General features: G+C 43.6%; 3 protein-coding genes across 3 annotated transcripts; 2 read left to right on the top strand and 1 right to left on the bottom strand.

The window, feature by feature from the left end:
- The first annotated feature begins 53968 nt into the window (after positions 1–53968).
- On the top strand, positions 53969–63059 carry PRDX4 (peroxiredoxin 4). The gene is made up of 7 exons (XM_086467895.1): positions 53969–54221; positions 56952–57069; positions 58079–58195; positions 58780–58902; positions 59562–59692; positions 61302–61336; positions 62935–63059. The coding sequence occupies exons 1-7, from the start codon at positions 53969–53971 to the stop codon at positions 62983–62985; spliced, it is 828 nt and encodes a 275-aa protein (XP_086324021.1). The 3' UTR covers positions 62986–63059.
- A 4608-nt stretch (positions 63060–67667) lies between these two features.
- ACOT9 (acyl-CoA thioesterase 9) lies at positions 67668–91715 on the bottom strand. The gene is made up of 16 exons (XM_086477295.1): positions 91693–91715; positions 90134–90225; positions 88536–88562; positions 85492–85537; positions 81691–81861; positions 81563–81600; positions 79316–79399; positions 78620–78723; positions 77428–77501; positions 75216–75283; positions 74109–74220; positions 72890–72980; positions 72318–72403; positions 71442–71529; positions 71090–71240; positions 67668–70836 (listed from the first exon to the last, which is right to left on the bottom strand). The coding sequence occupies exons 1-16, from the start codon at positions 91704–91706 to the stop codon at positions 70778–70780; spliced, it is 1305 nt and encodes a 434-aa protein (XP_086333421.1). The 5' UTR covers positions 91707–91715; the 3' UTR covers positions 67668–70777.
- Positions 91716–97802: 6087 nt separating this feature from the next.
- On the top strand, positions 97803–100789 carry SAT1 (spermidine/spermine N1-acetyltransferase 1). Its single transcript, XM_086467999.1, has 6 exons — positions 97803–98057; positions 98316–98367; positions 98457–98540; positions 99742–99843; positions 99932–99972; positions 100278–100789. The coding sequence occupies exons 1-6, from the start codon at positions 97992–97994 to the stop codon at positions 100446–100448; spliced, it is 516 nt and encodes a 171-aa protein (XP_086324125.1). The 5' UTR covers positions 97803–97991; the 3' UTR covers positions 100449–100789.
- Positions 100790–118551: the final 17762 nt, after the last annotated feature.

Raw genomic sequence — 118551 nt, forward strand, 5'->3', positions numbered from 1 at the left:
TCCCTGAGAGTGTTACAAAGCCACAGGATGTCCCCAGGTTTCAGCATTCGCATCCCTTCTCTGAGTTAGATGAAAGACTTGCAAAAGCATGTGTATCTAGATAGCTCCTTAATGACTCTGCCTCTCAGGGGAATTTTGTGCATTGCTTATTCAGGAGAAGGACGGCAATAGGTTGTACCATGCACACTTACCAATAATAATTGCTATTTAAACAGCTGTTTTCTTCTGCAAAAAAAGCTTAACAGGCACCTACTATCCATCCTTAGAATGAGGGAAAGCTACAGATATTCCAAAGATGCAGATAGGGAGCAGTGGGGTAGCAAGTGAAACCATTTCCGCAGCCTAAGGCTACATCTACATAGCAATTAGAAGATACATGTGGAGATAAATAGTTGATGCTGAGGACCTAATGCCACATTATTAAAAAAACAGGGAGGGCAGTGAGGGGGTGATTTACCTCAGACAAGCTCTAGTCTGATCTGATGGACTGAATGGCCATTAGCGGTGGGAGCGCTTGTCTGTTTCATCCAGAAGGAGGTGAGTTCATGAGCTCTGAGACTGCCCTGTAATGCAAACCAAATGGCATTAGTGCAGACAACTGGAAGAACTGTTTCAAAATGTGTTCCTGATCTGAACAAAACCACTAAAGTAGATGCACACTTCTTCATCCTGTTCCTCAATACCTTTGAAAACACTGGAATAAGTCATGCACAAAAGCACAGCTCAAAGAGAAGAAAGGTTGCACAGTCATTTCTCTTTTGCCCGAGCTCCTACACCTTTCACGTTGCCTTGATAGCAAAGAGAACGAAAGTCTGAGGCAGAACTATTCAACTAAACTACACTCCATTGCCTGGATCTGAAAAAAGAAATTTCAAGCTTTTCTACCTTACCTATTGAGTTATTCTAAGACAGAAAATTTTCTATAATTTTAAAGGTGTTTTTTTTAAAAATTTTCCTCTGCATTAATGAGACTTTTTCATTTTATTAGTCTCCGAGAATGTAGAAGTTTTCTCAAGTTAACCGTTCCACCTCTGGTTTCTTTAACACACCTATTTCTGCACAGCAGACAAGAATGAGCTGCTTTATGTTAGAAAGCATCTTTCCAGTAGATGCTGTGGCTGCAGCGCCGAGCACCTCTCACAGCAACACCGAAGTCTTCTTCATGGACCTTCAGTGCCAAAGTTGCACATTGATTTTGCTGTGCCAGAATTAATGTTCCTGAAGCATCCTCCCAGCAGCATTAACAGGGTGACCCTTGTTCTGGTGCAGAAATGGTAACAAGGATGGGCAGAATTGCAGCCTCTCTCTCCTTGTGAGAGCAGGTACTTCATTTTGCACCTTTCTTAAACTGGGAATTATTAAAAAAAAAAAAAAAAGACCAAACAAAACTGGGAAGCCGAACTGCAGGCAGACACCTCCAGCCTGGCCAGGCGCTGGCCCAGGGCCAGTGCATGGAGGGGAACAAGCACAGTGAAAGCTGGTTACAAACCATGCCCTCACTGCGGGCAGCCTGCAGGCACCCCCGCTGCCCCCGGGACTGCCCACTTGCACAGGCAGGAAGCAGCTCCCCAAGAGGTCTTCCCTTGGGAATTGCAGTTTGCTTACAAAGATGTTGTGGCCCCAACCTCAACCCCCCTTTGGGGTGGGCACCTCTTTCCTCCTGGGCTGGGAAAATAGCTCAATTCTGGTTTTACAATTAAACCACTTGTCTTACAGGTCTCCTGGAGTCTGGGCACCACCACAAAATGTCCTGGCTACATCATCAAAATTTTTGCACCTAGATAGACTAGAAAGCTAGGTGGAGAGCAGTGTGGCATTTTCATCCAGGAGTCAAAGTAAGGGACACATTTGGCCTGACCATGAAGCAAAGTATTCGCACTGCCCTGCGACCAGGTCATTCCGTAATGCCAACCTGAGCTTCACGAAGGAGTGGGAAACATCTCCAGTGGCTTCACACGATCCCATCTCAGGATCTTTACAACTCTAAAAAAGAAATCCATTGTATAGGATTGGTCTGTTTCTGCTCCTTTGTGATACACATGACAGCAACACAGCAGAAATATAGTACATGCCCTTCATTTAGTCTCTGTAAAGCTCTTGTGTTACTGTTTAATGTAATCAATTACTGAGTAATCTGAACTGTGCCCACAAAATGAACATAAATTGGCATCAAAGCTCGGACAATGCAAGCGGTGTTGTTAATTCCCAACCGTCTATTGTAGTCCTGTATTCATTGGCGAGATTTCTCTCCTGGTAAAATTTAAAAGCTCTTTACACAAATGACGGCTTTCCTTTGATGCAGAGCAACAGGAAATGTCTTTTTAGCACTAAAATTATACAAAACATACTATGTATGTATGTACACAAGCAGAACAGAACAAACAGTATTTACATAGATTCTGGACTTAGTTGCTTTAGTGGATAAATACTGGTTTTAGGTAGAGTCCATATACAAAAGTACATGAAATGTCCATATACACATTCCTTCAGAACAGCAAATCCCATTAAGAATTATTTAGAACTGCACTTTGCATTAACTACAAAATAAGCCACATCCACTTTTGCAGATGACAAACAGCAAAGGGGGATGAATTGCATTACTCCAGAGCAAGGTACAGCAACCAGCCTGGGAGCCCTGCCCTCGTGGTCACTCCATTTTCTCTGGCAAAAGGAGGGAGCTGGTGATGTTGGGAAGACTACACGGGCACACTCATGCGCTCCCTTGCTCCCTCTTCCTCTCACTCTCTCTGGTCTTTTCCTTCTCATGCTGCCGCAGAGCTTTCCAAATGAAGAAGCTGTTTCCATGACACCAAACCCTTAATTTGAAGCATACATATAAACAGCCTAGGATTGTGATCACAATGCACCATTTCATACTTATTTATTCTTTTTTGGTTCTGCTTTGGACAGAGACAGGCAATCGTTATGAAATCCAACATAAAAATTACTGGTTATAACCACCAAGCAGTTTCACCTTTAGTGTTTTACAAATACCTTGATTTTTTGTTCTCTATTAAATTTCTTGTCATGTTTAATAAAACTAAGAAGCAGACTAGTTGATTAATCAGACTGCTTTGTGTTTGTGCTTCGTGTTTGTAGCCAGATCCATCTCCCTGGTGCTTTTTTCTCTTGCTGAAGTCTTAGCTCAGTGCATCCTTTCTCCTCGCCATTTACTTTTCCTCAAAAGCTATTTTTTGGTCACTCTCTTCTTTTCTCCAGAAAGCTGTTTATAGTCTTCTATCATGGCAAACATACAGTAAGAAACTACAAGTGTAAATATTCTCTTATTTTATTTATCTAAATATTTATCTTTTTATCTAAAAGATAAATAGAAGAACATTCTTTTTGCCTATAAAAGCTGTAAGAAAATATGTGCCACATTAAGAAAGACATAATCTTGAACTGAGTAATGAACAGCACTACCATCAATGGAACATACCCCAAAAAGCCATTTTATTTTTTAATTCCTTAATTGTGTCTACTTAATCACACAGATTTATTTGTTTCTTGAAGAAAGACTTTAGTCAAAATATTCTCCGATTGAAACACTGTAGTTGTTTGACTCCCAGTGGAGCTGAAGTAGAAAGTAAAGATGGCAGGTGGATGAAGGTTTTGTGCATCTGTAGCATGCCCTCTCTCACGCAGCTACTGCCAGAAACGAACTGCAGTGGCAGAAGCATCATGCAATAGCAGTTAAATATTATTCATATCCTTAGCTTTATTAACAAGCCCGAGACACCTACAGCGTATACACCCACACACCCCCTAAGCGAACAGCGAGGGGAAGCACGCATTTGCTGAATGCATTATTTCCCATTGCTTGACGCCTGTGAGGAAGCCACCCGCGGGATGCCATGCCCTCAGCTTGCTTCTCAAACACAGCCGTTCACGTCCCACTGCTACGGGGTATGAATTACGCTGTAGCTGCCGTTCACGTGGCATTCCTAAGTATGCAGGGGGGGGACGCAGGGAAAACAACAAGGTGGCACATTTTCATCCAGCCATCATTGGTATGCTCGCTGTGGAGTAGCAGCTTGTACCTTTGGGCCAGATGTTTCACTGTCCTGAAAGGCATGAAGCAACAAAGAACAAAAACATTGGGAGCAGCATTTTAATATGGGGGCCTGGAGACTGCTCCTGAAATCAGCACAAAAAAGACAGCGCTAAATAAATGAAGCGATTCAATTTAAGAGCAAAATTGGCATTGCCCCTTTTCCTGTCCCCCCAATTATCCAGAAACTCCTGTGCACAAAAGAAAGGAGCAAACTCCATGGCTTTATGGAACTAGACAACCACTGATGTACTTGCAAGCAGAGCGATATTTTAGGGTACAGGATGCAGGGGGATTTCAGAATTGGAGCAATACATTATTTTATTGATATCTTTTCCCTGTCCATGGGAGCTTCCTTATGATAGAGACCTTTCCCCCAAAATCAACCTGTTCCAAAGGCCAAGAAAGGCAGCAAGACTCCCTGCACTAACAACACGAGGCATCCCACCAGCTAAAAAATGCTGCGTGTGAGGGGGACAGGTGGCTGTACCACCACCGAGGGCACATCCACAGACCCTTGCAGGAAGCAACAAGATGAATAAAGCCTGAAATCCCCTAAATAGCAGAAAAGAGTCAGGATATAGAAATGCAAAAACCAAGAACAACCACCAAAGCCTAGGGGATGGCATCCAGAGCTGAAGGGGATAAGACCACCAAGTGACCACCACAGTACCTTCACGCCTCTGCTAGTCTTCCACATGGTTACTTCAGCCAGTCACAATCTCCCCTCCAGTCCAGTCACCAAGAGGTGACAACAGTTGGTAATATCATCCAGTCCTGGCACTGCCACGGTGAGCCTGGCACTCGCCACGAAGGGGCATCCCTAATTTGATAACTTCTTTCCTAACACAACACCTGCTTACCTCTCCAAGTGAGGTCCCTTCAGCCCCAGGATAAAAAAACTTGCCAGGGTAGAGATGGTCACGGGATGGCAGCAGCGGACTGTCAGCCCCATCTCACACAAGGGGCTATATGGTCCCCAGAGGCTGTTGTGGAAGAGGGTCAATTATGTACAGTCTTCATCAGCAGTGTCATCCTCGCCAAGCAATTCATGCCAAGCTAAAGGCTGGTGGAACCACTGACTCAGTAAACATCCCTTTCTAAGCCTGGCCAGCTCTGAGACACAATCACAAGTATTTCTGGGCATTGCTATTGACAACTGCTGGATTATTTAACCACTGCTTTGTGGGACGTCTAAAAGGAGACAAACTAGGCTGCAGTATTTAGGGTGTCCACGTGAGACCACAGAAGAGCCAGGCTCAAGCTGCTCCACTGCAGGTTTCCTCTGTAAACCTCAAGCAAGCTTTTCATTCATCTGTCAGAGACAGACAACAGCAGGGCCACACATCACACGGACAGGCTGAAAACAAATACATGGAGGCACACGTGAACCAGCAGCAGCAAATACTAAGTGATAGGAAAGCCTTGAGAGAAGCAGTGGGTTTGGAGTTCACAGCATCCCCATCCCTGCCTTACAAAAGGGCTACCTCACTATTGGCAAAACCTCAAGCAACAAGAGCGTCAAGCCTAGAAGGCAAAGTGTGATGCAAGTACTGCTGAGGGGTCTGGGCGCTGGGGTGTGTGCTCAGGGCTTCTTCATTGCTTGCAGAGAGCAGGGCAGACTCTAAAGATAGTTTGGGATGTGGCAAGGAAACGAGATAATGATGCATTTGAAAGTCAGCTATAGGAAAGAGACAGGGAGACTAAGAAAGGACAGGGTTACTTGCTGGATCACACCGACAGAACAACACCAGAGATAAGTGATTTGAACTGCAGAAAAGGCCTTTTCAATTGTCAGGTAGGGTTTATACCATGAGGATGCTGCCATTCTGCGGGTTATTCTGAGGGCTATTCATGCATCTCTATCTTTTAGTTGAATTATATTTTTTCCCTTTAATAAACTTGCTTATTGAGTGTCACTATCACACCAAAGGAGTAATTTGGCTTTAATTTATCTCTCTCTGTGTGCTTTCCATAGCCATTGCTCCTTCTACTTTTTCTGCCCTATCTGCCAGTCTTTTTAATTCTCTGTCTTTTGTGTGAGCCTTGTAGGGTAAGGATCATACCTACTTCTATTTTTAGAAGCCATCTACAGGGAATAAATTATGGTAATTAAGTCCAGCAGAATTAGATTGTAGTGACTGCCAGACATGGAATCGTCACTGTCAGATATCCCCAGAACAAAATAATCTGGTTTTTGCCCTCAAGGAAGAAAGACACAAGGAAGATGCACCAAGCTGGTATTACAAAAGTGCCTCTATCTCTAATCTCTGGAAAAGTACATGGTGAGTGCTGCCTACAGCCAGGGAATCACGGAGAAAGCACCAGGCATTTAAGCTTTACCATAGAAAGGGTATAATAATGTTAGTGACTGCTGAATTTAAAATTGAATTCTACTAAAGTTCCCATTTGAAGCTACACTTATTCCTCTGCTCAAGGCTTTGAGGGGGGTAAAAGGGTGGAAAAAAGCTTTGAATACAATTTCCATTTTACACATTTCTGATCTTTGAAATGTTTCAAAATTATTAATGCTCCACATTTGGCCTCAGTCCAAGCCGTGGCTTATCTAATACTATGTTTATGAAAAAATTGAAAAGATGAAAATGCTATTTCCCATATATTCCACCTAAAATCAGTCCATTTATGTTACAGAAAAAATGGTCGACTATCCTAACACCAAAGTAACTGTGTGGCATAGGCCTCCCAGAGGAAGAAAAATAGATTCTCATGTGAAGGTGCTCAGTTCAGTAATTTTAAGGTGAAGGATGCTGAAGCTGAAGTAGCTGCACATTTGACTCAGACACTTCAGGTTATATTGGCATGATATTCTAGACGTAAAGCAGTTTAAGAAGACAAGGTGTAGACTGAATTACCCTAGCTTGCTCTTGACTGCTTTAAGCACTTTTCCTCTACTGGTGCCTCTAAATGTTCGAAGATGGCCTGTGAGGAGGAAAAAAAGGGGTGCTTGTGCCCTTTTCTTGCTGCTTCTTGGTGTGTTAAAGACAGATTCAAGAGCTAGCAGTCTGGTTTGTTTTCTGCTGGCTTTTTGTATCAAAAATTCAGGTTTTGTTTCTTCTGTGAGTGGCAGTCATTTGTAACCAGGGTCATAAAAGACCCACCAACTTTCCTGGAGCCTGGCTTCCACAGCTGCAGAGCACACTGTCACCCAGCACCTAGAGCAGGTCTGGGTGTCTGCATATATGAAAATTAGATTTTTCTGAATATGTTTTGCCCTTCTGTCTAACTGATGCAACCACAATAATGTGGATTAACATATCCATATTTATCTTCCTGTAAAAAGCATCAATATAAATTGCAGAGCTTCACAGACTTTTACCATAGTGGGTCTGTTTCTGTGACCACTCCTCTCAGGTGGATGCTCCCGATTTAAGGAACTAGTATACCTGGAAGGGTTTTTCTTTCCAGTAACCACTGGAACCACTCTGCCAGTGTAAGAGGAAACTGGAATACTCCAAATGTTTCTCTCCATGCTGAGAATCACAATACACAGGTGACATGATTGATGAAGCATGAGGAGAGCAGAGGCGAACAGATATTTTGGGTATGTCTCAGATTTTCCTTTAGGCTGTTGCATTGCAAGCCTGTCTAGGGTGTTTTTTCTTCTTCCCCAGCAGCATACCACCCCAGAGCAGCAGAGGTCCTCCATGGTGTGATGCTCTGCATGAACCCAGGGTGGAGCAGTAACCACCTAGATTTCTCCCAGCTGAAAGAAGTTGCCAATATCTGCCTAAAACCTCAATGTTTCTAAATTAGTATTGGAACAGATGGGGAGGTGCATCCCTTTTTAGTCAGGATCTACATTCTCTTGCACACATATTGCAAATATTTTGCTGCAATCAACACCTTTGAGATTTCTGTGATGGCTGAAATAAAAATACAGAATTTCAGGCAACACTTGATTGTTGAAATTAGGGGCCTAAGCCCCATAGTCTTCAAATGGTCAGCACCTTCCCCTGTGAATCTGTGACTGATAGCAGATACTAACATCTCCTCAACCAGACATAAGAGCTGTGAGTAAGGAAGCATTTCAGGACATTATCCTCAGTAATTAGTCTCCTGTATCACCTCCTTTAAAGGACATACACTGAGAAGAAGGCAATAAAGAAGTTCAAAGAAATTAGCACTTTTTCCTATACCTTTTCTTGTTTCCTCAGGCTGGTCCTAAGGAAGAGAGAAATTTCTCATTAATGGCTGACAACCCTCTGATGGTTGAGCTTTTGGTCATCTACTCTTTCCCATCTCTTAAGGAGTAGTTAGTTTTTTGGCACTTGTGTAAGATGTTGTAGATGTGTCTTTCAAGATCTTTTGACTGAAATAGCTCGCTGATCCCTGATGTTTTGTTTCCTTATTCCAATATGCTCTCAGAATAGCTTTGTGTACACCTAGTAAAGCAACATGTACAGCCAAGCAGTTCTGATAGCTCTGCCCAGCAGCCCTCTCTTCATCACTACGTAGCCTGGGGAAGTCTCTATGGTATCTACAAGACATCTATCACAAAGATTTTACCTTATTTGTTACTGTCAGGATTGGTGAGTATTTTGGAGGAAAGCAGCCAAGGATGCAGAGTCCAACAAAAACTCCCCTATTTAATGACAACTCTTTACCGATCACAGATTTCTGAATCACTCAGTTCGTTCTGTCTCAATCCATCTTCTGGCTCCATGCCACCCAAGCTAAAAAAAGACCTGTATTGGATATGAACAACGTATATAAGCAACCAACATATCTTACTATAACACCATAGTTTGCACGTGTTTGGGGATAAGGAGCTGCAAGAAACATGATAAGAAAGCAGCACTATCCCTGCACTGTGCACACGAACAGACTCTCTTCAGAAACAGGAATCCCTGAGATGCCATCGTGTGAGGAACCTACAGCTCAGGCTCTGTAAGAAAACAGTGAAAAACCCTGCTTTTTCCAAGAAGCTGATACAGTGTCACACCCATATGGAGCTATTGAGTGGCAGCTACCTATCTGGTGAGCAGCACTAACTGCATTTTTACACTACGAAAGCATATGTCTTTTTAAATTAAAAAAAAAAAGTTGCCTGCTGGAGGCTATTTATATCCATATTTCCTATGTAAATTTCAATAGCCAAAGAGTAAACCACTAAATAGTATCATAGAACCATAGAATGTATTGGGTTAGAAGGGATCTCTAAAGGTCATCTAGTCCAACCCCCCTACAATAAGCAGGAACATCTCTAACTACGTCAGGTTGCTCAGAGCCCCATCAAGCCTGACCTTGAATGTGTCCAGGGATCAGGCTTCCACTACCTCTCTGGGCAACCTGTTCCAGTGATCCACCACCCTCATATCAGAGAATTTTTTCCTAATGTCCAACCTAAATCTACCCTTTTCTAGCTTAAAACCATTATCCCCATCCTATCGCTACAAACCCTTCTGAACAGTTCTTCCCCTGCCTTCTTATAGGGCCCTTTCAGGTACTGGAAGGCCGCTATAAGGTCTCCCTGGAGCCTTCTCTTCTCCAGGCTGAACGACCCCAACTCTCTCAGCCTGTCCTCACAGGGGAGGTGCTCCAGACCCCTGATCATTTTCGTGGCCCTCCTCTGGACCCACTCCAACAGGTCCATGCCCTTCTTGTGTTGGGGGCTCCAGGGCTGGACGCAGCACTCCAGGTGGGGTCTTACCAGAACAGAGTAGAGGGGCAGAATCACCTCCCTCAACCTGCTGGACACACTTCTCTTGACAGAGCCCAGGATGCAATTGGCTTTCTGGGCTGCAATTGTGCAGTGGTGTCCAGCTTCTCATCCACTAGTACCCCCAAGTGTTTTTCCACAGGGCTGCCCTCTAGCATGTCTTCTAGAGCCTGTATCGACACCGGCAGTTGCCCCAGTCCAGGTGCAGGACCCTGCTCTTGGCCTTGTTGAACCTCATGAGGTTCACCATCACATCCATATAAATAAAGACATTTATAATAGAAATGCTGACAGACGTCTTACTATAGTATCCTAAACTGTGGCATTAAAGCAACCTGCGTAGAAGTTTGTATGCCCACAGAATTTCAGTCCTAGCCCAGTTCTTGGGACTGATGTATTCCACTTTTCAAAGCAAATGTAACAATTATCTGGATACGGAAGGATAAACCTGGACAAGTTATATGAGCATTTTAATTAAAGCACATCTTGACAAAAGATCAAGAAGAGACGAGTGAGGTAACATCCATAAAAAAGTATGGAGACAGCTCTGATATATTTTCCAGTCGTAGAAAAGGTAATTGGATGAAGTGAAGGGGAAACAAATTCAATGTGATAAATGTAATAGATATTTATCGCTACAAAGGATTAGTTGAAATTACCTTCAAGCACAAGCTTGATGCTAGATATGATAATTTGATAAGTAGAAACTGCCTTTCCCTTTCATATTATATCAATTTCTTTTATTATAATGTACCATAAAGGAAAAAAAAAATCACATTATGGATTTGCTGGCCTGTGGGATAACCTTGAAATTGTGCCACTGAATTTCTACATCTTTTTTTAGATCTCCAGGATGGGACCAAAATAGTGTGGAAAGTTCATGGAAGATTAAAATGAGGAAGAATGCGGGTAAATACAGAGTGTGACCTTTTCTTTGCACAGAGAAAGTCCCTGCGACCTCTGCTCATTGGGAGTCAACGCACAAACGAAAGTGCCTAAAGGGAGGAGAAAAAAACTACCAGTAAGATAGCAAAACTTTCTCAGGCATGGGCATTCCTTATTGAACAGGAAAGTGTTGCTTTAAACTGTCTCTGTATACATATTATGTATATGTAAATATGGGTGACATGTTCATTTCACATCTATACTAGTTCCTTGCCACAGTTTGTAATGAAGCACATTGCATTTGCCATTGTAAATAATGACTCATGTGCTGTCTAACTAAGCAGAGAGGGGTGTCCCCATAACTTCAAATACAGAACAAGTGTGTGTTTTTTATAATTTCTGTCTTGTAGCTATCCTTTTCTGCACTCCTTCAAGCAAAAAATCCTAAGTAGCAGTTTTGCCTGAACAAGGGGTGTTATAAACAAATGTTGTAAACAAGAAGTGTTATAAAGAGTTGAGAACCTATATTTTATCTGCAAAACAGACTTGCTGACATCTATAGCATTGTAAAGTAATTGGATTCTTTCTTGACTGCAAGTTGTGCAGAGGTGGGACCTGTGTCTGTAAGACTGTTCCTAGCACAGTGGGGTTGCTACTGCAATATGAATAACAAATTATATACATAACCCAAAGGGTGGGACCTTTTGCTTAAACCGAAAAAAACCCACTGAACAAGTGTATGACACCATCAGACACACTCGCTCCAATTTGTTCTAACTCAGTATTGACATTTTTCTCCATTATCCATCACATCCATGAGATTTTAATATAATTATTTCAGAACACTGTTGAGCTCTTTTCCGCTCTTGGAAATATACCAAAATAGCTACAATTATTCTGAGATGGTTTATTTCAATATAAATCCCAAAGCGGGCACTCTTATTCCAAAATAAGAGTTGCTATTTCCAATTTAATTTAATCTAGTTCTAAAATATCCTCCTGGGAGCTTATTCCGGAATAGCTATTTTGGTACATTTCCAAATGTAGGCAAGTCCAAAGTCAGGGATTGGAGACTGGAGTCTGCTGAAGAGAAAACTCTGTTTCCACTTAAAAAAAAATCCAAACCAAATAAGCTTAAGAAATCCATCCATTTCAGAAAAGGCCCTTATACAAAAAGGATAGAGATCCTACTTCAGTCATAGTGGTTGCTTAACTCTGTGCATGTTGATATCAATTAATGTTTCACTCCTCATCAAAGGAGCCACTCACAAACCTCCACCACCTGTTTTTTTCATCTAAACATCTATTGTCAAAGCAAAAGCAGAAGAGCAAAAAATAAGAGTCGGAAACTAAACCAAGAAAATAATCTAGCTTGGGCAGCCTTCTGATCCCGAGAAAAGAGAAATGCCAAAATCTCCACTAGCTCAGCTAAAGGCTTCACATATCAGCTGTTAATTTTACACAAAAGGGATCCAAATACTGAACTGCTAGGTAGTACGCAAAACCTACAACAGATAAACTTTAAGAGAAGTAGAACGAAGCTAGTACACCTATATGGAAAAAAAAAAAAAAAAGGATGTTTGTTGCTTTTCAAAAGCAACTATACCTTTTACTACACCAAAGCAAAAAGAAGCTTGGAGAAGATCTCCATTTTCTATATTAGCAGAAAATTTTTACACACTCATGCACCCCTCCTAAAGTCTGTGGAAAGTCATAAGGTATTAAGTTAAATATTTTGTACCATTCCTGTAGGATTTCCACTCTATTGCATACTACAGGCATTTGAACAAGCAAGCAAAAAAAAAATCAACAGAGCTTCCTAATTCACTGAATGTAGGCAGTTGATCCAGCTGAGTTATTTCTATTACATCTGTCCCACAGATGTCACTAAGAGCCATGGTCTATCCTTTATGGATTTTAAAGACTGGCCACACCTTTTTTGCTCATTTTCTACTCATCAGTGTACCAAGAGAATTCAAGGCTTTCTTATTTTCTTTAGAGCCCTTTTTGCAGCCTGACCGTGCACAAAACATGCATGGCAGCGTTAACCAATACTGCCACCTGCATCCCACAGAGCCAGAGCATGCCAGATCTATCTTGCATCCCATGATCACCTTTGAAATCTGTTCTGGGTACCACTGAGATGTGGATCCCCTGTGCTTGTGCTCTTCTCTGGGACTTCCCAAAGCCTACCCTAATCCAGCAGCTCTGTAAGGGCCTGCAAAGACAGTGCTGTCCTTGTGAGCCAGCCTTCTCGGCAGCCTGGCTTCACCTTGGGTCATGCGTCAGGGGCAGCCAAGACCTCAGAGTCAGGGAAGGAGTGTCCTGCTTTGAGTGATATCCCCTTGGCAAGGCAACCATGTGGAAAGGAAAGAAGTATGCAGAGTAGCTACCAGTCTCTTCCCCACTCCCAAAAATACATCAATGACACCTGCAGCAGCAATGCTTCAGGTCCACAAATGGAACATGCCACAGTCTTGGCTCTGTCTCTTCCACAGGCAAGATTTGTCACTTTTCCATCCAGCTGCAGAGGAAGAGCAATGGTCTTCCCTTCCCCCATGACAATGAGCTATATTTTGCAGCCAGAAGAGAGACTTCATCATGTCCTGAGCTGTACAGACCAGCTCTGTTTGAGATGGATACCAAACAGTGATAAATGGCAACAAAAGGTGTAGGTTGCCCCACGAGTCCCATGCAACCCCTCTGATCAGTCCCTTCCTTGGGATGTCACTGTCCATCCCTGGGATAACTTTAAGGCCTTTGACATGGTCCCCCACAACATCCTTCTCTCCAAATCGGAGAGGTATGGATTTGTTGGTGTGTTGGGTTTGCGTGGCAAGGTTTTGGTGGCAGGGGGGATCTACAGGCGTGGCTTCTGTGAGAAGATGGTAGAAGCTTCCCCTGTGTCCAATAGAGCCAATGCGAGCCAGCTCCATGATGGACCTGCCACTGGCCAAGACTGAGCCCATCAGCAACAGTGGTAGTACCTCTGTGATAACGTATTTAGGAAGGGGGAAAATGTTACTGCATGACAGCGATTGCAGCCAGAGAGAGGAGTGAGAATATGTGAGAGAAGAGAAGGCGCTGGAGAGACCTTACAGTGGCCTTCCAGCACTTAAAGCGAGCCTACAGGAAAGGTGGACAAGATTGAGATCTTTTCAGCAGGACCTGTTGCAATAGGACAAAGAGTAACAGTTCTAAACTAAAAGAGGGGAGATTTAGGCTAGATATAAGGAAGACATTTTTTACAATGAGGGTGGTGAAACAGTGGCACAGGCTGCCCGGAGAGGTGGTAGAAGCCCCATCCCTGGAAACATTCAAGGTCAGGCTGGACGGGGCTCTGAGCGACCTGATCCAGCTAAAGGTGTCCCTGGCTCACTGCAGGGAGCTTGGACTAGATGGCCTCTAATGGCCCTTCCAGCCCGAACTATTCCATGATTCTGTGATTCTAACCCGGGATTACCACCACCTCACGATATGCTCCTCGCCTAAATGGCTCAGTAACATCACCACCACGCTGAAGTTGTGTGGGGTACAAAGAGTTGCAAAGTGAGCAAATATCCCCATCTAGCGTCCCTGAGTACTAAAGAGTATATTCTGCTTTTTTCCCTCCCTTATCCCTTTCCAGCCATCCTGATTCTTAGTGAGAAGGAAGTTGGTGGATTTTTCTTCTCATCAAATGAGAGATTGAAAATTACCACTGCCAACGAGATGGACATTGTGCAAGCTCTGGGCATGCAAACAGCTCAGCCACTGCACTGCTAATTACATTTCTGCCAGTCTGGTCCAAGCTTTCTCTTGAGCAACAGCTGCTTATTATTCTATCATCTCACACGGTCGATCTCTGTAACGTTTCTTTCTTGGCTCCATTCTGCTAATCTGACCACAAGGAATTGGCAAATTAGTTCTAGTGGATAAATCAAAGGGGTTTTCATGTGGCCCTTGCCCCCTGTTTTGCATACAGTGCTTCCAGCTCACGACTGTCTCCTCAGTTCTTCTAGAAAAGCTCTCTGGCTACAGTAGGATGTTATTTGAGGGTGAAATGCATTAGCGTCTGTTTGCTCCAAATTTAATTCATCTATTTAAATAATTTAATACAGCATCCATCAGTATGAAAGCTGCGCAAATTGAATCCAAAGGATTTGAAGACACATAGATTAAATAAACTACCTTCAAATCCTGGCTCTCAAATTATCACTGTCCCTGGATTAATTCTACCTTAATTAAACCAAATAATCTTCTAAAACTGATTAAATTAGTGAAACAAAGTTGAAATAAACACAAAGCAAAAGCAAATGGAATATAAACAGCCAGAAAGCATAAGCCATAATACAGAGCCTTAAATCATACACTGAAACTCATTCAGTTTAGGTCCTTGTTAGAGTTCTATAAAATCATGAGTGGCATGAAGGAGATGAATAAGGAATTTTGTTTCTCAAAATACAAGAACTAGGGGGGCATGACACGAAATTTTCAGTCAGGGCTTTAAAACAAACAAAAGTGAGGACTTTCTGACAGAGCAAATTATTAAATTGCCAAATTCATTGCCACAAAATGCTGCAGATTCTGAAAGCATAAGTAGGATATGACAAATTAACAGTCGAAAAGTCCACAAAGAGTTATTAAACACAAAGATTAGAAAATCTTTAAGCCATAAACTACGGAGGGGTGGGAGAACATATTGGGGAAATATCACTCAATACTTTCCCTGCCGTTACACCCTTTCCTTAACTATCAGCTACTGTCAGAAACAGGATACTGAGCTCGATGGGCATTTGGTCTAGTATAATGGGGCTATTCTTATAATCTGACAAGCCATGAACTGGATATACTTTAAAATGTTGACACTGGCTTCAGAGTCTTATACAAGAAGGTGACTAAAGAGCATCCAAGCTAAACTGAGCTAATGTTGTTTAGGAAAACAATTAGTCTCTCAGGCTTATCTAACTTGCAAGAGTTGTTCATGTTGCAACTCCAGTTAATTGTCAGATCCATTAAGCATCACAATTGTAAATGCTAAGGCAGACATTTTTCTAAGGCAATGGCTCATGATGACAGCTAGTCAGCAAGTTACAACAGAAAAGACAACACTGCTCTAGAAAAGGTCCCAGGCAAGCAGCTTCATCAGCAACAAGGAGGTTTAGGACCAAAAAAAGAGTAATATTTTCAAAAAAAAACCCATAATTTGAGGACAGAATCCAAATGTTTTACAACATCTGTCCTACCCAAGTAGGTAGAAACCACAGTCAATGCTTCCTTGAAGTTTCTGGATAGTCTTTTGGAAGAAAGCATAGAAGAGCATGTTGCCCTTTCCCCATCTGGACTGTAGTGAACAGCAACACTTAGAGACCAGGGTTGGAAAGATGTTTGCCCAACCCAGCCCTCAGAAATGAGAAACAGAGCAGGTCACCACTCCAGAAGACAGCGTAGCTCCAGTGCTAAATTCAAAAAGAGGTAAGGAAACAATCTGGTTTTATTCCTTTGCAGTAAGTGATGCAGACCCATGCCCTATCACTGAATAGGCACCACCACCTGGCAGACTGATCTTCCCCTCTTTGACCACAATGCCAAAATTTCAGAGCAGTAAAACATCAAGGCAGCTCAGTTTTAAGCCAGCTAGCCTAGATAACACTAGCAGGAGAGTTGCCGGGACTCTGAGAACTTGCATAAATACCTGCCCTGCTTTTGCAGTCTGGGCTGAGTCCCTTCTTACCCCGTACCTTGCTAGCTGTAACTTAGCTTGCTGAAGCACAGATTTACAACCGGCCACAGTGTGGACACATCCCATGACTGAGTTGCAACTGGTTAACCTATTTCAGTCAAGGAGAAAAAGATGTTCAATTCTAAGATGTCCCTGAGAAGAAGTAATCCATGCAATGCTCCCTCAAATCACAAAACAGCCTGACAACAATGCAGCCGTTGATAATCAATATTGCCATACCCCAGGACTCCTGCCAGAGCTGAATCATCATATCAACTGCATTTTTTCAGAAAAGCCAATGCTTTAATTTTAGCTGCTAGAAAAATCTGCATATAATAGGAAAAAAAAAAAAAAACAACTAGATCAATGCAGCCTGCAGGCTCGATTCAGCTCTCATTGTCCCCAACAGAAAGACCGCCGATGCCCTCCCAGGACTGGAGTGCAGCCTTCAGAGCCATCTGGAAACACAAAACCCAACAGGACCATTCAGATATCAAAGCTGCTCCCAGAGGCCAGGTGAGGACAGCCTCAGACCACCACAAAGCACGTGGAGAAAGAGCGATTACCAAGAGCACTAGAGCGAGCTCACTGCCTTTTTTACCCACATCAAGAGCCCTCAAAAGCCAAGCAGATGGGTGCTTCTGAGGATGGCATCAGGGCATGCAGGCTGATGGCTAGTATGGGGTAAGCACCTCACCACTGTGACGCATTTCACAGCAGCAGCAAAACAAGCCCTTTTTCCTAGATTTCCCCTGTTCTTTCTCCTTCGATTCCCTGTGCAAGGTCTGTCCCCATCTTCTACCATTATCTTGCCATAGCAAGAATGGCCAAACACCTTAGTGCAGAGTCAGCAAATATAATGCGTACCCTGCTGACTGTCCTGAGCCAGCTCTTTCTTTGCATCTTCCTTTGGGTAACAATTCTCAGCTATACTCACATATTTCCTCCATCAGACCAAGAACCACTCCTAGTGGTACTGACCTCTACTCTAGAAACAGCCTTCAAAACCCTTATCAAGGCTTCCCTCTGCCAGTCACTGTCCTGGCCCATATTCACACAGCCTTAAAACGACAAAGCCTGGATCTCTGCCAGCTCAAACAATGCAGAACCAAATTACTTTAAATGTCTCTTTTCTCTCCCTGCATTTTCTGTCCACAGTGTTAAGACCCAGAGAAGAAAACTCTGTCTCCCTGCATTTTTCTCTAATTTGCAATGCCACCCACCAAATGGTACAGTAGAAATAATTAATCATATAGGCTTGGGACATACATAAGCCGTGCTGTAAGGGTGCTAATAGATATATTTGAATTCAAAAGAGATCTGAGGTGGAAAATAATACCTTATTAGTATGCTACATGTGTGTGCAAAGCAGCAGCCTATTCTCTAAAATACATGAACAAATAGTAGAATTAAAGCCTTCAGCCTCTCCTGTAAGAACACATTAAAATCATCAATCTTTATCATTTTTCTCATTAGAATTATTAAATACATTAATTTCCGTATCACATCGTTTGGGACCATTGCAAAAATACTACACAGAGTAAGTCTGCATTTCTATTTGTTCACAACCACTCACATCTCTTTCTGGGTCCAGCCTGAGGTATCAGCATCCCACTGTTTCCACACAACTTGCTGTTTGCCCAGCATTTAGAGAAATCTGTTGACTCTGGATCAGCATAGGAATTGGGCCCTCAAAATGAGCTGTTAGTTCATCTGAATATGAACTGAAAGAAAGAATGCAGCACAAGTTAGTCTTCAACTTGGTTACCTTTATTTCTGAGAACAGACATTTTACTTAAATAAGTAAATTTATATGAACTCCTGTTTCTGTCTTCAACATGCTTCTGGTTTACAGGTTGCTTTCTCCTGTTCTCTTTGTTCATTGTATGAGCAACAGCCTTCACAGGACATATCCAATTGCATGTATGACTGAGTGCCCATTTTAAGGGGCCAGGGACAGAAATTCTTTGCAGAGGTATGGGAGAATAAGAACAGCAGAGCACACAAATTATGGTAAGGCAGGATCATAAGTAAAAAAATTAGACCAAACAAGTATACCCAAGCAACTAATCCAAGTTTCATTATGGTTACTTAATGTGCTCTTGTTGGTCAGCTCAGTACATCCATCATATCCATCACATTTACATCTCAGCTACAGGATATAGAAATGATTCTGCAAGATACAATTTGGAAAAAAGTGATCATTTCTTTTTAAATTGTGGTGCCTGAGGGGAAGAATAAATACTAGGCTATTTGAACTTAATGAGACTGTTTTCAACGACATAGGGAGGCACAGGATCTCAACCTGTTTTCTTTTTAAACTGAATTTCACCATGAAAAATGGATAAATGGCTTGTGCCACCCACTGTCACAGCACGCTGTGGGGACCAGGGACATGACTGAATTTAAAAAAGCATCAGGCAGGCGCTGCCTTTGGATATTCTCCACCCCCCATACAGTTCTCTAATGTACAAACTGGCACAGTGAAGCGTGCCAATAGAGATCATGTTTCCACAAGCGAGCAGTTACACTTGCAGTAAGTCTTCGTGATTAATCAGGTCTCAAACAGCAAACCCAGGCGAGATGTAGGTTGCACACATGGGTTCCTATGACATTTGTTGTACTTTCATTTGTACCTAAATAAGTAAAACAAAACAAAGCAAATCCCTTTGGGCATATTCCACTCTCTTGGTCAAATCCAGCTCCATTTAGGCTGTTCATCATCTGATCTCCCAGGATCTTTAATAACATGAGTCAGGCTAAGCAACCTCTGCCGACCAGGATGACTGGAAGACACCTTCCTGAGCGCAGTATGCACACCAGGAGGCCAGCACACAGCTCCAGGGCCTGCAGGAGGGCACAACCGACTGAGTGCCACTTCAGCCACATAGAGCACAGAAGGCAACCACATCACTAACACCACAGTCTGACACTGGCTTTGCAAGCCCAATCTTTCAACCTAACATTGTCTTGAACAGCAAGGAGTTTGTATCCATGTTGCATCCAGCACACTGGCTGCCTCAGCGATCCCAAAGCAAAAAGATAACAAAAACAGAAAGGAAAAATATCTGTAGCAAACACTTTCACTTCTGCAATCACAAAAGCCGTAGAGAATTTGAAGTGCTAGAAAGTGAAGCTTCTAGGTCATCCTTATTTCCTAGGAACAAGGTGGTGCTCCAGCAAAGCATATAGCACGCTTCACATGAAAGGCAGAGTCACGCATTACATGGATAGTATGAAGCACATGCATCTACTCAGTTCTCCAGGGATCAACACATCCATTCCCTTCTTCATATCCCTTTTGTAAGGATGAATCATGCCTATAGCAATTGTGTTTTCACTAGTTAACAATGAATCTGTCTTTTCTGACAAAAAAAAAAACCCTGCAAATTCATTTTTAAAATTACATGAGAAAAGAGACAGCTATTCTGCAGGACATTTAAACCTTGCCTAATCACATGAAATCTCTAAAATTAACATTTATATCATGCTTGGCTCTCACTTTTTGAATCATTCACGTAATAAAAAATTCTGTTCTTTCTATACTGTGTCCTCTGCATCACCTTTGGAGAGTATTCCACAAAGTACAAATGTATGTATATTCAATATATACTTGCATAAAACCTGTAGTGCAAAACATAAAACTCTCAAAACTTGTTCATGTGCATATGGGTTTTCAAAGTTGAATGGCATAAAACCCCAGTAGAAATGCAAAACACTGAGGGCTTGTTTACCATTTTTGCAGTAGTACATCTTCCCAGAAAATGCAATATTTTCTTAGTATTTTTCAATTGAATCTTTATTAAGAACATTATTATTTTGCTGTCATTGTGTTTTGGTTATCACCTATCCACAAAAGTCTCAGTTTTGGTTTAGTGATTTTTAATGTTAAGCTAGAAATTGTAGGGTTCTGCCTGCCACAGATACCGTGGAAATTATTTATGCTCTGGGGTTCTTCTTCTGTCCCTGGGTTTACAGCATGGCCAGCTTCACTGTAGAGTTTAGGATCTCCTGAAAAAAAAAAAAAAAAAACAACAACCTCTCAAGTGACTGAAAACAATTGCTGCTGGGGGAGCTCAGTGGGGAACAGGCACACTAGGTGCTGCTGAACACTCAGTTCAGAGCATGCATTGGGCATAAATGGAATTGGAAATAATTAGATGAATATTTCAGTTCTGAACTGTGCCTGTTCCTCTAATCCTCTCTGTTGCAACTGTATTTGCTGCTTAGTGATATCAGTTTTAATACCTAGTTCCTAATTAGCGTTATCAAGCACCTCTCTCTCAATTCCATTATACAGAACTGGATGAAACGTTAGGTCAAGTGTAATCCCCAGGTGAGCTTATATTACAGTTTGCCTACTGGTTTCTATATGCGTTCTTGATGTTCCACCTCAAGCAATGGCAGATTCCTTGTAAGCACTGAAATTATTCAGCTGGGTCCCCAGGGCACCCCAAAACACAGCAGACATCACACAACTGTCACCACTGTGACTTGAGGAGGTATTTAGCTGTGACAGCGCAGCTGACAATAGTGAGTAGTCAGCCTATTAGCCGATAAATGCCACCTGGGTTAGCTGGGAAGGAAAGTTAGGTTAAAAAGAAAAAAGGAAAAAGCACAAATCATCCTTCACTTAGTGTTCTTCCCATTCTTTCCATCCTCTTTCCTGACAAACACTTTGAAATAAAAAAAAATTAAAAAAAAAAAATTAAAAAAGAACATTCTCATTTATGCTTCAACTTACATAAGCAAAAATCGGTAGTTCATGTCCACGGCAAATTATGCGCATGAAATATGTGAAAACTTTACATATTTACGAGGCTTGGAGGAGGCATTTGGATCATCAGGAGTCTTAACCACATGGTTTTTAATATGCGTTTCTAACTCTCACAGATATGATGAAAAGAGTTTTACTGCTGGCTGAGCGCTAATGGATTTGTAGCTGTTAGCTACAGTACGCAGGCAGCCTGAAATGGTGAGCTAATGTGCATTTAATTTTGCTCATTTTGTTTTAGCAAAACCAGGTTTAGTTATAACACTGCAGTGTCAGCACCAGTGATCTGGGGGTTGAACACTGTGGGAGAAAGGAGTGTGAGTGGTCAGTGAAACCCTCTGAGAGGGGGAAATTTAAAGAGAAGAAGATGGAAAACAGAAGAGAATCAGGCAGGGAAAAGAAATAGAAAAAAAAGTTAGAGAAACGGCAGCAATAAAAGGCAGTGGCAGAATAAGCCCCAAAAGGGAGTGTCTTGAATAAACATCCACACGTCTTGTTGCTGGGTAGAGACTGGGTGCTGCCAGGGAGCTCTCTCAAAACATCTCATTAATATCAGTGAACTGAGAGATGCCAGCGTTCCTAATTTAGATCTCAGACCTCAAATAAGGATTTGGGTACTGGATCCGCTCCTGGAATAAAAGCAATCCTGAAACCTCTCAGTTAGTCCTGGAAACACTTAGGAGCTGCATGGACATCATATTTCAAAACAAAAGAAGAGGAAATGCTTTTCAGGAAGGAAACTTAACACTAGCCACTTTGATATTTTACTGTGGACTTTCACCTCTAAGTTTTGCAAGTAATAACGGGCTGGCAGGATGTCAGCACAGGAGCTAAAGGGTTACAGCCCTGAGTGTGTATGGAAAAACAGGACCATCTAAGGCTGGCAGGAGCGATGCTACCAGCAGGAAGAGAGTCCAAGGAAGTAAAAGGCTAAAAAGGTAAAAGGAGTGAAGACTAGAAGATCTGAGCAGTGACATCTCTTCTGCACACCAGGAACACAACCCTCCTCCTCAGCTCACTTGTGCACCTCAGGTACACCCCAGCTCATAAGGACCTGAAACCCAGACCCCATTCCCAGGGAGAGGAAGGATCCAGTGGAACACAAGCAGAAAAAGGTGCCTCCCCATCTACCGCAGGGTGAAGGAAAAGGAAGAGTGTACACTGTGCCCTAAACTGAACACACAAACCAGCAACGGGGCTAACACCAGTTCAGCTGACTGGCACCAGCACAGGGCAGCATCCTGGCAGGTAGACCATGAATCAGCCACAGCCCGAACAGCTCTTGGCATTAACAAAGGACAAACCGCAAAAAAAAATCACAATAGTTCATTTTCATCCTTATAAATTTTGTTACTGATGATTGCACATCAGTTTGAAAAGGCCTTCCATAGCTCTTAGCCTGGCAGAGCCTGAAGCAGGGCCAGCTCTGAACAGACAGTAGATATATTCCCCTAATTTTTAAGACTAACTATGTAATATCATTTTGTCATCACCAGCCACAAGGAGTCTCCCAACAGGCAGCCTTGGAGAGCCTGGGGGGACTTCTAGAATCACATAAAAACATCCTCTGTCTTTACCACTGGCCAGAAATTCGTTTTTCCTCTGGGAAAGTAAACTGAAGAAAGAGGAAAATCCACCATCTCTGAGTGACTTGCAACAAGCACCAGTTTAAACCGTAATGTCAAACGTACAAGTTTTTACCTGGAGTGTAGATTCAGAACGTGCTGGTAAATTAACATCTAACAGGAATCTCAGGACACTAGAACTATGCTCCACACTATAGGCTTTTTTATATTAAACAAGAGTCTAACACCAGCTAAGGTTTAATTATGTGTTCATACACCAGCTTGTAATGGGATATCTTTGCAATGCACCTGCATACCAAAGTACTGTAGCAGTTTATGCCAGGTATGAGCAGGGTCCACAACATAGGTGTGCTCCCCTCCGCCACGCTAGAGCTGCTTCTCAGCTGGGTGAACAAATCTACCTGAAGCTGCACACCACTAGGGCAAAGATGTCTCCTGTGCCCAGTCAGCTCGTTTGGCTTGGGAACTGTGATGGTGTTTTGCAGTCGAAATTGCAGACAAATCCAGAAGGATTAGTGGCTGGAGAGCAGGAGTTGAACTGAGAAACTTGCTCCTCCTGCCAAATAAATGTAGCAAATGAGTCCTGGGGAATGGAAGTCAAGTATGCTGTGCAAAAGAAATACGTATTGCTGTCTCCTATGATGAGGGCCCCAAAGGACTGGCTGTACCAATTAAATTAAATCAACTTCCTAGCCAATATCATGTTATTGCACAATCATCTATAGACAGTGTTATTTAAATTGAGAGCATTTTCTCTCATTTTAGATTAAGCCAGTCCATAGTAAATTTTTAAAAAATTAATATAAACCATTGAAGTGAAATCAGAGCCTCGACAGCACACCATTAGCTCATTTCATGCAAGCCTAGAAAAGGCAACTTCTCAGCAAGAGACACAAAATTATGAACAAGGTTTTTGTTTCTTGTGAGAAGATTGTTATTACCACTATTATTTCTAAAATTCATTTCTAAAGCATTGTTAGACTTCACTTTAGCGTGGCTGGTTTTTCACTTGAGTGCTGCAAAGCAGTTTGTCTGAATATTGAAAATGTTTTTCCTGATAAAAGATACTGAGAACTTACACCCTCTTAAGCTTGGACTATTGAACTTTCATTGAAGATCTACCAGCTCCCAAGCACAGTTTTTTTAAATTAACTTAAGAATTCATATGACCAAAAACTTCTAGGATAATTTTTTTGTTATTATGGGAGAAAAAAGCTCTTGAACAGCGGAGCTGGAGAATGGTGTTGGTAAGTGAGACCATCCATCAGAAGCAATCACATTCAGAATTAAAGCGTTCAGTCAGACTGACATAGATTTACTGCAAAAAGTGAAAGCATACAGGCATTTGAGTTAAATTGCCTAGTAGAAACACCTATTGGAGTTTTCTTTCCCTGTAGTGGGCTTTTATTGTCATCTCATCTAAGGCAAGGTCCACTCTTAGAATATTTGCCAGTATAATCATCTCCTATGTATATATGGAGACGAAGGGAGCAAGGAGGGGAGAAAGGGAGGAAACAAGGGAGAGGAGAAATAAGATCATATGACATTTTTAGACTTGACAGCATAGATGTATTTCTGTCAGAAAATACCTTCAGCTAACCTCATTTGTTTTATTCATATACCTGGTATAAATAACAATGTCAACTCTTTGCTGCTAGAAGCTTATAAAGACTCCAGCTATATTACACAACTGTAAGCAATTAAATTACTGCTGCTCAACCAGAGGTTATCTGAGATGTAGCAAACAGTTTTGCAGATATCCTCAGTCCAGTTTAGTACAAAGTGCACTGGCTTGGATTATTAAAACACAGACAGTCTGAGACAGCACTGATATTGAAGTAGAAATCACACCCCCACACCCTGAACAGCTCCAACAAACAACTTTCAGTCTGAGAGCAAGCTAAGCAGTCACAGCTTCTGCGCTGAAAACTTTTTGAACCACTTTAACTCAGGATTTTGCATTTGTTTGATGAAACTGTAAGAGGGCTGGGCAGTAAAGCTATTCCACTACACTATGTGTCTTCTACAGTAGCCTGTGGCCATGACCCAAGAAGATACATCCTAGTGCTCCACTTGCATCATTTTCTCAGGATTTATGGTCACTTATCCATCCTTCTTATGGACAGGCAGAAATATCAGCCCCTAATCCACAGACTAGCAAAGATTTGGTCCTGCCCCTCTGACCCTGCCAGACCTCAGCTCCCTGGCCATAGGGCTTCTTTGAAGCCACACTGGTAGGATTAAGAGGAGCAGATCCAGCCTCTTAAACTATCCCTTGGGGAGTTTTCCTCACCTAGAAAAGTTGATAATGTCCTTATTTCAGTTGAGCATTTGTTAGGTTTCTATAAGCAAGCCACTGAGTGGGCAGGGAAGAGCAGAAGAAACGATGTGTATTGAGAAGACACAATGTTCTTCTCTGGCAATGTGGAAAGACTGGCACAACATAACATTCAGGAATAATAAATGCACCTCTAGCACTTTCACTAGCTACTTGATCAATAGGTTTAACATACTGATGTATTTGAAAAGTAAAGACCAATCCAGATACACAGCTTGTGTAGGTCAGGATAAAGGCCATGGAGGAGAACTCTTTAAAACTACTTGATAAGAAATTTGATTGAAAACAGAAAGAGTTGAAAAGCTGGTTACTATTTCTGACTTTTCCTATAGGAAAGCAAAATCTCAAATAAAAAATAATATATTTCATCAAAAACACAGGCAAAGCAGAAGTAGTAACCGTCATTTGAGTGACTCGCATTGTCCCTGCTGTAGGCCAAGCTCTGTGGTCCAACTGTATGTCCCGTCGTGCCTGAAGACATCATTCTCCCTCACTTGTGAAAATCACTGCTTCTGGGAAACCTGGCTTATAGGGTAGAATGGCAGCATGAGGAAAATAAATGACAGCTTTCCTAAGGAACTGGCACATCACTTCCAAAACCAAAGGCAGAGCTTTTGGCTGGACTACCTCTGTTTTCAGTGAAAAGAAGTACCTATTTCTGCCAAAATGCCGTTGAAGTCTGAGTGATTATTTTACTACATCTTAATGATTGAAAATGTTACCTCAAATTTTGCGAATTACGCTCCTTGAACCATCAGAAACAATGATGGACTAATCTTTCTTCTTACATTAAAAAGGAGAAAATGTGGTGCTATACAATTTGACTAATTTTGCTAGACTTTCAAATCTAATAATAGCATTCTTCATAATTGATTTAGTCTTTCTCAATTCCACTTAAATTAGTTTTCTACTTTAATTAAATCACAACATACTTAATGCCAGGAGAAAATTGGTCATTTTGAACTGCTGGTATAATTATGAAATACCACCACAACGCACAAGAGAATCCTGAGATCTATAGCTATAAATAAGCTTAAGAGTTAATTTTATGCTTCTGTTTTCCCTACAATATTTACAGCATATTTGCATTGCTGATACGTTTTACACTGCTATGTTTTACAGTGTTTTGCAGACAGTGCTGCAATTCTCAGCATGCAATAATAGGAATTAAATATTTATGGTTGTGTATAACTTCAATTCTCTCTGCAGTCTTCAGAGTTCCTCTTAGAAGTCAGCATTTGTCAGTTCGGAGCCTGCACTGGCACCAGCAATGATTCTACTGGCACCGCCTCATGCTACAGCAAGGACTCTCTCTAGCCCCAGCTCATCCATAATTTCAGTGCATTTCATCCCATCTTCCTCACAGAAGAAAGTTATCAAAGTCAAAAATGTTGCCCTACTTTTCAAGCCTGAAGAAGACAGAGTCTGTCAGCTAAAATTTTGCTTTGATTTCCATACATCTCATGCACACCTTGGAGTGGGAGGTTTGGCTCCATGTGGGACATCTCATGCCTCTAATCACGCCAAGACTTCAGTCTTTTCTTCACCTGACACAAGGAAGAGACATATAAGCACTCTCCATAGCATTCAAGTCTCTCTAGAGACTGCAGTGAGTGGTTGAAGGAGCAGGTTTTCAGGGACAACTGCTCTTCTTCCACCCAGAGCCACAACAGGACAGGACCAGAAGAGTATCCAACCTCTTAGCAGAGCTGAAGCTGCAGCTGACACACACAACAGTTGAGACAAGCCCTTGCCTACCATTGTCTTGCTCCTTCCTGGCTCTGGGTCTCATCCTTAAAACCAACCCTGGTGACGTTCCCAAACTTTAAGATCCTTCTCTAGCTGGTAGACAGAAAAGCCACTGAGGAATTTAGATGACATGGGACAAGAAAATAGAGATGGTAACTTCAAGGAGAGACATAATCTAGCTATGGATCCCTTCAAGTCCAGTCCCCAGCAATCACAGGTACCATGGAGGACTACTGCTTCCTTCCAGTCACCACAAGCCATGAAGCACTCCAGCAAGTTACAGTGAATCCAGGTGCATAGTAAAGAAAACCAAAACCCAAAAAGGATCAAGTGCCTCAAGAAGCAGTCAGAAAGATCAGGATCATCACCAGTGTGAATGGCACTTGCATTTGGGCTCACTGGCCTTGCCCTTTTAGTGTCAGGCCATTTCACATGTTTATTCTAAAAATTTAAAAATTAAATAAGAATCAGAACTGAAGTAAGTGCTGTTAATATCTGTTAAAATTGTCTAGACTTCTTATTTCTTTCTCTGCTCCTTTATCTGAACATCTGTGCTGCTTTAAAAACAGGAACTCAAGTTGCTATTATCTCCACCATACACGATTGAATGGACCTCAGTAAATCTACAGGCCCCTCCCCACAACTTTTGCCCTCTGCTATGTAAGTGACGTTATTTTATGAAGTTATTTTAATGATAATACAATACTCTTACATTAGGCTTAATTTCCTTTCAACAGGGCCTCAAAAGAGGCAGCTCATTTACAGTGTCCAAAAGCACTTGTATTTCCATATTGCCTGAACTTTTCTAATACGAATTCTTGAAAGACAAAGTGCAACATGAATATCTGTATCGTTATTCACTCATGAGCCTATAAACATTTGCATCGATTCCCTTCTTGCTTTTTCTCCTTGTTGGATTTGTTATTTTCTTCTCAATATAATTGTTAGGGAACTGGTAAATCATTTACATCAGTACATCTTGCCATTTTCAACCTTGAAGTAGCCATCAAAAAAAAAAGAGGTCAAGAAAGTCAAATATTCCTGCACTGTATGTACTCTTGTATAGTATTCCTAAATATAATTTCCATTTTTATCTGGCAGAAGCTAGGAAGGGACAGCAATGATTTCTCTTAAAAATGACAAAAGCTTAACGGGTTATGGAACAAGATTTATGCCTCCAAAGGCCTATATACTTCAAATGCCCTGTGTGTCTCAGTATGAGTAAAGTTACATGCCTTCTCATTTGGACATCAGACTGTTCCCTGAATGCCCTTCCTGAAAGAATAGCCAGTTTGTAACTCAGACACTCATTAAATAGAAGTGAGGAAATCCTGTTTATAACTGTGTGCATAGACATAGAAAATTATCCCTTGTGCATAATTGCATATGACAAATTCAATTTTTTATACACGTGTGTTTGTATATAGGTATGTGTGTGTTTATAAATAACTATAATCATATAAAGATACTATTAATGACTCACAGCTAGAATATTGCTGCCTATTCTGTGGTAAATGATTTAAGAAACCTCCCAAGGGATGGTGTCATTGCAGTGGAGTTGGACAAGTGGAGTGGACAATTGCTATGGACAACTCGCTCTTCACATGGAGATTTATTGACAACATAGCCCTTGGTAGGTTTCCATGAGAGATCTCTACCTACAGCTGCACCAGCTCTTTACATGAAAGCATAGGTAAAGCCTTCAAATCATGTGAAGACTCACAGCACTAAAGCATATGAACATATTTTATGAAAATGTTATATATTTTAATGAGTTATAACTGTGTGGTACCTGAACTTGTTCAGAAGGTGCTTGATGTAGTCATGTACGCTTGGCAGTGTTCGACTACGTCTATCTGTAGATCTCTGTCAGTCCAAAATTAACTTGAGTTATAATAAACATTGCAAAATGAAAACAACTAATTAAAGAGAAATTTAAAAAGTAGTAACTTCTTAGCTTTTAGGTTCTACCACTATGACCACGAATAATTAGCAGAATTCAGTCACTGATCTTACATTTGAAATCACTTAGATGTCACACAGGACATGCTGATATAATAGATGAAGACAAAAGACGTAAAGTGAAGAAAATAATTAAAGAAGTCAAAATACATTACTGCTATATATATATAAACACAACATATAATAAATCACATTAGCAAGAACATATGGAGGAGACCTAGTGCTTTGCCTGAAAGGTTGTCTAAATTTCTCCCTGTAAATCTTATTTGGGAGCACGGTGGGTTTTAAGGCCAATGTTTCTCACATATTGATAATGTGGAGGCATTGATTTTCTTCATTAAGTCAGAGCTATAATCCATAAGACTGACAACAAAAGAATTCATGGAACTTTGTCCAATTTTCAACTGATTATCATCCAGTCCAAGCAAAGCTGCAGCAAGCAAAAAATTAACTGACTCATTCAAAAACAGACCAGACTGCTTTTCCATCAAAAACTAAAATGTCCTTCTTTGGGAACATGTTGGCGAATTTAACTGGGAAACTTACTTGTTCTTGATCTACTCAGCATATGATTTATTTTGTATATTATGATTTACTTGAAGTAAATCAATTTAAGCATTGCAAATAATCAAGTTTTTACTTACTGAGCTCTATTTGGCTTGTACCAAAAAATCCTAATTTAGTTTGAGAGTCACAACTCTTTTTAAAAACTTGTGCAAGTTTGTCCTGTAATTCTTATAGAAAGGACAACTTTGCTACATTTAGCGTTATTAACATGAAGGAATTACTCAGGTTTAAAAACTGGCACTGATTTGTTTACACAGGTGATTCTACAACAATTGTTGTACTTTCAGTAATAAAAAACTGCGCATGAAACAAAGAAAGAAGGCCCACTGCACGCTGGAATAGACACTGTAAGGACTTCCACCTGCAGTGACACTGTTGAGCTGGGTCAGGTCAGTGCCAGGGCAGACCACACACTTCACTGTGGGGATGGTGACCAGACCAATTGCTCATGGCAGTGTGGTTTATACTATTAAACATCTGTCCTTCTCTACCTCACAGCTCCAATTGCTCCTCCAACCAGGCCAAGATCAGCACATAGCTGGAGGCAATCTTCCCTCCTGTGGGCAGGAGAGGTCTCCAGGATGGCCTGAGACACACAAGAGGCTCAAGTGCTCCTCTCATCTTAGGGCTCTTTCTGCAGCAGGTCCGGAGAGACTTTTGGTTTGAGGGTAGCAAACCTGCCCACAGACTTCAGTGGGCTTGCAGTGAGGAAGACCCTGAGCTACAAATCCCTAGCACTTGGGAGAGTGTTCAGGGAAGTACTTCTCTGATCCTCCTCTCTCACTCAAGTATTTGCTCCCAGACAAAAGGCAGGAGACCTGTTTTGGTGGTCTCTGGTCTGACACAGTATGTCTTTCCTTACATTAGGGAGCACTGGCTATAACTTGATATCCAGAATTCAGAAAAAGAGTGAGGTGACATCAGTTTCCCTAGATCCCTTTTTTCCTTCTTTTTTTTTTGATATTCCAAGGAATGCAAATAACTCACTATTTTTAAGTCAATAAAGACAGTCATGTCCCTGCAAGCAAATGAATGACATTTAGACTTTCCACTATACAAGTTTGAAAATCTGATTGATTTTATGCTGGAGAATTTAGTTTAGGCAAGCAGTACCACTAAAGTCTCATGCATCAAAACAAGACAGACTTTCATTGGAGATCTCCCGAAAAACAGGGTGAAACTGTATGTCTAAACTCCTCAAGTATACTTGGATTGCCCAACCTCACAGAAAGCACTCTGAGAGCTACTTGTATCACCCAGGGAAGCACAGCAAAGACTGAGGCTACGCTTCCACCTCTGTGGCCTCCTCTTTGCTATACACTTCCATATTAATGAGAAAAATTATTTCAGGAACGGAAGTACAGATTAAAAACTGGGGCCAAGATGTTCTCAGAACAAGAGGGTTAATAGCACAGCAGCAGCTAACAGTCTACAGACTGTGCCATCAGAAAAAAAGCAGCACAGAGACTCTTCAGCTAGCAAAATTCCTGGGGAAATACAGTGGGCAGCGGCTGAAGAATTTGTTCGGACCACAGGCACATCTGAACAAAACTGGCCCCAGTTGCGTCAGTGACTCTAGAAGGCCATAGAGAACTACAGCTTCCATCCCAGTACCCAACTGTATGCCTCACTCGTCCTGGAGAAAGAATGCTTGAAATTTCTGCCCACTGAACACTAAATCTAAATCCCACAGTTGCAAACTGCATAGAGGAAACTGGACTGGACCCCAGCTTGTAGCAAACACATACTTAAATCCCTGTGAAGGCAACCACAGGTAATCCATTGGGAAGGGACAAGCCTACACAGGGAACCCCTTCATTGCTTGTTGGAGAGTAGCTTTGAAACTCGGATTTGAACTATCATTCTGGTAGATGTCAGTGTGATTTTGAAAAAAATCAAAAAGCAAATCAACTTATTATTACAAATTCTAATTACACTGGAAATTGATACACAACTTGTTAACTTGTAGACCCCAAATTCTATTCTTTAGCATTCTCACAATGACAGTCCAGCTACTTTCCTTAGCTGACTAGTCTACCATTAATTCTCACCATCTGATTTAATTCTGAATTTTCAGATTAATTTTACCTTTTCTTAACAATATTCTGTCATTTGACTGGACTTTCTCACCATGTTTGGCTTGAGCTTTAAATTATGACGGCATTCTTCCCTGGGACTCTGTGCCGATAAGCAATGCTATGCAACTTCTGTAATCATTTTTTTAGATACTAAAGCAGTAACAATTTTGTCTGAAGAGCACAAATACATTTGAGGTGACCAACAAAGACAAAACATTTTATTAACTTAAATATTCTACAAAGTCAACACAATAAGAGCGGGTTGACTGAAAAACACATCAGTCAATAAAGCAACAATCATCATTTCAAATCACTCAGGGAAAAATATGTTTATCTGTGGTTGCTTTTAAGAGTGGAAATTAATTTAGCCAAATTTCAGAGGAGAATAAATGACCTTTTGTCAGAGCCACCGTATCAAAATCATAATTACTTTCTGACTCCTAGCATGATGGCAGAACCCAGAATCTCACACGGCATGTGAGTGCAGAGGCCTATCAAACAGAGATCAAGGAGAGGATTTTGTATACAACCAATGCTTGCCCCTTTCGGAGCTATATATATTTATAACTACTCTGATTTGGGCAAAAAAAAAGAAAACAGAGCAGGATGAATGGGCTAGCTCAAATCCATGATAAGGTGTGCTGCTGCATTTTGAATGAATTGCAAGTGGCAGGTCAGTTTTACCAAACAAGAAGGGAGTCACAAGCGTTACATCTCAGGAAAGGATGGGTTATTATTGCCAGATCAATACATGATAAATAACAGTGTATCCCACACAGACCGTGTATCTTAAATCAGCCCTGCCAAACTCTGCCTGTTGAAGCAGAGCTAAAAATGACATTGAAATTTTTCATGTGGCTTGTACTTCAGAGTGAATCTATTCAACCTGAAGAGACAAAAAGCAGGAGCGGATCCTCTCAGAGAAACTGCTCTTATCTAGCAGCAGCATTCCTGCTTTGCCAGGGCTGAGGACATTTTTAATGCCTCTAACCAGCAGTGTCACTCAGGCGTCCCTTCCCACAGAACTGAGTCCTAATTTGACGAATAAGTGGAACATAACATACAGAAGCGAATCACGACAGCTTTATACCCTGTGCCCTTCTCATCTCCCCAGACACCTCCACTTTTGCTTTCAGTGACTAGTTTCCAAACTTTTCTGACAAATGAATCACTACCTATCTACCATGTTTCCTTCAGCAGGAAAAAAGCCTTGTGCAATTTCCATCACATCGAGGGATTGCAACGCAGCTCTGAAAACGGCTATTGTCAGCAGGTCACTGCTCACAGAGAGCATGGGACCAGCATACAGATCCACACATCAGGCTCTCCCAGGTCACAGCATCTGCAGACCACCACCCAGAAAAAACCCCACCTCAAACAGAGGGATAGATCTGGCTCCTCAGGACCTACCGTGTCAGGTTTTTCAGAGCTGGGAAAGGCTCACCCATCACAAATGGGTGGACACACAGAGCCAGAGCTGCAGAAGGACCTGGCCTCAGTGCCATGGCTCCCATTGCTGAGAGCAAAATACTCTCAGGAAATGGCTGAGGGCTCCAGTTAACATAATACCACTACTAACAATTATCTCATACATCAGAAAAGGCAACTTTTAAGTGTTATTCCTGAATATTTGAAGGAACCATCTCCTACATACCACCTTTCCTTTGAACCTCTGAGTTTAACCAGGTAGCATCTCACTCCATGCCTAACTCACCCTGCCTGATTCTCGTTTTGCCACCTGCATTCCCCCACGATTTGTTTTCTCTACCATCAATGTTCTTCTGCTTAATCTTATTTAAAGATTAAGTTTTCATATCAGATCATTAAAGTATCTTGATCTAAACTTGTTCTGTTGAAAAAGAAGTAAATGGCATTGAGCATATTTGCAATTTCTTGTGCAAGGTATAATCTGAACTGAAATACACCTCTAAGGATTTCAAAGCTGCTGCAGCTCCTTGTCATATTATACTGATAGTAGCCCTATCAGCTAAAAAAAGATTTTACCCTCTTTGAAAATGTGCACCTTTTTTTTTTGCTCTGTTTTCTCAGACACAAAGTTCTGGGTTTTTTTAGTAGCACCTGATTTTTTATGGAAGACATCTCCTCCAGATAGACATTCTGGAAACAGCAGCAGTAATTTCTGACCTATTATGGCCAAATCAGCAGTATTAAATGATCTTCAAAGCACTTCTGTGGATGGTGCAAAATGTATATAAGCTGCTACAGCCAGTTATTGACAAAATTATCTACCTTCTGGTGCCATTACACAGAACAGCCTAATATGCATAATTACAGTAATTATGTGGAGTACAGCACAAACAAAAACAAAATTATATGCTGCTTCACACTGGCACTCTTTCTGCCAAATTCATTTTCACGTTTACTGTATTGCAAATATGGACAACACTATTAAAGCAGAATTTGAACATAGTTATGAGTACTGACTCCACATTAAATTGGTGTTTTCCATCTGCAGTAAGTTGTAGGTAGCTGCTGTGATGTCATGTTGAAGGTACACTAAACCACCTGAAGTCTAACAAACTGTAAGACTATCTCTGCTTGTCTTTCAACAGTATCGCTGAAAGTTAAATATTACAGCATCTGTAATCACCTGCTGCCTTCAAGCTAACAGTCCCTGCTTTACATAGCACAAGGAGCTGGTAGGAATTATCAGACAAGGAATCTTGACTTTGGGATCAAATGGGTCCAAAATCACATCTTCAGGTAATTCTGAAAAGAAATATCCTTTCCATTTTAGAATTTAAAATATACTTTTTAATTTCCCTCACAAAAAGGAAACATTCCAAATAAAATACTTTAAGCACTGTTATTTCCTTTCATTTCAATTGTTTTTAAGCAAAATGAAACCTTGGAGCCCAAGCTGTGAGATTTCCCACACCACAGTAACAACCTGCGTGAGCACAGATGTTTCCAGAATGTACATCCCTCTATACCCTCTGATAAAATTCCAAGCCCCTGCTATTTTAAGCGTGCAGTCATACAAAAGGAGAACCCCTGTTGGGACACAAGCCTGCTCCAATTTTGGGGCTGCCACTTTGGCCAGTGATTTGCTGAGAGCCATACTGGACATTTTCTTCCTGCCAGCCCCAGCAGATGGGCAAGGCTCCAGTGTGAGGACAAGAGGGAGCCAAGGATTTCTGGCAAGTATTTCAGGGGACAATGTTGAAGGTACCTGCAAAAGACCCATCAGGCACCAGTGATGAGACTGCTGTGGCTGAAAGAGTACCCAGAACTCGTCTAGACAAGTGGTAAGTGATTATAACTCTGGTGTGCAACTGTAAGTGGTGAGTTATTCCCATCACAGAATACCTGCACTTGGAAACTCAGTAGCTGGAAGATGAAGAATAAAGGATGGCCCAGCTTAAAGCCTCCAAGGGAAGAAGCCTGATAGCAGCAGCAATTAGGTAAGTCTTCTTCACCTAACTATTTGCACACCAGCTCTTTCACAAGTGGTTTCATCTGTTCAGGCTTTTGATACTCGGGAGCAGGAAGGGGGAGAAAGGAGGATCATTGCAAGCCAGCTGCTGAGGAAAGTAAAACTCTGAATATTTTGTTAAAGGACAAAATTAGAACATCGACACATGTTAATGATGTCCTTCTTCAGCTCAGAGTGGATACCCTGGCAGACATTAAAACCAAGACCACTAGGAAACGTAGAGCAAGCGAGAGTCAGCAAAGATTGCAAATGTGAGAGGAAACCCATGAAGCCCTGCAATTGGTCAGCAAGGACAGGGTGATGTTCAGACGTGCCCGGATGGATCGTGGGAGAGGAGACCTTGACACCAGCAGACAGACTTCTTCAGCCAGAAAGAAGGTCTGAAGAACTGCTTGAGAAGAAAAGCACTCTTTCTTTCCAGACATTCCTTCAGTCAGCTTTAGTCTTTACTTTAAGAGTGAAATCTAATATTTCTTAAGGAAAGGATCTCAGCGTCTGCATCCATGCCTGTTTGTCTTTTACTTAGGTGTTTCTTCCCTAACCTTTTGTGAGCCCATTGGTCAATTTTGATCTAAAAATACAGGCAAGAAAAGTCTCAAAGACATTAAGTTCCTACACATTTCCAGCAAATAGGGTGTGGGTGGAAGAGAAAGACCTCATTAATGCAGCCTGTGAGGGAAAGGCTGTCGAACAAACTCCCACCTCTTTAGAAATCAGATTGTACACGAGAGAGAGAAAGCAAGCAGTTATGAATAACTCAAGTGTGGGAAAGGCTTCACTTGGCACTCACACCTCAGTAGGCTGCAGAGGACCCAGACACAAAGCCCAAAGCCACAGGATTCCAAGCTTCTTCTTTCATCTAATATTCAGTCTTACCTTTTGGGATAATTCCATCTTTTTTAGTTTCAAGACCTGAAGTGAGAAGAGAACCTGATGTGTTTGAGCTTGGGGTCTACGTGTGCACATCTGTGAACTCACATAAGCTTCATGCGGGAAGGAAACATGCTTCAAATAACACACGAAATTATTCACGTATTTTTAATTGTCCTGAGACTGGGAAATTGACATCTGTAATTGCTGATAATTGATGACCATTTATAAAACTGATGGAGCCCTGGTTGTTGAGTGGACTGTATTATATGGGCAGAGTAACAGCTTACAGAAAGGCAAGGAAGCATTTGGTTACCACAAAACAAATTGTAACTAAGATGAAACCTTTATAATCAAGAGTTGTGCCCATGGTCCATGTATTAGATATTCTGCCTATATGTGGAGATGTTACCCAGCTGAATAGATCAGTTTTGACTCTTTGATAAAACTATCTGTTTAATCAAATAGCAGTCAATTTCTTACGAAACCTCTTCACAGTGAATATGTTTTGGGTTCTTTTTTTCATATGTTATTATGTTGCATTCTGTGTGGTCTCTGACTGGATCTCCACCAAGTGCATGGACATAGGCCTTCACTTTTCTTGGTAGAAAATCTCCTACAATTCCCCTAAAGTTCAAGCCTCAATTCTCACACTCCTACAGCACTCTGACTATACAAAGGTCTCCAAGTTGTCACTTAGGAGCTATGGCAACCGCTTGAAGACAATGACCCAAAGCAGCTTTTCAAACATCTACTTTTATCTTACATTTCTTTTAGTCCTAATTTCTACAGAAACAAAATACAAAAAGATAAAAAGATTTTAAGTAGGGCAGAGGATATTTTAATTTAATTTCTTTAATCACAAGATTTTCAAAAATGTGTCCATTTCAAAAGCAAAATTTCCACTGCAAATACTTGAAAAATAAAATGCATTACATAGAAAGATTTCAGCTTCTGGTTTAGAGTCATGATATTTAATTTCTGTATCTGATAGATTTTATGGGACTGTTCTATACATTTTAGTGTATCCCCAGATGTTGTTAGAATGAATTAATTTTATGCTTAGATCAAACCACCTCCCTAATGGGTTTGTTTATGCTTCTGGCCATGCTGCTGGTGCTTCAGAGCATTGACAAAACTGCCAAGTCAGCACATCCAACCCAGCGCAAAACTTATCTGCTCCCAAAAAACAATGCAACTACAACAGGACAGCACTGCACCTGAGCCAGGTGAGGTGAAACGTGGTGCTCAGCCTACTGTAACAGCTCCCTATCTCTGGCAAATGCGACAATCACTGGCTCAGGCATTCCTGCACTTGCAGAACAGAACAAGCAGGTATTTCCCTTGGGAAAAAATAATAATTAAAAAAAAAAACAAAAAACCAACTATGTGTGTTGGGATTAGATAGAAATTAGCTATCAACTGACCCCTGTAGGCAGTTCAGCCCAATACTGAGAGCCTCAAAAGTTAAAGAGTGAGGGTCTCACACACTCATTGTCTAGTGCTACATGCCTGTACATAGGCATCTGCATTTTCAGCCTTAAAGCTCCTCTGGTGCTTAAAGTTCAGTCCCCAAGCATGCCCACACAGTGCTGAGCAGATGGGCACTACCTCAAACCTGGGCTCCCACCAGGATTTACAAACCCCAGCTTTTGTTCGTTCCTGTGTGCCTCACTGCTTCTGCCATTTGCAGGTGGTGCTACCAGGGCCACTGGAGGATAAATCCGCACACAGGGGTTGGCAACATGACAGAAGCTGAGTACATCCAGGGCAGAGGATGACCACACAAGCACTCCGGTGGGAAGCCACCATCCTGCTTTAGGTCCATGACAGGACAGATTAGCCTAAGCTTCTTCCCGCCTGCACCAAGTGGACAGTGTCAGTGCGTCTCACCAGTGCTGAGTAGATGGGAAGGATCACCCCCCTCGACCTGCTGGCACTACTTTGCCTAATGACACCCAGGGCGCCATTCACCTTCTTAGCCACAAGGGCACATTGCTGGCTCATGTCCAACTTTGTGTCCACCCAGACCCCTACGTCCTTTACTGCAAACCTGCTTCCCAGCCAGTGTGTACTAGTGCCTGAGGTTATTCCTCCCCAGGGGCAGGATTTGGCCTTTCCCTTTGCTAAATTTCATGACGTTCCTGTCAGCTCGTTTCTCCAACCTGTTGAGGTCCCTCTGAACAGCAACGCAACCGCTGCTGGTGGTGTACCAACCACTGCTCCCAGTTTTGTGGTGTCTGCAAGCTGGCTACGCTTGGATACAGATGACCCCTTCTTAAAGCCATTCCAATTTTATCAGTCGAGCACCTGAAAGCACTGAAAAATCTCTCACTGAGTAGAACATCAGTATTTCCCTGTCTTTTAGCAGAAAGGCACGAGTTTTGCCTAGGGGCACTTTTTCCTACAAAGTTCAACATTAAAAGAAGCAGTGCTACTATAAAACCTGTATCAACAGATTTAATAAAAGATACCATCTCTCCCTAAAACATCACATCTCTTATTAGGCTAAAATGGTCGCTAGTAGTGCTACTGCTATTGCTACTATAAATTTTCAATCCTCTTATTTGGGCTTTAAGAGTAGGTTTTATGGATTCTTTACCAGTAGTTAAAAAACCCTGCCTGTTACCTCTGCGTACCTGAATAGACTGCCTCATATATTCTGTTAAACTATTATTAATCACATTTATTACCTGAAGATTTAAGCCTTCATTTGAGAGAGCCATACAGAGAGTAAGGAGGTATACACCGCTGGAAGTGCACGTTGCTGAGTTGTCTACTTCGTCCATTAATCAAGGCACCGAAGGAAGGATCTCCATCAATACAGCTACACCAGTTCTCACCAGGCAACGGTCTCACTTTAACATCTGAAAAGCATTTTGTATTTAACAACGCCAGACAATTAAATAATCAGAGAAGCACATGTCTATGGAGAATCAGAGAAGTATATGCCCATGAAGGTTGTTCAGTCCCAGGCACAAGTGTGAGAAAGGGGTTTTTTCCTGTAATTAGTATTGAAGCTAATTTCCTCCTTAACTCTTTATCTTACTGCTCATTTGAATGTCTCAGAAGCATTTGTTTTGACTCTAAGAAAAGCTGCGTTTCAAATACTTGCACCTTTGCTGATGTTCGGATTAGATCTCCTTGTGCAGCAAAGCGTTCCCCAGGACGGCTCTGCTTAGCAGGACGCAGGGCTCAATACTTGTGTGAATCAATCCAGACCATTTCAGGGTCACTTTTAGCAAAGGAAAGCCTGCCTGTTAAGACCAGATAAGAGTGAGGTCATTGATTTATTTTTTCCTCATTATCTGGCAAGGTTTCTGTTGAAGCCTAAACTCATTATCTCTGTGGAAATACAAACATAAGTTGGTCCCTTGAAGCAAGTTAATTTAGTTTGAAAACAGTTAGGGAGTTACCTTCTGAATTCAATTAGCTAATAACTCCTGATGGGTAAAGGTCACAGAAAATCAAGGCACTGTGCTGGTTTAAGTTAAATGCAATTCCAGGTAATATCAGAGCAGCACTTTTCCCCTTCCTACTGAATTGTGGCTGCAGCTTCTGGCCACCATCTCCAAATTCTCCATCAATAAGAGAGACAAATTTATGCCAGAAGGGAACACCTTCAGGGATGAGAAGAGCAGCAGTACCTTTGAGCCACAGCTTCTTCAAAGTCTTCCCTTTGTACAGTAAGGAAATGGGCAGGGGAAGACCTTGCCTCTTCCAGCCACACTGAATAAAGCCCCTCTGCTCACCTACGTTAATTAAAATAATGTGTACGTTAAAATACAAATCCCTCTCTGCAGCATGGTTGCAGCCAAATGCAGGACCTATTTTCTATTCCTGGATGTAGAGATATTAATTACATCGTGCCATAGGAAAGGCTGAGTTTCTACAGAAGATACGACACTTCTGGATCACTCACGGGCCACCAGCCACAGAGACTGTTTCAGGCTGGGCTGGGAAAACATTTCCAGCTTAACGGCCAAGTTAGAAAATAACACTATGATAGAAACACTGACAGGCTTGATCACAGAATAATAACTGTTGCTATCACTATAATGGAGGGGAAGTAAACGGTGCAAGGGCGGCACATTGTAATTGTTCTCTCAAGGAAACGCTGAGCTCTGAACTACCCTGGGCAATCACGAGCTACAAGCAGCTCCCTCTTAGAGAAATGATTTTTCATGTTACTATGTGAAAGCAAATTTCTTGCCAGCATTACCTCAGGTCATTAGCTGGATTGTAATTCTTGTTTTTCCAAAATGATTTCCACCTTAATTTGATTTTGAGCACCTGATTAAATTTACTCTCCCTGAAGAAACAGACATTCAATTTAACTCCAGCTCAACATTATCCTCGTACCAAAACATGGGTCTCATGGTTGCACTTTTAGCTATAATTTTGTCACTGTTTTAAAGTGGCATTCTCTAACCAATGACAACATATTGGCTTGCTCCTGCACATCCATACTATACACAAGCTCAGAAAGCAGGACAATAAACTGTACAATGCAAAAGGTGGAGCATTAACTCTTCAGAGAACTAGACAACTTTGAATTACAGATGAGGAAAGCCATGTATCATGCATTACTCAACACACTTTACCTTTCCCCAGTGACCCTCTTCATCCCACCAAGATGCACCACAGGATAACACGCAAGGTGCAGCACTGGTATTCATTTTCCTCCCTCATTCCACAAGGAACAGAATTCAAAACCCAAAAGCAGGGGAGTCTCTGGTTCGTTACAGTAGTCCTCAGGGCTCTCCCCTCCTCAGGTGACAGGATGCAACCTTCTGGATACTTTCTCTTCCAAGACTGCGACTGCATATCCAGGCTACATCTAAATTCTTCAAGCAGAGATCAAGCGTCAGGACCCTGGGGGTCTCTGGAGTGTTTTATGTGTCTTTCTCCCACACTCATTCCTCATAAAAACACTATGCAGAAGAACTAATAGGATCATATCAAAGGTCCATTTAGTTCAGTATCCCACCGCTGATAGGAGCCAGCAGCAGATACCGAGGGAAACAATTTTAAAAAGGGGTCACCATCCAGGCATCTTCTCCACTCTCTCCTCCCTGCATCCAGCAGCCTGCCACGCAGGCAGTTCCTCAGGCAGGAATGTCATCTTGCTGCCTAATAGCCCCTGATGGATTTTTTTTCCCATTAATTTGTCTGATCGGTTTTGAGCCCATCTAACCTCTTGACACCCAGCAGATGCTGTGAGACTGGTTCCAGTTTAATCACACACTGCAAGAACCAAGTTGTTTGCTGCTGTTTGCTTAAGCCACTACCCAGTAATTCCACCTGATATCCCTTGTTCTTGTTCTGGGAGAAACGCAAATAATCATTTTCTACTTATTTTCTCCATGCCACTCATGATTTTAAACACCACTATCGCATGCCTTTCTACCTTCTCTTTTCCCGTCTAAAGAGTCTATTTAATCAATCTCAATTCAGAAGGTGTTCTCTATTTCTGAAAACACTTGTCAGGTTTCTCTGTCCCTTTCGGGCTCTGCTATACTTTTTCTTAGACAGGGAGACCAGAATGGCACACAGTAATCAAGAGGTGAATGCACAGCAAAATGATTATTTTGTTTTCTGTGTCTTCCCTAGCAATTTCTGACAATTTATTTGCTTTTTTGAGCATTGCTCAGCCCTCAGCCAACATTTCTGAGAATTACTGACAGCCACTCTGAGCTCTCTTCCCTGAGCAGTAAGAGGCAGTTCAAAGCCCATCTTCAGCATTGTACAATCAGGTTTATTTTTTCCCATGTCATTATTTTGTGCTCATTGGCAGCAAACATGGGCTGCCATTTTACTGCAGTGCCACTCGGTATCATGAGATTCTTCCATGTTTTTAAAAGTAGATTTTTATTTTTCCTATCCTGAATAACTCAGTTAAAGAAACATGCAGCACATGACTATTTAACACATTTTCCAGACCACTTATGAATATGCCAGACATCACAGATCTTAGTGCAGATCCCTGTGAGATTCCACTTGTTATCTCCCACTGAAATACCTGACAGTCTATTTCTACACCTCATGTCAGTTCCAGACGGGATCTTTCTTTTCATCCTGCTACAGTTTTGCTTCTTTAGGATCTTCCAACTAAGGAGCTTATCCAAAGCTTTTGGAAAATCTGAGCATACCGTACCAACCAAATCACCCTAATCCACACGCATGTCAGTGCTTCAGCCGAACAGCAGCAGATTTCTCTCAGACATGATTTCTCTCAACAAAAGCCACGTTGACATCTTTCCAAAGTCTTTTTTTAAAGATTGGTGTCAAATTGCCATTTTCCCTTCCTGTGGTCCCTTAGTGCAGTGGATTTGGGGGGAAGAGGTGTGGGAGTGTGGGTGCTCCTGCTCTGCTACTGAAAGCTGGCTGAATCAGAGTACGCTGCGGTTGCAACGACCAAAAATGCCTCCAGCCCTAACCGCGCACACGAGGCTCCGCTTGCTTTTCTGAATGGTGCCAAGCACTGTTTCTTCTCCTGGGGATTCCCTGCTTAGTGGCTTCAAGAAGCAGTCACTTACGCTGCTTACAACACAGTCTCCCTCCCCATCATGATGTTTTCCCCACTAACACTCCTTTCCTTTTTTCTTCAACTGCTTGGTTCTGCAGATTGCTTCCACTGCTTTAATGTCCTAAACACCCCCTGCAAAATAACCTTCCCCTCAGCAGCCAGACCTCTCCTGCAGCCAGGCTGTGCTTCGTCCTGCAAACTCAGGCCCAGCTGGGGATCTGCTTTTGTAGGGATGAGGCCCCTGACCTTCTCCCCCATGTTCAGCTACCTCTGATGAAGATCACACCATAGAGCTGTCTTTTAAAAAGTGTTAACAAAAGCCCAATTTACAATTCATATGGGTTGCCCAGGGACGAAAATTTTGAAGCCACACAAGCATATTGGCCCTTCCCTTTATGATTCTAGGTTAACCACCTTGGTGGTACGGCTACTCATCTTAAGTAAAGATATTACTTAAATTATTGCCAGTGACAGCGTTCCCCAAATAACATCCAGCTATGTGTCAACATATCTGGTAGTTATTCCAAACTGTTGTAGTTATTCCAAATTAAATTTAACTATGCAAACATACTTGGTTCTTTCTAATTTTACTTATTTTTATGTTAATGGGCTTATTCTTAACCCTTTTCAGATTTTTCATTCAATGCCTTGAAAAATATAAATGTGCAAGTATCAGTGGCAACTTAGCTTTTCAGAATGTGTCACAAGTTCTTAAAGCTTTATACATATAATCAGTAAAAAATCCACCAGGATCTTAGGCACTCTTTTACATGTATGAGGTGCTACCTATAAAAGAATTCAATCAGAAAATTCATTACAAAATGTGAGAAATGGCCCAGAACCTCCAGTCTAGTGTATGCAGAAGTTTATGAAGCGATGTGAAGGAAAAATTGTTTCCAGAACACATTAGATGATAGGTAAGATAGCAAAGATAAAGACTTCCAGACAAGAAATCAGAAAACAGACCACACAGTGATGCCCAAAAATATGCCATTATAATTCGGGATACCAATGCTCTAGTTAAGAGATAGATCTGTATCCACTCATGTGAAGCAAGACCAGGGATTAAAAATGTTCCTGTCTCTGAAAACAGATATTATGAAGTATGTTAATACTAATGGAGTACTCTCCACTGGAGAGGTAAAGCTTTCCAGTGGAAGAAAAATAATTGATTTGAGTTTTCTCACCAACACACGTATGTGTCTATGTGTGCATGTACGAAAAGACAGCCACATAAGCTCATGGAGCACTGTGAAACACATGCTTTGAACTTCACAGCATTTTTAAAATTGAAAGGTGAAAAAGATAAGGTGGCACTATTTTCCTGTTGTGAAATACCATCAAACATTTCATTTCAGATGAAACATATTTTGGATAGGACCATTTATGTCACTGGCGCTACAGTAAGCACCACTAGGCAATAACTGGTACCATTTACTGAAAAATTCAGTGTACAAAAAAAATCTCCCTCCACAGCAATCCAGAAGCCAGGAGGACACATGTATAATGAATATTTCAGTACTTAGCACTCATTAAGAAAGGAAAATCCAGCAGCACTAGATCCCAAACCCAACCACATTAGGACAATCACTACACAGAAGCAGAGTTTGAGTGAACGGTTTCCAACTAATTGAAACCTAACAACCATAGCAATGTTTCCAGCCCTGCATACTTCACTAATGTTTCATTTTTTCCATTAACATTCATTTCATATAATATTTTAGCAATATTTGTATTTTAAGTATTTATTCCCTGCTAATTCCCTCAGGTATCTGAGTCAATCTTTCAGAGGTGACATTCTTACCCCAGGCCTGGCCCAGCTGTTCTGAGGTATTCAACCAGGGCAGTGGGGTCCATCAGGCAGAGTAGAAGCAGAGTAACACCAGACTCCTCCTGGTGATGCCTATAATCCTCTTTTCTCCAACGGGCCTCTGAAAACATTCCCTACCCTGCCCCATCTCCCACCAACAGTTTCCTGCTGGGGAAGGAAGGGGGGAAGGAGCTGTTGGCCTCTCCCTCAGACGGCCCATGGAAGGACAAGCCCGCAGGCACAGCAGAGGCTAAGCAGCTGCACAGAGCCTCATGCACTCTGCCCTTACAGCTTTCATAAAAGCCAAGACCAAATCTGGTCCATGGCAAAAGGAGGAGGCATCTCCAGGATCCTCTGCTTTCAGCTGCCCAAAGGCTGGACACAGTTCATAGAATCACCGAATCACAGTCACAGAATCACAGAATCATCTAGTCCAACCCCCCTGCTATAGCAGGTTCACCTACAGCACGTAGCACAGGACTGTGTCCAGTGGGTTTTGAATGCCTCCAGGGAACGAGACTCCACAGCCTCCCTGGGCAGCCTGTTCCAGTGCTTTGTCACCCTCAGAGTAAAGAAGGTCCTCCTCATGTTGAGGTGGAACTTCCTGTGCTCCAGTTTGTGTCCGTTGCCCCCTGTCCTGTCACGGGGCACCACTGAAAAGAGCCTGGCCCCATCCTCTTGACATCCACCCTTTAGATATTTATAAGCGTTGATAAGGTCCCCTCTCAGTCTTCTCTTCTCCAGGTTAAAAAGCCCCAGGTCTCTCATCCTTTCCTTGTAGGAGAAATGTTCCAGTCTCCTCATCATCTTTGTAGCCCTCTGCTGGACTCTCTCCAGTAGCTCCCTGTCCCTCTTGAACTGGGGGGCCCAGAACTGGACACAGTACTGCAGTTGAGGCCTCACTAGGGCAGAGTAGCAGGGGAGGACAACTTCCCTCGACCTGCTGGCCACACTCTTCCTGATGCACCCCAGGATGCCATTGGTTCTGCAGGAGCATCACAATGTTTCCTTTTTTCCCCAAAGTCCCTTCTTTGAAAGTCTCACAGTTACATGAAAACTCACCTTTCACTTAAACCAAACATGAAAGCCCAGACTTGTGAACCCTACATGCACACGAGGAACCAGACAGGTCCAAAGATCTCCAAGTCTATTACAGTTACTGTTTTCCATCTCCTGACCTTTTGGCATCTGAATTTGGCAACACTGCACAAAAGCTCAAGGCACAGGGCTCATTGTTTCCCTTCTTCCAGGCTTGGGGCTGTTATGTGCCACTGGGGGTGAAGAAAGAGGAGACTTTCAGTCCAGTGATTTCCCTCACTGGTCTGCCAAGAAGCAGATCACTGCTGCCCAGCAAAGCTCACGCTCTTCAGTTGTGGGAGCAGCGCCGTCACTAACAGCAAGCTTCACACCACAGACATTCAGCAAAATCTTTACAGCTTCCAAAAAGCAGCCAGCCCCTGGAGCTACAGACAGAGCAGACTCACGTTTTCTTTGAGTGGGTGCAGAAGGATTTAGCACATTTACCGAACAGGCTATATGTTCTGTCATCCGGAGCCTTCTGCTTGCTCTTTATTTCTAACTTTTCAAAACAAACCCTTGGTGAGGAAGGACATACCCTGGGCTGCTGGTGACAGTCTAATCCCTCCTTCCCACAGTAACAACCCCGCAGCGGTTCCCCTGCCATTATCAGAAGCACCCAGGAGCACCGAGAGGGGAATGTGGATGTGCTGAAGCCTGAAGCGGCGTGGGATCATAATGACCCACCGACCCTTGACAAATAATTTGGTAAATCTAAACAGCGGTTACTACGGTGACCTATTCGAACGTGCCCAGGCACCAGGCGCAGCGAGCGGGTGACTTGCAAAGCGTACTGCCACTGCCTGGGGAGGAATCGAGCACAAAGCCCGTGGCACAGCCAAGCCTCTTCAGTATCGATGCCAACTTGCCACAGCTGTTTCTGGCTGTATCCATGGCTTTCCAGCAAGTAAATTGACCTTATGGGTAATAAAAATGAAATCACCAAAGAGATGATGTCAGGCTTTTTTGACAAGTCATTTTTAAAATTAATTATTCCTTGCTAAACAGTAAAAGGCTCCAGTCTGTTGGTAACGTGTCTGCAGACTCACCAGGATGAAAAGCATCACGTCAGCCCTCTGCGAAATGGCAGCAAATGTTGCAAATGACCTTGAAGTCTGATTTCCTGCAGGATTATCAGGAGATATGGAATCTGACTTCTTTTTTTTTAAAGTGCTGCTTGTTTCTTTTCCATTAAAAATACCATCTGGCAGAAATCTTATCTCAGAAATCAACACCCAGGTCTAAGGGAGGAACTCTGCCCCACAGACTATGCTGTGTTATCAGCTTTCTTAACTGGGAACTTCAGCTCACTCAGCCAACTTTTCATAACAACTATTTCAAAGCGTAGGCCTGAGGAATAATTCCATATAACAGCTAGCTGTGCAGCAGGTCAACACACTATTTTGTTTATCTCGGCAATATTTACCATCTTCAAAATCTTTGGAAGTTTTTAAATCTTTTTAAAAATAGGGGGAACAACTTAGCAGCGCTTCCCACCCAGTGAATGGCAGAGATGCCACAAATTTTGACAAGACTGCTGCAGCTCCAGAGAGGTTCAGACATACCTGTCCCCAGGTTCAGGGAGAGGCTTTGCTGCCCCAAACTGCACAGAGAGCAGCCCTCAGCGTTAATAGGAACTGCGCACATGCAGAACTGCTATTTTATTTTCAGAGTACCCATTGGCGTGAACCAACCTAGTCCCTTTTTTTATCACTTTAGACTGCATACTGAAGAAAACAGTCACAGTATTTCTGTTTTCATTCTTGTATTGTGATTTAAGTGCATAAGTCGCATATCATGCTTTACGATAGGCTTCGAGAGCAACAGATAGAAGAAAATCAGCTGCACTCAACAGTAGCAAGTATTAGCAATATTTATAAGATTTAGAAATATTTAGAAGACATGCTAAATGTCTTCTAAACATTTTCCTCCATATTTTGATTCTGTAATGGTGAATGAGATTGTAGGGTATAAACATACAAATGCTTTGCACATAGGTAGCATACTTTGAGTGTACTATCTTGAACACAGATAGTATCTTGAAATCTCTATGCTTTCACTTAAGAGTTCGTAAACTTGTGAACTTTTCTAAACTTCTAAGAATGATGCCTTTCTCAAGAAAAAGTAAGCACGCAACAATAAATAAAACTCCTAGCTATAAAAAATGGGGGCTTTTTACTTTCATTATGGGAAAACCACAGCATTCAATTTCTAATTTAGATGTGGTAGACCAAATATGGGCTCTTGCACAGACGCATGACTTCCCAAAGCCACTTAGAAAGTTGACGATCCAAAGCAGAGAAGGACCTTTGACTCAAACAGGAGTCATGTTAGTATTGACCTAAATTAATGCACAGTTCACTAACAACAGAACTTATATGCTAAATTAGACTATAGGAGCTAACTAAAGGAGATTCAAGACATATACCTATGGTCTGAGGAACACACGTATTAGACCTATTTCATCTCCAATGACTAAGAAATTTTGCTTTGCAAGAAAACCTCTATGTCCTTGTATTAGACCAAGCGGACAAGCTGAAATAGTTGAATCTCTGAAATGTATGCAAAATTGAATTGGAATGGATGAGGATGTTAACATAAAAGATGGTAAAGTCCTCATTTATTTACAGGAACTCTAAATGGAGCACAGAGATTTCTGTGGAAGCAGCAGAGAAGAACGAGGGCCTGTGCACTCCAATCAGCTTAGTTAAAGCAGAGATGATAGCTTTCTGGACTGCTATTTAAACTCCCAGGAAACTGTGTGTAGCTAGGAAAAATGGGAGCAGAAACCAAAATTCAATGTTGATTTCAGTGCTCCACAATGACCAGTTTAAAACTTATCTTCTGTTACAAATTTCCACCTCTTTCATCACAAGTTTTATGGTTTTTTTTTTTCTTATTTTGTTCTCCTTTTTTAGAGACTACTTTATTATCCCCAGCATCTTCACTCTCAGACACACAATAGAGAAAACTTCTCACTGAAAAATTATACAAGGTTGATTACCTTTATTGTTGTAACAAGTTCACAGGAACTGGCGATGTTCATGAGTATTGAATATAGATTTCATCTTGCATTTCCTACACTTGTGGATCTCATATTTTAAAAAAGCGTTTCTGATACCGGATCCTCAAACTTTAGGAAATTTCAGGCACTTGGACTTCAATATTTTAAATCGGTGTAACAGCATCTTACTGCCACCTAGTGAGCAATGTAAAAGCGTCTAAAACATCAGGTGTATAAATATTTCTGTTCAAAAGCCATTTTTCTCTTTCACAAGTCCAAGTAGAAGAGAATGGCAAATTCACATATAGAACAGTGCTAGAAAATAGATAACACAAACAGCTTTTCAAGAGAAGACTGAAGGGGGGCAGGAGAGGAGCTGGGAATTTTTTAAGACCACGTTATCCCGGTATCATGGGAATGCAGCCTCTCCTCTCCTCTACAGATCTTGAGGAGATCACCCATGCTTCAGGCAGTAAGGTCTACTTTTTCAACAACAGCTAAACATTTCATTTTTCCTCCACTTAGCCCAAATGCAAGGCAGTTAGCACACCCAGAAGCTTGAGCAAGGCTTTAGTGACTACCCACAGAAGAGGCATACCCAGGTGTCATCAACAACCATCAGCAACATCTGTCTCTGTTCTGTTTTGTGAGAACATGAAACTGGGTCGCTACAGGGTTTCTTTCTATCCATGAGGCTGTGGTGCAGGCATGTGAAAGGGCAGGACACGGGTTCACTTTTTGTCTGAGCCGAGGTGATGAGTCTTCCACCTTTTCCCAAAGGCTGACTGAGCTTGAAACTTAGAGTGTGCTAGTCTCCATTCAGACCCGAGAAGGCAGAACCAAGGGTGGGACCCCGAGGGCAGGAGCCTGTGAATCCCTGCAAATGGCACGGATGGAGACCACTACACTTGGTGCAGCGGGGTTACTGCTCTGTGGGTGAAGGTCTCTCCTGGTCAGCAGCACCAGACAAAGCTAGCTAGGTAATTGCGGCTACCAGCCTCCTAGTTGTGATGGTCTCAGGGCACGTCTGCAGCACACTGCCAAGGGCAGGTCCAGACATCTGCCACTGGTTTTCTGGTGTAATTCCTCAACTATCCTTCATAGTCCACTGACTTGTAGAGGAGAGCTTAGGTCTAACAGGTGTTGTTCAGCACTGACTTTCTCTGTCGTTGCTTGTCAGTGCAACTGTCCAAAAATTGAGCTAATGTTCTGAGACATTTTGGGCACTTTCTTCGAACGCATGCTTGTTAAAGGAAGAAAAAATGGGATAGAGCATAAACCCACCATGTAACCCACCCCCCAGGTGACAGCCAAAGGAAAAGTGACAGGGCCCTGCAAGAACTGCATATTTATCAGGTCAAGAAGGTGGTTTCACAGCATTTGTTTATATTCACAGACTCATAGATTCTGTCAGCTCTTACAGAAGCAGAAGAAAGCTTGGAACAGGTGGTGCTTTAGGAACCATACTCCCCCATCGCCCAGTGACTAGCAGTATTGATCACCCTTGCTATGCTTGGTCAAATACATTAATAACAAGCTTGGTCCTGCTCCTATCACACAGGGCCCACAGGGTTGCTGATACTGATGCCGCAAGAAGCAGAGCCAGCTGAAGGAGAAAAGGGAAGAAATGAAGCAGAACTTTCCTATGGCAGGTATATCTGCAGAGGAAAAACATAAATTCATCTCCAAACAGTAGCTATTTATTTCCCAAAGGTAAGTTATGGGAATAAATGTATCTATGATACCGCCACACTACTGCGTGGCAGATTTAATAATTTTATGTTTATATTTACTCAGCCATACTGCTTCAGCTAGCTGGCAACATCAGCAGCAGTCAGAAGTCAGGATGAAGGTCCTGTCAAAGCAAATGGCACCACCCAGCACTTCTCAGCCTGATACACTTTTTCTTCAAGGACCCTTTGCAGTCAGCACACACATGGTTGATCCCACCAGTCTGGCCTCATCAAGAGCCAAAAAGAAGAGTTCTCTAACTGGTAATTTTAATTATGGTCATTCTGATCCAATACCATTTGCAAAACAGATGTTTTTTACCCTCTTTTCTCCAGCAAAGTTTTCTACACTACAGAGTTTCTGTCATGCATGACAAGCAATGCAATGTATTTGTTAAAATGTCCCTGTAAACCATGAGGAGGATAAAACCAACTGCTAGTTCCACCAGTGCAATATTGAACATCTGCTCCATCTGTTCCAGGAAATGGCGACAGGCATTTTGCTACAATACACTATGCTAATTTTTCCAAGATATTTTTATATTAGGTCATTTAAATGATAGTGAGGTATTTTATTACTACAAGCAAAAATAGACAGAACCTCCATAACCATTTCTAAACTGCTTTAGGAGCCTGAATCACTCCCTGGGCCCGTAACTGTGGTTCCACCGTGGCAATGACACCCGACCACAGCCAAGCTGTTTGCCAAAACTGAACCATCCTTGCAGGCCTGAATGTGGTACGACGTGCAGGAACACTGCCTGTAATTCAGTGGAGGAAAGGAAGGATTGAAGAGCATTCCGTTTGCATGCGGTAAACCCTACCAACTTCAGAAAGAGCTGTACAACTGGATGAATGTAGCACAGTGTTTCTCTTATTACATATTAACAACATCACTCAATTTCATCAATTTAAACCCAAAAATCAGGATTCGGTTCAAGTATTTCATCACCAGGCAAAAAACGAAGGCTGTGTTCTCCATTTGAACACCAAAGAGTGATACATATTTGGATTACTTCTTGGATTTCATTTATGAAATTTTTCATTTTTTAATCACTTCCAGAAGTCTTGATAGTACAGCAGCAGCCAGAAAGCCTTTCTTGTTGCTCTTTTGAACTCTGTTCCATGTCTATATATACTTAATCACATTTGAACGGCAAATTAGTGCTATTTAGCTAACATTATATTCTGCAGATAAAACCCATTTTTGTCCTTCAGCATTTTCTCCACTCACAGGAGGCCTGATTATTTTCTGGTTTTGCTGCATTGATGTTACTGGGTTTCTCTCTCATTTATAGGTATTTGGGAATACCTTTCGATGGAGGAATGTTGACATTATGCAAAGCACATACCTCTCTGCCCATTTTTTTTCAACTTCACTAGGTGACTGCTTTTCAAATCACTCCCATTTCCTACGGCTCAGAACACCAGCAAAAAAAAAGTGGGAACAACCAAAATAACTTCCTCTGTGAACTCACAGAGGCCATGACTGTCATTTTCCTTACAATCAGCAAGATTGAGGAAAGCTTGATATTAAATTCAGTACTACTGGAGTTGGATCATGTAAGACAGTAATCTACCAACACTCTTTAGCAAGCTTAAATGTAAGGCACACCTGAATCTGAAACCAGTGGGAGTACAAAGATTGTTGAAGTGCTTTTTTCCATCAAAGCCAGAGTGCTTAACATAAGCAAATGCATTTTGTTCATCTCCTTTTAACGACATGCTCTTGATAGGGAAGTCAAACTTAAACAGCAGCACTGAAAAGATCAGATTTTATCCTGCTTCCAACATATTAAGAGGTATAGTCAGAGATTGGCCACCATCAACTCACTGTAAAAAAAACAGGACAAGGGGATTTCATGTGCCATCAAGTTCCTTCCCCCCAAAGGCAGACTTTTAATACATTTTATCATTTCACACATGCTTATCAAGCCCAATAGCTATGTAGGTATTTTGTTCCATAGCCATCAGAGGGCTGTTCCAGAGCCTTGCCCTTCTGATCCTCAGTAATCTTCTACTCCTTCACGCGGGCAAATACGCACAAGTAAGATTATTACTGTGACAGCAACAGTATGAATGGCATTTTACAAGCATGATTCCTAACTTGTAGAACCTAGACTGGGACTTAAAGGCAAACGTGACAAGAGATCGGAATGGAAAGGAGCTCCTTCTGAAGAGGAGTCAGAGCTTCAGCAGAAAGGAACATTAAAACCACAGGTTAAGAAGTGCAAACATGCCTGCAAGGTCTTGTTTCTCCCACTTCCATGAATTTAAGTTTGTGAAATATCTTCTTAAAGGGTGGATTCTGTTTTAGGAAACCAGAAAAATAGTAAGATTTGTTCACCTATAATGGTGGGTGCCCTGCTAATCCCTTTCTTCTTTTACAGAGCCTGTATTCTTTGAAAACAGCCCTCAGCACTTTCTTTTGGCTCTGCTCTTCACATGCCTGTTCTGTATCATTTTTAAAAGAGTGAAATTGTACTGTCCATTCCAGCATGGGTACCATACCATCCTGAAGGTGCATTTATCACCAGTCATCTGCAGAGACAGGATGCGATGCAAGTGTTCCTCTGTTAAGAGCCTGACATCATCAGACTGGAGTAACCTTTTTACTGAACCACCAGTTTTCCCAAAGGATGGTATCCACAGTGCTCCAAGCACAAAAGGTCAATGGAGTCCCCACTTTTGACAAGGGATCGCTCCAGCTCTTTCACATCTTAATTCTTAAGGATCCAGTTACAATTCAACTGATACACTTGACGGATGACCTGAACTGTCCCAGTCAATATGCCTAGAGTAACTTAGTTCAACCAGACATTGTGCTGCAAAGCCTTACCTACTGCTTGTCACAGCCTACTTACTGTCTTCAAAACCTTGCTTGTTACTAAATGCGCTGCTGAATTACTATTTTATGATATCAACCTCAATCCACCCAGCACCGAGCAAAATGACCTCTCACAAGGCAAACTTGAACCAAGGCATCTGGACCATGAAGATGATCAGAGGTCTGAAGCACCTCCCCTGTGAAGACAAGTTGAGAGAGTTGGGGTGGTTCAGCCTCGAGAAGAGAAGGCTCCAAAAAGACCTTATAGTGGCCTGCCAGTACTTAAACGGGGCCTGCAGAAGAGATGGGGACGGACTTTTTAATAGGGCCTGTTGCGATAGGACAACGGGTAATGATTTAAAGCTAAAAGAGGGCAGGTTCAGACTAGATGTAAGGAAGAAATTTTTTACACTGAGGGTGGTGAAACACTGGCACAGGCTGCCCAGAGAGGTGGTAGAAGCCCCATCCCTGGAAACACTCAAGGTCAGGCTGCACGGGGCTCTGAGCAACCTGACCCAGCTAAAGGTGTCCCTGCTCACTGCAGGGGGCTTGGACTAGACGGCCTCTAAAGGTCCCTGTCAACCCAAATCATTCTATGAACTAAAAGGCACGTACCAGTCTCATTCCTGTTGAACCACACTCCCAGTGCAGCCACCACGTGCACTACATGGTGTTCATTCACAAGTTGCTGCCCAGCTGGCAGCAGTTTGAGATTTCAGACCTAAGGCAGCACGCTTTTTCACATTTTGTGTGTTCATTAAGCAAGAAAGTACAAGCTGCACTTGGCATAGATTGGTATGATTGTGTGTGATGAAATGCCCACAGAACCCACACTGCCACAGATAGGAGACATACCAGACGGGAAATCTCACATACTGGGACGGAGCTTCCTTCTGCAATCGCACGCACTAGACGACATGCACGCTCTCTCTCCACATACACGGGTATTCTCCTTTTCTCTCTTTCTCTAAACACGGACATAATCTACCACCCCCTCCGGGGCTTAAGCATGAGGCCACGGCCCCGCCGGCACTGCCCAGCCCCGGGCCCCAGCCGGCAGGCCGCGCCCGGCCCCTCCGAAGGCCGGCTCCGGGGGTGGCGGTGCCGGGCAGACTGGCAGCGCGGCGGGCCCCGCGCCTCCGCCTCTCCCCACGCAGCCGCCGCGGGGAGGGGGGCGGCCCCGGGGCGCCGGGCCGTGCGGCTGGCAGCGTGTGCGAGAGGACCGGCCAGGCTCCTCCCCACCGCCGCCCCTCCACCGCCGCGCCGGGAGGACGTGCACTCGCTCGGCGGGCCATGGAGGCGGCGCGGCGGCGCCTGCGGGCGGGCGGCGGGGCGAGGGCCCGGCGCTCCGCGCTGCTGCTGCTGCTGCTGCAGCTGGCGACGGCGGCGGCGCTGGGAGGAGAAGCGGCTGAGGCGGAGGAGCCGCGCCAGGCGCGGCAGCGGGGGGACGAGCAGTGCCATTACTACGCGGGAGGACAGGTCTACCCCGGGGAAGCGGCTCGCGTGCCTGTCTCCGACCACTCGCTGCACCTCAGCCAGGCCAAGAGTAAGTGCCGGGCGGGGCGGAGGCCGCCGTACGGGCGCCCATTGTCGCGCTGCCGCTGAGGGGCGGCCCGGGGCCGACGCCGGGGCGGCGGCGCGGGGAGGTGCCCGCAGTGCGCCTCCGCTCGGGCGGCGCCGCGGGGGGCGGGGGCGTCACGCGGGGCCGTTAACGGCCGCGGGGCGGGCGGGGGGCGGTGGCCTCCCCGGGCGCAGCGCGGGAGCGCGGCGGATAGCGCCACGTCAGGCGGGGCGCGCGGGCCCTCCGCGACGGGCGGGGGCCGCGGGTCGCCCTGTGCCCGCCGCGGGTCGCCCTGTGCCCGCCGCGGGTCGCCCTGTGCCCGCCGCGGGTCGCCCTGTGCCCGCCGCGGGTCGCCCTGTGCCCGCCGCGGGTCGCCCTGTGCCCGCCGCGGCGGGGTGGCGGCCGGCCCGCCCGCCCGTCCTGCCGGCGTCCCCCGGGGTTCCGACGGCGCCGAGGCCCTTCTCCGGCGGGGGGTCGTTCCCCTGACGGCGCTGCGCGCCGTCTGCGCCGAGAGCAGCGCCTGGCCCTGCGAGGCCCGCCGCGGCTTGGTCGCGGGTGTCCCTGCGGAAGAGGCAGCACCCGCCTCCGCCGCCCACCCCGCGGCTCCCGAACGCCTTCCCTTCCCCGCATCGGCTTCTAGCCGTAGCAGCGTGCCTAGTGCCCCCGGGGCGGGCTGGGGACGGGCGAGGGGGCCCACCGCCCCTCCCAGCCCTACGTTTTGATCTTTTTTTTTTTGGTCATATTTTACCTACGTGTGGTAAACTGGCAGCGAGTTTAACATTTCGCAGACATTTAGCAAGGTCAGTGGTTCCACAAACAGTGAATGGGCTCAGGGAAACGCTTTAAACGTTACACAGGGGTGTTTTGTGCTCGCGCTGCGATCAGAAATACTGAAGGGTCACCTCTCGTAACGCTTAACGCTTTGTCACTTGCTTTTGTGCCTACGCTCTCTTGTGGTTTAAATCCTTTATGGCAGACCGAGGTGCAAACATCTGCTGCAGTTGACCCGCAGTGAGATGGTCAAGGGGTCAGACGCTCTCCAGAAGTCCTGTTCTGCAGAACAGAGAATGGTGAGGAGTCACGTAGAAACGATCTTCCCTGTGAGAATTTTCAGCGTGAAATCCTGTTCCTCTACCGAGGCAAGGCATAACTTCGGTTTTAAACGTTTGCAAACAGATGCTAATTAAAAAATGGAAAACCAGTCAACATATTTGTAACCAGTACTGTTTGGGTTTTCCTCCCTTTGTAATGGAAGTTATTACAGCATTTCAGAGAAGTGTTTTTAAACAAAAAACAAACAAGCAAACAAATAAAAATTAATTTAGAATTGGGTTGAGATACAACATATTTTATTTCATTTCTTTCTCCCTCCTAATCTGAAGGTCTGTGGAAGAGAATGTTTTGCTACAAAGAGATTAGATTTGGGGTGTCAGTATTTTGTAAAGAGCAACATACTTGAAACATTTTTGTAGAGCTCAAAATAACTTGGGAGATTAAGCCTCTCTTTTACTTGAAAATAGCCCCATACCTGTGAAGACTTAATAAAAAACACACTAAAAGTCCAGGGCTTGAAATCTTTATCAGAAAGAATTCTGCAGAAGACTTGAGAGGAAGAAGAGCGTTTCTTCAAAAAATGTGAACTGAAATTATCAGTCCCACCTGCTGACTGCATGCACTGGTACTGCTGCGTTCCTTGTGGGTTATAGCAAGGGAAACCAAACACAACTGCCTTCCTGCTCGGGGGCGTGACCCACCTGATGATTTGGGGTATTTTTGCAGTCCTTGCTGTACATCCTCACTAGCTATATTCTACAGCTGTGGCCTTTCCTCAGAAAAGGAAAGCCCAACACCACAGTCATCATCCAGATTGTAATTGAGATTCCGTATATTTTTCTCAACAGCATTTTCCTGATTTTGTGGAACTGTATGTCAACGTCCTTGCCATCACAAGTGTTTTCAGATCACCTTGTATCTCCAGCATACCTTATCCTTTGTCTCAGAATTCACATTACTATGAAAATAGTACCTGGCAGAATCATTTTCAATATTTTAAATTCAAGTGATCCATTTTGATAGGAATAGTAAATACGTTTTGTGCGCTTTAATTGGATTTTTTTTTTTAAAACACAACTATCTTCAAGTTACAATTTCCTTAGGAGTTGCAGTTTAAAAAGTGTACGCTGCAATTTTAGGCACTTGTCTCTAAACATGTGGTAGCACATATTTTTTGTGGACTTGAATTCCAAGTAGGTTTTCATGACTAAAAAGTAACCATATGAATTCAAACCACCTTATGCTTTTGGTTCACAACAGCTGTTCATAACAAAATAGTGAGGGTTCCTGAACTTGTAAAACAGCCTCCCCTTCAGCCTAACAGACGTTCTGCCATGAGCTGGAGGTGCACACGTGGTTGTTCCGTATGCCCAGATAAGGTTTGTGCGGCCTTGATTATCAGTGATTCACAGGGCTCGTGTATAAGCACAGGTTGGTCAAATTATTTACTTTCCATGTGTACCGAAACCGACATTTCTTCATCGTTCTGTAACCTCTGTTTCAAGTGGCGAGGAATTTTTGGTTTTGTAACTGTGTGCAGCAGGTTGTTTTTCAAGCAAAAGGAGAAGCAGTTGTCCTTGCACACCAGCTAGCTAATGAACAGCTTTGTTTGAGCACGTGCTTCGTATTCTGACTTTTAATTGAACGTCCCTTGTATTTCAGTCTCCAAGCCAGCACCTTACTGGGAAGGAACAGCAGTCATTAATGGAGAGTTTAAGGAGTTGAAATTAACAGATTATGAAGGAAAATATCTCGTCTTCTTCTTCTATCCTCTTGACTTGTAAGTAAGACCACTGTAGACATACCAAGCCTGAGCGCAGCTACACCAGACTCCTAATTCATTAATTTTTCTCCTTTTTTTGAGGTCTTGTTTATTTGTTTGGTAAGGGTTTGGGGGAGAAGAAAGGAGTGACAGAAGAAAATAGGTTCTTTGCATTTGCGTTTTCATCATGCATTGGTAAAATTGTAACAGAGACTTTGACCTAATTAAGTGTGTCCACTAATTTGTGTCTCCACACAAAAAAAATCAACGTTCAGTCTGTAGTACCCGGCCAGGCAACCTTTACGTTCTGTGGATGCTGTAAATCGCTACTGCAAACAGAAGACGGCGTCCCCTCTATATTTTCTAGAGCGCATGGACGGCCTTTTCCCTTTAAGCACATCCTGTAACATCCTAAGAACACGTAACATTACCCTCCTTTATTTGGAATGCAGCAACTTCACTGGCTGAGTGAAAAGTCTCTGCTTTCTGCCAGACAATCCCATTCTTTTCCGCAAAATGAGGACAGAGATGCACAACTACCTTAATATCATAAAGGGGGTGACATGGCTCTTGGCCCTTAGCTTCAAGGCCCTGAAATCGTGATCTTTACCACTTTATTTCTTCTGTAGTGGAAAAAAGTTCAAGCCAGAATAGTTAAAATGTACAGACATGCATGGTAACAACAAGTTATAGTATGTTACTCTGAAAAAAATAGCTTATTGTGCTTAAATTCAGATAGCTAATAGTCATAAAGTCTAAAAGAAAGTAACTGTAAAAACACTGTATCCAGACTGTAATCTAACTGTAGGTTTGTAATTTTCTTCAGTGATAAACCATTTGTGACTAAGCTAGAGTCTGAGGCTGGAAGATTTGTCAGGCAGTATTTTGGTTAAATACTTGAAGCAGCAGTAAAAAAAAATAAGTAAAAGCTGAAATCATTTGTGACAAATCCATAATTTTAAGTTAAACAGAGAACTTACTGGATGTTTCATGAAATTTTGACTTCATCTTGTCTTAAATTATCTAGCACATTTGTATGTCCAACTGAGATAATCGCCTTCAGTGACAGAATTGAAGAATTCAGAGCAATCAATACCGAAGTAGTAGCATGTTCTGTGGACTCAAAGTTCACTCACTTAGCATGGTATGTATCGTATCCTTGTCTTTCACTAAATATTGTTCATGGGTCCATCTTAGCTGAAGAACCGTATCCGCAGATTTTTTAGCCTATGTAGGTATACTATGGTGTGCAAAAGTGTGATGCCTTTGATGCAAGTGTTTAAAATATTTTTCGGTGGTAAAAATTTTTAACCCTAGTGCATGAAAGTACCTGTATCTTTGAAGTTTGTATTGCTGTCTGTTGCTTTGAAGCTATGTATTGCTTGAAATACCTCATGTCTCAGTCTAAAAAATACTTCAAATACCAAAAAAAAAAAAAAAGAGATAAGGATGCAAGTATCTGTAAATGCGTCACACTGTCCCAGTTCGTGAGCATGTTGGTATAAAGCAAATAAAACCTATAAGACAGAGGTCATTATTAATAAATGTAGCCAAAAGTGGCAAAAGATCTGCTGAACGTTTTGCTCAGACCATAAACAGCATTCATCTCCGTTGTGTGCAGAATGAAAAAAATGTCACTTGCACTAAATCCTTCTGTCTGTACTGGCACTTTGTGTAGGGAATATAAATCTTTGTGAGAAATACATCTGTATCTCACTTCTTTCAAAGGATTAATACTCCTCGAAAACAAGGAGGACTTGGACCTATGAAGATTCCACTTCTTTCAGATTTGACGCACCAAATTTCAAAGGATTATGGAGTATATCTGGAAGATCAAGGGCATACACTTAGGTATTTCACTTGGTTACAGGGCGGGGGGGTTGCTAGCGAAGTGCTTACTACTCTGTGTCTAAAGAAGCATTTGAAATTTTTCTTTGAGAGCAGTTTTTACTTGGGGATTTTTACTGAGAGACAAAATAAATATTGAAGAACACAAAAAAATAGTCATAATGAGTCAGAACAGGGGTCAAGGTCAATATAGGGGTCGGAACAGGGGTCGAGGTCTGTTTAACAGCAATCAGCAGCAGATATCTAGAGCAGGGCAAACACGCAGAATCCTCCAGAATTGCAGTTACTCAGGGACCTCCCAAGTCCAAGCCGAGTCAATACTAAGGGTAACTAATGGCCTCAAGATATATCTATCTTTCATAAACCTGCCGACTTGCTTTTGGGATCCCTGTAACATCATAGCGTCTGCAGCATCCCCTGGCAGGGCCTGTCGAAGCTTAGTTTTATGTTGTGCGGAGTTTTTGGGTTTGTTTTTACCTTACCCTCAGCTCATGTCACCCGATACCCCAGATAAAGAACAGCAGGTTACTAGTACTGTAAGGTGGTGGGTATTGTTTGCGGAGATCAAATTCCTCCCATCCAGCAGACATAAAATAGTGCGTAAACCCAACACGGTAATTAGCTCTTTTTCCTAACACACCCCCAACAAAATGTTTTCACAGAGGCCTTTTCATTGTTGACGATAAGAGAATCCTTCGACAGATCACGATGAATGACCTTCCTGTGGGGAGATCAGTGGATGAAACGCTTCGTTTAGTACAAGCATTCCAATACACAGACAAACACGGAGAAGGTGCTCTTTTAAATACTTTCATGGCAAAGATGGTTTGACTTAGACTGGAAGCTGCGTTTGTAGCTTTTTGGAAGAAAGGTACTCGGTAGGATTAGAGACCAGCCTCGTGCAGTGAATGAAGTGGTTTGGCTGCCCTACTACAAGATTCTGTGGTCCGGTACCTCCATAGGTTTTTTTCTACAATAGTACTGCATATTTTGCATCGCATCCATGAGAATGCAGAGCATAAAGCATTCCTTAGTCTGAATTAAGGCGTTGCTTACCATCTGTCGCAATCATAAATCTGTACAAAATGTGAGGCTGTGAAGAATCGGGCGCAATATTTCAGTACATTTTGGCGTACTAAAATAATTGAGATGCAGGCCATCCTTGTCCTGTGTCCTTCATTGAGGATCTGTGACGAGTAACTGAGAGAGCTTCGTGGCGAGATACATGGCGATGCTGTGCAAGTCAGACCGCCAGTACTTGTGGTTTCTTTACAAGTGCTATGTCATCGTCTTCCCCTGACAACGAAGCTTTCACCGGCTTCTGATCATTGCTTTGTCTCAAGAATTCATACTCTCCCAGTTGAAGCACATTTCTTTAAATGATGTGTTTATTTAAACACATTCACTTATTTAAAGGTTTGTTTAAATATTAGTACACATGTTCAGCAGCTTAACTTCCACTTCAACTCAGTTTCACCCGGTATTTGAAAGTACCTTTATCTGAAGGTACAAATCACTACTATGCTTTGCTGTACAGATTTAAAAAGATAAATGCTGATACTTGGGCTACACGCATTTGACTACGGAAATCTAGCCTCATTTAGTTACAAAGCTGTCCTCCAGAATATTGATCTGCAGTGCGTTGCCAGAGTACCACGTTTATTTCCAGCTTTTGCATGAATGCTGAGGAGAGCCCCCCTAGACGCCTTAGTGGATTCTTTGCACAGAATAGGGAAAAAAGTTCTCCACAATTCCTAATTGTGTTTGTGGCATTTTGTCTGACAGCACACCCTAAAGCAGTGCAATATGGCATAACTGATTGGGCTAAAGGCTCAGGGGGATTGCTCCGAATGGGTGAGAGCGGCACCCCAGAATGTGCCACTGTAGAGATGGTCACAGGGCTCCCAGCCACGCGGCATGTTAACCACATGCTATAATCCCTTTACTCCTGAGCAAGGCTTCAAACAAAATTGCTCAGTCTCCTGTGGAATCTTTAAACTGATCTCTCTGCTAAAAGATTTCCCCTAGCATTGGCTTTAAAGAAAGAAAGATAGGTCTCTGTGTAGTCACCTGAATTTTATCATTAAACTCTCGTTTCTACTAGAATAGGTGTTCATTCTCAGTTACTGCTTTGCCAGCACTTTGTCTAGAAGGGTGCGATAATTAAACCAAGGCATAGACACACACAGTTTCCAGTTAACAGAAGAGCTACGTTGTATCAGGTACAAAATGTTATGACACCATCCCACGTATAAAGAATACTGCATGTTTAATAGTTGCAGATATTTACACGTGACACTTGTGTGCTGGTTTACTTCAAGTTGAGAAAGAGAATATTGAGTGCACAAAAGTGTCTGTAAAAATACTTTTACTAACTTTGTCCCTTTTTTTTTTTTTTCCAGTTTGCCCTGCTGGTTGGAAACCTGGCAGTGAAACAGTAAGTCACTATTTCTGTTTAAGTGCATGTACTACTAAAAACACTCAGTTATCATTTCCACTAAATCCAAATCCAAAATCTTTGCAACTTTCAATTAGATCATATGAGTAAACTCACATTATTACAGTTACAGCTTTTGGATTACCACTGATTTCATTAGGAGCTCGTTTCCCTCACACTAGACATATTCCAGTTGTTTCAAACCCCCTGGGTATGAACAAAACTCTCTTGAGCAGCAATGACTTTGTGATCAAGAACTTTTTTTCCTGCTAACACCTGATGAGAGGAAGTTGGAAACTCTTGAATCTGTCCTATCTTCTCAGTTATTTGTCCATATAAATTCTTGTTTCTGTCGAGCCTTACTGTGGACCCTAGGCACCACCCAAAAAAGAAAGCTACAGGTTCCCAGGGTGCTGTAGTATCTGACAGAGCCAGTGTGCCACTATCGGAACTCCAGCAGAGAGCACTGCTTTACCGCACAATAGTTCTTCCTCCTTTGTTACTGCTCGCCTACGTGTGACCACAAGCAGAAGAGCCGGGGTTCAGATAAACACCCATTGAACTTGTTTGTGTTCCCTGGCTTGGATCAAGCCTCAGCAGAATAATGAAACTTTCACTAGAGGTCTGAGCTGCCTAGTTCAGATGAGATCACTGTCATTTATTTGAGCATGTGGCTTTCTTCTGAACCGTCTGGTGATGACAGAGCGTTGTTGTTTAAGAGCTGTCTCAACAAAAAGCAGGTCCCAGCAGCCTCTAAGCAGAGCAGTGAGCATTGTAACAGACAGTAAAAACAACGGAACGTTAAACCATGTTTCTTTGCTGGATGTGACAGCTTTCCGGGATGCCCGGGGGCTAGGAGTCACCTCTTTCAAGCTAGCAGAGGAGTGTCTTAGTCCGGGAAGCTGGATATTAAGACTGTAAAATGAAAGAGGGCTGGCTGGCCTAACAGACGTATTTTGGCACTGAAAAGTTCTGTCCTCCATAACCATGGATCACCTAAATAATATGACTAACATATTTTCTAAAAAACAGTATTACAATGCTGAGATTAACAGCTCGGATGCTACCCATTTAAAAATGAAAAACAATACGTAAGCATTCTCTTTCTCCTCTGTGCAAAAGATGCAGATAATTTAAATAGCAGAGTAGCTCAAAAAGCCTTTCTCACAGATGTAGCCATGCCTTCTAAATGTGTTTGATTTAATTAGATCAAACCAGAGGAAGCCATGAGAGTGTGGTGGCCAAGGGAAGAACTGTAAGTAAATTCTAAGACTCTTGATTACAGATGTTAATTTATTAAACTATCTTGCTTTTGGGGCAAGCAATGTAGATGCGTTCCCAGCTGTCAAAATTCTTCCTTTGGTAGGCTGCACTCTCTCTTCCCCCAGTCAGTTAAATCTTTCTGCTACTGCTGTTAGGTACCTTGTGAGACAAACAGAAATCTAGTATCAAGTTAACTGGTAAATTACTCTTCAGTGTTGCCTGTGGGTTGGCCTTAGCATCATACTATGAAATACTATGCTGTTCTGGTTTTATAGTTCGTTGTGTTTGCATGGTTTTGGTTTTTGACTAACATTTTCATTTTCTTTCTTGCACAGATAATTCCAGATCCAGCTGGAAAACTGAAGTATTTTGATAAACTAAACTGAGGCTCGCTTCTGTTGAATTACATAGGTCACATTCAACTTGGATTTTTGCCAATAAAATTTCATCAATTTTGTTACTTTCATGAGTTTGACTAACACATAACTGCAGTAGACCATTAAAGAAAGGTCTTGTTGCTTAAACAGGAGTCTAACCTGCAAAGCATAGTTATCAGAGAATATTCTTATGAAATACACGTTTTCGCTGTAAGTCTTGTTTAGATGCTTGATTTTCCCAAAATTTATTTCTCTTAGCATCTCAGGCTTAGATTCATGACTTTTGCTATTGATAGATTACTTAATCTGCAAATTAGCTTTCTGCAAAAATCTTGTCTGCTTGGTCACATTCTAGGAGCTACAGCTAGAAAAGAGCCACTTCGTTATGGTGCATTAGTCTGTAGTCCAGAGGCAATGGCAGCTAACACAAAAGCCAGAAGTTACAGTTGCTGAACTAAATTTCTAGTCTGTTCAAAGCTGGAAAACATTTTTAAATTATTAAGAACATAAACTACAGTATTTAAATCAGTACAGCTGCACTGAAAATCACTGCACAGCTATGCCAGTTCACATGATTCAAGAGCTGAACCAGTAATTTTTTCCATGCTTGTATTTGTAGTGTATATGCTGATAAGATCAATTCTGTTTCACACGGCCTGATTTTTTTCCCCTGGCCCTGCACTGTTAACAGTGGTTAGTGTCCTGTGCTGATCCACTCGTTAACCGTGGCTCCTAGTTTTAAGGGAGTAGTTGTAGTCTTTCTTTAGATTGTAGTCAAGATTAACATTGACATGTCCAGTGAGCATCAGAAACTCTTGTGGCTCATGAACATGAATTTCTTCTTTCAAGGGAAAAGAACATCTCCGTGTAAGACACACTTCATATTTGTGTGCACTGGAGAACCCTTCTGAAAGAATGACTTTGCTTGCTTTTTCCCACCTCTCCCTCTTTTTAACGTGGTGTTCTACAGTCTGTGCAACTGGAAGAACAGCACCTGCAGTCAGTGGCAGCTCTTCACCAGGGTCATCCTTGCAAAGGCCACAGACAAGGCTTCCTCCCTGCTCCAATCCAGCACCCTTATGTTATTACTCTTGGTTGAATCCCACGCTCACGAGTACTCTCTTCCCCTCCCCCCCACCAGACTATACATTTCCCTTCCCTATACACGGACACTTCAGTTCTGCAGAACTGGCCCAGCAGTTGCATTTTCACTGTAAAGTTACCAGCTCTCTGGATTAGTCACTGCAGACTCGGAGCAGAAGCAGCTGCTTGACTTTCGCTTCAGCTCCGATACAAGTAACACCAAAGCGCGCCCCTAGGGGGCAGGGAACCTCGGCCAGAGCGAGCAAGCAGAACTCCACCGAGCCCCAGCCTCGCCGTCCCCGCGAGGCCTGGGGAACAGAGGAGTTCCCGATCCCATCCAGAGGGTAACGGAGGCACAGCGGAACCAACGCCAAATGCCAAAGGCTGGTAATGTGCTGCTCCAGCCCACATGACCCCAAAGACCAGAGGGCAGCATGTAGAGAGGCGGTTTCTCACGTTACCGGGCTGTAAATGAGCTGCTGGAATTTTACTCAGGATTTTGTTTACAGCCTTTATTGACCCTGAAACACCAAAAACATCAGCACAGTGAATGTTTCAAATGACTCCAAACAACTGCAGCGTGACCAATGCAGGCCCAGCTGTGACGTGGATACTCATAAGCATCCCGAGGCACAAAAACCTAACGCGCGTGCCTGCCTTAGAAATGGCGCTTGTGCCCTCTTCTTCAGAGGCTCTGCTTGCCTCTCCAGCCAGGTCGCCCTCATTCACACCCAAGGCTCTCCCAGCAGCAAACACCTCTAAGGTGTCTAACACACACTTTGTGGCACTAGGCCAGCAAACGAGACATTTTTATAAAGACAGAGACGAGTTATCACCCACGCACTGAACGTGCTCCATCCAGCCACCAGCTCCTTGGGGAGCGAGGCGAGCAGCGAGTTACAGCAACAAAACCAGAGGTTGTATCGCTGTAGCACGTACAGCAGCAAGAGCGGCAAACAAAAACAGATGTGGGAAGCTGTACGAACCCTGAGCGAAGAAAATAAAATAGGACTGGGAATACTTACTGACTGAAGAAAACTGAGGCCACCCGTGTGCTTTGAACATTGCACATTTAGGTCCACAGCAGTGTAGCTGTGCCAAATCTGAAGGCCCTCCGAACCAGCCCTCTGGTAAGGGATGGGCTAAGGAATTTATTTTTTTAAAAGCAGTTCAATAGGAATAAAAAGTCTTGTGGAAATAGTCCTTAAGCAAAGACCTGAGTCGCTATGTCATATTACGTATTTGAACTGAAAGATTATTTCTATGAAAAGAGAGAAAGAGAGTTTTACAGAGATTTGGATGTGCTGGTAGGGAAGTTAGGAAGGAAAATACTGGGAAAAAAAATGCAAAAGTGCTGGTGTTTGAGGGGGAGAAGGGGGGGGGGGGGGGGCGGGCGGGAAACAAAGGCAGATTCTCAGTTACACACTGCCTCCAGGAAAAAGGGAAACCAAAGGACAGAAGATGAGATGCCTGAATAGGAGAATAATATTGTGAACTCCGGAGGGGGCAGGGAGGGAGAAACACTTAAGTCTCTGAGTTTGGGATCATAAAGACTTGCAGATGTGCAAGACAAATGGCAAGCTGAGGATCTGGCTCATGACTAGCTACTAAAGCTACTGCCTTCCTCTTGCTCTGCTACTGAGAACTCGGTTTCAGCTTACCTTGGGTTAACATGTACCATTTAATGACATCATCTGACTTTTGTACTGCCCTCCATCGCGTAACAGCCTGATGAACAGCCCTGAGCAGTACAGAGCCTCCTTGGGTGGTTGTTCCTCTGGCTGCAGGGAAGACGTTGACAAAGATAAAATACAGGTAGCTTCAATTAAACAGCTGGAGTTGATTCTGATTCCTTAGTGATAATGAAATGCTGAGGCAGTACAAAAACCCCCTCCTCTTCCACATGCACATCACTAATTCTTGCCTAGTGCTTGGATTAGGGGTTGCCATGGACTTGTTGGCATACCTGGAAATGTCTTATGTGCAGGCATAGGAGCAAAGTCTTCAGCTAAGCACACGTAGGACAAAAATTATAATCCTAATTATTTTCTAGGCAAAAAACACAAGCGATGCTATCTTCTGAAAGAAAGAGCATCCACCAGCAAACTTCACCAAAGTCCACATTGCGCTGGACATCCTCAGCGCCGCTTGAAACAGGACCCTTTCAAATGTCGGTGCAGAGAGTCGAGTCTAAGAACCTGATTTCCAACTTCTGGTTTCAAAAAAGGTGATTCGCATCATGGCAACCTCAAAGACTGGGCAGTGCCACCTGCAATGGTTACTCAAAACAGGAACTGAACAGATGACAAAGCGGTCTGTTCTTCCAGTACTCTGCACCCGAGGTTTGAAATAGTGGAAGAGTTAAATCTCAGACAACACTGCTTCCCAAACCCTGGGATGTATTCACGGGCCTCTCTTGGCAGTGCATGAAATGCAGGCACCATCGTGAACTCATCTTTTTAACAGAAAAAGCAAAGAGCTCCTGCAAAGCAAGTAGTAACTAGTAATGAGACACTGCCTTCAACTTCCACGGCCGTTTCAGGCACGCCTCTCACATGCCTTGGCTGCTCTCTCGGCTGTTAAACTTCTCACGATGGTGAGGTCCGCAGGTGAAAGCCACGTCTCCAAGCAGGACGGATCTAGCTGGGGTAGGAACTTTTGTGACCTCCCCCGCTTTGGCACAGGCTCTCCATCAAGCCTACCTCACTGAAGAGCACCCGCAGATGCTGCCCCACCGCCCCCGGATGCTCCGAGAACGCTCTGCCTCCCCAGGCAGCCAGCCCTGCCTCTCCTGCCGTGCAGAGCCCCAGCACTAGTCTCCTTGCGATGCCTGTAAGAAGAAACACACTTTTAGCAGCACGTAATTCTGGGGGTGACCCCCTCATAGGCTCCCCACCAGCCTAGTGGACACAGGGCTTGGGGGACTGGTCCCTGCTGCAGAACTGCACCTCAATTTTCCATTCAAGTTACCAGTTAAGTAAAGAAGCGACGCTGTGAGCAGGGACCAGAACCCATACCAGTCCTTTCTGAGTGCCCCAAGCACCAGTCCCCAGAGCCACGCTCCCCTCCTCCAGAAATGTCCCATTGCTGCTACCTAACAGAAGATAAAAGAGTAAGGAGAGTAAGGAGCAGCCAATGCCCAGAAGTGCCTCCAGCCTTGTGGATAGCAGCCCTGCAGGGATGAGGATCCCCTGCTGTCAGCGCAAGTGCTCCAGTGTATTTTCTACGCAGGTAACCCCATCCAACTACGCCTTCCACAAAAGGAGTCCCCAGTTTCTCTTTCATGAAAGCTGAATATTTACCCTTTAACTTTCCTGTTAGTTAGCGCCTAGCCCATGAAGAAATAATCCCTCCCACACCTAGTTAAAAATGGATTCAGAGGAGGACCAGCAACCAAACAACTCTGGCACCAAGCAAAGGCTGGACTGAACGTGCAGTAAAACCAATCAAGCACGCAGTAAGTTTAGAGCGGGTTTCTGAACTAAAACCCTGGCTCAGTGGCCCATGCTGCACCAGCTCCAGCGAGCTTCTTCCCAGAATGCTGTACACCACGATGGCTGCAAAGGAATCATGCATATTTGAAGAAGGGCTACCGGAAACTGTTACAGTAAGTTTGAGTAAGTAATTTTAATTTATTTTTTTTTTAAACACAGAAAAATAAAAACATTTTAAACAAAGTGCTTTTTCAGACACTGAGCACAGCCAGTCCCACAGAAATCTCCTTTTCTATCACCATGAAGTGAGAGGGTTCAGGGAGGCAATCCAGCTACCACAGATTCCTCTCCCTCACTGCATTCCAAGAACGATGGGCACAGAAACAGTTACTTCCCGCTACAGAGCCACAGTCAATTACGTAGATGGGCTCACTACAAATGGAAAGATTTTTCTACCCATACCTTCAGGCTTGCGTGGTAACGGTTAGTCACTTACAGCACTGACGGGCTGGTCATTAAGTTGCAACATAAACTCAACATTAATTACTATGTTAAAGTATTTTAATTCTGAACGTGAGATCTGAGAACAATTTTCTCTCACACACAGTGGTATACAGCGACACACATAAATAATGCCCCTGAACAGAGACACATTTAGCCTATTATCAGAGAGGGTGACAACTTGGGAGTTAACTTCTCGGAGTAAAAAAATATGTGAGCACATATTCCATGTCTTTCTGTTTATTACTATGTATATTTTAAATTTTACATATGTATATATGCACACGCACATTCGGTATGACTGTATATACATTTCTATAACTACCATGATTGTGGTACGTGATTAAGTCATTATGAACTTTGAAAACACACCAATTCTTCTAAGCATCTTCATTTGTGGGATTCATTTTCTCCACTGTGTCCGGGGGTTCTGCTGTCATGCCTTGCTCCCTACTCTATTACCTCTTTTTCTCCTCTCCAATCCCTTCCCCAAAGGCTGAATTTAGAAATTATGATAAATTCATCTTTAAATACAGCTGAAAAGGCAGAAGAGAAGGAAACTGGTATCCCCTTAACTTACAAATGATATACAAAAGTGACCCAGGTAGGACCACTGGGTCAATGACAGAAACCTGCAGATAGCCAGGAGTAATACACAGCCTTGAAACAGATCCCTCCACTTCCTGCCTTCCTACTTCTTTTTTAACAGCCATCAGTGGTCCATGCAGCACGGGGGAAACAACCTGGGAGAGAATTTCCATTCTTTATTTGTGTGGTCAGTCAAGTATACCCAGATTCCAAAGAGTTTTAAAAAGGAGAAAACCAGAAAATACAATGCACAACGTCATAACCATTAAAGACTGTAACATCATAAAGCTGAACGAGCCCTGGAGCGTGGCTGGAGAGAGAAACTCTGTGTAAGGACCCAAGAGCTTACTATCACTGCAATGCGTTCATCTGATCTGCATCAGGCGACACCCCTGTGCCTCCATTGGAAAGCCATCTATCTAACTTACACATAAAGGCAGCCAAATCTCAGAAAGGCAAGGCTGACGTACAACATGCGGGTACTGCAGTGCTCGCTCTCCTCACAGGAACAGGTACCAGCTGTTAGGAACCATGACCTTCATGCTATCCTAGCACCAAAGGAAGCCAGTCCTAATGGTGAATTTCTCAAACTTTCTCACTCAGAAATAAAATTTCAACATGTTGCTTTATTTTACCAACCTGTTTCATGCATCTGTGCTGATTCACATAATTTCTACTTGCTGCTTCCTGATTTCAAAAGATTTTAAACCTAGCAGGGAAGCCAGAGTCTATTCTCATGTCATATTTCATCCATCTAACCTACTATTGAGCCCAACTACTCCTCTTTGGGTGTCTTGATCAGACAGGAGATCTATCAGTCTTGATTTGAAAGTATCAGAGGTCCAATTTTGTGCTTGTGATTAATCACCCTCACTGGTAAAGCTGATGCCTCCCATCCACTCACTTTCCTAATTGTTGGGCTCTACCTACCAGATATTGGAGATTATTAAAACTTTCTCCACTACATCAGAAGCATTTCAGTATCAAGTACTTTCTTCCTGCTACCTACATGCCACAGCTATGTCCATCATGGCGTCCCCTCTATGGTGGGGAATTACTCTGTCCTTCACAAGTAAACCTGACAACCTTTAAAGCTATGCAATACTCATGTTTCATTACAGTCTACCAAGGAACCAGACAAACAGCCCAGCTGAGGAGGCTGTCCTCTAGCTGTACCACGCCTCAGTAGGACAAAAATCCTCCCACCACTCAGCAGCTGACTTGGGAGCTACTCCACAGAGGTTCTCAGGACCCCTAACTCCAGCATCAAACATAACCGTTACTATTTTAGCAGCATTTTACCTTTCCTGCTCCCAATCCCTAACAAACCAAAATGTTCTGTTCTACAATGCCATTTCCCAGTCCCACCCAATCTCACCAATCAGAGCTCTACTCTACAGGCCATGAGAAATAATTCATTAAGGAACTCATAGTTATATTAACAAAACAAAACAAAAAAAAAGCCAAAAAAAAAAAAAAAAAAGAGATTGGCAAGGACTGGCTGTATACAAACAGAGTGCCAGAAGAGACCATCTGGCCACCTCATTTCCTTGCAAAAATCAGTTTCCTCCCAAGGGAACATGAAACCATCCAAAACAGAAGCTGCAACAACCAGGTAAAATCCCAGCTGAGGGGAAACACCTGCTTTACATTGTGCACACACCAGTAACTTCTGAGCTTACGCTGCTGCCCAGATGCACGTGTCCTTGATAAGAAGGAAAAAAAAAAGACGACCCTAAACCTGACTTACCCAAGAATGTAGGTCAAACGGCATTGTCTGTGTGAACCTACTTATCGCACACATTTTTCTGATAGAACTTCTATCCCTTATCAGGGAAACACAAAGGAGAGCTACTAAGGGAAAGAAGGCAGATGGTGACAAGACAACAAAGCTCATAATGAGATCTCTCAAAGCTATCTAAAGCTTAAGATTGTATTTTTTCAGCCTTTTTTTGCAGCATCGGCGTATGAAAGTAGATTTCAATAAAACCTAGTAGCAGAGATTAAAAATCCAAATATATGCAAATACATAAATAGCACTAAAAAGGTATTTTTTTCTTGTGGGGTTTGGGGTTTTGTTTTGGGGTGGGTTTTTTTTTTTCAGTATTGCAAGCACCTGTCTGTTAGCCATCTCTGGTGACAGCTCTTTCCAAGACAGCATGCTGCTACACTGCTGATGCAGCATTCAGTGTGTGTCAAATTTCTTTCATGGTTGCAGCAAAGTGTCGCTTCCCATCTAAATACAACATGGACTCTGAAATAAGATAGAGAAAAGAGAACCGCATTAGTAACTCAGTATCAGTCCTACAGCAGCTACACAGAATGGTAAGATTAAGCAGCAATCCACACTGTCATCAAAACATAATATACACGTGTGGCTTGCCATGAAAACCTGTTAAATTATTCAAATGCCAATAGGTCACCTACTAAAATGACCAATGTTCCAACAGAAAGCAAGACGTCTTGTCTACAGAGTTATGATGACAACGCATTAACTGGATACTTGCCTCCGTAAGTTTTGGGGACCACCTGTGGGACCTCATTTTCCGATATAAATGTAAAATGGAAGATGTTGGTTGTCTGGTGTTCCCTGGTATCTGCATCGTAAACCTCACTGTGTACTCGAACCTGGATGTAGTTTTTTTCTGTGTAACAGACCTACACAGTTAAGATAAGAGTTATAGTTTGTAATTTATCACTGGTGCTGAAAAACTATAACAGACTTCATCACACTGTTTAACAAGAAAAGCCATGCACTCTCATAATGCACTGCTCATTATCAGTGATTAACAGTGACTACAGCAAAGATAAGTTTTTCTCCTTTTCAAAAACAAACAAACAAACAAAAAAACCTCCTACCTGTCCAGAAAGCAGTAATAAGGATCCAACTTCAACCGGTCTCTGAAACATGATATCGTCAACAGATACGATAAAAGGTCTGGAACTCCTGAGCAAGAAAAAAAGAAATTTCTTCTCAAGAATAATGAGGGTGTTTGGAGAAATTTAAAATATTTGTCAGCATTTTAATGAAGGGTTACTAAAGAGTAGATCTCCCAAACACAAGCCACAGGAAACGCTGAAGAATCACGTCATCACCCAAGACAAAAATAACTGGAGGAAACCTCTTGCCTGCATAAAAATAAGGATACGTTATTGCATCATTATTGTATCTTATGACTTACACTTGCTAGGCAATCTTCATGCCACCAGTGCTTAGGCCCCAGTTGTCCAAGCACTGACAAGACACACTTCACTTTCTATCAGGCTATGCATGCTCCATTACAGTTAGGCATAGATCTCTGCTGGGTGATGACCTCAGTCACACTTTCTAAGCACAAGCAGTTACTAGAAGTTTGGAAACCTCTTGTGTACGGAATGAGAAGATGTAATATTTATTTGACACAACGTCCATTTCACATGGGTAGAAAGAAAATATATCTCCAAAAGTCAATCTCAATAGCTTGGCAAGATAAAAGAAAACAAAAAAAGGATGGATTTTCTATCTTGGTATGTAATGCTTAAAAACCAAGCTCCAAGAAGCAAGACACAAATCTCTTCGTAAATACAACACATGTTCTAAGTAAAACAGTGCTGTGCGCTAATAACGCAAGATTCTACCAGACACTTAGGTCTTTCCTACCCAGATTGTCATCAGGTTGGTTAGCTTGGCTTCCTGATGGATGTACATGTGCATGGGGCTCTGGATTATATAAATAGTGCAGGTCTACAACTCACCCATAGCTGCAAGCAGTTGCCCATCCCAGTTCAAATGCCTTTCTCATGAGAAAACCCCCAAAGATCCTATTGAAGATGTTCCGTTCCTGTACATAGAAACAAAAGTCAAACTGCTATATTACAGATATTATTTTCAAAGAATTATGCTGAAGTCTGCACTTCAGTTCACAGTATTTAACACAACTCCCAGCATCCCAATGTATAAAAAGCACTGCTGAAATAGATATGCAAAAGTCCAAACAGCTGAGGCAACTTTACTTAACAGGAGCTCATCCAACTCATTTGACAACATAAGATAAAAATTCAAAATTGTGTCAGCAACCAGAAGCCCAACTTGAATATTTTGCAAAGAAATTCCTTTACACAAAACAAATTGTCTGGTAAGAAAACAAATTTAAAATCTCCTACTTTACAGTGGCAATCCACACAGATAATAGAAAAATGGCAAAAGAAACTAAGATCTAAATACATTGCAAGGAGTGCAGAATTGAAACAAAACAATGGATTGACTAGTCTTACAAAACAATTCATAAGTAACTGTTTCTGTAATCCATTAATATTTTTCAAAATACCTGAGGATGGCAAATCTGTAGGCCTTTCAGCTTCGCATCTTCCATCCACACTGAATTGGGTGGTAATTTACGACTCCGGAAACTTACTGTCCTTTGGAAGAGACAATAAACCTTACAGCCCACATTAGCAGAATTCAGCAAGTCAAAAATGCACAAATAGCAAATGCAGGGAAAAAAAAAAAAAACACCACCACCAAAAAAAACCCCAAACCAGAAACGCTATCACTAAGAACTCTTCCAACTGGCCATGAAAGCCTTATATGAAGTGATACTTCAATTTGTTACTGCAATAAGCCTACAGTCCTGATATTTCAAAAAACTCTGCTCATGTTCAAGCTTATGTGAATGAACAAGGTTGAGAAAGATACATGAAAGAAAAGATGAATCACAACCACAAAGTACACACTCTGTCAGAAAAGCCCTACGCTGTTTTTCAAGTCATAATATGAATTAAAAGCACACAATGAGCCAACAGAGAGTAATTCAACATCAAACATGCAGATGGTTTGCCGTTTTCAAGTCCAGACAGAATGCGTACAAAAAACATCTGCTAATTTTAAGGGAGAGTATGTGCCACTTTGATAAACAGCTTTGAAAATAACAATTGTATAATGTTAGGAAGTTAAAAGAAATTATAAATTCTCCACAAATACAACATTGCACTAATGTCATGAGGCATTGCTCTATCACCATTGGCACTGGACAGTTTCACACAAATCTCAAGTATATGAGACAACACTCAAATAGTGTTGTCAGGTATGATATTGAAAACACATTGCAAGGTTACCTCGTCAAAATATGGCCAATTCCTGCCCTCATTTTTCTAGATAACATGGCAGAAAACTCTTAAGACTGTGCAAGTCACACAGCTGCAAACCCATTCCATTCCCTTATTTGGTTAAACATCATTAACCTTTTTCCTCAAGGTTATTCCTAACAGCTTGCTCAGAAGCACTTTGTGCTTACACTGTCGCTTTCGCCATCCTGGCACACAGCCAACACTCTTTAACAACAGAAGACTTTTTTAAGAGATGCAGATGTCACATTAAAGTTTGTACCTGTGTTTCAAATAAAATGCCACAGAATTTAAATGGTGAAATGGAAAACCAAAATGCCTGTGTTTATTCCAGACTACCCTCTTAGGAGCACCCACTCGAACGGCACACCACTTTTCTCTTTCACAAGACCTGAGTTCTCCACCCCTCCCGCCCCTTCTTGCCTTGTGTCCAGTGTATTAAGGAATATGTCATGAACAATGTTTCTTTCTTCAGCAGTAGGAGCCATTTTCAGTAAGGAAGCAGTGCTGAAATCAATCCTCCTCAGCTTATTCACTAAATATAAAAAAAAAAAAAAAAAAAAAAAAAAAAGAAAGAAAGTCATATTAGAGTTCAAAGAAAAATACCCAAACATTTGGCTTGGCTCTGAAGATTTTAACCTAGAGTCAGCTGTGTCTTTCCTTTTTTCCTTCTCCCACCCCCGTAAGTTAAAAGCTGCAACTTCACAGTCCCATAGATTCAAACAGAAATTTGCCTTTTAGAATTGACTGCGCCAAAGAAAAAATAAGGCAGAAGTTCACGGTTATAACACCAATGTGATGAAGATCTTTTATACACATACTATGATACCCACCCCCTGCTCTTACAGAAAACTTAAGTACTCCCCTCAAGGTACAGAAAATCATATCCAACAAGAAACCCCACAGAACAAACAATCTTCTTTGGGTTTTGCCAATGGTACAAGAATGCAAATTTATGACAGAACTCACCACCATAAGCCACAATGACTGAAATTTTAACTGAAATTATCTTCTGTTCAGTTTATTTAGTCTTTAATTTAGTTCCTCTAACTCTCTGTTTTAAAATTCCAGCTTGAAACAAAAGAAGACAGAGCTACAGACTCTTTCCCCTGCTCTCCCTCTTTCTTTTCCCAAGTTTCTTTCTAAAAAGAACATGGGCACCCAGACAGGTAAGGAGCTGTCACGCACCCAGCAGACCCATCATGGGGGCAATCAATCAGCCAGAGCATTAGGAAAGCCTGTGCTGCACTCAGATCTGAAGTGGAGCGAGCATCCTGGAAATGGAGAAGTCTAGGCGGAGTGCAGAGACCACCAGGAGTGCCCTTGTCTGTCAGTTTAGCCAGAGTTTCCAAGAATGCGATGGCAGGCTTTTAAACTCTTACGCTACCAACACGCATGAGACACAGCGAAAATCTGATTTTAAACAAATTAGGACCATTTCTAAGTAGCAGAACTCCTGAAGTTTACTTCCTTCCAGCTACTAAGTTGAACCTGAGGCAGGTGTGCATACTACCAGGAAATATGACATACATTCCCCTTGCTTGAAGATTTCTTCTTCCTCAGGACTCTCAGGAATTAGTGGATTAACGAATGCTGGCCTATGGACAGGAATTTTAAGTTGCAAACTTTGCAAGAATTGGTCCTGTAAATACATTATAACAGTCTTCCATTTTTGCTTACATGCACAGTGTAACATGAAAAGACACACTTCAGGTTATATCATAGAAACAAACACGTCGTTTCATAATATGCAGCTGCCAACAGGACATCACATTAGCTCTAACTCTGAAGAGGCAGTTAAGTGATCCAACCACCACCTAGTATAATTAAGAAAAGGTGACGCATCTATGCTTCTTAAAGAGCTAAAACTGTACCCATAGATTATAATGAAGATTATTCAAGCAGAAAGCTGTTTAGAAAGTCTAGTCCAACAAACTAGCATAGTGTAAAACAGACACACAAAACTTGAATGGTATCATTCCTCCCGGAACAGAAAGAGCACGGTGCCATAACTAGCAAGTGTTCTTATAATCTACACGTTCCCACGACAGCCTTATCAACAGCCAAAAGCTGTTTACCACATGTACCACTTATCAAAGAAGATGATATGAGGCTGCCTTGAGCACTAATTTGTATGTTTATTTTACTGCACAAATAAGTTTACTCTAACCTAATTATATAACATTTAATTATTCCTTTTCACAAGGAAAGGCAAATGTTTATTTTCAAGAGCCATTCTACTCCATGATTTCTAATTATTATGTTTCTATTTTCAATATTTATACAAATGCTCAGAACAATATATATATATACACACACACATACACACACAAATATCTGCTAAACAATTCACCTCTACCCCAAAGCTTTACTTGGGCAGGTGACAAGAGGCATGCAGAGAGGATCTTTTTGCTTGGAACAAACTGCTTTTTCTTGGTTTGCTAAAACTCTGCATTTTGGAGACACACTGGTCCTTCTCCACCACAGAGCGCATTCTCCCTCTCCTCAGCTCAGGACACATCTGCATCAGCTCTCCTGTCCAAGCCCCAAGCCGCTGAGATGCAAGTTTGCTATGGTCCAAAAGCCACTCACCCATGTTTCTGTGGCACTGTAACCAACCTAACATACACTGTACCTCTCTGAAAGGTTTTTACCTCACACAGAACAAACACCCCCCTTATATGGACAGAATGCTTCTAAAACACAGCTGCTTGTGGCCAGCTGGCTTGAAGAACAGCCCCTGAAGTTTGTATCTATCTGCACAAATCCATGTAGGCTTGTCCTCAGTCAATCTGCTAGTGCATACTTACATCAGATGGGATGTAATTCTTTTGCAAAACAAGTCCTTAAAATGGGAACCATAAATACAAGTTGCTGGGTTTATTAAATGTATAGTACGTTAATGGGTTTAAAAATATCTCATAAATCTGAAGGAAACCAACCTAGTAACTACTTCTAATGTTATCAGGACTAAGTAATTATGTCAAGCGAAACCTCTTCATTAAACATATCCTTCTTCATTAAATACAGGCAATTATTTAAACTAGTTAGAAACAGAAAATTGTTCATTACTTTTGCAGGCTATACAAGAAAGAGGTAAGACATACAACCGATTTTGCTGGTGTTGGAGTAATAAACCAAAACTGAAACTGAGCAGCCTGCTAGTTTAATGACTAAGGAACTACAGAGAGAGTAAAACCAGAAAAATAAGGAAGGTTATCTGGTTTGGGTTTTTTTTTTTTTTAAAGTTCTGCCGGAATACTTACCAGTTCTACGTTACTTACATAAGCAAGTTTTAGACTGAATTATTCTGATGGCACCTATCATGTGTTTATTAGGGAATTAATGGCATTATTCCCTCAAAGCCTATCTAACCATTGAAACTCAATCTTTGCCTTTTTTATGGCAAGAAGGCAATTAATTCTAACAACCACTAGAATGCAGGTGGGTTTCTAGCAGACTCAGTCACTTCTGTGTTCATCAGGCCAGTCATTCAAACACAGGGAAAATCTGTTAAAGAAAAGGGTCAGATCCCAAGACCAACAGCAATTCCTGCTGTCATCTCAGTGCTGAAATCAATGCGCTGAAGCTTGCCGCAGGAAAGTAACACTTTCCAGCATCGACTACATGATTTATTTATCACCTACACTATACAGCTGCTACACATACATAGCAAGCTGCCCCGTTTGCTATTTTCACCACAGCAGGAGTCTGAAAACCATTTTCCTATCCTACTAGTTACCGTTTATTCTCTGGATCCCGGGCCACCATGACAAAGGTTGCATCTAACACAGGGCTGTAATCACCGTCATGTAGCTAAGAGAGACAGGAAACAATTTCATTTTTAAACTCTAAAATCGTAAAATGCTTAGCAAGCTATTCACTTGGCATCAAATATGCCATCACACCATTAATGTTGTTTATTTTCACGTTCTGTCATCCCTTCCAAGTTCTCTCATAATAGTTTAAAGTGAAGGAAATAACATAAATTAAAACTCTAGTTTCAGGAATTCTTCAATGTAAACATTAAGCAGGGAATGCTTATTAACTATTACTTTCAGCTGGGAGGGGAGGAAATCGACACAGGCATGGCAAAAGGACCAATTTAGTCTTTATTCTGAGAAATGCCAAAACATTTTTTTTTGTCAGTACCAAATTGCCACTAATGCCAGTCCTGAGACGAGTTCAGACAATAAAGGCGCAACATCATCTCCTGCATCAGAGACTTTACTTAATGAGACCAACTAAATAAACATATTTACCTGGTTATCAGAATTGTAGCCACTAACACCACTGAAGTGTTTATAGCATATCTTTGTTACTCTAAATAATAACTGAATTAATGTTTCAGTTAACGAACAAATTGACAGTAAATATTAAATAGAAATGTTAATGATTCTTTACTTTAATTATCAATATCCCTTTTGCTTCCTGCACAGTGTAACCTAGTTACACCCTTCAATTATTTTCTACTATTTAGTACTTAATAACTTATCATAAAATTATGCTACACAGTAGATAAGATGAACACAAAAGATACAACCTAATACTGAATCTGAACACCAACATTAAAATTTACAAATCTATAAAATATAAAGGTATAAGGAAAATGAAGTTTTTCAAAAGCAGGGAGAAACTTACTTAACAACATGCAGAGCACAGCACCTACTTTTTCTGTAGGAGTACTGTGTTGCAGTTCAATTACAAAATGCTGGTTAAGAAAAATGCATGTCCTGAAAGAAAGGTTAACAAGAGAGTATCTTGCTGCACCTAGACTACTGAAAGTCATCTTGGTCTTGAAACACCAGGGTTTTCTCGAGCCCTTCAAAAACAGTTCTAGAAAATACAATGTAGATTGCTAATGTCATGATCCAGAATTCCCCCTGAAGCACCTCATGCCTGTGATAAGATGGAGAGAAGTCAGAGGAACTAACCTGCAGCATGTGCATCTTCACTTCCATCGAGGTCTTTCCAACCCAAGAAACATTGCCTGTAAATTTGATGTCACAGTCTGGATATATTATCTTCTTGCACAAATCTACAAGACAAACATTAGAGGTTACTGGAGACAGATCACTCACATCTAATATTAGAGAGACTGTGTTCTCCAAGACCTTTTTGTGTTCTGCAATAGGTGACACATGCAAAGACAACCCAGAAAAGACAGCTGTTGCGACGGGACACACTGCTAGCCTGCAGTTTCTGCCTTATCAGACTTCTAAAGCCAGAACAGGAGGAGAGGGTAGGTACATAGGTGGCAGACACACAAAGGTGTTCAGCAGAACATGTGACCCAAGCAAGGTCCAACTCCACCAGGACAAACACTGTTCAGTAATGAAGCTAAGAAACTCACGTGCCAAAATAAAACCAAACACAGGAGTGCAGGAAGCATGAAAGTTATACTGGAAGGGAAGGGAAACACAAAATGCTGAAAAGCACCTACAAAACCCTCTTCCCTCCTCCCTTTGACAAAAGCCACAGTACTCAGAGTTCAAAGCCAAAACAAGATGAAGTGAACTAAAGAGGAGAGTCAAGAAGGCATCCTCAGTAACAACCATAGCAAGGCAGTAGCTGCTGAAAGACTAAGACAAACAGATGAAACCATTTCTCCTGACCAAATTGCCACTTACTGATTTTATCCACCAGAGCTGTAACTATTGATAAGGGAGACCTTGGCTGCATTTCCTGCTTGGTGTGAGTGTAGCAAATAAGAACTGTGGAGAGACCAAAAATGGAGTCAGCTCTTTTACAAAAACTTCAGTGGAGCATATCAAAGCCACCTCTGTGAAGCATGAGAAGTACCTGCAAAACACAAACTGAAGTACCATACTGTAGGAGTCCACATGACTTCTACATTTTCATGCATGTAACTCACAGGATTGCTATAAAGAAAACAGCGACTCGGCAGCTGTCTCAGTTCTATGCATATTCACTTACTACAAAGAGAAATTTAGCTGAGCACTTTAAATCACCCCATCGCTCCACTTCCAGTCCCACATAATCTCTTCCCTCTACCCCTGCAGCCCACTGTCTCAGTTCCTTCCTACCTTCTATTTTGATTTCATGCAGGTTGTCCAAGGATACATGCTATCTGAGGACTTATTTTCAAACACTGATTCCTTTAAAGAGGTGCAGATTAGATAAACTGTGCCTTACAGGCCTGAAAGCACAGTCAGAGGTATTTATCACACAGTAATTACTGCTAACCAAACCACTATTTAAATTATTTAGCTCTGCTCATAAGAGCACATCCAAGTAAACAGACTCCTTAGAGTAATATGAGGTTGCAAAGATTTTTTTTTCCCAGCATTCATGTGATTTTTCACTCAACACAGATTTTCATAATCAAAAGTAGCTTTTTGTGCTTAATGAGACAAGAGAGAAGGAAGATCTCTGTCCTTCTAGGTAATCTAAGATTTTTTTTCCCTAAAATTACTGAAAGTCACAATTCTAAAAACTGTTATGCCTATCAACTCATGCCATCAATACGATTAGTAAGAGTCTGAATGGGATTTATCAGAATCCTATTGCCAAAGACAAAAAAATAGAAGTCAGTCAGACAGACCTTTATGGAGTACCTCTGCCAAGATCACAGAATACACTGGGGCGGGCAAGGCAGGGGGATGAAACAGCACATTTTCCTGTTGGAACTGCTGACCACCACCCTGAATGTTGCATAATTGTGACAGAATCTTGATTAACCCAAAACGATACATCCCCAGTCGAGCTGACTGAAGCCCAGTATGACTACAAACAAGGCAAAGACATTCTGTGCTGCAACAGGAAAAACCTAAGATCTTCACAGACTTCCAGGGAAAATAAGCAAGGCACAGAACAAAAAACAGGTTCATCTCATCCACCAATGGAGGGTAGCCAATAGTTTCAAGTGTCCTTTTCTAATTCAGGACAGGTACTGAAGCCAGTATCTTCCACATCCCAGGAAGAAATATAAACCATCTAGCTATTTTGTCTGTCCCTGATAGATAGGTGACGTGCATTCACTTGATCTCTGCCTTGCTCAATTTTGCCCATCTGGACCCACAAAAAGTCTTTCTTTCCTGCCAAAAAAACCTGTTCCATTCAGAGCTTTCCCTTAGCAAGCACTTATTCTGTATCAAAAACCTCCATCAAAATGCTCCCAACCAGCTACAGAACTTTGGTGAAGAAGGAAGTCACCTGGTGACTTTTTAAGAGAAAAGTATCTCCAAGATGTATTAACAACCCAGCCCTTCTTTTAGCTGCAAAACAAAAATCAAAGATATTGAACTTCTAAAGTCCATGAATAAATGAAAAGAAGAAAAAAAAGTAAGAAAGCTAACTCCTGAAACAACTGAGCTGTTATCCTTAACATCAATTTGGAGACAGAACCCAAGAACCTGTACCGAGTGCTTTTCATTTGTTCTCAGCGGATATATTCTGTTCTTTCCAGATTATGCTCTCTTCTCTCCAAAGGGAGAATTAAAATATTTGCACCTCACTATCTGTTGGGTTTAGTGTTGGGTTTTGGGGTTTCTTTTAAAAGAAAAATCTTACGTTTTAATTTGAAATAATTCTGCACATTTTCTCTGATTTAACACTCAATGCAGATTCATAATCTAGGATCACTTCTCAGTCAATTATTCTTGTAGCTGGTCCTTTACAAAATTGGCAGAGGCGGAAGCTAGAGCTGAGCAATTTTGCTTCTGTCTGTTCTTTATCATCCTTTCTTCCCTTTCAGCATCAGTATCTTTCCTTTTTTCCCTCCTCTTCTGAGATAGAGCAGTGATGTGATTCCCTCCCTGAGGTCATACTATATCGTAACAAACAGTGCTCAGCAGTACTCAAACTCACTTTGCCTGCATTACTTGTGCATTCTTTATAAGGGCATAGATACGTACCTCCTAAACTGTCAAGATCTTCAAGTAGCCTTCCAAACCTGTAAAATACGGGTTTTGACAATTAGATACCTACACACTTAGTAAATGAAATACACTTCCCTGTGTGCGTAACATGGTTGCTTTGTTACCTTACACTGTTGTGTACATTCAGGTACTTTTCTCTTATTTCAGGTTGACTTCCTAGAGGGAGAATAACTTCCAAGTAGCTATCCTTCATTCTCCTAGGAGGAAGATCTTCCTGCCGTTTTGCCAGTAAAGTGTGAAGAGCTTTTCGTTCTTGCATTGCTTGCACGTGATCCCTGGTAAGAAAAAAAAATCCACTCAGTCTGGAGCATGACGACAGAACTGCAACCCTAGCTAAAAGACGGCACATTGAAGATTATCAAAGTGAAAACAAAAAAGCAGTAAAAATAGCAAGACACAGTAAGCGTGCCTTGAAAAGAAAGTGAAATGCACATAACGAGATACGCCTAAGCAAGACTACTGCAGAAAACTTTTAAATAGTTTTGTGTACAAGTGGCAAGCACATACTTGGCACTGAAGAGGTGAACAAAATTTATCTAATTCTGAATGCTACCAAAACAGTTCCCCTTGGAAATAACAATCAGACATAATTTAACCTACGAGGTTTTGTGCACATTCATGTCTTCCATAGCTACTGTATCACAACTCTTCCCTGCCAATTTTAAAGGACTGACTGTCAACTCACAATCTCTCCCAGGAAGTAAAGCAAAGAATAGTGATGGTTAGTAAACAAAAGAACAAAAGAACTAATCTGCTAAGTCTTGCTTATCATCCACAGGTGAGTTTTCCCTGTACAGCATCAGTTCATACAGCAGACACTTCATCAGCAAGCTAAAAGAAAGGAAAAACTAATCTATTTCTCTCTCTCTTCCTAGCCAGTCATCTTACGACTATACAGTAAAGTTATAGGAAGAAACAATACAGAAAATGGAGCCCTACTTCTTCAGAGCTGCTTTTCCAGCACCACCAAGTCAGAGGGGTTGCAACTCTCCCAAGGGAGTAAGGGCCAACTCACTGTCACTTCTTTCCAGTCTACCAAGTTAGCTCCTTGCACACGTTTCTATGAGATATAACAACCTTGCCTCTCTCTTACCTATTCCTCCAAATCTCCCTCCCCTTAAAAGTGCAACCTGACTGAATAAAGCAAGTATTTTGTAACATACCTAGAATAAACAACAAAGCATTAAAAACCTAAGGGTTAAACACACAACAGTTCCGAGCCAAGGCGTATGCAAAACTACAAATCCATTTCGTAGAGCAAGAGAAGGCATAAAACACTACGTAACCAAACCCAGTTTTAAACCTGCAGATATGTGCCATTCATTCAGTTGGGCATGCTGCATTGCTGAGACCCGAGTGCCGCTGTGTTTAAAAAAAAAAAAAAATTTAAAAAAAAAAAAAAAGAAAGAAAACAACAGAAAGAACCTTTTCACCAAAAAGAAAATTTGTCTTAACTTTGGATGAATTCTGGGTGTTAGCCATTTAAAATGAAGACTTTTTTTGGCTTGAGTATTATTTTTGGAAGAGGAAAGGTACAAAGCAGTCACACTTTGTACATATCTATATTCCCTCTTTTCTGTTTAATAATTTTTGAGGTATTATGAGTAAACCATGATCAAAGAGAGTAAGAGTCTCTGCTTGTTTGTTTGTTTGAAATACGGCGTACCTCATCTGGGCAACGTGACTACTGCAGAGCTCAGAGAAAACAGAAAGATAAACAACCTCCTCCAGAGAGTTAATGTTTAAAGTTATACCATCACACAGAAATAGAAGATACTAGATGACTAAGGAAAGATGCAATGTCCAAGATGATGGACCTTTATGCTTTTTAAAAGATTTGTTTCCAAGGTCTTTCAGTGAAAAGTTTAAGATAAATGAATCAGAGAATAAATCAGAAATTTGTCTATAAACACAGAGAAACCAAAAAATAAAAATTTAACTATATTCTGTTTTCACCAGTCCCATCCTGGCTCCTCTGAGGTCAGCAGCAGAACTCTTCTTGACTTCAGCTTCAGAATACACTCTTCAATATATGGAAGTATTGGGGTCATGGCAATAACATTTTTCAACAGATAAATACTGTTACACAAAGCAGCACCAGTCATACAATAATAATACTTCATCTAAGTAGTAACTAATACCTGCCCTAACCATTCTGAGAAATTACATTATTTACTTCTGAAACGGCGACAACTCTATCTAGACTATAATAAGCAACAAACAGATTAATAGTTTTAATTACAATTTAAGTACAAAACCAGAATAAATATATAAGCAACATATTTCTTTCTACTATAAAATGCCACTGGCCCTTACAACAGAAATCATGAACCAAAGTTTCCTTCTAGCAAAACTAAGGGCTGACGGTGTTCCTCCAACACGCATCTCTACTCTCTCCCAGCAATCCAGACGTATGTGCATCACCTTCCCTAGTTCCCATTTCGGGAGCCCCATCAAGCTATTCTCTTAGATTTGTCCTCTTTAGTCATTCTGTGGCCTAACTCAACTAAAGCACCAGCTGTTCAGTCTCCACATGTATCAGCTCTCTGTCACTCCATTTTAAAAGTGGGACTTCAAAGGCTACATGATCCATGTCCTCCAAACATCCCCAGATTAAACCCGCCATTCTCAAGCACTCCCAGCTATGGGCTCCCCCCGGCTTTATTTCTTCACTGTAGTTGAAGCATAGAGTACTCTGCAATTCATTTCTGCTGTATTTTATACAGGACAAGAGACGTACCTATCTAAGAAAAACACTGCCGTGGTGATCCTGGCTTCAGTCTGCTCTCCTTCCAGGATGTGAGCAGTGGGGGAAAAGAAATGGATGGAAGATCAGATTTGACTAGAGCCCTCTAAAATCTCAATTCTCAGATGGTCTTTCCATATGGCATGGTTCCTCTCCAGCCATTCTGTGCTGCAGGAAAGGCTTTTTTAAAAATCAACTTCTAGAGCCCTTTTCAGCTGACCTACAGAAAATTTCAAGCCCCCTCACACTTAGATACTAGTCTTAACTAAGCAAAAGTCAGCTTCCCACATTCAGGCATTGTCTTTAACATGCCTATAATTCTGTTTAGATAAACCTAGTCAGAAGGTCTGGACACATCAGACACTCCACCCAGGCAAGCCTCTCTTCATTTCCCTAGCAGTGCACAAAGTGTGAAAGAAGAGCTCAGCAAACACAGCCATAAGAAAATTAACAATCCATACAATAAACATGGGAGCAACCAAACTGCAATACGTAATATACCCAGACTGCTATGCTGACTTTTTCAGACCTGTTAACACCAGAGGATTACGGTCAACTCTGGCTTATTCAATGTAATGAAGGGGGAGGAAGGTAACCTGAATAAAGCCAAAACATCAGTGATTTAAATCATATGTAAATTAATCTAAAATTAATTTACAGCAGAGAAAAGAAATGCCCAAGATGCTCCTGCCTAAGGAGACCCCGATCCCAAGCTGACAATCTTCCAAAGTGACATGGGTGCTGCCAGGCCATTTATAATGCAGACAGCTTCACAATGAACCAGCTCAGCTGCCTCTGAATCTAGTGCAGGATAAACCCACCATGTGGATAATCCACCAACAGATAAGAGGTAACAGCAACATAACATTTCCAGCCAGACTGTATGGTTCTTAAACCTCCATCGGAATCAGAGCTAATGGGAGAATCCTGTAAGCATCAAGATCACGTATTTTGCTCCTTTGGTGATAAAGATCTTCGGCCAGAGAAATCTCAGAAGTTTGTGATCCACAAAGTAACAATTCATAAACCTTGTTTGCATTACTTTTTAGCTGGATTTTTTTTCTTTCCCAAAGATCACATTGTTAACTTCTACTACCACAACCCTGAGCTCTACTTGGGTTTCAGAAATAAAGTAAAATACATTTAATGTACACTGTACCTCCAGTTGGTAGATGCTCCCACTATATCCCTCAATCTGCTCCGCACTGGAAAAAAAAAAAAAAAAAAATCAAAGCAAATCAAGCTCAGTTCTGCAAGCCACGAACGTTATGTTGCCTGGTGCTAAAAGGCACAATCCTTATCCCAGAACAAGAAAATTAATTAAATTCATGCAAATAGCAGCCCAGAAACAAAAGTTTGGCCAAATTCACTGATGCTGTTAGTAGGCATATCACAACAATGAGGTGAGTAACATGACACCCCAGCTTACTGCGTATAGCCAGCAGTGTTTGTTAATGCAAACACCTACAGTGCTAATTAACAGCCGAAAGACACAGCGGATCAAGATCAGACTGAGGAATTTTGATGTGAAAATATTTCAGCCTAAACACAAACAAACTGTGGAGATAACGCAAATCAGAAAGTCATAAAAGAACATAAAAAGGAACAGTGCAGCTGGGAGACAGAGAATGAGGACAGTATCGTTTAAGTAATCCCACCCATGAAGGCAGGTAACGCCAGGAGACCGGCTGTTGCCAGCAGGGTTTCATAGCCTAAATTTTTAGCAGTCTCAAAGAACACAGTGTTAAGACACTGAAGACAGGCCTATAAAATTGATTCTGGGACAGTTTGCACTGTCAGAGTTAATACCAGTTCTGCACAAGTTTTTCCTAAATTTAAATAATCTGCATAAGTGATTTTTCTATTCTTTCCTCAGATGAGGCTATTAAGTGTCCTAAGGTGTCATCAAACCTATCAAACTACTCCATCACTGTTAGGCAAGTGAATGTATGCTATTTGGAAACACGTGAAAACAAGCAGCAACAATTCCAAGGCTCAGAACAGAAGCTGAGAATTGTATAGTAGGAATTCCTTGCTTATTTACAAAGATTTTTATACAAGAGGGTTCAAATATTAGGACAAAGTAGTTAGGGATATAGCAAGGAAGGGCTACCAAAAAAAAAATCCAAAATTTCATGGTGAAACGGAAGGAGGGCTGCTGGTGACTCACAAGCTGATGCTTTATACTTTTATGTTACCAGACATCATCAGGCTCGGCACTTTTCAAGCTAAATGCCCGGTCAGAACATTCACAGTGATCAGCAAGCTGTCCTGCGAACCCTGGAGTAAGCAGAGCCTTATTTCCTAGGTATTTAAATCACATACCGCTCTCTCAGCCTGATGCACTCAGCTCTGTCCCCCTCCTCCCCATACTGTCACTTCAGTTTCTGCTGCTTTCCTGCCCAAGTCCTCCACTGCAATACCCCCTAACCTCCCCTTTCTTGTTCCTTCCCCTGCAACACCCTCAGCTCCCATCCCACTTTGTTTTGCCTGCCCTCTAGACAAGCATCAGCATGAGCTGTGGTTAGCCCAGAGGTAGGCAAGGGGCTGACTGCCAGCCAGCCAGCACACAGATCCATCCCAGTAACTCACCAACTGCCAGCAAACACCATGGTCTGCGGCTAACCCCAACACTAGCTCTGGCACCCTAACGAACCTCTGATTTGGAAGCCAATTTTCACAAAGCTTGTGGAAACACGTTTATCTTCAAGATTTGTGTTCATCTATTCTGGCTGACATCAGGCAACAAAAGGTTCTAGAAGAAGAGGAGGACAAGAAGATAAGCAGACAAAGACAAAATCGATTGCTCAGGCCACATTTCTTTAGGAAATTAGGCTAAAATATGTTTTGAAATTAGAAGAGTTCCACTACTAATTCTAACAACTAAAAGAATTTCAATGAAAGAAATTGATTGGAAAATCTTAGAGTTGATTTTTTTTTTGACGGGGGGAAGGTCTGATTCTTCTTTTTCTTAAGCAGCAGCAGGTTTCTTTACAGACTAGGCACTACTTTCCTGTTCCTTATACTCCACCTGCAAAGCTGCCATAGCATGCATTAGATCTACCCAGTGTTAGCAGAAACACTGTTACAGCTTCTAGAACACAAAACCTCAATTTTCAATAGCGTGCAGACTGCGCTGAGATGGAGGGGGAATAAACAGCACTTGCTCTTTGTTTAAACAAAGTTCGTATCTTCCTTTTCAACTCTAAAGAGGTAAAAAGATCTGAAAAAAAAAAAGTCAGGGGTCCAAACCTGTGAACATGTATATATGCTGTTAGTCCCCTTTAATACTTGTGATTTCAATCTCAGGCATACAAGTAAACATTGGCCAAGCTGAGACCACATAATCTTTATTTTAACAATAAAAGAGACAAAGCATAAAAGTGTTTCTAAAATGTTGCCAAGCTAAATCTAGTCCATTTTACAGGCTCATAAGTACAGAGTTTTTCTCTTTTTTTCACCCCCAAGAAGACTATATTGCTCTTTTAGATACTAGCTATCTTACAACAGAAATTTAAGTAAGTAATTAAGCACAAAAATCCACACACTCTTTCTCTTTTCTTATTTGGCAAGTGTTTTAAATGTGCAAAACAACCACAGCAAATGGGGTTTATCCATCATTATAATGCTGGGTATTTCACAGCATCTCCTAAACTGTGATCAGTGGACCATTAACGCCAGAGCAGCAGGGTCTGAGTTTATTTGCACTGTGCTGTGACGAAGGACACGAGGGCAGCTGGACAAGATCACGCATTCATGTCTGCCAGAGATCCACACCCCCTTGTGCTGGTGCCTCCCCAGGCTGTATCCAGGTTCAGGTAAACCACTATGACGTATCTGACCACCAGTTTTGGTATAGAGCTTCGTCTGGACTTCAGCGAAAGATGCAGATTCAAATGTCTAAAACAAAGCTAAGTACTGCAGGAGTTGCTGCATAAGAGACTTTGTATCCCACAAGCCTCTTAGAAACGTGTTATCCAGCACACCACCAGAAACGCAGTGTGCTGACAGAGATCCAGCACAACAAGATTGCCACAAATAAGATCAGAGCCATTCACTGAAGGCAAAGAGGCTTTAAGCAAGTCGACAGAGAAGAATAATAGCATTTCATTTTTCATTAATGCTAAAGTAAGGAAAAACAGTAGCTGAGTACGTTTAGTGTTATAGCAAATATTAAAATATGTACAGATTACCACAACACACCATTATTCACATGAATGGGTAAGTGCCCTGTGGAGTGGAAAACACAGGTTATATTAACAATTAAAAGAAACACTGCAAATTGTATCTAGTAAGGAGCTTCCTGATTATTCTGCCTGCTTGAGTTCCATTTATGCACATGTTCCTTAGTTTTTGTAAGCAACTGTAGGCAACCTGTCCCTGTCTGATGTACAGTCAGTATCTCTGTGTTTTCAACTCAGTTCATCCTTTCCTTCAAAGCCAGCTTTCCAGTTCCTTTGCCTACTGGCTCTGTGCAGCATCTGCTTGCAGTGTAATTCCAACCAGTTTTTCAAACTTGGTGCTACCATTTACTGTTGGCAAACACTATTAACTTTGGAAAATGTATCTGGAGCATTTTTCGGGAAGCAGGATGAGAGTTATCTCAGGGGAAACATCCAAAGTCCTGCTTCATGTGGCCTTTGGGACAACCATGGAAGAAGTGAGGGCATTCACAACTGGGACCCAACGTTGGGAGGAAGCATGTGAAAAGCTAGTAAGAAAAAGTATTTGGCGCTTTGTGAAAGCATGGATACCAAGTTAAAGGAAAGGAGTTTACATATCAGCAAAAGTTTGTATAACATTATTTAAATGTTACAATTTTGGAACAGAACCTCAAATGTTTAATTATAGTCCAAAAGATATTAGTATCCTTTGGAAACAAGTCAGAGGCAAAGCCAGGATGGCCTCACTGCTTCACCATTTTTACTGCCCTTCTGGCTCGTCTCATTATCAAATACCCAAGTAAAAGAGCAGGCTCTTACCTGCAACTATACAATATTCTGTATCCTTGCTTCTCTCCTTTAACCTCCCAAATTACTATTCATCAACAATAATGAAAAAAACTTCTCTAACAATGAATAACCCTCATTTTCTCTTTAACTGGATAACCTGTGGTTCCTATTTAGAGAAAAAAGGGTGATCTCAGAAAAAAGCAGAACTCCATGAAGGAATTATTTGTACCTGGCTCCAGCCCTTTTCCTTCTCCCCTTTTCTCAGTAGATGGGATTAGAATGCAAGACAACTTTTTTAAAAGCTCCTGAAACAGGAACATTATGGTTTATTACTACTAGAGCACTAAAACAATCTTGCCACACAAAGCTCTATTGACAAGAGCATTTTCACGAGGCAATGCTGCTGATCCGATTAAAAGATTTCTCTAAGTTTACAAAATTAACGGTATTGACACATTAGAAGTACTGCAAAACATTTTTTCCACTCAGTTCCTACATTTTTTGGCCATTCTCTCCAGTTGCCACAGCACCTGTCTGTACTACGTTGTCTTTCTACCTAGAGCAAACTTGAGAAGCGGTTGCCCCTCCAGAAAAGAATCACATGCTCTTCCAAGACCAAAGAACCAGAGGAGCCTCTAAAGCTGCAGCTTCAGTGCTTATGCATATTCATTGACATTGATCTCTAAAGACACAGTTATTTCCTGCTACTTCCTAACTACTAAAACTGACCTAACAGTCAAGGGCACATCCATCATCCAAACCGTATTAACCCATGAAGGACCACGACCTGAAAGAATCACCTCCTTAGAAACATTGCTAAATCTTCTAAAGTACAGCCAGTTACTGTACCTTCAGACATGTCAGGAAGCACTGGGGAGCCACTGATCCCAGAAGTGAGCGTCCTAGCCAGAACAGAAGGAAGCTTCCTCATGGTGCACAACCTATAGGCAGAGCGTAAGAATTGAGTGTCATTAAAACTAATGCCATGAAAATAATTTAGGATTTATTTTTGGAATATGGCTGACTACTTCAAAAACCCCACTCCTTATTTTTAGCCTGATTTTTAGAACCAGGTACCACCAGTACAACAGTTCAAGCCAGCTGAAATTTCAACTGATACCTGTCCTTACCTGAAAACAGGAGGGAAGAATGACTCACTGGCAGTTAACTGTTCTCTTCACTGACTATTCAGATGCCCTGGGACAACCAGCTTAGAGCGAACACCAGCTTCTACCCTGTAGACATCCTAACACAGACAGGGTCTGTGTACATCTAGGAAATCATCCATGATCCTAACCATACCCTTCTCCTTGGCTGATGTGCATAGCGGTGGAAGGTGGAATATCCCAAGAAGGATATCGCAAGGCCTCCCACACAGTCGCATTCAGCTAAGCCTGGCCTTCTTCTCTACAGCTTAGAACTGCTGTAACTCAGAACAAGCCTAAAATGCAAGATAGAATCCTCTTAGGTGATCAGCAAGGAGGGACAACCATGAAACCTTCCAGAGAATGTAATCTGCCCAGCAATTCAGTAAGTGTTCAACCAGGTAGCAGCCAGTATGACTCCTCCTGGCAAGCAAAACTGTGGTAACACAAAAACACACAGAGGGCCAGCAGGAGTAAAACCCCTCGCAATAGTTCACAGCATTATCCTGACAAGGAACACAGCTTGCCTGCCCCTTAATTTTCTTCAGCTGAGGCTGGGGTTTCACCTCAAAAAAGAGGCACCAGCAGAAAAGCAGGGCCATGTACACATCTCTCTCTATACATCCCTCATACTGACACATATATACTGTGTACACACAAGCTTCCTCTGTCTGTAGGTATACCAGGAGTCCTTAAGAGACTAAAAGGAAACACACAAAAAAAAACCCTCCCTCAGAAGCCAGCAGAGACTCGTAAGCACCCGAGATGCCATGAGTGGCAATGGTGAAAGCTCCCTACAACCAGCTTCTGGGCTCGTGTCTCCGGGCACCGCCAGCACACAACTACCCGCCCAACCGAGCCTGCACCCCCGCGGGGCCTTATCAACCCTGGGGCCGTTCAGAGGGTGAGAGGACAGGCGCTTCCCGCACAGCGAGGCCAGGCGCCATCGCGCCAAGCCGCGCTGCCAGCGGCGCAGCTGCAAGTTTTAGGGTGCCACACCCTGGCGGCACCGCGCCAACCACCACACCGAGCCCTCAGCACGGGAGGGACCAGGGCAGCCGCGGGGCGAGGGTCGGGGAACAACACCCCCTGGGCAGGGGCGCCGGCACCAGGCCTCAGGCCCGGGCCCTGACTCTGACCCACCTCCCCGGCACCGCCGCGCCGCGGGGCCCGCCGCGTGGAACCGTCACCTCCCCCCCGGAGGGAGCGGCGTCCGTCCCTGCCCGGTCCCGCGGCGGGCAGGGGCTAAGGGGGCAGCCTTACCGGGTGGCCAGCATGGTGCTCGCCGCGCACGCCACGGGGCCGGAGCCGGAGCCGTCAGCGGGACCGCCGCCCGCCCAGCGCCCGCGGGGCCACGCCCGGCCCAGGCACGCCGTCCTCCAGCACCGCAGACTCGCGGCTCGCCCGGCACAGAAGGCGCTCCCCAAGCAGGGCCGCTCGGAGCCGGCTCCCCCCTCCGCTCGCCGTCCGTACCGGGGCGGGCCGCCGGTCCCCCCCGTCTCCCTCTCCCCCGCGCAGCGTGGCCGCTCTCAGGGGCGGAGGCTGGGGCCGCCGGCGACCGTTAGGCGTCGGGCGGGCCCTGCCCGGGCCACTTGCTTTTAACAAATACCGTGATTTTTTTATTTATTTATTTTTAATACCCCTTTTTATCACTGCGTGTCGAAGAGGGCGGGCTCGCGGGCGCAGAGCTGGCCGTGCCGTGGCATCAGGCCCAGCCCCCGCCCCGGCCGCTCGGGCAGGCCCCGCAGGCGCTCCCCGGGCCGGCGGGGCCGCCCCAGTCCCCACACGGCTGCGTGCAGCCGGGGCGCGGGGGGAACACGGCCTCGTCCTCCTCTTCTTCCTCCTCCCCCGGCCCGTCGCTTGGTGGCACTGTTAGGGAAGGTAAATGAGAGCCTTGGTATTTTCTAGGGAGAAGAGGCTTACGGGAGCACCGCCGCGTTAAATCGCCGTGCGCCTTCCACAGGCGGATAATCCACGGATTTAATTCATCAGAATTACTTCCGTTACTGGGAACTGGAGAACCTCAGAGAGGACAAGCGGCCTGGGCCTGGGGGCAGAGGGGCAGCCCCGCACCGTGTCGGCACCTCCGAGCGGCTTGTGTATAGATAGGTACCTGGCCGGGTGCAGCCCGTGGCCTTCACACCGAGTAGAGCGTCCGTGGGTCTCACCGGTCGTTTCAACTTGCCAGCAAAACGGTGCTTATACGAGGTACGAGTTAGCAGTGAAGTTGTTCAACATACCGTGCTAAAGACTTTCCAAAGACACCACTGGGATTGTAGGAGGACAGGAGAAAACAGATGTTCTAGCAAACAGTGAAAGTACATTAACCAGATTATTAATCATTTGAAAGATTAACACCTGATCGGTCTTTTTTTCGCTACCACTTTCTTTTTGATAAATTGCTTCCAAACAAACTAAATAAAGGCTATGTGAATTGAAAAATAGGTTATGCATCTTTTTTTCTGTGAGACTTGTGATCGATTGCAGATTTCCTTTTTGAAAGACGGAGAGGCTGAGGCTGCGTGCCTTGCACACCGAGCAAAACCCGCCCAGACCCCACCCTTGCTACTAACACAACTTCTCTGTCATGGATGCGCTGTGAGCACTTCCGTCCTGCTTCACGGCCGCATAACCAGGCACAAGCAAGGGGCCTGGTGGGTGAGCCTGGTTTGTGGAGGAGGCAGAGATCGGGCAGGGTGGCAGGCAGGGCACGACAGTGGAAAGGTCCACTCAGCTGGCCCACAGCCCCCAGCACCTGACTCACAAGTCCTGTCCCCAGCTACAGCCCTTCCTTGTATATGCCAGCCCATACAGGCACATGCCTCTTGCTACATGACCACACAGAGACCAGCTCTGCATGCCTACGGAGGAAAAAGTCGAGAGCGCGATTGCAAAGCTGCTCGTTCACCCTGTCACGGGAAAAAATGCGGAAACCCAGTGTGGGGACGTGCTGAAGGCTCGAAAACCAAGACACCGTGAGCAGAATCACCTCTGGACAGTGCAAAAGACTGTGACAAAAGGCAAAACTGTGATTGAGACATCAAATGATGTGACACAAAAGAAAAACAGCTGCTCATCGTGCAAAACCTCATTAGTTTTAAGGAAAAATTTGTAGATTCCCCAGGTTTCTTTTTAGAGCCTGAGATGCTGCTCCCAAGAATACTGATTTCAGTACATTTCAGGATCAGCACCAAAGGGACTTCTACTCTATCCAAAACTTAAAGTTATAAAATTGAGGCCTGGCTTGATTTTTTTCCCAACTTTTATTTTATAGATACCCAAAGTATTTGCATGCATGATCTAGATGATTTGTGGATGCAGGCAGACAATTAGTTACATCTAAATCCCAAATCCATCAAATTGCATCATTAAAAATGACAGATGAGATGTATTAGCTTACAGGAATAGGGTTCTAATGACCTAAAATATGTCTTCAAAGATAATAATGGAAAATGATGGTCCTTCTATTTCCAGAATATGGCAATTCATGTCATTTTATTATGTGAAACTGTAAATTTTGCTTTTGCCCCAAATTCTGAGCAGTGCTACTGCAGTATTTATTTACTATTCTGATAGAAATTAATAATTTTTTCTATGTACAGCATAGTGTTGATAAACTGTAATCGTAAGTTGCTTGGAAAAAATATCTGGAAGCAACTGTGAACTCATAAATATCAGTGCGAGTTCTAAGTATTAGGAAGAAATTAGTCAGTTGAAAATGCTAAGAGAATCCTGGACGTTGTTCAAAGACTAATCTGGAAAAATTACAGGTCAGTACTGAATATTAATTGCATTTTCTATATTTTTTTCCACAGATTTGATAGGAGATATAACTTGGAGATAAAATTTGTATTGAAATACTTGAGAACATTTAATGGTGTAATCAAAAATTATTAACTCATTGCATTTTAACGTGGAATAAACAGTTCTCCTTCCCTCTTTTATTTATTACAAACAGAGAAACTTTGAGGCATGAGAGAGGCATTCATACAGGAATTCAAGGAATCTTCCTAGCGAAGGAGGCAACCAAAAATTAGAATACGAGAAGTAAAGAGAGTTTGATTAGTTGAACAGTAAAGAAAGGAAACTGGTGCCCACTTTGAGCCTTTCCATCCACCCTCCAAGAAAAGAGGATATTCAGAAATTTAGATGTAAATAAAAATACGCTGTCAGTACAAGTCCAGCCGAGGTCCCGTAACTCTCTGAATAAATTACTCAGTTGCATCGCTGTGAAAGGATCCTGGGGAACCAGCGTGGCTACCTCCTGTAGCTTGAGACTGGACAAGACCTCCATCTCCAGAGAGGATGTGGGGAAAACTTGCCTCACTGATACGTAGCACTCTGTGTGCTTTTATTAATACCAGTTCCTGTTGCATGCCAAAAAAAGAAAGTGCTGCTTGCTATTTTGCACAAAATTTTCTGTTTCTCCGCTTACCAGTAAGATTGAAGGAGGAGATAAAATGAGAACAAAAGGAACAATGTGCATGATCTTTCTAGATAATCCTAACCATTCTACCCCTCCACCACAGAAGTACCAACCCTCCTGGTGGAAATGCAGATGGATTCACAGTCAGCAGGTTCTGCATGGAAGAAGCTGCTGGCTGGTAACAGAAGAGAGAGCTAATGCAGACTTCAGTGCATATTTCATTTAACAGATTATTTCAACGTCGATTTCCCTTAAACACCTTTGCTAACCACTTCCCAGCATACATTCTTGCATAATTTGAGAGAAACTCGATCCTTTTCAGGAGATTTAGCATCTCTCATTCCCTTGGGGAGAAGTGCAAACAAGCAGGCTGACCACTCAAGGATAAAATCCGAGCCCCATGGAAGTCATTAGAGATTTCACCACTGACCTCAGCTACGTCCAGAGGACAGGAAACCTGCTCACAGACGAACAGACCTGAGACAAAAGCAAAAAGCTGTAAAGTACACAGCCCATCAGTCTGATTCATTCACAAAACCGAGTTCTTTTAGAACCTCTGTAAAATACTCTTACCATTCTTAGTAATCTCACTTATTCTTATTCTGAAAAATACCTGTAGTAATATATAACTAATTGCAGCATCATCTCTGAGATCTAGGTATCTTAATCAGATATGTTTAGTTTTCCTTTTGTGTTTTTTTTATTCTCTGCATTTCCTGTTGTTTCATTAAATTATTTTTTATATTTTAGGAGATTTTAAATAGTTTTTTCTTCTGCCTTGTGAATTTGAAAGCGAACGCCAATGAACTGCATTCAGTGGGGTAATACAGTATCAGCGTATTTCTGAGCAAGTTACAGCAGGACTTTCAAAAACAGTCAAAGTGGAATATACTTTTTTTTTGCTGAAACTTCAACGTCTGAAATCATATGACTTTTCTGACTTGAGAATGAAAGAAACCAGGCACTTTCTGCTCTTACACAACAGTAGGTCTCCTGACGGCTGACTTCCTCATTGTGAAATGCAAAATAGAAAGAGTTGACGCAACACAAACACTGTTATATCTTTGACACAACACAAGCACTGTTAAGTCTTTCACAGGGACAGTATTCCCCATTTCTGATCCCAGTCAGATCATTCCTAGGGACTGAAAAAGTGTATATCCATTAAATGTATGTCATTAGGCTGAGTCTGTTCTTTGCTAGTTTATTCAGATGCAGTCTCCCTACCAAAAGCCTTGTCCTGAAGGATTTCCAGATCCATAACTCATGAAACAAATCTCAACTTTTCTACTACTAGCCATTGGCTGTTGCTTTGTGTTTTGGAAATGCTTCTGTTCCTTAAGCATCTCCATTTTTGCTCCAATAGAAGGTAAACTGAGCAAGTTAGGGTGTTTGAGTAAGTCCTAAATTACTCTTCCAGGACTCTAGGCACTTTCCACTGTGTGCCGAAGGATTTCCTTGGCTAACACCAGCCATCAGAATACACAGTTCTTTATACAATCCTCTTGTACTATCACGTTCCACACTGGCCCCTCTGTCTAAATAAAGGTGAACGTTGTAGGTTGTTGGATACACTGAAAAATCGGGTGCGAGTGTTGTGAGAGTGTTTGGGAATCCAGGTTTTCAGGATTGTTACTCTGCAGCAGTAGCATGACTTAGTGTCTTCCTATATCCCAAATCACCCTTAAAAAAAGGCAGATGAAGCTAAATGTAAACTAAAGGGCTCCTTTACACTATCTAAGGATGGACATGATAATTGCAAAGTTTATAGAAGAGGGTGGAAAGAAAACCATGCGTACGCTGAGGAATTACACTTCTCCTCTGGGTGGCCTAGCTGGTAGGTCGATAGCCACGCATGGTCACCTAGATCCAGCTCTCATCCCGTGGCATAGCTCTACATCTGTAGGTAACGTTCAGAGGAGGAGCTGGGGCCAGGGATAATTCCTCCATCCAGTCATACTCCAAAGCCATTTGGGGGAGTTTATCCAGATTGAATTTCTTCGTCACACCCCCCTCTCTCCTCAGGGACATCCCAAGGAAGGAGTCTCATCCTCCCTTATGGCAGACTACTGGCAGACACCCCCATTTTGGAAACACTCCTGTCCTTTGTGCTTCTCCCAGGGCTACCCTTTCCTCTCCAGCCAGGCTGGTATACCAGGTCGGTGACAGGGCGTGTATCAGGCTGGAAAACGCCCCAAGCCCCAAGTGACACTTCCATGTTTTGAACCCTTCTCCCTCAGGACGCCCCGGCACCGGGGTGTACCTTGGTTACTGGGCACACACAGACCCCCACGGGGCTTGATGCGGATCGTTGCTGAGTATTTCAGCAAGTACAGAGGCCTTTGGGTTTTTTCCTCCACGCAGCGGTGAAAAACACCCTGCTGGCAGCCGCCGCACCCCGTCAGCGCTGAGCCTGCGGCCAAGGCGGCGCCACGGCCCCTCGGGCGGCGCCGCGCCGCTCAGCGCCCCGCAGGGAGGGCCCCGAATCGCCGGGGCCACGACGGGCTCGCTTTTCGGGAAAGCCTGGGAAGCCGGCTCCGGGAGAAGCCCGCAGCCCAGAGGGGCGCAGCGGGATCCCCGGGCGGGGAAGGGGGTCGGTCCGTCCCCTCAGCCCCGGGCCCGCCATGCCCCCCCCCCCCCCCCGGCGCCGCTGAGGGAGAAGGGGCGGGGCCTCACCCGGGCGCCCAGCAGCGCCGCCCGGCTCCGCTAGGGGACGCCACGGCGGGGCGGGGTGGGGGGGGGAGGGGGGGGGGGGGAGGGGGGGGGGGGGTGGGCGAGTCACGAGACATCCCGCACCAGCTGTTGCTGGCAGGCTGAGGTAATGGGGAGGGGCGCTATCATTGGCTGAGGGCGAGCAACGCCAGCGCTCCCATTGGCTTGCGTGCCGGGAGAGGCGGAGCGTGAGCATCGATAAATAGGGAAGCCGGGGCGGGCGGCCGGCACAGTTGGGAGTCCGGGAGGATCGGCAGCTGAGGAGGGTCGCTTGTCTGCTCACCGCCGCCGGGACATGCTCGCAGCCTGACTGACCGCAGGTGGCCGCCGCGCCCGGGACACGAATGAAGAAGCAGTTGCTCCTCCTGTTCACACATCGGGGACTCGTCAGCCGAGGGGGCCGCAGGGGGAAGCGCCGTCGAAAATGGCCTCGTTCAGCATCCGCGCCGCGCGTCCTGAGGACTGCCCCGACCTGCTGCGACTGATCAAGGTGCGGGGCGGGGGGGGGGGGGGGCGTCCAGTGTCGCTCCGGTGGCACGCGAGACCGGCCGTTGCGGCGCCCGCCCCCGCGGGGCGGGAGGTCTCGTCCGGCGCCGGTCTGGCCGCGGCGGGGCGGCCGGGTCTGGGGCAGATCGGGGGCGGTGGCGGGCGGGGGGGGCGGCTTTGCCCTTCTGTCTGAGCAAAAACAAGCTCTTGCGCAAGGCTGCGGGGGGCGGGGAGAGCCCGCTCACTTGTCCTTGTCTTCCAGGAACTGGCGAAGTACGAGGACATGGAGGATCAAGTGGTGCTGACTGAGAAAGGTATAGAAGCGGCGTCTGCCCCCCGGGTTTGGTAGCCCGGTGACAGAATCTGCCTGTAGCTCAGGTGCCGATTTATTCTGCTTTTCTAGAGCTGCTTGAGGATGGGTTTGGCGAGCACCCTTTCTACCAGTGTCTGGTTGCAGAAGTGCCAAAAGAGCAGTGGTCGTCTGAAGGTGAGACTTCCTGATACTTATTTTTAGATGCTCAGTACACAAGAGGCGTCTTATACTTAATGTTGTTGATTATACATAAGGTTCCACCAGTGAATTGGGGTAGGAGGAACAGGTTAACTGTTAAATGCAGTAACATGTAGTGATACTCTGCTGAAGTAGTTGCTAATCCTGGAGGCATGGGAAGATCAGGTGTAACATAATGTGCTTGATTCCAGTTAATTAAATGGCTTTTCATGTTTGACCCTGACTTACCTTTATGTAATCCTGTTGAATCACATTTTTTTCTTTAATTTGTCCCCAATCTTCAGGTTACAGTCTCTAGCTTCGCCATGTACATGGCCCTTCCGTGTACATGGATGGGCGGGGAGGTAACTAAAAGATCCGTTACACAATAAAGTAGATGATCATAATATGAGGTAAGGTCTACAGGGACAAGTGCTATTCCCAAACGTTTACCAAAGACACAGTAGATCAGAAATCTGTTAGCACGCTTCTCTTACAGTATGTGCAGAGTGTTGTGGCAGATGGAGTTAAAATACTCAAGGTTTAGCTTTGAGTGGGCTGCTGTTGGAAGACTGGTTTTCCTTGTCGAGCCACAGAATGAGAATTGAAGCTCTAGCTTTACTTACCTTGATTTTATGGTGCTGAAGGTAAAGAAAACGGTGTGATGCTCTCAGCGAAAGCATAAGTCGAGGTGCTGGAAATGCTGCTGTAAAGGTGGCCTGCAGCGTGCCTTCTGACACAGTGTGGTTACTGAGGAATACGTGTTGAAAGATCAGTGTTCTTCAGAGTTTATGATAGACTGTTTTGGTTATGAAGGAAGTAGAGTTGAGGTGATCATCTAAATTGTGAGCTGCTGTGTAAAGCTTTTACTTGTATTCAAGAATGGAAAGACTGATAAATCAGTAGGGTGTGCATTTGTTTGTAGAAAAAAGCCTTGTGTTCAGCATTGACTATGACAGTGCTTTTGAGCATTCCAGGGTACGGCAAGGGCAATCTCCGTTCTGCTAGGTTGATACAAGTTCGTCACAACTGGTGTTTTCAGTTGTGTGCTTACTTGCAAACTTCATTCTTAATTCTAACCTAGTAGCAAATGTCTGCATGTTACAGAAAGAGAATCTGTATGTTTAAACATGCATGTAAGACTTAATATTTTTGCCTTTCAAATTCAGACTAGCTGAAGTTACACCCTTTCTTTCAGAACACTGCATTGTGGGCTTTGCCATGTATTACTTCACTTACGATCCATGGATTGGAAAACTGCTGTATCTTGAAGATTTTTATGTGATGGCTGAGTATAGAGGTATGTATTACAGAATTAGATGAGTTGCTGCCTATAGGGCTTCTTTAAAATTAAAACTTAGTTTCTTGTGGTGTCTTTTTTTTTTTAGGACTGGGCATTGGGTCAGAAATTCTGAAGAACTTGAGTCAGGTATGTGGAAGTGGTAATTCTAAAGCAGAAGTGAGGACACATGGCAAGGCAGTATTCTTGCTCTTCTGCTCACTGCATGAGACCACCTCCTTCAGCACTACCCAGAATTAAATTAAAGGAGATGACAGGACACTGGATGGCTTAAAACAATGTCTAGAGTTTGTTAAACAGTGACAAGTGCTGAAGTGACTGTCAGAATGAACTTGATGACTTCTGATGATACACAGTTGCTGAGTAGTCTCCCCAGTTCTTACTGTGCTTATCTGGAGCTGTTGTGAAACGTGTTGTGTTGCACCCTTTTGCAGGTTGCTGTGAAGTGCCGCTGCAGCAGTATGCACTTCCTCGTTGCAGAGTGGAATGAACCGTCCATCAGGTTCTATAAGAGAAGGGGTGCCTCTGATCTGTCCACTGAGGAGGGGTGGAGGCTCTTCAAAATTGACAAAGAGTATCTCTTGAAGATGGCAACAGAAGAGTGAGAGATTATTCCAGCAAATAAATTCTTCCTGCGAATATATATGCTCTCTGAATAAACTCCTTCTTGCTTTCTGTGTACAGTTTGTAGTGGAATAAAGTAGCGTGGATGCTAATGATGAAAATGCTACACAGATGTTGTCAGAGTAATTGGTACTGTGAGCTGGAGTTGAGGCATCTGTGGGGTTGTGTATGTGCTTGTGTGCATCCTTTACCAGTGTGGGCTTGTAATCGTTGTATATGGAAACTTCATTCTTGTAAGTGTCATTCAAATGTGTACAATGTACACACTGGTAGGGTTTGTTTTAATTATTGCCTTTTATAAAAATAAATAGTGTTTTCACTTTGTGGCAGTAGTTTTGACTTTAATTCTCACATGCAGTTTTCAGTTAGATAACATGCACATTAATAAAAGACTGGTTCACCCAAATGTATTCACAAGTGAAGCACAATTTACCACAGTCCCAGCAAGAGGGGAGGTGCCCCTGCGTGTCTGCTGGACCCAGTGCTGAGGGTCTGTGCACCCCTGCTGGAGCTGGGCACCTGGGGGGGTGTGAGATCAACCTGTATGCCCTGTGGGGTGCAGAGCACCCTGTCCAGTGTGTGTTCTGTGCAAGTGAACTGCACTTGTGTTACGGCTGGTTTGTTGGGAGTCCTTTGGTTAGGCTGCTCCTCTCAGCCTGCTGGAAAGCAGCTCCAGAAAAACTGGAGGCTCTGGTGTTGGCTCCTGGGGACTTCACTTGGCTGCAGAGCACCTCTGTCAGGAGGGCATAGCCTTGAAGGGGAAGGTGTGTCTGGCTCTTGTTTCAAAGCCTAAATCCTAAAAATAGGTTTGACTGGTCAGGAGTAGGAGAAAGTATTTTTACAAACCACAAAGAAACTCTCTTATGTGTGTCTTAAAACATGAACATTGAATTGTTCTGGTAATCTGGGTTTATGTGTGATCAGACGTTAGGAAGAAATTATTCACTGTGAGGGTGGTGAGGCACTGTCACAGGCTGCCCAGAGAAGCTGTGGCTGCCCCCTCCCTGGCAGTGTCCAAGGCCAGGCTGGATGGGGCTTTGAGCAGCCTGGTCTGGTGGGAGGTGTCCCTGCCCATGGCAGGGGGGTTGGAACTAGGTGATCTGTAAGGTCCCTTCCAACCCAAACCATTCTGTGATTTCAGATACTATACAGAGTTTTTCACATGCTTCAGTGCCGTGTAGTCGGTGGCAGTGGCAAGCTGCCTGAAATGAAGTGCTGTATTAAGCAGTGAAACACTCAGATCCTGCGTGTTTAAACCTTTGTACAGCAGTTAAGTGAAAACAAGGCTGCTCATCAACTTTTTAATCAGCTTGGAAATGAACTTACCAGCTTTGCAATACTGTGTCTGCCTTTCTCAGAGGTTGAAGTGGATGCATGCAAGTTTTACACCACTCCCCCCTTGCTCTGTAGTAACCCCACAGTAAAGGCTTCTTTCAGCCACCACTGCTTTCACTTCAAAGGAAAGGAAGAGATTTAACCTGCCTTCTGACGTGCACTGGTTTAAATTAAACAAGGTTTTAAACTGATTTTGATTGCTGCATAAATCATGTGTCATCTGGAAGATGCCTCCTCATCCTAGAGAATAGTGGGCAGTGACTGCTTCAACCATGGGTTACGCTAATTTTATGCTAACTAATTTTAAGAACAATATGTCCTTCTGCCTAGTGCCTGCAGCAGGTTGTGCAGGGCATTTAGCATGAAACTATTCTTGGTTTGGTTTTGTTTTTAACTAAGGCGTGGGCAGCAGCATGCCAGCGCTGCCCAGGTGTGAGATACGGCTGTCAGCTGTTGCCTCAGGAATGAGAAGGCCAAGAAGAAATACAGGAGCTCTTGGAAGAGAGCAGGAGGTAGCATATGTCCAAGTGGTTGTCTGGGCAAACACAGGCTGGACTGAGCCCAGAATCTGTCATGCAAATTACTCTGATTTAGCAGATCAAGTTCTGCACAAGAAACAGTCATTTCCAGACGCTCCCTGTGTCTGTGCAGCACCTTAGCTGTGAGACCTACACACCCATGCAGGAGCCCAAGGCTCAACTCGCTCTCCTGCCTGAGGGGAACAGAAAAAGTGTTTGTCTCTTGTCAGCAAAGGAACTGTGAGGCTATGAACCACCCTACCTGTTCTTGCTGAGCCTGTGTTCTTCTCCAATTCGGCAGGCCAAAGGAGGCGAAAGTAAGCCCACCCAGTGAACCAGGCTGGTAACTAGAGCTGGAGGCGGTATGGGAAGGATGAGATGGTCTCCAGGAGCTCTCGCTGAGCATCAGGGCGCTGTATCTTCTCATTGGTGAAGCTCCAGTAACTTTGCTGGTTAACTCTGTGAGCTACAGCGACCTACTCGTGCATCTAAGTCCTAGCGGAATCTGGTTTGAAGTTATTTTAAGCTTCTGCTTTTGGCTCCATATATCAGTGTAGAAGGTGATTGCTGGTAGAGCAGTTTAAGAATGTTTTTATTTTCAAATTAACAGTTCATTAGGTATCTAGGACAGACCTGCTTAAAGCCCAGGCCCCAGGCTTCTGGAGCACAATAAAGCTATCAAAGCTGCATGACTGAATGGAACAAGCTAACTAATTAGGCATTATAATTAGGAAAGTAAGCAGCTTAGTCAAATTTTCAATCAATTTAAAGGTGTTTATCGTATCTTTTTCATCATCTTCTGCCAATGCAGTTCACCACTGTGTTTTCTAAATTAATTCTGCTGCAATAGATTCTCAGGGAGTCACAGAAAACAATTGAGGCAGTAAGACCTTGAGGCAGTAAGACCTTTTCTAGCCAACTGTGATAATTTTAAACATTCACATGTGAAAGTATAGCCAAAGACTAACCTTTCAGATGTGTCTTTCACTGAGATCCTACTAAGAGGCAGGGTTTTTAAAACCAGCAGAAATATTTTCACAGTTATGGTACAGAGTCTCCAACAGAGCGATGTGGTAATGCCATGGCTGAAGAAAAAAAACATTTTAAATTCCCTCAGATAACTTTTTCTCAAGCTACCAGCGAACCAAAGTGACTCTGTACCTACAACTGAGACGCACAGCTGAGTATTTTCTAGGGGTTTAGACAACAGGATAAACCTCACTTTGCTTGACTTTCTTTGTTTCCAGGATCACGATCACACCATCAAGCTGCAGTGTGAGCATAGGACTGGGGCTAAGCAATACCAGTAGCCTTTGAGCTGGTCGCTGGTATCACACCAGTGGGAATCCATCACAGCACAGGAACAGGGCTTGTGTGGGGCCTGCAGCTATGCCAGCCTTCTGTGTTACCCTGTTTCCTCACTGCAGCACTCCTGCCTCTGGGGAAGGGTTGGAGAGCAGGTGTTACGACAGCACTGGTGATAACATCTCCAGGGAGGTGAGGTGCAAAGATCCTCCTTGCTCTTGCTCTCAAGCTCATGACCCAGGAAGTTGCCCTCATGCTGAGCCAGCCAGCAGGCGACTTCACAATCGCAGCACTTCCACATTCCCATTGGGTGGGGAGGGCAAGGTCGCCTTCAACCAACTTGCGGCCGGAGGACGTGGCAGAGGCCATACCCAGCTGCAAGAAGGTCTTGCTGCCCCCTCTCTGCTTGGTGTTTTCCTGCTCAAAGGCTCCCGCACAATGATCTGAGCTGTAGCCATAGCAACGGCAGGGAAGGAGGCTTTTTTGTCTACATAATTTAAGTTAAAACATAATGTATGTAAGAAAAACAACCCTTCCCCCTCCCCTCTTCTTTTAAAGAGCTTTCGCTCTGAATGTAATTCAAAGAGCCAATGCAAACTTTTCCCCCAAAGAGCATATGGGTGCTTTAATATGTCCCTGCACACGGCATTTTTGTCTTGGGAGACTTGCCATCCTGGAGCCTGGCCAGCTGAACGCGAAGGTCTCGCTGACGCAGCTGCAGGGAAAGCACCAGCTACGTACGGCGGCGGGACTCAGGAAACCGTTGAGTAATTCACCACCACACAGCGTTACCCTGGGCTGGAGGCTAGCGCAGAGATGTGTTTCATGCCTCCCGTTCTTTGAGTTGACCAGGAGGTTTCTTTCCTTCAGCTTGCACAAGTTTCCTCCTCACAGCGCTCACTCCCCTGGGCTCTCCCTCCACACGCCTTGGGGGAGGAAAAGCTGAGCTGAAGGAATGCACACGCAGCCATCCTCGCACAGCCGTGCGCACGCACACACGGGCACCGATGGCACGCTGGTGAAACCTGCATCGCACGGCTGTTTGCCTTGGTTTAAATAATTCACCTCACGTAACAGACTCGGCTTTACCCAGTTGTTTCGCTTGCCTGAGCAGGATTGCTTAAATGTTTTTTTTATTCGGAACTCAGGTTTCAGAGAAGTGGCCGCAGTTTAAATAAAGGCATTAGCTGCTATCTGAAAGAAAACAACACACGACTAGCCTGCCTGCCACTAATGTTTAATCTCACTGCAAACTCAAAGCAGGACGTAACTTCACCATCCAGGCACAACTCCCTCCCAGGACTCTTCTTTCTCCCTGACAAGACCTGGCTGGCTGTTTTTTGCTGTCGAGCAGGTTGTTGGCAAGTGCAACCTTGATGAAGGGCTTTAGAGCCCGTCAGGAGCTCAGACTGGTCCTTGTTGGGAGCTCACGGAGGAGAGGGCGTAAGGCTGAAGATGGTGGACGTGGGCCCTGGTGTAAGAGCACAGCCCAACACCAGTGCAGCACTGCCAGGTGCATTTCTCCTACCCCTCAGGCCTCGCCCTACCGCACTCTGACTTTTTCTGCAATCAGTCAGAAATGCTTGCTGTGGCTGATAACAGAATAAAGCACAGGTACACACCTCTACCCAAAAATAGGGGAGGGGGAGGGGAAATTCCATCTTCAAACCAGTTTCGGTTTCATTTCGCAGATCTAACGGAGGCCAAAGCAAGAAATAAAGAGCCCCAGGGGATAATCAGCTGAAGAGGATGAAAAACAAGCACTGGTTGCAGAAACTCCTCTAAGTTAAATAGTTTTGTTTATTTGCATTTGGACCTCTGCACGTTCCTGTTGTTCACACAGCAGGTGTGAGCTTGTCAAGTTCACTCAAAGGGAAAAAGGCATCTCCATTTTCTTAAGCACTGTTTTCCTTCTCCACCAGAACAGGTTGAAAAGACTGTGCTTTGAGAAGACGAAAACAGGTGTCTGGCCTTCCCCCGCAAGTTTGCTCTACAGCATGATGAGCTGCTCCATGTCTTCCAAGTCACCTCCCAGGAGTTCACAGTGTGGGGAAGGGACATGAATCCCTGAAATTCCTACTAGAAACCTACCTCCACCTGGGGAAAAAAGCATGAGAGAGATGGTAGCTTTCCACATGAAAGCCCATCAGTGTTTCCAAGGACCTGGAGATTACAGTGGTAAAAGTGCAGGGTGAGATTTTTCAAAGCTGATTACTGTAATTAGGCACCAAGATACCTGTAAAGGTACCTTTGAATAGTCTTCCTCTAATAATCATGATGAGCAAACTCCAGTCTGGGCTTTCCACGATCTCCCTGAACTTTCACATTTGACCCCTTTCAGTCACCAACACAGACACACCACCTCATGGCTTGTACAGGAGGAATCAAAAGGACTTGTAGCTTTGGTCTATAGTCTAGTGCCTTTTGCAATCAGTTCATATGTAGAATTTTGGGGTTTTCTGCAGCCAACTTCCTACCATGGACTAACATGGGTGTGCAAGAACATTTCCCACCACACAGCCTGAATATGTTTTAGCTACAGTGTCAAGGGTTGAGGCTTGGCTGGCCACTAACAAATGCCAGACGCTCTCTATTAACCCCTCTCCCCTCCCAAAAAGGGAAAGGGAGAGAGAACAAGGGAGAGAGACTTTACGGTTTGGAAAAGAAAACTAAAACAGCTTTAATGAAACAATAACAATAAAAGGAAAGATAATAATAAGGAAATAATGAAATACATACAATATGTGCAAATATATACAAATAGATACAAACCCAATACTGAACCCAACTCCCCCCACCCTGATGATGATACGTCACCACCACGATGCAGAGCTGGCACTGGGGCAGTCCCAGGCTGGATTCAGGAGCAGACAGGGACGGGATGCAGGAGCTGGACTCAAGCACTGGATTCAGGGATGCACGGGTTGGGATCGACAACAGAAGAACAGACAAGAGTCCTCCTCAGATGTCAGCCATCGAAGAAGAGAGCGAGACCCTCGTGATCTCTCAGCTTTATACTGAATATGACGTACATGGGATGGAATACTCTGTTGGTCAGGTTTGGGTCATCTGTCCAGTTCACTCCTCCCGGAGTGCAGGTGCAACCTGTTTTGTGCTTGCGACCCTTTTCACTGACGGCACCCCAACAGGGAGTACAAGATTTAGCAGTGACCTTGGTCGCTATAAGAACAAGTATAAGCAAGGGCCTCTCTGTACACCATTCCTTGGCATGAACTATAAACATCAGGCCTTAGCACTGCTAGAAGCCATCACTGTCTGGAAAAACACACTGTTGGTTTCAGAAAGTGCAGTCACTTAGAAGAGACTTAACTGAAAAGTAAAATGACTAAAACAGAATTAGTTCTGGTTTAACCCAAACCAGAACACTACAGTTAGAGGCACATGGGTCTTTTTTTTTTGTTTGTTTCCAAAGTTAATGTGGAGGGAAGAATCAAAATCTGCATTCACCACTCCTAGAGGTAATAACCTCTGTACAGAGCTGTAGCTTTGCCATTGGGGCACAAAACATAAAGAAAAAAAAGGCAGGAGGAGAGGTCTGCAGGGGTGAAGGGATGCCAGGTGCAGGGCTGACCATATCGCCTGCCACAGGTAGCCATGCACACCACGGAGGCAATGGCATCAAGCAAAATGGTTTAGGCTTCATTCTTTCCAGGTAAGTGTAATCAGACGAAACTAGAAGACTCTTATTTTGCAAACCAGAAATCTCAGAGATAAATTCCTGGAACACATTAATGATTTCTGGATTATTTTTGCCTCCCATTGATCTCACTAGGCATAACTCAATGGATTAGCAAGCATTGAGTTTAGTAGTGTAGGAGCAAGAAGTTTTTGTTTCTGAAGAGCAACAGGCGGAACTGGCAGATAGAAGCAGCAACAAGCACTAGCATCAAATAAGTAACACTGCATTAATCCAGTTTTAAACAAAACCAAAACTAGCTGAAAAGTCAAGAGATAGTGGCAGGCAATATATGCTGTTCCTTAGCCAGGTAAGGAAGCACACCCATTTTATGTAACTACATATCTCTGAAAGCTGGCAGACTGTAAAAAAGTCTGATAAAACAAAGTCCACCACATTACAAAGTGCAGCTGGTCCAAATGGTGGTGAAGTGAGGACAAGGTTAAAGAATATCAGAGGAAAAAAAAACCAACCCCTTTTCGTAAGCAAATAGTCAGGATTTATAGGCATCAGTTGACCACCTTCTCAGCACAGAGAAGTAATAAAATGATCCTGCATTTCCATTTTGAGTTTACCATCACTAAGATTCGACTGAAATTTGATTACAGAAGTCCTGCATGGAATCAGAACCCCAAAGCTCCTTTTGGGAGCTGTTTGGACTTGGTGTCAGCAAGCTATTATTTTCTGCTGTTAAAAGCCAAAGCACCCCTGCAGTTCAGCATACTCACACCTCCCTGCTTCACTTCGAGGCAGCACCAGGTTTGTCTCTGCGTGCCCATAGCCAGGTGCCTCTCCAGCACAGTTCAGGCAGCAGGGGCTTCCCTCACACACGCTTACATCCGGCTTCTCAGCTATGGTATTTTCTGGAATAAGCACAGGACTGAGAAAGCTAAAGGTCCTCTTAGCACTAGTCTAAAAGCAAGAAGGGTTTGTTAGGTGTAAAGGTGGACATGACATTATCTCCTGTTGTTTCTTAGAGAAGCCGTTGAGCCTTTGGGATCCAAGAAATGATGGTCCTTTCATTTAAAATATAAAGCATTAGGTGCTCCTGTTTGCAGGAGTAAAAAAATGTGGAACAAATATAAATCCACCTAAAGCCATGTGCAGCTTGCAACAAAAGGGTTAGAAACACAAATATGCCATGGGCTGTGCTGGGCCAGCCCTCGCCGCTTGCTGGGGTGCAGCCCCAGCCCCTCAGCTGTCAGGGCTGCCCCACACACTTCACGGTCCCAGCGTTATGGGAACAGTGACACTTGCAGCTGGTTCTTCTGTTTCATGATCTTTTCTAAGTTCAGCCATGGTGGTCTTACTTTACACAGCTCCAAACAGCATGCACATCCCCCCTCAAACCCACCACAGGTGCTGCAGTACATGTTTCAGAGGAGCTTCTGTGGGAGCTGGCGCAGGACGGAGGGGCACCAAGGTGGCTGTGAGCGGCTGGAAGCCCTCAACACCTGGGTGCACAAGAACTCGCCCTGTGCTGAAGGTCCCACTGAGCAAGCACTCCACAGGAGAGCCGTCTGCCTGGGGAAATGATCATGGACAACTCCCAAGTGTCAAAGTCTCATAGCGCCGTCTCTGGTGCCACTGCAGCAAGCAAAACCTGCCCGGCAGCAGCGTGGGGAGCATCTTCTGCAGGCTCAGTGCCCACTGACACACCATGCAGGTGCACACCACTGCTGGTTGAAGCCAAAACAATGTCCCTTACCAGCAAGGCTGAGCCCCAGCAGTCTCATGACACAGAAACCAGTATTTGGGAAGAGACCGGTTCCATCTGAGACAGTTTCTCTGCAGAGGGACTGAGCTGTGGCACACAAGATTTAGTGCCCGCCGGGACACAAAAGCCAGAGTCACAGCCATGGGCTCGCCGTGGTCTGTGGTGGGAGCACAACGGAAGGGAAACCCGCTGAGATAAAGGCGGGAAGGTGCGGGGAGCAGGTGTGGGTTCGTCCCTCCTCAGGCATTTGGGCACCTGACTGGCCATCAGGGAGGCCTGAGCATGCCGAGGGCAGGGGAGGGCTGGCAGTGGGTCCACTCCGCTGCCGGGCCCCCTTGCTGGCTGTTTTACATCACAGGGAGAGGAAGCTCACACTTCTCCTCCTTCCGACATAGAAGTGTCTTGTCTGAAGAGACTTTTGGACTTGAACATGATATGCAAAGGACCTGTTATGGGGCCACGGACACACACTTGGGTACCTGTCTGAAAGGTGCTTCCACACCCTGGGTAAAACATACACCGAGTTTTATAAGCAAAGAAATGCAGCGCCCTGCAGTGAAACAGCAGGCATTCCCCCAAACAGCTTTCTGCAACACAGCTGGCACGAAATGTAAATATGTTTTCCAAAGAGCCTTTCACCAAAACCCTGCAAACTCAGCCAGGCAGTTGGGGCCTGCATGCCACATTCAAGGAGAGCACCGGGGCGCCCCTGGGGCTGGGCGAGCACAGCCAGGAGGGGATGTTCAGGGCTGCCCTTGAATCAGCCCTCATTGCAACACCTGGCAATGACCTCCATGGACATCTGGCAGAGCTGCCACCATTAACTAAATCCTCTTTTCGTCAATGTAGTTTACTAAATCACATAGCCTTATAGTTATGTGTGACTTAAATAATGTGTGAGTGAGCACCTGCATGTGAGTTCCTCTTCTTTTGCTCCATTAAAGCTATTGTGAAAAGACTTTTCCCACAGAAATATAGAACTTTACTTCATTCCTAGCAAATACAGTACCTCAGTGATACTGTGCATAAATAATGCATGACACATTTCTTGTGTTCTTTCCATTAAAACAGTAAAGGTGAACTTCTAATGCCCATGTCCAACCATGAGATGAGCAGGTACATGGTGCACTGGATGAAGAACTGGCTGAGTGGCACATCTCAAAGGGTTGTAGTGAATGGGACTACTTCTGACTGGTGACCGGTCACCAGCAGTGTTCCTCAGGGTTCAATTCTAGGGCCAGTTCTGTTCAGTATTTCTATCAATGATCTAGATGCAGGAGTTGAACGCACCATTAGCAAGTTTGATGATGATACCAAACTGGGAGGTGCTGTTGACTCTCTCGAGGGACAAGAGGTCTTGCAGAGGGATCTGGATAGATGGGAGCACTGGGCCAATTAGTGGGATGAAATTTAACAAGTCCAAAGGCAGGATTCTGCACCTGGGATGGGGTAATGCTGGGCACAAGCATAAATGGGGAGAGGAGCATCTGGAGAGCAGCCCTGCAGAAGGGGCCCTGGGGTGCTGGCTGGCAGCAGGCTCAATGTGAGTCAGCAGTGTGTCTTGGCAGCCAGAGGGCAACCTGCATCCTGGGGTTACACACAGAGTAACCGGCAGGTCAAAATAGGTGATTATCCCGCTGTATTCAGCATTGGTGTGGCCTCCAGCACTGTGTGCAGTTCTGGGCCCCACCATTTAAGAAGGATGTGAAAGTCCTTGAATGCATCCAGAGGAGGGCAACAAAGGTGGTGAAAGGGCTGGAAGGAATGTCCTGTGAGGAGCAGCTAAGGACTTTGGGCTTGTCTAGCTTGGAGAAAATGAGGCTGAGGGGCGACCTCGTTGCTCTCTACAGCTTCCTGAGGAGGGAGCATGGAGAAGGAGGTGCTGATCTCTTCTCTCTGGGATCCAGTGACAGGATGTGTGGGAATGCTTCAAAGCTGCAGAAGGGGAGGTTTAGACTGGCCATTAGGAAGCTATTCTTTACCAAGCAGAGGGTGAAACTCTGGAACAGGCTTCCTAGAGAGGTGGTCAGTGCCCCATGCCTGCCAGTGTCTAAGGGGCATTTGGACAAAGCCCTTAATAATGTGCATTAACTTTTGAGCAGCTCCAAATTGGTCAGGCAGTTGGATAGATGATCCTTGTAGGTCCTTTCCAGCTGAAACAGTCTAGTCTAGTCCGGTCCGGTCTATTCTATTCTATCACTACAGGAAGTGTGTTGAAGACACTGAACACTGCATTTATATATAAAGTAATATATTCTAAGTGTTTTATTCTTGAGACAAGCAACTGTACTATTAGAGCATTAAATAAGAGACTCCTACAACCACCAGTAACAAGTGCGTACTATATCCTCTGTTTTTGGAATTGCTGTCCACTGCAACCAAGTGCCACGTTTCATGTGTCCTGACACACTCCACCCAGCAGCCCCTGTGTGTCCTGGCCACGTCCCAGTGGGGCAAGGAGCTGGTCCCCGCAGCAAGGACAAGCAGCCCAGAGTGCCCCAGCCCCAGCTGGTACCTGCCAGCTGCCTCCCTGGATGTGTTACAGGGCTTTTTGGCATGGAAGGAGAGCCCACATCCCACCGAGTCCTGCGGCAGGGCTGACTAATGGTCAGGCCACATGTCCAGTGCAATCCTGTCTGCTTACCGCGAGCCCATCTTCCCTTTTTTCCTTGCCTTTCATTTTGGAAAAAAGAGCAGGAGGCCATGTGGTGAGCCCCTGGGCCACCCCTGTTGCCCTGACGTATGGTGTGAGGGGTCTCAGCACCACCTCAGAACCACCTTCCTCGGGCCATCACCTCGCAAGAGGCCTCAGCGCAGCCTGACATTGTGAGTTCACACCAGCACTACCTGCAACACCAGCTTCCTGCAAGCGAGCCCTAAAAATACCGGTCGAGCATCCGACACCTGCCAGTTTCTTTTTAGTCAGAGGCTCCGTGACATTCAGTTTTATCTGTCCTTTCCTGCTCTGCGACAATCCCTCATTTCACTGACTCATCTGAACATAAATAATGCCCAGGTAACGTGGTGCTCAGCAGGAAACCCTTGCCTCGGCTGTGGCTGCTAAAAGCTGACAAGATGCAGCTGTAACCTTGGAGCATGCACCAGGAAAAACATCTGGTGCACTTTTCGGCAAAGCATTTAATAACATTTCTAAATCCAAAACCACCACTGGACCGGGATTATCACATGATATATTACTTCAGGGCATCTACTTTTGTTTTCAGTAAGATAATCGACGGCTCAGGCTTGTTAATCTATAAAGAGAATTAGGACACTGTAATTGCACAGACATGGTTGAAGAGGCTCAGATAGCTTCTTCTTTGTTATAAGCACAATTTTGCTTGCCTCTTCCTTTTTTTTTTTCTTTTTTTTTTTTGGACAAATTAAATAGATCAGATGAATAAATCGATGGCTAAAGCTCCATCCCAGGGGAAGCAAACAGCTCTTCTGTATGCCTTGCTACAAGTAAGTTGTTCTCTATGAATTTTTTAAAATTCTCATATTAATTTCCTTTTCCTGAAGTCAAAATATTTAAATATCAAAATTTTAAAAGAATATATTACTTAGAGCAATCAAAACAAAACTCATTATGAAATATGCATTTGAGCATTGCCTTTCAGTTTAATCTGATGATCTGATCTAATCTAATTTTCACATTTGTTATGGACATACCGTTGAAAAAAACAAATCCCACCTAAGGAAGGGAGAAAACTCTACTAGGAGATTTATTAGTAGGCAGAGTTTCTCCTCTGCACACAAGTTAGCACTCAACTTCTGCTATTCCCTAACACAAAATAAATCACGTAAAGACCCTTTGCAACTACAACAGTACATTAGGAAAAAGGGATTATAACAAGATCTAATCGGGCTACTGTAGCACCTTGAGCGAAATCAGGGCTGGGAGGGCTGCATCGTTGGGTGGTTGCCTATCTCCAGCCTTGTGCATCCTGGAGAAACAAGTTTTCCTCTTACGTGGCTGGAAATCACTCACAAAAATATCCCTTAAGCTTTAACCTGTGGAGAAGTGTGGTCCCTCTCCAACCATTCTGCTGAACTGGGAATAGGAAAGGGGAGAAAGCAGAGGTAGGAAACCAGTCCTTACTGGTGGGGGTAGAAAGTGGAGAGCATGCACAAAAAAAAATCTACCCTAGTTTCTTTGCACGCTTTCACTGTGTCCTTCCTGATCACAGCACACTTCTGTTCTCTCTTGCTCTGATGTTTCTTTTTCCTCTGGTTTATCATTGCCCTCATCCCTGCACTCAGCATGGCGGGAAGGTCAGGTCCTAGGAGATCAAGCTGTCCCCCATAACTGCCTTCACATGAGCAGGAAACTGAGCATTAGAAAAACAAATGCAATGCCATTCTCTTCATAAATAAACACTCATATCCTTCAAATATGTCCTTTTTATGTAAGGCATGCTACAACACCCTTTCAGCTGGTTTTAGCTGCAGGGTACCGTGAGCACTGCGAAGCTGCCGTTGTCCAGGCTTTTAGGGACAGCCCCCCAGATCTGCAGTCTCTGTGCCAGTGAGGGGAGACAGCCTGCACGCACCCACATCAGCACTGGGTGATGCACCACGGCCCGATGCACCAAGTGTTTAGGAATAACAGCTCTGGGGGCACCAGGAGTCATCCAGATATGCCAGCACAGAGCCAAGGCCCCCCTTACTGGGTCACATGAGGCCATGGGGCCAGAGCAGCTTTCACCACTAAAAATTAACCTGGCTCAAAACCTCGACGTTTAAAATAAATTATATTTTAAAAAGGGGTGAGCTTATTGTTCTCCAGCTCTCAAAATAGTAATTGACCAGGTTTTATGGAAACACTGTCTCAAAATGTAGTGATAGGATGAAGGGTAACGAAAGAGGGGAGACTTAGATTAGACATTAGGAAGAATTTCTGGACTGTGAGGCTGGTGAGGCACTGTCACAGGCTGCCCAGAGGAGCTGTGGCTGCCCCCTCCCTGGCAGTGTTCAAGGCCAGGCTGGATGGGGCTTTGAGCAACCTGGTCTGGTGGGAGATGTCCCTGCCCATGGCAGGGGGTTGGAACTAGATGGTCTTTAAGGTCCCTTCCAACCCAAACCATTCTGTGATTCTATGAAAGCAAGTGCTAAGAGCTGCTAGTGGTAACCACACATGAGAAGGAGCTTAATGAATCCATAAATGAGAAAACCTTGAAAGCAGGGGCAACGAGGTGTCAGAATTCCACAAAAAAATTACTGAGGCAAGAGGAAAATATTGGCAAGACCTCAGCAGGACCCCTGGGCCAGGGAGGTGCTCCAGGCAAAGCTGGGAAAGTTCGCCAGAGAGAGGGGGTCACACACACAGCAAGAGGAGAAAGGTGAGAGGAAACAAACAGTACAGTGAATTAAGTCAACGATCAAGTATAGAAATGTTACAGGATCTCCTGCCCAGGGACCCCAGCGTTGAGTTCCTGCAGACATGGGCAGAAAGGGTCATCATCATCATAGAATGGTTTAGGTTGGAAGAGAGAGTCTCTTTTCCAGTTGGGAGGGATGGTGCTGAGCCCTCGCGTGCTCCAGGAGCATTCCTCTGGGGCTGGCAGGTGAGCCAGGTGGTTCACGCGATGCTCCTCAGCCTTCCCGCACATAGAGCAGATTTTCAGCTGCAGGGGAAGAAGGGAGAACTTGTGTGCAAATACAACTGCCCCCATCATGCCTGTCACTCTGCAAGGAAAACACAAACATACAGGAAGTCCCACAGGATTACTAATTAAAATTACCACTTCACACCTCCTTAACGGTTATGATTTTATTTATGGCAGTTTACTTACAACTGATGGCTATGAGTTTTTCATGGTAGTTAACCCTGTAGCCTTCCAGGACAGAAATCAGGCTCTGAGCACAGCACCTTCTTAGCTCAGAGACCTGTGGCCTGAGGTACGTCACAAGATCTGCACATCTATGTTACACCTTAGCTTACCCACCAGGAATCTAAATTCCCTTGGGTTTTTTTGCTCCCATAGTTCTGTAACTTTTGGTTGTGAGTCACCAGCTAGCCCAGGGCTGAGAGTGTTTTCACACCACTGCTCCTCAAACATTCCTCAAACAAAGAGAGTCTCCTCAGCAGGCTAACCTCACCTACAAATAGGAGAATAGTGTAAAAACAATAATGCTAAAAAGCAACTGGTAGTAGCTGGCTTTTTAAAGAGTTTGAGAAGGGTTGTGGTAGTAAAAGAGGATGTGCTCACATTTACGTTGAGTTACTTCTTTTTTTCCACAAGCTAAGACTTCTTTCCCTTTACTGTTTTCTTCTCAGTCAAAACATGGTGGCTGATTTTAGCATCTGTGTATTTTGCTCTCTTGTACAAGGATAGCTCGTACTGATCTTACCCCATCAAGGCAAAAGTACAGCCAAAGGTTGTCTGGCCCCAGGGACACGTCCTTGTACAGTTGGATGCTGTGCAAAAGCTGCTAAACGGCAGAGGACTCCAATATTATGTATGAATTGGCTGGCTCTCTTGGCAGAGACGGGGGAGAGCCGAGCACAGGCACATTTCCTTCTTCCATCAGCCAGTAACAGCTCATCTTTTTTATTGTCAGATGAACTCAGAGACGAGCACAGGAGGGATGAACACAACAGACTGTGCCTCACTGACCTCCCACTGAACCACAGACAGGAAAATAAGTCAGCTGCTGCCGGCAGCAGCTGAAGTTCTCTCCAGCATCTTTGTTCAGCGTAGCGTACGAAGGGTTGTGCTGAGCCCCAAGCCTGGCCGGGCTTGCTGGCGAGGATACTGCGTAAGCACCGTGCCTGGCACCGCACCGACGGCCGAGGCTGACTCACTCGCAGCTCCTGATGCCATTCCTCATCTCTGGCAGGATATGGAAAATGTGTCAAGCCTGGCACACGACAGTAAACATATTCCTTTGGGCTGGCTTTGGCGCCTTTACCAGCCGGTTTTAGTTCAGGCAGTTTGTAAACGATGCTTTTAAGACAGAAGATCAAAAAACCCACTGGTGCGGCTCCTCGGTAAATACAAAGATGACTCCAGCGTGCTGCGTTGAATACAAAACTCCTTTTTTTTTTGTACAACGCCAAAGTATCAGCGCAGTGCTTTGAACGGAGGTTACCTTTATGATTCACGGCATGAATGAGCACTTAGTGGGCACATACAAGAGCGCTGTACGAATCAGGAAATGGCTCTTTCAGGTCTCCTTAGAAAAGGAAGTGAGTCTGAAGCTTGCTGAATTTACAGAGAGGGTGTTCGTGAACTTAATCTAGGACAGGGGATGGGGGGGGAAGGGAAGAATCCCTTTTCTTTCACTGTGGACTGATGCACTAACTGCATGTTTCTGTACACAATTTTTAACAACAAAAAAAAGTAAAGGAGCTAAAAACTGGTGGTGAGAGCTGCCCCCGCAGCTGCCTGCCTACAACCCTTAGCTAGTGTGTGCACTCAACCACGAAGACTCTTCTGGTTTCATGCTTCAGCATCCCCCCCCTCACTGGGAAAATGAGAGAGTATCTACATCCCTGAGGTAAAGCTGTGAGTTGGCAGGGTGGGAGCACCACCACACACCTCTGCTCGGGGTGTCCTTCCTTCCTTCCTCCTCTGCCTCACAGCCAGCTGCCTGTGGAGCGGGGGCACAGCACGCTCGCAGGGCAGCCCAGCACTCCCAGCCAAGTGCTGGATGTGGCTCATTTTCAGTTCAAAGAAACAGTTTACTCTACAAAGGTGCAAGTGCTGCGCCCTGGAGTTAAGGGAAGGTACTTCAGGTAAAGACTTGGAAGGTTCAGATGCAGTGGGACACAAAACACCAGATTTTGAACGTTTTCAGTAGGGGAGGTGCTATGGTTCTGTGGCCTTCACACCAAAGACGGAAGAAGTTAGGTTCTCCTCTTGAAGTTATTCTTTTATCCAGGCATGCGGTTGCTGAACTCCCTGCTACCTTAAAACACACGCTGAGCAAGCCCCTGAAGGAAGATGAGGTGCTCACAGGCAGCCCTCTAGAGCCGGCCTGCCCAGTGGTCTCGGGGCTGCAGGCCACCTTCCTTGGGTAGGAAGACTGATGAACCCAAGTGGGTAAAGGTCGGCAGCAACAGCCTTCCTGACACAGCATCTGCCCTCTCTGCCAAAAAGGCGTGAAGCAAGTGACCCATCTTGTTACTTCATGGGGCTGTCTTATGAACTTCAGGTCAGTACTGCTGAACAAGATCTGGGCACCCAGACTACAAGTAAAGCACATCCTTTATCTTTAGTCTCTATCAAATCAAAGTCCTGAGTCTTGTGCAGGTTCACATTCACGCTATAAACAAAAAGAGAAGTTCCCTAACCAAGCTGTCCCATGGCCCCCACTGCCGTTATCATGGTGGGCACAAAGACTCTGGGATCGTGAGTCCAAGTGGAGCTCAGGCTGCTGCATGGCTATTCCCAGGCACATAGGGGCAAGTCACCTGGGACCTATCTTCCTCTCTCCAGAAGATCCAACAAAGCTTACCAATAACAAGATCATGCCTCAGTAACTAGGCCTGGTGTCGGAACACCGCATCCAGCTCACCTGCCACAGCTGGATGCGGCCCACGTGACTGGTTTTGCGTATTAGCTGGTAGATTCAGACCTTTAAACGCACCCCCCAGAAAAGAGGCCAGTAGTCAAGAGAACCTGACAGCTTAATCTGTTGCAGGCATTGTAGCTCTATTTCCCATGCACAAAGGTATTTTTAGAGGAACAAGGTTGGTAACCAGCTGTGAGACATCCTGAGCCCACTTCTGATTTCTCCAGCTTTCAACACCAATGCAACAGCTACCAGTAACACCAGCTTGAAAATGCCGCTGTGAGGGCAGCGTTCTGGTGGAATCCGTGAACTTCCAAGACAAGATGAAAGCCCCGATCAGACTTTGGTCTTTAACCAGAGATGGCCAGTAATGAAATTCACTGACATGAAACAGAAGAAAACATCACAATTGCATCAATGTACCAATATTGCTTCCAGAGACCCTGAGAAAGCTGTCAGCTCTAGTCAATTTAACAATCATACATTCAAAAACCATCAGAATCAGCTAACAGTCTGGACTTAAGAAGACAGGGTGTTGTTACACAATCAGAAACATCTTCTTTTCTGCTGAGGAAACTTGTGCTCTGAAGTTAAGATATTATCAAAGGTCTTCCTTGTAAACAAGAAGCTTTTGTACCTGTCAAAAACACTCTGCAGTGGGGCTGACCTAGCCAGCTGCCAGGCCATCCAGGTGCAACAGCCACAACCGACCCTGCTTTGAGATGCTACATGCAGGAAGTTATGCAGGCCTCCCCAGCGCGCCTGAGCAGCCAAAACGCTTTTTGTCAACAGCAGTTTATTATGATAAAACTGGCTTTACAAGGAGCTTGGGATTTATGGGAAGGTACAGAAATAACCTTTACAAAACAAAAAAAAAAGGGAAAAAGAAACACATGCATCAGGAGCTCATATTTGTTCTGAAGCAAATGCGCTCACACTGAGATTCTTCTGCCAGGGCTAATGAACAGAGCAGTAGCAAGCCCCTTCAACTC

This window comes from Leptosomus discolor, chromosome 1 (assembly GCF_034619465.1).
Source record: "Leptosomus discolor isolate bLepDis1 chromosome 1, bLepDis1.hap2, whole genome shotgun sequence".
NCBI lineage: Eukaryota > Metazoa > Chordata > Aves > Leptosomiformes > Leptosomidae > Leptosomus > Leptosomus discolor.

Excerpts from the sequence above, each read along its gene's own strand:
- PRDX4 (XM_086467895.1), top strand. The coding sequence starts at position 53,969 with ATGGAGGCGGCGCGGCGGCGCCTGCGGGCGGGCGGCGGGGCGAGGGCC. Across the intron at positions 54,222-56,951 it reads GCACCTCAGCCAGGCCAAGA|TCTCCAAGCCAGCACCTTAC; the intron begins GTAAGTGCCGGG and ends CTTGTATTTCAG. Across the intron at positions 58,196-58,779 it reads AAGTTCACTCACTTAGCATG|GATTAATACTCCTCGAAAAC; the intron begins GTATGTATCGTA and ends CTTCTTTCAAAG.
- ACOT9 (XM_086477295.1), bottom strand. Across the intron at positions 88,563-90,133 it reads GCTTCCTGACATGTCTGAAG|GGCACTTACCCATTCATGTG; the intron begins GTACAGTAACTG and ends TCCACTCCACAG. Across the intron at positions 70,837-71,089 it reads GGTCCCCAAAACTTACGGAG|AGTCCATGTTGTATTTAGAT; the intron begins GCAAGTATCCAG and ends ATCTTATTTCAG.
- SAT1 (XM_086467999.1), top strand. The coding sequence starts at position 97,992 with ATGGCCTCGTTCAGCATCCGCGCCGCGCGTCCTGAGGACTGCCCCGAC. Across the intron at positions 98,541-99,741 it reads AGAGCAGTGGTCGTCTGAAG|AACACTGCATTGTGGGCTTT; the intron begins GTGAGACTTCCT and ends CCTTTCTTTCAG. Across the intron at positions 99,973-100,277 it reads TTCTGAAGAACTTGAGTCAG|GTTGCTGTGAAGTGCCGCTG; the intron begins GTATGTGGAAGT and ends ACCCTTTTGCAG.